We start from the raw sequence: 144,179 nt of genomic DNA on the forward strand, positions 1-144,179 counted from the left end.
GGCAGAGCAGCATGAGCTCCAGGCCCTCACCGTGGCACTCGAGAGGCGATTCGGGCAGCGGCACTCCACTGATCAGAGCAGAGAGCAGCTAACCAACCGGAGCCGTCGACCAGGGGAGAGCCTGGGCACCTTTGCAGCAGACGTGTTGCTGTATGCTCGTCGTGGCTACCCGGAGTTTCCAGCAGCGGCCCGTGAGGAGCTTAGCCTGCATGCTTTTCTGCGAGGACTTTTCCCAGAGCGACTACGCCAACACGTCCGCCTGGCCATGCCTCAGACCCTCTGTGAGGCGCTCCTTGAGGCTGAAAGGGCTGAGCCGGTGCTCACCTCGCGACCTAACCAGCAGGTGCCCCCCCCAAACTACCCCCAAATCAGAGCCGCAGACTGCGACGGGGAGGGGGAGGTCGCCGAGATGTCCTAGCTGCAACTCTCGGTGCCCCGGAGGCGTCCTCGTCGACCAACCGACCGCTGCTACCGGTGCGATGAGCCTGGCCACGTGGAGCGTGACTGCCCAGCACCAGCCCCGAAGACCGGAACTACGCAGCCTCAGGGAAACGAGGAGGGAGCGGTGTAGCGAGGGGACCACCGCTCCAGCTTCCTGCCCCCTTCCAAGGACGATGCACAGTGGTGGGCCGAGTTGGACACCTCAAGGGACTCCACCTGAGCTGCTGTGTTGAGGACCAGCCATGCCAGGCCCTGGTGGACACGGGGTCTACCATTTCCCTGATACGACCTGGCGTGCTCCCTGAAACATCCGGGCCACTGGTGAAGGGTTGGTTGCCCACAGACACCCAGCTGATGACAGTGACGGGGGAGAAAACTGTTATGCGGGGGAAGAAACCGTTGCGGATCCGAGTGAAGGATCTAGAGCTGGTGCACGACTTCTGGCTCGCCGACATTCAAGACCAGTGCATCATTGGCCTGGATCTGCTGAGCCGCTGGGGGGCCTGCGTCGACACCGCAAAGCTGGCTATCACTCTTGGCGCAGAGACTTTTGCTCTCCAGTGCGGCCAAAAGCAGGGAGCGGGGACCAGACGAGACAGGCGTCGGGCAGCTGCCGCTCAGCAGATTTCGGATGCCGGTGGCTCCGGGTCATCTCCACTCGCCTCAGCCTCAGCCTCTCAGCCTGACAAACCTCCTTCGACCGAGACCATCGAGGCTGTTGATGACCTTTGGCAGCGCAGCGCTCGAGGTGTCGCCACTGACCCCGCAAAAGTGGCTGCAGTCCGGGACTGGCCGACTCCCTCGAACGTCCAAGAACTGCGGAGCTTCCTGGGCCTAGCCTCCTACTACCGTCGGTTCATCAAAGGGTTCGCGACAATGGCCAGCCCCCTCCACCGCCTGACTGACAAGAGACAGCTGTTTGGCTGGGGGGGATGCCTGTGCTGCGGCTTTTGAACAGCTGAAGGAGGCCCTCACCAGAGCCCCAGTCCTGGCCTACCCCGACGCCCGGCAACCTTTCATTGTGGACACTGATGCTAGCAATGTAGGGGTCGGGGCGGTCCTTTCCCAGCAGGACGAGGCTGGAGAACGGGTGGTGGCGTACTTCAGTCGTGCCTTGGGGCGAGCCGAGAGGAACTACTGCGTGACCCGGTGGGAGCTGCTGGCCGTAGTGCTAGCGGTGCGGCACTTCCAGCCATATCTGCACGGCTGCCGGTTCCTCCTGCGCACTGACCATGCATCTCTGACTTGGCTCCTGAACTTCAAACACCCAGAAGGGCAGGTGGCCCGCTGGCTGGAGGTCCTTCAGGGCTATGACTTCGAGATCCAGCATCGGCCAGGTCGACAGCATGGCAACGCTGATGCCCTCTCCAGACGGCCCTGCGTAGCCGTCGAGTGCCGCTACTGCCTGCGACAGGAAGAGCGGGCCCAGGAGGTGCTGGGGGTGGCTACTGCTCAGGCCACAGCTGGCGGAGGGGGGTGGCTCCCATTGACAACGCAGCAGCTGAAGCGGGAGCAGGAGGCCGACGCGACGTTGGTTCAGGTGGGGGCCTGGCTGGAGGCGGCGCAACGCCCCGCCTGGACGGGGGTGTCGGGACAGGAGCCCGAGGTGAAGGCCTACTACTCCCAGCACAACAACCTGGAGACCCACGACGGCCTCCTGTACCGGAGATGGCGGGCCCCCGGTCAGGGCAGAGATCTCCTGCAGCTGTTGGTGCCTCGGTCGCTGCGGTCGCAGGTGCTTGAGCTGGTCCATGGCTCGGTGGGGGCAGGACACTATGGGAACGCCAAAACTCTCCGCCGCCTCAGGGGACGGTTCTACTGGCCTGGCTGTCGACGGGATGTGGAACTCCATGTGCACTGCTGTGACACCTGCACGGCACAGAAGGGCCCAACTCAACGCTCCACTGCCCCCCTTCAGCAGTACCTGGTGGGGGCCCCAATGGAAAGAGTGGGAGTGGACGTCCTAGGGCCTTTCCCCGTCACAGAGTCAGGGAACCGGTATGTGTTGGTGGCTATGGACTATTTCACGAAGTGGCCAGAGGCCTACGCGGTGCCGGACCAGTGCGCAACGACGACGGCCGAGAAGCTGGTGGAGGAGATGTTCACCCGTTTTGGGGTCCCGGCTGAGCTCCACAGTGACCAGGGGCGTAACTTTGAATCGAAGGTCTTCGGGGAGATCTGCCGGCGACTGGGGGTGGAGAAGACGAGAACCACACCGCTCCACCCACAAAGCGATGGCTTGGTTGAGCGCTTCAACCGCACGCTGGCCACCCAGCTCGCCATTCTCACCAGCCGCCACCAGCGAGATTGGGACCGACATCTGCCCCTGGTCCTTTGGTCGTATCGGACTGCGGTGCAGGAGTCCAGCCAGTGCACACCTGCCGCTCTGATGTTTGGACGGGAGCTCCGGACGCCTGTGGATCTGGTGTTCGGGTCCCCCCCCGAGCCGGAGATTGATGGTGGGCCAGAGATGGACTACTACAGGAGGCTCAGGGAGCGGCTGCAGGTGGTTCATGTCTACACCCGCCAGGCCCAGGCCAGCGCTGGAGTACGACAGAAAAGAGCCTACGACACCAAGTGCCGAGGGGGGGTTTTCATGCCTGGCGACAAGGTTTGGGTGTACTGCCCGGTTCGCAAGAGAGGAGTGTCCCCCAAACTCTGCAGTCACTGGCAAGGGCCGGCAGAGGTCGTGGAGCGGCTAACAGACGTGGTGTACCGTATCCGCATGCCGGGCCCAGGGGGCATGGTGGTGTTGCACCGGGACAGGCTCTCACCGTACCGACCGCTCGCTCCAGCAGACGCCGGAGCAGGGGATGATGGTGGCACCCCACGTTCTGACCCAAGTGACTTTTCCCCCGCCGGTCGTGACCGGCCGGTGCGCCAAAAGAAGGCACCTGGACATTTGCAGGACTTTGTGTGGGGTAATGGGGTCGTCGGGGACGACTGACCCCTTAGGTGGGGGCTATGTAGTGGGTCAGGGCTGTTCGGGGTTCTGTTTGTACAGTTATGTTTTGTTTATGTTGCCATAGTGACAGGTGACGCCCTCTCGCTGCGACGGTGTGTCCTTCTGGGGTCAGAGGGCGCCCTGTGTTGTTGTTGTTGTTGCCGCGCTGAGCAGTTAGCTAGCGGCAGTGTTCTTCTGCAAATGGAATAAACGGCTGTGCTCCCTGGCTAGCTCACGGGAAGCAAGACCAAACGATACCTCCGTCTCCTCCTTGTCTGAGCTCGCCACAATATGTTGACTTGTATTAAAAAAACAGGTTAATATATTTTCATCATTATATATTTACATGGTGAATAAGTAAACGTTGTGTTGCAGTTTCACCTCTCCCTGTGTCATTAAACCTGTGAACCGGGAATCTTGTTATCAGAGTCTTGATGTGGGGAAGGAGTTTAACTGACTGCCCAGTCATAGCTAAGGCAGTACACTCTTCATTTATCCACGATTAGAATGAATGATAATCACCATCTGAGCCTTCTGGTGACGAGAACAAGACTGATAACTGGGAAATGATCAAATCTGCCAAAACATCGGAAATATTATTGATGTGAAAGGCAAGCCTTTAAAACAGCAGTTCAGAAACCAGTGGGTTATTTTATGGTGGCTACATGCATCTTTATAGCTTCATAGTAACTAATGAAGACTTAGTGTTGTTATTATTTGTTTACTACTGGTTTAAACCAATTTTTTGACTGCATGGTGAATGTTCATATGTCAGGGATTGGTTAGCCTAATCTATGATCTCCATCACTGCCTGGTGCATCAGAAATAAATCAGCTGTACTCTGTCTGCCTCTGTTGTAGAAACCATGTTCCTCACGTCTGTTTTTCTCTCTGTGCTCCTTCTCACATATGGCCTTTTTCATAGAACGAGATTTCTGCAGCAGCCCGCTTCCCATCTGGCAAAGTCATATAGAAACTCTCAGAGGAGAGCACGCAGGGTGACACTGAGCTATATCAACAGTGACAAAAGTATATTGAATAATTATCTTTGGAATTAATACATTAGCCCAAACTTAAGTAAATGTCAGCAGATCAGTATATCTGGGAATGAGAGGGAGAGTGGGTGAAAAATGTGAAGGACGCTGCGCTTCATTAATCACGTCTTCCAAAGTAATGTAGGCAGATGAAATGATTCTTACAGAGAGCTGTCATTACAATCACACTGGTCATTTTAGATATCTAATTCACCATTCAACAGCACAATCTAACTCACCGGATGGGAGGCAGGTAATTAACTCATTCGGTGCCTCCAGTGGCTCCACTGAGATATCCGATCCTTTCTCACAGGCATCTGAAAATGGGAGCTCGAATTAACCGTGCAGGAATGCTGGCATTCCCTTTACAGTAAGATCCGCCTCGCTTAAATAAACTTTTGTAATTATAGTATTTTCTGACATTTTTCTAATCTGTTAGTAAACTGAATATCTCAGTATAAGATATACTTAAATGAAGATATACTATATCCTTCCCAGGGTGTCATATACAGCCATCAGGAGAGTGTTCACATTGCTGGTTTAACATTTCGTCATGTTACGGCCTTATTCCAAAATGGACTAAATTCATTTTCATCCGAAAATCTATACACAATACCTCATAATACATGCCATAGAAGGTGAAAAAGAAACTTCTTGCAAATTTATTTAAACTAAAACACAAAAAATATGCTGAAAGATGAATAAATTGATGCATCCGAACACAGAAATAAAAAAAAACAAAAAAAAAAAACGGCGAGAGCAACAGGAAACACTGAAAGATAAAAATGGCAAAACCAAAATACAAAAACATGGATAAAAAAACCCCCACAGTAGCATCAGTGTCAAAAATACGACTTAAAACACAGTACACAAGAACTCAGCAATAAGAGAAACTAAATTTAAGAGTACAGGGATGTAAAATGAAATCAAACATCCATCCGTCTTAACTGCTTATACACTTCAGGGTTGCAGCTGTCATAGGCCAAGAAGCAGGGTTCAGCCTGGACAGGTCGCCAGCTTGTCGCGGGGCTAACACAGACAACCACTGACGCTCACATTCACAATTTAGAATCCAATTTAAAATCGCCAGCTAAACTAACAGCATGTCTTTGGACTGTGGGAGGATGCTGGAGTACATACAAAGAACCCACCTTGCATGGGCAGAATATGTGAATGCCACAAAGAAAGTCACCACCCAGCTGGCAAACCCTCAACGTAGCATAAAGAAACTAAGAATGATAAAAACCAAGCAGAACACATCTTATCTTAAACATCTTCTAAAAAGGCTAAAAATCCAGTAATAGACCAAAGATCATGACGGTTTAATCATGGCACACTTGTTGCAGGATCCAGTTTTATTTCTATACCTTCAATTCACAACAGTCAAAGCGCCCCAAACATATAATTACAGATATGTCTGTGAAGGTTCTCAGTCATCCAGGTCATCGTAGTCAAAGGAGCTTGCAAAGAAAAGCGTCTGGACTTCTTTAAAGAAGTCCAGACATAATTACAGATAAGATCTTATATAAATATATATAAAATAGAGGTTAGGAAGCTGTAAGATCTCAGCGATCTCAGAGAAACCTCATTTCTCCACATCTGTGCAGTTTTCCCCGACATGAGACATGATTGTTATTTCCTGTGACGTTAACATCAGTTTGTCTTAAGTTGAACCGAATCACACACACCCAAAGCAGACTGGCGCTCACTAAAAAGTGTGTTTACATTATTCACTCCTATGAATAAATCACTCCACACTCCTGATTGTGCAGCATATGTGGGTCCTAAGTTGTGTTCATCTGCCATTCCCAACATCTGTTCAGCTGGAGCTGCTGAGGAGCGCCGCTCAGGAGTGACCTATCCTGAGCCGATGGGACACGAGGATGAAAAATACATGACAAGTGTAGAAAGGAAAACACTGAAGTGAGTGCAGGGCAGTGGGTTATTGATGATCTCTCATCCCGTCTCCAGAGCTGCTACCTCTCTCATTTCCCAGAACTTCTCTGTAGTTCACGGTCATTCCAAGGTCAGAGGTTCCTGCATGCAATTCTCCTGTTTTAGTGTGGATTGTACTCATTGCATCCATTGCACAGTACATGAACGTTGACTGGGACAAACAATAAATATAATTTAATAAAATGCATAAGGATTATCTAGTGATATAATCTAAATCGCCATTAGATAAGGAAAATGCATATTTGCTCAGTGACTTCTTTTCTCCCTTTGTTCCTCTTTTAATGTGTTTGTCATTTGGCTGCTATAAAACAGAAAAAGCAGATCAGTCACAGGAATAAAGCTTCAAAGACTTATGAAAGAGGATTTATTTGGCATATTAAATTGTGAAGAAATCAAGTGAGCTGAATATCTGGTGGCAGAAATGTTTTCCTTCTGCTATCCCATCTGAAAGTTTGTTTTGAAGCAGACGTTTTAGCGGTGATTTCTAGTATGTAATACAATCCACTGCATCCACTGTTCATCTTCATTAGAATCAGTAGAATCATTAGACTGCGGTCTTGCGGTGTAGTACTGTATAGGATAAATAAAGCTAAATTATTTTATGTACAAAATTATATAGTTCTGCAAATACATCCACTGTGGCACAAATCAGTGGCATGAAGTCTACCTTCAACTACAAAGCAGTATAGAATAAAAGAAGTTAAAATATCCTATATACCAAATTCAATTGTTATGAATTTACTTGTTTAGTTTAATTCATCCCCTCACTGCAGTGAGTCTGTCTATATTTCCTACATTGTCTTTCATTTCTTATTTTTTCCTGAACCAGAATCTGATCTGAGCGCTTGCTTATTGCTTGTACTGTAAAGATGATAAAGTCCCTCAAAGGCCAGTTAAACAACACTGTCAGTGAAAAGGAGATTAACTATGAATGCTGGATGCAAACTTGCCTGCTTCACAGACAAAGATCATAATATGTTCAACTTTTAGACGAAATTAAATATTCTCAAGTAAGTTAGAGCTGAAAACTCCCACTTTAAAGTCTTACTTAATTCCAAAAGTGCAAATGATTTGCTGGTAACATGATTTGATATTAAAAGAGCTTCACAGTAAGGCTGAGATTTTAGCTGGGGGAGGGGTTCATCACTCTGTGAGAGACCGCTTGAGCAAATGGTTGAATAATTTAAGACTCACGTTTTTGTGGATTTCATAATCTTCAAACATAATATTGTTAAAAGATTGAGTGAATCCAGAGAAATCTCTGCACTCAAGGGACAAGGCCCTAAACCGCTATTTGGCTGCGATCTGTGATCATGCAGAACTGCATTAAAAAGCAGATGTGAATCTGTAGTGGAAATCACTGCACGAGCTCAGGAACACTTCTGGAGTCTGTGCTCACACTTCATTCATGTTAAAACTCCATGCAAAGACAAAACTATGTTTATGTTAGATCCTGTTATGGAAATCTGAAATAAACTGATCTCATCTTATCTGATTTTAAAGTTTACTTACGATAGGAGGGCCTGTTAGGGCCGTAACACACAGGAAGAAATTGACTCACTTTGACACAGAGAATATGACAGAGGCTATTGAACTATTGGGCAGCTGAAATCCTGTCCTGAATAAGAAAACATGTTGCTTTTGAAACTTTTAAGACAGTAATGGGTCTCTTAAGTAAGTAAGTACACTTGCAGCCTGGTAGAAAAAGTTTTATGCTCTTTAAATTGGTTCCCTCTTCATAATAGCGGTTACAATTACACAGACATCTTACTATTCATCACTGATTGAAGAAAATCAGAACAACCCTAGGTTTCTCGTCAGCACTTTAGCCAGGCTGACAAACAGTCAGATCACTATTAACCCAACCATTCCTTTAATGTTAACTAGTCTGACTGACTTGATCAATTTTTTCACAGATAAAATTTTAACCATTGGAGAAAAAAAAATGACTCACACCACATCACGGACGTAACATTATCTACAGCTACTTTCAGTACCATTTTGTCTTTTTCTCCAGTTGATCTTTCTGAGTTAACTTCAATAATTACTTCCTCCAAACCATCAACATGTTTTTTAGACCCCATTCCTACAAAACTGCTCAAAGAAGTCCTGCCATTAATTAATGCTTCAATCTTAAATATGGTCAACCTATCTCTAATAATCGGCTATGTACCACAGGCCTTTAAGCTGATAGTAGTTAAACAACTACATAAAAGTGTTGAACTTACAAAAATTTAAAATCTAGTTGTCTTGATTAATTATAGGCCAATCTCTAACCTCCCTTTTATCTCAAAAAATCTTGAAAGAGTAGTTGTCAAACAGCTAACAGATCATCTGCGGAGGAATGGCTTATTTGAAGAGTTTCAGTCAGGTTTCAGAGCTCATCACAGCACAGAAACAGCTTTAGTGAAGGTTACAAATGATCTTCTTATGGCCTCTGACAGTGGACTCATCTCTGTGCTTGTCCTGCTAGACCTCAGTGCAGCGTTCGATACTGTTGGTGGTTGTGGTTTGTATCATTGTAGCTATCTAACAGGGTCCAATTGTTCATGTAAATGGAGAGTCCTTTTAATTATGATTAATTATGGAGTTCCACAGGGTTCTGTGCTAGGACCAATTCTGTTTACATTATACATGCTTCCCTTAGGCAGTATCATCAGGAGACATCGTATACATTTTCACTGCTATGCAGATGACACCACCTTTATCTATCAATGAAGGCAGATAACACACACCAATTAGTTAAACTGCAGGAATGTCTTAAAAACATAAAGACCTGGATGACGTCTAACGTTAATTTTCCTCCTTTACACTGCAATAGGTCTGGGCTGCGGGGGCTTCCCATGAAGTGTTTCTTCTTCACTTTGCTTTTTCACTCACTATGTGTTCATACAACGTTCTGCATTTAATCATCAGTCATGATTAATCTCTGGCTCTCTTCCATAGTGTGTGTTTTAGTCCAGTCTTCTTCCGCTCACCCTTAACCAACTGTGGCAGATGGCTGCCTCTCCCTAAGCTTGGTTCTGCTGGAGGTTTCTTCCCTTTAAAAGGGAGTTTTTCCTTCCCACTGTCACCAAAGGCCTTGTTCATAGGGGTTCATCTGATTGTTGTGGTTTTCTCTGTATTATTTTAGGGACGGACTGGGTCAGACTGAAGAAGTCACTTGGATGAGTGATGATGTGTTTCTCACACTGAAAACGTTTCATCCAGATGAATAGATTCAACTCTCTGGGATTTCCTTACCTGGATGATTGAGCATACACGAAGACATGTTTCTCTTTAACCTAAATACAGGCTTTCAGTGATTGTTCTATTTAATTTTTGCACATCATTTCAGCTTTTGGAGCCGTTGGGATTGTAGTTTTAGTAGAATATCTGCATGCTACACTTTGAAAAAAATTAAAAAATTAAAAAGGAATTTTACAATCTTCAGAAATGTCCTCAGGGGTGCAGGGACCAAGATGGACCTGATCCCATGAGATAAAACTCTGTGTGAAAGAGCAGGATGAGATCAGGGACATGGCAGACATCCTACTGGCACAGTCCGCTGTGTTAATTTGTCTAGATTAAGTTGTCTTGATCCTGTTCAAAGTGTGACCTCCTCCATACAGTAGCAGGTGCTGAGGCAAGTAAAATGGTCCTTGATGATTGATGCCTTTTCAATTAGTCACAATGTGAGACCTTCACATGTCACTCTCGCTTCCTTATTAATGACACGCTGTGTTAATACTGGGTCTCTGAGTGAGGTTTATAATTAATGTGCATAGCCTTAAAGACAGGAAATGGCTGTGGGATCATATAACAGGAGCTTGAGGTGTTTGATCTAAACTTTTCATTTTATATTTATGTACTTAATTATCTGCATGTAGTTGACACATTTATGCAATTCACAAAGATTCCTTTTTTTCAATTAATTTAGAATTAATGTGCTATACAAATAATTTAACAGTATTTAGAAATTAATATTTATGTAAATTGAACTAACATGCAGTTCTGACTTTTGATTGATAGAGAATTCAATCTTATCTCTCCCCGAGGCTTCCTATAATTATGTCTACAAGAGATACATGAGTTTTTGATGCACCAAAATTAAGACACGCTTTTAATGCCTATTACTTTTTAACTTGTTTTAGCCAACAGCATCAATAGGAGCTAATTTGAGTGTGTGTCCTAATTAAAAGACAAGGGCTGTTCCTAGTCCTAAGAAGTCCCATTTCCACGATTGAAACAAAAAACGAGTGTGTCAGAGAAGGAACCGCCGAGTGTCTGTCACAGCCCGGTAAGGCTGCGGTAAAGCTTGTGCCTTCGATTTTTATTGTAGTCAGATACACAACAAGCATTCACACTGTTGTAGTGGGTGACATGTTCCCTTATCATGAATTACACTATTTTAGTGTCAAATACACAAATTATATTCTCCAGAGCCTCAAATGTGTGTTGATCTGACATGAAAAATACTGATTATGAAATAAACTGTTTTATTGTCTCAGCTCCATTTATAGGAGGGTCATGGTCATGAAGTCAAATCGGTTAAGATGTTTTCTAATGTTGGTTTAAATCATATGAATCTCGCAATTAAGCACGAGGCGTTCACTGGCATCAGTGCATAGACACAACAGCAGAAACGTTTTAACAGAATGAATAGGATTAGTTTAGTTTGTGTTTAATAAATAACAACACGGTGAAATATTCTATATGCTGTTGTTCATCTGAAGGTGTATTTGAATAATTGTAGATGCTAGTTTGATTCACCCAGCAAAACTAATATGCCAAAACAAGAGCCGCCCGCTTTAAATGATCCCTTTGTGAAGTTGATATTTTCAGTCACAGAAAACTTTATGGGGATATTTGGAGGATGTAGTGATGTTACATAGTGCTAAATTGTATTTATAATAACATTTAATCATTTCATGCAGTATAATAGCACGTGACTGAAACTCACAAATTGCTCCTCTTCAGTTCCCTATAGAAAAGACATGCTCTACATATTTTAATCCCATCCGATTTTCTCTAAAGGAAGGTCTTTAATACGTGTCTTTTTTTACAGGATAGCTGGAAACAGGATAAGCTGTAGGGCCATCCTGCTGTGACTTCCGCTCTGCCTTAAGAACTCTAAGAGTTAAGCTGTGTAATATGTCAGAAAATTCCCCAACAGATTTTCATTTGGTCCACATAATAACATCAGCGACCCACCAGCCAATGATCCCCCCAGTGTAAGTTTGGAGGTCACGTAAGTTTGGTCACGCTATTGGAGATTACAGCAGTAACTCCAGACAAATAAAATATACAGGATTATGTAGTACATACAGTACAAATGAAAATACATATGTGCTCTCTCATACTGATTATTGTTGTTGGATAAAACCCTGAGGGACACATCGGATCTTTATACAGCATTGACTGAATCCTCTGCAGAGACGGACAGATTTCTAATGTAATCAAGACCATGGGTTTTTCACTGATCCCACTGGCTAAAGCCCTTTGAGGAAGGATATGTGTGTTAGCAGCAAATTCAGTAAATGCACAGTGCTGTTTTATATGGAATCAAACATATTCTGACATGTGACACTCAGGTAATAAATGCATTTAAATGATGTAGGTCTAGATCTCTGCACAGATCTCTGTGGCAGCAGGCGAAACATGTAAGTAAATGTGGAAACTTTTGATTAGCTGTATTTATTTCTTCAGAAAGTTGGAATAATCGTATAGCTGTTGTGGTTTGGAAGCTCTGCACACTGACTTACCTGCATTAACACATAAACCCTCATCTGCAACAACATTATACAAAAAAGCCTCCTCTTCATTTTTTTTTTTTTTTTTTTTAAATGGACTGTGACACAGTGAGGACTTTGAGGCAGATTCTTAGACAGATAAAGACATGCACGTCAAAGATTTTTACTGACATGCAATTCATTATCAGTGCACTGATCTGACAAATCAAATATGTAAGAAGACACAAAGAGGAGACTTTGTAGCAGCAATGATGTAATGCTGCACTAACTCACATATGGACATTTGATCTGTAATAAATACCGTTTATCTAAAACTTTTAACTTTATGCCATTGTTTAACTTTTAGAGAAACGCAAGTGCAAGTACACCACTGCAGGTAATCTAGGTCTTAATAAGTGCCAAGTAAATAAACTTGCTACAGCTCTAGATATGTCCATGTTGCCATGACAGTGAGAATTAATGACATCGTAAATACTCGAGCTGCTATTTAACAATAGAGCAGTTTTTCTAGAAGTTTTTCTAGAAGCAGAACAGCAGCAGTGACAAGGTGAAAAAAAAAAATTGAATTTCAGTGAGTCAGTCCCAAAAGACTGCCATGTTATTTCCCTTTATTTAACCAGGAAGTCCCATTGAGATCAAATCACGTTACAAGGGCTAGCCAAAGGAGAAGCCATACTATGTCAAAGTATTAAAAGTACAGCAAATACAACACAAAATACAGGATCTACAAATAGCCACAACAAAACAACACTACTGTCCTCAAGAAAATAATCATGCCACACATTACCACAGTCCTCATTACACGTTTACATCCATCAGTACATATTTAGAGCCAAGTGTTTAAGGGCTTCCTGAAAATTATTCCATGTCCAAGGTCTGTATGAAAATGCCTTTTCCCCTGATCTGTCAGAAAACTCAGCACATTGAAAGCAGCTGTTTGGAGTAAACAGCTGGAAACTGTTGGAACTGCAACAGAGAAGGTTGCAAAGGTAAACTTTATGTAGCAGCGACGCAGAGACCTGGCATGTGTCAAAAATGTAGCGATGTATTATACACTGAATAAAGACTGAATATAGACTGAACCTAATATTCTCATTTTTATCTGCCATACAGGGCAGAGGTTTTTTTTTAATATAAGCTGGCCCTTTAAGTGTTTGAAGACTTTTTTATTATGGAAAGTGAGGTATGTGAGACAGTTTGTACAGTACTGGGTAATATTTATTTGCCAGACATTCAGTACGCGCTATTTAGTATACGCTATTTTACATTTTGTCATTGGATATGAAATCAGAAAATGACCCATTGCTCTCTAAACATCTCATTTTTAAAACTAAGCTTTCCCAACATCTTCTCACAGGCGAAAGGGGTCTTCAAGGAAAGACATCCAGACGCTTTTCTTTGCAAGCTGCTTAGACTACGATGACCTGGATGACTGAGAACCTTCACAGACACAGGCAACAATGTTCATCATCTGTTCAGGCTACATCTTCAATGTCCACGTTTGTGATTCTTTGAGAGAAAACTTAAGAACGAGTCTGGCGCAAATCACTAAACCAGCCATCAATGCTGTCATTACATACTTAATCAGTTGTGGTAGGACACCCCTTTCGCCAAGGAGACACAGTCTTGGTGACCTGGTCTGTGTAATTCAGAACATCTCTTCGAAAAGGAGAAAACTTCCCCTAGTGCACACACATTCATCTCTCTTTCTGTATGAAATTGATTAAAGTTATGCCTGATTAAAGGTGTAGCCATAGGTTGGTGCCAGTACAGGCAGCTATCTGCAAGACGTCTTGATGCATGCTCAATCATCGATCAAACGGTACGTCCAGATGAACAGAATCAACCTTTTGGGACAATCTGCAAACTTAACTTCAGTGAGTCACTTCACTGTGCCAGTCTCCTTTGCTTTTTGGTTTAGGTGAGTGAAATTCAATTATTGTTATTATTATTATTAGTTATGACCAAGGTTATTATCGTTAACGAAAACTAACGAAATAACGAAAACTAGAAGTGAAAAAACATTTTCGTTAACGGAAATAAAAATAAAAACAAAAAAAGGAAAACTAACTAAAACTGTAATGAGTGTTCACAAAACTAACTAAAATTAACTGAATTTATAGCGAAAATGTGTTTAGTTTTCATTGATGTGTGCGTGTCCTACAATAGTCAAGGGTGAAAATGAAGTTTAGTTTTTTTTTCTTACTGTGTCTCATTATGCCAGCAGGTGGCAGTACGTTAGTCGAGTCGTCTGTGTTGCTGCTCCGTCCACGCGCAGAATCATGTCAGGAAAAGTCAGGAGAAAGCGCCAGAGTCCAATTTGGGATTACTTTGAATATGACTGTGTTTTGGATAAAGCAAGTGTCTTGTAGTGGAAAGAGACAAATTATGAGGGACATTTCTAAAGGGAAAAAATCCCACAAACCTTAAAGTGCACTTGAAAAGCTCACACAAGAAGGCTAAGCTAGCTTACCTTGAGAAGGTAAGGGAGCACACTCAACCCTCATCCCCAGAAAACAGAAGCGAACCCCAGGCAAGGCAGCGTGATGCATCCCGAGACAACAGGACGGGGATATCTACATAACTGTGTGAGTCAATTGCCTTCAAAAAGTTTATCAATTCACTTGAACCAAAATTACGAACACCCGGTGCTGCAAGAGTTAATAGTGTCATTGGGGCCAAGATATACATTTTATAGTTGCCTGGTATCAATGGTTGTTCATCTGCCTTTATTTATTTATTTATTTAAAGAACCCATAGGTGGGAATGTGAGTTGTCTGTCTCTGAATGTTAGCCCTGCGACAGACAGGCGACCTGTCCAGGGTGCAGGGTATGGTAGCTGGAATAGCAACATACCCAAGGATAAGCAGAAGAGCATGACTGATATGATGAAACTGGGATTTTGTTACACTTAATTTTTGCAAACACAACTAAAACTATAACTGAAACTAATCAAAACTAAACTGAAACTAAGGATTTTCAAAAAAATAAAAACTAAACTAAACTAGCAAACAATTGGTAAAAACTAATTAAAACTGATAGAAAATTGAAAATCTGAAGTCAAAACTAAATAAAAATAAAAACTAATGAAAATTGCAAAACTTTTAAAACCCTGGTTATGACTAATTAGCAAGCATAATGCGATCTAATGGATGTTTTTTTTTACTTTATTTTCCATCCATTCTCTTCTGCTTATCAGGGTTGCAGGGGTGGGGGATGTTTGGGGCACCCTGGAAAGGGTCACTGGGCTATCATATAGAGACAGACAACCAGTCGCACCGATGGGCAATCAGAATCACCAATTAACCAAATCGCACTAAATGCATGCCTGGGATGCATGTGGGAGAAAGGCGCAGCACCTGGAGAGAACCCACACAGAACATGAGAACATGCAAACTCCACACAGACAGGCCACGGCAGAAGGTGGAGTCGAACTCAAGATCTTGCTGAGAGGCCTCAATTCACCACTGTGCCACCTCGCTGTCCTTATTATTATTTTTCTTTAGTGTTACTTATTCTTCAAGAGTCCACAAACCAATAGCTGACTTAAGAAGGGCCGTGCCCATCTTTTTTATACAGTCTTTGCTCCAAACACCAAACGTATGACCCTATTTTAAATGTAATAGAGACGTTTGCTACTAATAAAGTGGAAATTCTTAACCAACAGAGCCCCACATGTACAAAAAAAAAATCCAAAATATATAAAATGTGTGAAAGAAAAAAATCGTATAGTGAAATCAAAGACTAAAACTCAATGTGATGTTTTTGAAATGTTACACATGGCACCTGAAAACAATACCTGGTGTCATTTTTTCTTGCTGTTTACTGCTGTTACAGTGCTGACAGTTACCATTAGCTTCAAAACAAAGAATAGATGAGACTGATGCTGATGGTGTCACAGCTTGACAGGTTTTCTAGCCTGGACTGAAAGGCTGATATCAGTGACTGTGTTTCTTTCCAGCAGAGAAGGGGGTATTAGAAGGAGGCAGTGCAGGGTTGTAGATGAGGCCAACCTTCGCCCAAGGCCTTGCTCAGGTGAGGACATGTCAAGGAAATCTTGAGCTGGAGCTAGATTTCTTCACGGCAGAGCCACACAGGCCCCCAGGGGCCACTCTCACTTCATTTTAATGTCATTCACATTCATCCGTCCAGGCGAGTGAGATGATGGAGGCTGTTCCAGCCAACTGCCCGAACAGGATTTGGGAGAAGTGCAAGTCAATGAGGAAGAGGCGATAATAGTGGGAGCGATACACGGAGGGTTCAGGAATTATTTTTGCTGGTGCCGATTGCTTTAAATCAGAAGAGAAAAAAACATTGTAATAACTATGGAAAGTTCATCTATCATAGGCACAGAAACAGCAGTCTCTTAAGCTCTTTCATTAACCCCACTAAATTCTTGGTTGTTTAAATATTGCCTGGGTGGCGGTGACTCAGATGGCAAAGCGGGTCGTCTATTATCTGATCCCTGGCACAGACACATGCTGAAGGCGCCTCGCATGGCAGCTCTGCCACCTTTGGTGTGTGAGTGTGTGTGAATGAGAAACAAACTGCAAATACATTTACAGTAATTACACAAACAAAAATGTAAACGTGATTCTGATTTTAGGGACAGTATGTATTTTGAGGTATTTCCACAGCCATACTCTGTCCATCATCTGCTACACTGTAGCAGTTATTTGAGTTATTAATAAGTAGTAACTTAATAATTAAATGTTTAAACAATTAAATTATAAGTAGATTTTACTAACAAAGTTTTTCATTTTGTGTTTATTCTTGTCAGTTTATTTCGGCTTTTTTTTAAATTTATTTATTTATTTATTTTATTCCATACAGTATAAATTGCGCTATACTTGAAAAAAAGCTGATAAATAGTTCTGATACAATCTGCATATATGACATTTTATCCTGTGTTACATGTTTGTTTACGATAACGAAATGTTTCTCAGTTTGCCTTCATCTAGCAACGACCTCCAACTTGCACTGGGGAATTTGTGGCCAAGACTAAAGAAGCTGAAAACGGTGGATGAGAGTTCAAGGAGGAGTTCTGTCAATTTACTGGTCAGACTATGTTCCTGTAGAGCTGTTACTCCTCCACAGGGGCTATATCAAAAACAACTATAAAGGTGAAACTTAATAGGGGATAAAGAGGAAGCAACCTATGGGCTCTATGGTGCCTCCAAGTGTCATGAACATCAGTAAAAACTTAAAAAACAGTAAAAACATTTATTTTTTCATGAAAGTATTATTTTTAGATTTGATTGTGAGTCAACATCTTTTTTATATGTTATGAAATATGTTTGTTTCTTTCTATTTTTACCCCTAAAGTTAGGCTTTGTTATTAAATGTAATCGTTAATATACAGGACAAGGGGTGGTGTGTGTGTGTGTGTGTGTGTGTGTGTGTGTGTGTGTGTGTGTGTGTGTGTGTGTGTGTGTGTGTGTGTGTGTGTGTGTGTGTGTATCAGGTGATCCTGAATCCCTCATTAGTTCATCCATACTGCAATAGGGCATTCTCTCAGCCTGGTTCTGCCTGAGGTTTCTTCCTGTTAAAAGGGGATTTTCTTTGTCACTGTTGCCAAGTGCTGGTCATATGGGGTTGTGTGATTGTTGGGATTTTCTTTATCTTTCAATATAAAGCACCTTGAGGTGACTGTTATTGAGATTGGGTGCTATATAAATACAATTACATTAAGAATTGAACTGAATTGAATCACCTTTTGACCCCCAAAAAAGTTGTTTTTGGTTTTTTTTTTTTGTAAATATGAGGCTGAAATGAATTTCAATAATGATCGGTGTGGATGAATCATTTTTCCAAAAATTTGAAAGCAACAGAAAGGGAAGAAAATTAAAATCGAAAGTTGTTTTTTCTTTTTAATATTTTCTTTCCTCATCTTATCTTTCCTATTATAATCTGTGCTTTTGAGCTGAGTGGCCAAAACACCAAAGTGCCCCCCCCCCCCCCCCCCAAAAAAAACCAAAAACAAAAAAAAACCCCAAAAAAACCCACACACCCCCTATTGTTGTGTTTACCTTTACACAGATGTCTATCAAAGTCCGCAGTAACTATTTCGACCTGAGCTGGTCTGCTGAGGCTGGAGTGCAAAACAGGATAATCAGGAGGATAATCTCAGTTATTAATAAGATGGAAAAAATATGATTTATTCACCAATTGTTTGAAGACTTTAGGCTGAAACAAAACAAAGGCAGGCCAACATAGGTAGGGAATTATTATATATACACATGTACATAATCAAACTGGGATCAGCGATGTGACTTGTTTTCGGCTGGTCAGCCGTCATGTTGTTTGACCTCACCGTGTTGATCTGAGGTGCTTTTGGTGGATTTGGAGATGAGGAAAAATCCTGGAATTACATGGATTCCACCATACATGCTAAAAAAATAAATAATACATGCTTCAAAAAACAAAGTAAAATTCACTTAGGAAAGATCAACAAAGTATCAGCACTCTTCACCACACACTTCAGATGGTAGCACACAACATCCTGCCAACCTCATGAATAAATTATTCCACTCCTCACTGCCAAACGGTGCCACAATGAGCTAGACTGTATTTTTGCCATTTAAATTTCGGAGCCCATTTTCATGCAAATGGGAAATTTATTGTCACAAACCATGTAACGCTGGCAGTAACGCCTTATCTTAATGAATATCAAGTGCGGCTGTATTTCCCTGCTGCAATAGCTCACTAATCAAGTTTTAGTTGGGATGTGATTCATAAAGGGACGATTCATGGCCTCTCGACTTACACTCAGACTCTGCGGCCTATACGACTCCGTTATAAGGATTGATGAAGTCATCCATCAGATTGATCGCCAGCATTCTACCAAATGAAAATGATTATCAAATTACTGTGGCCGAGGCGTTAAAAGACCCCTGACTCGTAAAACTTGGAAGTTAGAGCTTCTCTGAACCCACTCAATTAAAAAGTAAGAGGTAATCGCTTATACATGCTGTTAGTTTGAGTTATGGTGGTTAGTGCGGTCTCTCTCTGCTGGTGCTCCCGAGTCTATTGTGCAATTACTTAAGAAATGATACATTAAACCTCTGAAGGTACCAAAGGTTTAAGTTCAGGTGACCTTTAAAAGTGCAGTAAAGTTAAATAGAAAGTTAGACCGCACCGTTTTCTTTTTTTTCCTATTAAAACTGCTCGAATGTTGCTGTGAGACATAATCCTCTTCCTCCACTGTCTGTAGCGTGACATGAATTCTTTGTCTGTAAGCCAAATATTGATATTAATCAAAACCTGGAAATGAGTTAAGCCTCTTTACTTGTTTATCGGTTTGTTTTTTGACCTTTCACACCGGGGTGAGAAACCACTCTAGAGTAGGCCCGCTCTTGCCTTCTGATTGAAGTATTAATTTGTCTGCAATATGCACAAGCTGCAACATCACTGTACAGTTTAACAAAGTATTCAGAATGTACACAACAGTGGCAGAGGAACACACAGGATGTGTCTGACTTTCACTAACATAGGTTATCTCTTATATACAAAAAGAGATTAAATATGACAAGTAGATCTGGTTTACTCATTTTATTTATAGTGACAGTGCTCGTGTCATTTAAAATTTTCTTACGAATTAGCCTGTGTGATTGATTCAGGTGAAACTCAAACTCACATTCACACTTACAGCCAATTGAACTAACGAGCAACTGGTTTTTGTTCTGTGGGAGCTGGAGCACCTGTATAAAACCAACTTAAGAGATGGGGGAAAAAAAACCCCAAAAACAAAAAAACAAAAAAAACAAAACAACAAAAAAAACAAAACAAAAAAAACAAACAAAAAAAACACAAAACAGAAAGGCAGAGGCCGATCGACAGGTTCAAATCTACCATCTTCCTTCTTGTTAGGTGATGGTGCAAACCACTGCCACCCACTAATGTAATGTACTGGAAAAAAAAGTTTCTGTACCATAAATTACTAAACTGTTACAAAATGAATTTAATATTTTAAGTGTTGCAGTAAGAAATGAAAAATCATCTTGTGAACAACTGATAAAGCATTTCTATATCCGATGAAGTTTTTTCAAACACTAAATACTAATCTCCTCTCCGTATATATGCTGGTAAATTTACTGTAAAGACCATCTTGGGGGGGTTGCACATAGAAAGCAAAAAAGGCCATATGACTATTTTCCCACAATACTTTTAGTACCCTTTATGAAATAATCAAACCCATCTTTAAAAATGACCATAATTTTCTTATTTTAACTGCACACCTGCAAGATTTAATCATTGTACACATAGTTGTGCTAATATCGAGTAAACAAAATCTGTCAACAGATGAACAGAGACAAATTTACACGTGCCAAAGTACTCCAAATACCTTTGTTGGGTTTTACCACCATGAAACAAAGTGAAAACAGCACCACTCATCCTCCCTTCTTCTTGTGTACCCGTATCCTACCTTCATTAATAAAATCCAGATTTACAGTTAACTGTTAGTCCACTTCTCTAAATCTCAAAATTTCCAGATTAAACTAATTCATTTAAAAATACAATCAGGGAAACACATAATGAAATGTCAAAGTCATAGTAACTGCTTTTGTCCTTAATGTGTTTTTACGTTTTAAGACTAGACTTGTGGCTGATATTATATGAAAACCATAGAAAGAGGAATGAAATAAAGTAAAATAAATATTAGATTTGAATGTAAAACACTATTATGCTTTTGTTTACTGTATACACTGAGATGCTCCATATTTCTAATACTGGAGATGTTATGTTGCTATAGCAGTGCATGGGAACCCCCTCAGTTTGGAACGAGATACTTTAGAGAAAAGGTGTTCAGGTACTGCGGGAGGAAAAACAAAAACATCCACTCTCACTGATGCAAACTAAGCTCTTAACGCCTGTTTTTGGTTAACAATCAAACTCATCTTGCTGCAGAGTGGAATACCTCACCTTCTGTCAATAAACAGTTTTTGTTTTTCTAAAATATGAGCTTTAGTGCTAAAAAAAAAAAAAAGAGGATGATAGACGCACATGTAATACTCTCACTTTCTGGGAGGAGAATGACAACAACAGTAATTCCCTGAAGGCTTTTGTCCCTTTGTTTTTGACAGCTACTTCAATTACCACCATATGACACTGGGGACAAGGTGACAAACATGTTGTTGTCGTCTGTGTGCACATGAAATTGTTTGTTTGCATTTACAAACCGCGAGGTTTAGCTAATACCTCGCAGACTTGGCTAAATTACACAGTTTGAGAGGTATCAATCAGCAGCCCTGCCTACTACCTTTTCTGCAGTGGACCAATAGGAAAGCGGGGAGCGAGCACCAGCCTCCACCTTTCTCCCCTTCACTCTCACCATCTCCCTGTCCTTTTCTCCCCTCATTCACTGAGGATCAAGCCTCCATAATCCCTGGATTTTATATCCACCAAAACAGCTTGGGCCCATCAGCAAATTGCGATGGCATATGGTATAGGTTTATGATTCATCTGGCACATGCATAGCAATGAGAGCCTCATCATCCGTGGGCAAACACCGGGAAAATATCGTAATGTTAAACGATGCCAGCCACGGAGAAAAGTGGCACCGGGCATGTGGGAGGCCTGTGTTTGTTCGGCCCAGCGAGTGCAGCAGCTGAGGTTGTAAACAGCGTTTCAGATCTGCCCTCCTTCCGCAGTCTGGCCTAGATTAGGGCCTGCTGGGAGTGCGAGCTCCGAGCAGACCTCATCTCCAGGGGGAGAAGAATGGAGAAACAGAACATCAGCAAAACTCTACTATTTAAATACCAATGTCAGATTTTTCGCCCGGGTTTCAGACCAGTGTTTTTAAATGTAATATTAGTTTTGATGAGATGCTCATGGGTATTTTTGCAGCCCCTTTTAATGACATGTACAATACATACATGTGATTAATACCATAACTAATGGCTTCTTATAAGCAACAGAGGATCCAAACACATGCACTTAAAGAAGTCAGATGGTATTTTTGGAAATCTCTTGTTAATACTGTAGCCTGTACAAAAAGCTGGTTGTAGCTACTGGAAGGTTAATCCTTGGTTTTTCTCTTTTGGACCCAAAACATTTTTTCACTGAGCTTGGAGGATAAACGTCTTGGATGGCCTGTACCCCAGAAAGGTCCCAAACTGTGAAGGCTTCATCTTCACACTTTGAATCGACTGCAGGTCGCTAAGTTTAAACCACTTTTTTTCTGACACGTCAAAGTTTTATTCAGTTAAACTGCCATAAAAAGTTGATAGTAACTCACTAGGAGTGAGATCCAGCCAACACACCTCTCTGCAGGATAACGTTTCACTGTGCTATAACCGTATTTTGCTTGAGCTCCCTGCATTCATACACATACAGTTTCTATTTCAATCCATTCAAAATAGAAGAGAGCTACTTCTGTTGAAATGTAAAATGCAGAAGGTATCCCAATAACGGACTTAATGTGCAACTCCAGGCGATTACTAACACCAAATGGAGTCAACAAGACCTTTGACTGGTCAACTGGCGTTATTTTTAGTTTCTCCATGTGAGCTCTGACATCTGCAAACTGAAGCTTTCTAATGGCAAGCCGGGCAAACCCCACTAAAAGTCTGTGGGAAAATAATGGGTGTATCTGTGACATCAGTAAACACTTTTCTGGTGAGTTTATAGCCTCAGTTGTTAACTTCAAATCATATCCACAATAATGGTTTTCATTTTGCAAATAATGGTTGTTGGATCTTTGAACTGAATCAACTCTGGGATTTCCTTACCTGGATTACCAAACATGCAAGACATTCAGGTCACAATCTTTCCTCTTATGGAGCGTCAAGATCAGTTCGGAGGTAGAAGGAACAAGAACGGGGCAAAAAGTGCCTTTTATGGAGCGCTGATTACTAAAAGCTCAGTATAAAACAATAAAAAGCACAGACCTTGAAACTGGGCAAAGGGGAGAGACGCTAGAAGACAAGCAGAAGACAAAGGGGTATTTACTCAGAGGGCTTATGAAACAAGACACAGGTGGAGAAAATCATCCACTGATGAGCACACAGAAGGGAAAAAAACAGGAAGTGAATAAAACAGAGACAACTAACAGATATTAATAGATAAATACTAGATACAAGAAAGAAAGTAACACTAAAAAAGACTAAAAGCTAAAGGAGAGCACATAACACGTTTGGTCTCTTCAGTCATTTTATACTTGTCTGCTTGCATGTGTTGTTGTGTTGGAGCATAATTTATTGTTTATCATGTAGGAAATTAAGCACACTTTTACAAAGCAGGCATGTGTGATATGAGTAAAACCACCCAGACGTAACAGACTACAGAGAAACAGCAAAGTGAAGCACCACCACTGCTTACCTCGTGTATTTCTTTGTGCAGGAAATCAAAAGCACATTTCACCAAAGTTAACTCAGTTCTCATTAGTATCAGAGCTTCTCACTGCTTGCTCACCCACAGACATAATCCACTACATTAGCACCATTTCCAAACATCTGCTGGAGAAGTCAGAGGCGATCTGCTGCCTCTTCTGCTCATGCCTCTTTGGAAATGTGACATGATTACATACAAACACCTCCAGCCAATGTTCCCCTCTGCCTTCATTAAAGTGCAACGCAGAGCGCTGCTGGCAAGGTGACTCGACCCGGGTCTGCTGCAGCTCCACCCCCATCGGTTCAGCCCAGGCTCCCAGAGCCCCACGCGATTGGCTCAGAGGGCCATCCATCAGTGCGGGTAGTGGGTCAGTATGGGTTCAGACGTGGAGCAGAAGCGACCGCGGCTGCCTGCGTGGATCTTCTGCTCAAAGAAGACCTGCCATGAGCTGACAGCCAGTATGTTGGAGGTTTATCATTATCAGGCTCCAGACGGCCTGCCGACCCCTCCGGCCGGACAGGTGATCTCTCCCTGGCCGCCTGACTCAACATATGCCCCCGTGGAGCTTCAACACACATATTGTGCCATCATTATTTCATACCTAGCAGGAGCTTCACGTAGCACAGCCCAAATGTAGGTGCAAATGCCGACTACTGTGAAAAGAGCTCCCCCCGCATAAGTAGAAATAGGTTGGAGAGGGAAACAAAGCACAGAAATGGCATCCGTAACCTTTTGCATGTGTTGGCCATCTGCTCATTTTAGAACAGCTTCAAAAACACTTCACACAAGCGATTTCAAAAAGCAACACAAGATTTTTTTCATGTCGCTCACCACTGCCAGAGTCTTAGCTTAATATTTATCACGTTTGCAAACTGATCATAGAGATTTACTTTAAACACACACTCTAAGCACACGCAGACTCCACAGGAACTCCTGCTTATCATGTCACTTCACCTGAGTGGTAAATGGAAAGGTTTTCTTAACTGTAGCCAATGAAATGGCAAATGGCATTAAAATGTTTGTTACTTCAAGACTTTTATAAAGAAATTTCTTGTATCTACACTAAATTAAAATGGCCTTTTAATGTATAAACATGAACCACTTTACAAGAACTTAGAGTTCGTAGACCTCTACTCGACTAATCTTTCTTTAAAGATGGTACATATGTTAATTTAAATGAATTTAACAGTTAGAACTTGTTTTTTGTACTAGTATACTTTAAGGGTTGATATGCATTAAGTCGTGTTTTGATTAGACAGTTAAACATTAACAGGGCTGCATGTGTGTTAAACTATTTTGGCAACTGAAATGTTATGTCAAATACAAGATGGTATTTTGTTTTTTAACCATTTTTTCCACACATGATGCAAAATGATGCAAAACACTCTGAAACCACAGACTATAGATTGATTAGATAGAACTTTATTAATCCCTCGGGTGGGTTCCTCCGGGAAATTCAGTTATAGAACTCATATAGAACTTAAATAAGAAAAATAGACAAAACCAACTTGATATTACTCACTGGTGTACGGAGTCCTGTTTTTAAACCTGATTTTATTTTAACATTTTGTCCGTTTTGGAGCCTCAGGCTATTTAAATAAAAATGCTGTTAGCTAACTTAGCTAACTTGCTAACTTAGCTTGTTAGCATTAGCAAGGAACATCCAAAGGACACTGAATGTTTAATAAAGATGGATGTAGCCACTGTGATAGCCTTATCTTTTGTGAAGCTACGTGAGGGACCTGACTGAAAACCAACGTGCCACCAGAGCACATTTTTGGATGTATTTTGTCCGCCTGGGAACAATCGGCTGGTTTACAGCTAATAATTGACTGTATGTGAAATAAATGCCCTCACCATTTTGGAGTTTTGTAATTAAATGACCAAGGGTTGGGTTGACTGTACAAAAACAGTAAGACTGCAGGCTCATGGCGTAATTGTCAATCACAACATTTCCTGTTTAATTGTCCTTTCTGACTCTAATGTAAACTTAACATGATGCTATATCCGATAAGACTACAGACATGAAGGGAGCAGAAGCGTTGTTTTCCTGTAGACTTCTGTTGAATCAAACTTCTGCCAAGTGCCCCCCAAACATTTCTGCAATTTAGTTCAATGTATATAGTGCCGTTATGCTTTATATTCTAAGGTATAGAACAATACAGAGAAATCAGATGACCCTGTATGAGCAAGCATTTGGCGACAGTGGGAACAAAAACCTCCCTTTCAACAGGAAGAAATCTCCAGCAGAACCAGGCTCATGGAGGGGCGGCCATTCACCCTGACCAGATGGGGGTGAGAAGAACTTTCTATACCAGGGGTGGGCAACTCCAGATCCAACACAGCTGATTCAAATGGCTAAATTACCTCCTCAACATGTCTTGAAGTTCTCCAGAGGCCTAGTAATGAACTAATCATGTGATTTAGGTGTGTAGACCCAGGGTGAGATCTAAAACCTGCAGGACTGGCCCTTGAAGCCTGGAGTTCCCCACCCCAGTTCTATACTGGTCCCATTTAGGTGGTACACAGAAACACAGAAAAAAAGCCTCACCACCAAAAAATGTGCTATTAGTGCATGGGAAGCCATATATGACAAATAGTTGCATTGAAATATTCCAAAATGCATCAAACACAAACAAGATGTAACTGAAACTAGGGTAGGTAAAGCAAATGGCACCCACCTGTAGCTGAAAGTGACTCTTTATGTAGTAATGCACAGATTTAGGCCTTTCTAACGTTCAAATGGCTTATTTATTAAAAACTAAACTAAACAAAAGTCAAACGCACAATCAGAAAGCATTTTATCACGGGTACCTACGTGAAATGATGTTTTTGGCACTTTGTTTGTCAGCCCTGGAGCTTTTGTCTTGATGGATAACATCATTTAAGAGCAGAACTGAGTCACTGTAGTTGCACCTTCCATCTCAGTTTTCCACATTCACTTAAAGCCACTGGAAAATCACACGACGTATTTTCTTCTCTTCCGTCACATTAAAGCTTTATGACTTGCATTACATATATGTGGCTTTCCACTACTTTGCTGTTCTCTTGAAATAAATGTACACCATTACCGACACTCTAATCATCTTACAGGAGTCCTAAATCTTTATCAGCATATATAGTATATTGGGCTTAAAAATTCACAGCAAGCTCACAGGAAAGAGCATCAAGATAAAGCTCTGAAATCCCAAACCGTCAAGCTCTCTTAATCCTCCCACCTGCATTTTCCATAGCCGTCAGTGAACAGCAGCCCTCCATATCGCCTGAGAAGGGGATTTAGTTGTAATGCTTTCGGAAATACAATGCATAAAATCAATTGTCAACTCTAACAAGCTGTTCTTAGGGCGGATGGACGGCCCTCTGGATCTGACAGGGTCTGGGCTCGGGCTTTGAAAGGTTAGCGGCTGTACAGCGCTGCAGCATTTGATCCCACAGTTACCCGAATTTCAGAGACAACTGTGCAAATCTGGATAACCTGGGAAGCCAGACGGGCTTTCGGGGGGCAACAGCTGCTTAAGTCCATTCGCTGCCTGCCAGAGAAACTTTATCAGGGGAAGTGGAGGTTGAAATTTTATGGCAGCTAAGCCCCCTCCATCAAATTGTGAAAACAGAACCTTGTGGCACAGATCAGGATGGATTTAGGAGTTTGCTTGCTGTTTTCTTGGCTGCAAGCGCTAATATAAAAATAGGAGAATGCAAAGACCTTCGGATGCCGCTGTCCTCATGTGCCACTTTTATTCCAAGCACGACGTTAGTTTCCATCTGAAATACAATAGTGAATTGCAGGCAGACGCCGCTACAGTGGAAGGACGTGAATTTCTCCAGCGTTCAGTCAGAAAATTACCACCAAAATTCACTTCTCCTCTACGGCGCTTCATGTTTCTGTTTTGTAACGCATTTGTGAATTTCTTTCCTGCTAAAATGAAGAATATGTGCAGGATTTAAGCTTCTTTAAACACACGACATCTTTTGGGTAAATCGGCTGCTTTATTCTCCTCTCAGATGTCTTTTCATCTCCAAACTATTTTGTTTGTTCTAGTATAGCAGTGTGTTCATATGCACCGAGTCCATTTACATAGCACATGATGTATAAGCTTGAATGACAGCATGGTATATAAAGCGGCTTCAGTGAAGTAAAGGCAATAAAGCAGATGAGTGAAAAATGTGTGAAGAGTGTTTTTGGAAGACAAACTCGGCATCGCTGCAGTTGCATTTTGTTTTTTCCTCTTCTTCTTTTCATTTATGTGTTTTATTGTTTTTATTTAAGACACATCAATGGCTACACAGCCTTCATAATGATAAAAAAAAGGCTTTTTAGATCTTGTTGGTAGCTCTGATGACGGCTCAATTTTCCCAGAAGGGTAGCCAACTCGATCGTTGGACTTATTTCATCTCAAGTGATTTTTTTTTACCCCTTCTGTGTGAAGACATTCAGCTGGTGTTTGCTAGAAACTCGGACGCACATTTTTATGTGATCTTGCACAGCGTTCATTACTGATGAACACAAACCGAGAAAAAAAGAATAAAGGAGGAAATTCATCATGCAAAATGCAGGAAGAAGGAAAAAAAACTTTATACATTAACAAAATGAAACTGCATCGTGTTTGAAACAGCAGCAGTGTTCATCCAGTTAGAGCGAGGCTGAGGTAGAACACACGTGTTTTGTAATATCCTACAAATTAATTTGCTAGTATTAAATAAAAACAGTTAAAATGCAAAAATGTAATTTTGATCATCACCACATCTTTACCTGTAGTTAGATTAGTCATGCCTGCCAGATTTTACTTCTGTAGTTATTATCTTTTAATTCATTCCTTTATTTCAATGTGTTTAATATAAATATCTGATGTTTGCAGTTTAAAATCAGAGGCCAGCTTCTACATAAACCCACCCTGTGGAGGAAGTCGTCATACACCAGACTTCAGTCTAGAAATGTCAACTTTTATGGGCTGAATACTAAAGTCAGATTATCACCAAGTGCTTCCTGCAGCCTGTTCTGTTTAAAACAACCCCGCGTGTAGCTGCCGTCCTAAGCACAACGGTAAACAGAGCAGACGAACTGATATTTCACTAAAGCTGTTTGTAGAGTTGTGCGATTTCATTTTTAGGAAAAAGATGATTTCTAATGTCTCTGTTTTCTAAAAGCTAAGTGAAGGGGCGAGAGTCTTCTCATGATTTAGTTCATTATTGAATTATGCTGCATGTAGAGGTTTTTTTCTTTAAAAGAAAATCTTTCTGACTAATCAACAATTAAAGGCCATAAGTGAGTTTTTCTTCAGTGTCTTTGTAAAAATTGTCAGATTTCAGTTACTTGAAAGGAAATGATCAGACTGTGACTCCTATTTTATTGCTGTCAATATGTCAATGCATTTGTGTGTGTTGTGATTATATAACTGGGAACATTTTGAATACTTTTAATTTTAATGATTGATTAGTCAGTTATTCAGAAAACATTAATTCCCCAGTGGCATCATCTTCCATCTACTTATTTCTTCTGAACACTGAAACTGCTTTTACTTTAATTCCTTTGTGTGGGATCAACAAAGTTAATCTGATCTCATAGGCAGAAGACAAAAAAATCGCTCTATAAGGATATAATAAATAATTACAATTAAATTAAATCACAGTGTTAATTAGTCTTAATCCTGTGTTTTTGTTTCAGAGGAAAAAGAAATCGAGACTCTTTAAAGATCTCGTTTGACTGTGAGATGATGATCACTGCTACATTTATAAATTCAGTAAACAGCGTGCGGGTCTGTTCGGTACTTTAACAACATTCTGCTGACTTTTACTTTTGATAGATTAAAGTAAAAGCTCGATGTCTAGACATGCAGGTTTAAAGAAACTGCTCCTCGTTTGTGCCGTTTGAATAGATTTGTTCATCCTCCGTCTCTACATCAAGTTTCATGAAATTTGACTTGTTTTTTTATGATTTTCTAGAAAAAAACAAAACACAAACCAACAACAACAACAACACACAAACACAGTCGTTATGACTTTACAACCTCATGTGAACAGCTGAGAGTATTTTGGTTCATCTATTTGTAACGTTAAAAAAAGTTTATTCATTTTTTTAAAAAAGGGTTTTACTAAGAAAATTCTGGTATCTGAAGACAATTTCAGTTTTATGAATAAGTAACATCTTTACTATACTTCAAAACTGACTCGTGGACTGCACAAGATTATTTCTCGATGTTTAAAATACCAGAAAGGACATTAAAAATCAGATTTTGCTGAACAACACTCATGAGTGAAGCATCTAAACTAAGAAAAAAAGTGTTTTCGTGACACAACAAATCCTTCCTCAACATGGCGGAGGGGTTATTGTATATACAGCCTACACACACACACACACAAACTGACCCGTACACACACATACACACACCTCAGCTGGCATCTTGTCACAGCATGCAAATGTGGATAAAGCAGAAGGTGTACGAGCGCATATTTTTTACTAAATGGAAGACCTCATTTTTGGGGCGTTGAAGACCTTGAAGGGATTTTGTGTGTGTGTGTGTGTGTGTGTGTGTGTGTGGTGCCTCCGGTGACTGACTTCACAGGGGGAGAGGCTGCACACTGTCCACTCTGTCCACACACACTCTGTATAATCATGTTCCCTGTCGGGCCCTATAAATCTGTAAGGGCCCAATTAAAGATAGCCTTTAGCATGACCACCCCTACCAGCACACATGTGTTAAAAAGAAAGAGGAAGAAAAAAAACACACACACACAAAAACACTGTTCACTTTTTTGTTGAATGTATATTTGATACAACAGACTGCAGAGTGTACAAGAGTGACAGAAAAAAATCGTCAGATTAAAAATAAAAACAGTGTAAAACTCAGAAAAGCTTTAAAAACAAAAAAGACGCAGCGGCTCACACGAATGTGAGTCGAACTTGGTCTTTAAGGTTCTACGTGAATATAAAAAAAAAGACTTTATCTATTAAAATGATAATTTACAATTGTGCACATGAAATGAGCCGATACAGAAAGTTGTGCATGCATATCGAACTGAAGCCGGAATTTGTTAAAAGTGGACAAAAATCAAAATATGAAGTTTAAAGTTGTTGTGAAGATGTTTTAAAAAAGTACAAAAATACTTGCATTTATAAAAAAAAAAAAAAAAAAAAAAAAGCATTAATTTACAGAGAGGTACAAGCAAATTTGATTTGTTACCTTTAAATGTACAACAACGGCGTATGTGGTGTGGGGAGGGGACGCAGCGGTGACTTGTGACATGCTGTAAGCAGGATGAGTTGTGTTGTGACTGCTATGTAAATATGTCATTAGTTTGGGTTAATAATATTCCCGTGCTCTCGGTCGCTACATAAAGAAGACAAGATCTAAGTGCTAAAATTTCTCCGTCCCCTGCAAGTCCAGAGCTGATGAGCCTATTAAATGTCAGCCTGCAAAATTATGCAAGAGGCTAAAAGCGTTTAAGTCGAACATAAATACCAGCGCACCCCGAGGATTCGATTCGGAATTATTTATGTCCCTCCGATCGGGACGGAGAGGAAACAAAGGAATAATTAGTCCGGCGTGCTGCTCGCCGCCCGTCTCACGCACCCTCGTGCCCACCGAATGCGAGACGCTCGCCCGTTCCCCCTCAAACTTGATGGTTGTTGAACTTATTTTTAGTGTCATTTGATAAGCTTCCCTGCTTGCACAGAGACATCCCACTGACCCAGCCACTGGTCATTGTCTATACCGCTTCCCGTCAAAGCCGGCACGCTTTGTCAGGTTTCGACTCGAATATCCATTTTGCGTCTGAAGTACGGTATCCAAAGTGACTGGATCATTCGAGCCTTTTTCTTCAGCTGCTGCCCCCTTTCCTCCCCCACAGTGTTTCCGCTCACACTAACATCATTTGGGATTGGCGTCGTGACAGCGCGCTTGAGAAATCCACAATATATTTAAGTACATATCCCTTCCTTTTTGGGTTGGGGCGGAGGAAGGGGAGGGGGACGAAATAATTTCTGGAAATGAACAATACTTATCCGTCCATCGCATCCGCTGCTTTGGGTTTACGTTTTGGACGTGGTGCACCATCACCGTGGCGCCGTGTCCTCTTTTTCCTGTGAATAACGCGGTAATAGGTCATTCAATGTCAAAAGGCATAAAAAACAGACAGCCAGGTCTTCACAGGCTGCTGCTTGCTGTTGCCTTTAATTATTTTAATTAAACTTTGATATTCCGCTGCTGAGCGAACTAGCGAGTTGCGACGCAGCTCGGGAGCCCTCGGAGAATTGAGACGGAGAGTCGGGCAGTGTCGAGGCAGCCGCATCTATATCTTAAAACTCTTAACTGATAGGCCTGTTTATGGTTTGTGATGTGCTACGCCTTACTGAGCAGGGAGCAGACTGAACTGAAAACAGGGGCAAAAAACACCAAGCACCATGTCAAGGTCTTAAAGGCATCAATCCCTCAAACCTAGCTGGAGATCACCCCGGTCAGGAGGCTGTCCTGCGGTCGAATAACGCTCTATTAATTTCCTTGTCCCGAGTGCATAATGAAAGGAAGGTGTATTAAAAAAAAACAAAAAACTAAAGGGCAAAGTCTTGGTGCCTTCCAATACCTTGGGGCATCCTGTCTACAATTTGTCATGCGTGTGCACTTCTCAGTGTTAAAATGACAAGATAAGCCAGTCAAAGGGCAGCCGCCAGGCATCCAGCACTGCCGAAGTTGGAGAGGAGTTGTGATGAGACATTGCCAAAAGGCAGTGGACTTCTGCACTTGCGAGGCCCTCTGGGATTATTCCGACTTCCACGCCAAAGGCAAACAGCCCCTTCCTCCATGTTTTTTTCTTTTTTTTTAAAGATAGCTTCTGTCTGTGTCCACGAAATGAGGTTTTTCACAGAAGCTGCAATATGGTCAGAATATGTTAAGCCTTTGGTGCGCATGAAAAGCTAACCGTGTCTGAGTGCTAAGTTCTGGGGCGCGCTGCATTCCTGCTTTGGCCTTTTTTATTAAATAAAAAGATTTGGTTTGAGGAAAATCTAGTAAATAACTTAATAAATGAAAATTAGAGCACTATCGTTCTCCCCTTGTGTGATTTTTAAAACTGCAGAGAGGAAAAGAACCAGAGGGGGAAACTTTGTGCACAAAGTGAAGCAGAGCGAACAGATAGTGGTTTTAGCTGCAGGGCTACACGTCTTTGAGAACAACCTGAAATTCTTCTCTTGTCCACAGCAATCAGCACATGCTGGTTTTCACACAGTAGTTCTTCTTCTTCTTCTTCTGTTTTACACGTGCTGCACACGGCTGAAATTAACACACCGGCCCTGAAAATGACACACACACACCGAGAGGATTAAAACTTTAGTAATAAACGTCCACTTTGCATTTTACTGCAGTTTTTCAAGCAAATTACACATTTTTTTAAAATGTCTTAATATTAAATAAAATGATTTGCATTTGATTTTGAATTTGCATAATTTGAAAACATGTATTCCTGTGGGAGATATTTCTATACATATTATATATTCTTTAAATTGGTAAAAAAGAAAAGTATAATTCAGACAGCAAAATAAATCAATCAATATTGCGATTATATTATAAAATACTGATATAGGTCTCACAAAACAATCCCCTTCCCCATGCACAAAAAAAAAAAAAAAATCAAAAACCAAACTGAAGAAGATTTTCATAAACACACACAGAGCGCGTGTAAACACACCGGGATGGATATTCAGAATAAATCAAATGAAACAAAATCTACACTGAGCTGAAATCTTTGTCTCAGCTTCAATCAAACGAAGAATCAACTGGTGACCCTGCAGCAGTGCTTTAAAAATAAAGCAAGCTCAAAATAAAAGAGATCTCAGTCGTCCCTGTGCATTGTTTTATCTTGTGTGTGTGTGTTTGTAGCTTTGCCTGAGCCTCTCTGTGCGGCAGCGCCCTGCTCACTAACAGTAGGCTGACTGGCACCAAGAGGGAGCTCTCGCACAGCGAATCCCCAGCAGCCCGTCAGCCTCCATCCTCACATCTCTGCCTGCGTGAGCCTCCTCTCTCTCTCTCTCAGTTTCCTTTAGCCTGACTCCAGCATCATCCAGGTGCTCAGCTACACTTCATTCACTGATGCTAGCTGTGGAATTTGTCTTTCACTCATTGTTTTACTGGGTTGTTCTGTAATTTCACTGATTCTTTATTATGCAAAGCTCGCGCCCTCTGTGAGGCGAGAGATCTGGTTCAAACACAGGCCAAGAGGTCACAGGCCACAGACCAACTGCACAAGAGGAGAGTAAACAGGAAAATCCAGCGCATGTAAACATCTCCTGATCTTCTGCATGGAGTTTTTGGCGTTTAGGTTTGGCGAATGGTCAATTCACACATTCAACAATAACAACAGTACAGTTTGGACCCTTAACTTTCTGAGGTCGAGGGCGTTCCTGGGCTGCCTGTGTGAAAAGCTTCTGTAATCTCATCGTTAACATGATCGATTGAGTTCTATACATTTGATTTTTTCTGGAAAATGATCCCTAAATCAAACCTTTATGGGATTTATGAGCTTAAAGAAGAAGAAAAAAACCAGCCTGCTTTTTATGCAAGTCCTGCAAAACTCATGAACAGGTACTGCGGCTGGCAGGGTTTATAAAATCAGGATTTCTGCACGGCTGCATTGCTCTGCAGGAAGAGCAGCTCACTGACTCACAGCAGCAAAGAGTAGATGAACATTTTATTTCTGCTTTTCAACACAGAGGCAGCTGAAACGCTTTGAAGATTTCATCTGAAAGGCCCCGATTCATTTCCTGCGCTGCATTTGTACCGACACGGTGACACGTGCACATGTTCGAGCGCTACAGCTGCTTCTTTCTCCTTCTGTGGAAACAAAAGCACATTCTTTCACATGCAGGCCTAACGCCGTCCAGGTGGATGCTTCCTATTGAGGCACGGCGAACAAAAATGACCAGGACTTTGGCTCCCGAGCTGCCTGCTGAATGTGGAGCTCAGCAGCCAGCTCCTCTGGTCCCGGAGCTCTTACAGTATCTGCTCTACAGTCTGGCTCGGGAGCAGAAGTGTGCACGGACCGACTGTGACAAGGGCTTTAGACAAGCTGGAGATTCTTCCATTTCTCATTATTTGGCAAGGCTGGTGGGTGTTTGGTGGAGGGGTGGGGGCTTTGCTCCATCTCTGCATGATAAGCCCCTCGACGTGTACCCTCTGCAACTAATCTCACACAGTCAACAAATAAGGCACATCAGATGCTGTTTTGGCCGCGGCCATCAGAGCGGCTAAGTTCAGTGGATTTTACGGGTTTTATGTCGCGGGGGCTTGCGAGGGAAGAAGCGTTCTCTGCAGTGGCAGAATGGCAGGCGAAGCAGGGGGATATGGTGCGAGGGCGAAGCAGGTGCAGCACAATACGGTCAAACCCATTCCAGTTCCCCTGTTCCCGGATAAACGGGGCCTGACTTGGCAGGGAGCGCTGCATTGTAACTGGGCCATGTTGGAGAGACGGAGGCCCACCTGTGCCACCTGCAGCGGCAGAACAATAGTCTGAATATGTCAGCACGGAGCGTCGGTGAAGGCTCATCAGACGGACGGCAGCGTGACCGCGGATGGACGGTCGGATTAGTCAGACGGGGAGGTGGAGAGGTGCGGAGACGAGAGGAAGGGGGAGTAGGTCAGAGAGGGTCATCAAATCCAAATGAAGACTGTGATTAATAAGGTTCATTACAGACACCCCGCTGGCTTTCAATTGAAACTAATGGAAACAGCTTGCAATAAATGAATAAATATATTAAATAAACAAAATAAATGCTTTAAGGTTGTGATAATTTTTAACGTACCGCAGAGGTAAAACACCATAAAAATCAAAGGATTTACGCACCATTTACTCACAGTTTTGTTCTGCAAGACTCTCAGCACGAGAACAAAAACTTCCAAAGTGGAAGGAATAATAATCTGATCGGGGCTGTCGCCACCTACGCCGCAGCCGTGTTAGGAGGCCTTCGCGGCGTGCGGAGAGGAGCCGCAGAGGTCCACGTTCGTCCAGTCCTCAGACAACATGTTTGTCACTTGGACTGTCGGCTCGTTACTTGAGGCACAGCTCCAGAAGTGAATTGGTGTGCGTGTGTTTGTATGTGTGATTTTGACTCTCATCTCTCGCAGCGTTCACACCCTGAGCAGCTCGAGTCCCCCACAACTCTTTGGAGATCTCTGCTGCACGAGGTTGTGAGATTCTGCAAACTGTTAGTGGCGACTAAACTCTGCGAGATTTTTTTTTCTTGCTATTAAACGAGCCCGCAAATCATAACCAGCAAAGCTTCAGTGAACTAACAGGGAATTTAAGGAGCAGTACTTTTCCTTCTTTTTGTACTCGAGTCGTGCATTTTCACAACAAATTCGAACCACAGATTGGCTGCCACATGTCTGCGTGAGGTTTAAACATCTCGGTGCCTTTCAGTAATATGAAACTGCAATATTTAAGGTGTCCCTGTCTACCTTTTTATTATTTCAGTGTTTTCATTTACTGCATTTGTATACTGTATGTTTGCATGTATATATGCATTGACCACTGACATCAACTTGGAGAGGGGATGACTTGAGTCGACAAAGTCTGTAAGGTTGTGTAAACTCTTCAAGAAATGTCACATAACCTCAGAAAGCTTTGGCTTTAGCGAACCAGCTTTCATAACTTGTGTGTGTGTGTGTGTGTGTGTGTGTGTGTACACTGCAACTGTTTCCAGAGTCAACTTTCTATTTAAAAGCAATATCTGCACACAATCACTCGGGTCCTCGCGAACTTATTTAGAGTGAACTGTGTCTGCTGTTGACATGAACGCAGATGAACCTGGAGTCTGAAGCGTTTGAAATGTTTGTGCATGAAATGCTTTTAGTAAGCCGGCACAGCTGCGGACCCGGCTTTCATTTCACTAAAGAAGCGGAAAATATTATTTTCCGTTCACTGCTGAATACTTTCCTACGCATTAGGCACTGAATGTGCAGGGTTTTGGGACACGCGCAACAAGGGTGGACTTACACCTTGACAACTTTCTGGGTCCCCCTGTTGGCTGGAATAACACAAACCTGAGCATGCATTCCAGACTTTCTTGCAGTAATTAAGCAAATAACTTGTAAACCATCAATGATTTATAAGCTAAAGAAAAACTTGGGTTTGTCAGAACAAGTTTGAAATGTTTTTCCATCGGCGTTTTTGGGAGATTGCTGGAAATAAACACAGCTGATGGAGAATTAGCTGCTTTCCAAATGTTTGTATTGGCTTGGTGTATTAATTGATTGTATAGTTTGTCACATTTACAATATCAGAAACCAAAAAAAAGAAGATGCACGAAAAGAAGAATCCATTTAGGTTACAGAACGAATCTCCCATCTGGACTGTAGTGTGAAAACACTTGCAAGCATGAGAGTTGTAATCCAGTTGCAAGATGCTTATTTTGCAGTGATAAGCTACAGGCTTTGAAAGATTTTATTACCAGAACAGAGACTTTTTTTTCCACATTAGGGCTTTGCAGCGTATACAGTAGCTTAGTTAATCTAGGGCTTACTTAATCCAACAGCAACACTCATCACTCATTATTCCAACACTCGTCTCTGGTTGAGACAAAATGTTAATAAGCTGAGCAGCAAATTCATACTGCAAAGTACTCGCGTACAGTTATGCATGTTGCATTTCTCTTACAGTGACCACGCGTGGCACGAGGTCAGGCCGCGGTTTTTCATGATGCACACTCGGGCATCATATGTCAGAGTAGTGACCCTAACAATGAGAAAGATCATACGTCCAACACGACTGCAACAAATGTTTCTAACACTTATGAAATATTGTATCCATCGATTGTCTGCAAAATTTAAACCACTAAATAAGAGACTTGTCCCAATGAAACACGTTCGCTGTATATGAAGCAGTAGCATGTGCACCCAAAATCTTTTAATAAATTTTTAGATAATATCATAAATCCTTTGTAACAATAAATAACAAAGCAACAATCAGCTTCCTCAGATCGCTAACTTCCTGATCCTGTTTTCGGACACCACCTCCACCATCTTGGACCGGAGCTGGTGATAAAAGTTTCTTTACTGCTCTGAAGCTCAAGATGATGGAGTTACAGTCTGTCCGACCGAGAGAGGAGAGATCAGAGATGGCTACATGGGTCTGAATACAGCAACGACAGCGAATTTAACAGTGTGTTTGTTAAATGTTAAGTACCACAGGTGGTCATCAGGAACTAAACTATCAAAATAAAAGTGAGGAGACCGTCCAACAGTCGTGCCGCTGCCTCAGAGAGATGAAAAATAAAACTACACTTCGCGTGCATGTTACTTTGACACAGTCACCTCCATCACATCACTTTCAGATGGCAACAAACACAGGAGGCTGTTTTCCTCACCTCAGCAGATACCACACCACAAATCAACTGCACGTCTCTGGGATGAACAAGTCCGTCACGCCGAGGCCTCAACCCAGACGAGGTAAACATCCTTCCTCCAGAAACCACAGGAGTCCCCCGAGGTTCAGTGTAAAAGCCAAAATACTACTTGATATCCTCTCTGAACTATTTCACTATTGTGTGAAGATCATTCTCTCAAATTAAATCACATATTAGTGAGAGACTTATGACATTTTAGCTTTAGCTGCCAGAGTTTGCTCAGGACTTCATTTCATATTTTTCATGTTTCTTCTGTTTGTGCAGGAAACTAATATCAGTGCACCACATTTGATCTGCCCCCCCTCCTCCTTTGTATTAAAGGGCCTTACTGCCTTTGCATTGCAGTGCATTACACACTAGCCTGTGCTGATGAGATCAAGGATAAATATGCATTTTAAGACTAATTCAATGACTATTTTAACATTCCTGTCATGACCAATCTAGTCCCGAGTCCGTGTTCCCTCTCTGGGTCAGAGATATCGATAACAAACACTGATAACTTTCCTGATTGATTCACGGCTTATCTTTATATCAATATGTTTTGAATGAGATAATACAAAGTAAGGATTAGACACCAGTGATTTTTTATTCTTTTGTGAGACTGCTACACTTCACACTTTGACTTTAAGTAGATGCTGTACAGGGATGGATATATGCTACCATCCAACGGATGTGGATTCACCGGGTATCCTGTTAACTAATAAATACGAAGGTTCTTCAGGGACAGAATTTTATGAAAGATGAATGCAAAGTTTCCTTCCATGTTCAAAAAAAATCAAGGAATCAATTCTTTAGGGTTTCTGAACTAAGCTATAAGCTGCTTAGTTTTAGTAATCGGCTGAGTTTTCATAAACAAAACACCAAAAACAGACAAATCCGATACCATGTGACCATGTTGTTGTTTCCTGAGTTACATTATGGATTAACTTGATTTAACTTAATTTAAGCTCTTTTCTTAAACCTTATTTAAGACTTCTGTGAGCCCAACAAAAATGTAAACATCCACTTTTAAAATCACACTGACAGCAGTGATCTGAAGAGAACTTAACTTAATCTGTTGTGTTTCATAACAATTTCAATTTATTTCTTATAAAAAAAACAGGAAAAATTAACTGAGTCAATAATGCAGAATCACACTATCTCAGTGCGTCTAAAGCAGGAGCAAATATAATTTGTCTCAGAGACCTGCAGGATGAGATTTTTGTCTTTTTAAGATGTTTAAGCTACGTGAATTAAGCATCCCACTGTTACCATTAGACAAACAGACCAGAAGAGTCCGTATAAACTTTAACTAACACCACCGTGTGCTGGAATTCACACGGTGATGTTCCTACAAAATTGAAAGGTCAAGGTCAAATAAATTTATATAGCACATTTCAAACAGCTGATGCTGCACAAAGTGCTTAACAATGGTATTAAAAAGCAACACTGTAATACAATAATAACAATAAAAAAACAATAATAGGACAATAAAAGAATTAAAACAATAACTAAACTAATTCAAATAAGACCAAAATGCTTGGGTCATAGTGTGTTAACAGCCAGGGCATAGAAATGTGTCTTTAGTAATGATTTAATTGCTCAAGTGTTTGTGCAGATCTAATATTTAAGGGGAGACTATTCCAAAGTGTGGGACCTGCCACAGAGAAGGATCTATCACCACGGGATTTGAGATTAGTCCGTGGGATGGACAGCATTAGTTTTGAGCTAGACCTCGTGGTTTTTCCTGGAGCATAGGCAGAGAGGAGCTCAGACAGGTAAGGAGGGGCTCGGGCATTAAGTGACTTAAAAACAAAAAGTAAAAGTTTAAATTGGATCCTGAAGGAGACAAGAAGCCAGTGTAAAGAAGCTAAAACTGGGGTTATATGCTCTCTCCGTTTGGTACCACCAACATATCCACGTGACGTGAACTCAAATCGATTTTAATACTTTTTAAGTTTTTTATTAGTAAATGTTTGAGACTTTTAAGAACACGCAGCCACCTTGTGTATTTGTGCAGCGTTGGTTCAAACCCAAGTACAAGAAAGCAAACACTTGATTAAAAAAAAAGGTGTGAACTATTCCCTTATGAAATCCACGATCTCCCGGAAGCAGCAGACTTCGACATGTTAAAAAACAACTCCGCGCGGTGTCATCCTCCCCTTCGAGTCCCTGCCTGTCGAGCCTCAGCCACCAGACATGTGTTCTGTTTTACTCGGTGTCCTCTGCCACATATTGAACAAATTAAAAGTTCAAGTTGGACGGAGAAGCACAGCTGCACGGGGACAGAGGACAGAGCCAGAGTGTGAGCAATCCTCCCTTCATGAGGCTGCTGGCCCTCTTCTAACAGCCCCTCGTCCACACACACACATGCTCAAAGACAGACACACACATATACACTGCCCACACAGCACTGCCATCTGGCCTGCTGGGAAATCAGAGCCACCTGAGACTCGGCCAAATACATGATGCTCGCTGACAACTTGGGCATTTCTACTGATTGTAAAGAGATGAATAAAGATTACACAAGCACATAAGGTACATTGGAGGAAAAAACAGTAACTCCCTTCAGTACTGCTGTGAAGTTCAGCAGATAGCTCGGAAGAAGCTGGCAAAAAAGTAAGACTTTCAGGAGGAAAGTTCCAAAACAGGAAAGAGTTTCCGTTCTTACTTAACGGCCTTAAGAGCTGTGCGTATATGCAAACACTATAGTGCAGTGAGCCACAATACTACACGCACTTTGATACTCATTAAGCTTCTGTGTCACTACCAAAAACGTGCAACTGCATGGTCAAAAGTATGCAGACAGATAAAGCACAGACTGGATTGCGTGCTCCTGTAACAACATCCGTTTTCTGGACTAAGCTGGCCGCTGGAATTTGCTTCCTTTCAGTAAAAGATCCAACACTGATGCTGGGTGTTAAACTCTGAATATATCCCACAAGTGTCGGATATGGTTGAGGGTAGAGTTCTGTTAACTAGTCAAATTCCTCAACGTCCAGAGTGGTGTACAAATTCTTGATGAACCGGTCACATATGGGACCCTCAGCGAAAATTTGAGACACACATCCATAAAATATCAAAGTCATTGTTTCTGCCTTATACTTTGTTTCAGTTTGACTTTCCTTTACTGCTGGTTCCACATCTTTGTCCGACAATACTGTGTTTTAAAAACCTAACCATGTCAAGTCTGAAAATTAGCTGAGGCTAGAAGTCCTGCATATGCTGCAATTTACTTTAATGGATCAATATTTGTGTGTACCAAGGTTTTGCATAGAAAACACTTACTGAAATACATTTTCAACAAGGAATCAGTGGGTAGAAAGGAGAAAATGTTAGCACAAAGTCCAAGGAGTCTAATTCACACCAGAAAAAAACCTATTGCAAACCAAAAGTGCAGAAACTGCACATCCCTGGATATGTGAACTTTAGTCCCAAAGAGACTGTAGACTGCATCACGTCTGCTGTGATATCTGTTCCATCCATTCATTCTCTTCTCTTGTCCTTATGAGGGTCGTGGGGGTGCCGGAGCCTATCCCAGCTACCATAGGGCATGAAGCAGGTTCCACCCTGAACAGGTCCACATTCACATATATGGGCAATTTAGTCCTACCAATTAACCTAACCCCACTAGCTGCATGCATTTGGACTGTGGGAGGAAGCTGGAGTACCCGGAAAAAACCCACACAAACACAGGAGAACATGCACACAGAAAGGCTCCGCCCAGAATCTCCAAATAACTGAGAACATATTCTGTGAATCTTTAAATACACTAATTGGCCACCGTTTAAATATCACTGACACCTTCTGTTAATTCTATTCATCATCACACTGATTATACAGAGCTCTGCTGAGAAACCTGGGGCACTCCCCAATGGCTGCAGCCTCCCTCAGCAAGACAATAAAAAAAGCTCCTAAGATGTTGTCTCCAGAAACATGACAATGATCCCAACCTGAAATATCCACTGCTGCTCTAATGCAAGACACCTCCAGAGAGTCTGTGTCCAAGCCCCTAATACATTAGCATAGAATAGAATGAATAGATCAGAATAGCCCTTTATTGTCATTGTACACGCACAACGAAAACACGGGTGCACCACAGCAACTGTGCTGGAATTAAATTTAAATATCCAGGTCTGTGTAGTACTGATATATACATTCAGACATCTTTAATAATTTAGTAACTAGGATTTGCAGTTGAAATTGCATGACGATAAAGTTGAATTCTCTACACTATATTTATATTTCATGGGTTTTCACACTGCGACGCCGCTTTGCTTCTCTGTGAATAAAGCGGTGGATGATGGGAAATCGGGCTCTGATGGCTACTTGACTGACCCTGGGAGCAGAGAGGGAGTGAGTGACAGCTTGCAGTAAAAAAGTTACGCTAACAGGCAGCAGCATATGGTCTGCAGACTGTCAGAGCATTGCTGGCTCCCATTTCTTGCAGACAGGAGAATATTTCAGCGGAAAAGAAAATCTGAAGGCAGAAAAGAAAAAGGTCGAGTTATTTGGGCTGCTTCTTTTTTTACGTTTCTGCTGCAACTTTGAAAACTGTGTTGATCAGATCGGGAGGATCTTGCAGCAGAGTTCGTTTTCTAACCATTACAGCAAGTCAGCGGCCAAAGTCAAAAGATCAGATCTACAGATCAGATCTACAGAAATCTGAGAGCTGTTATAGTTAAGAACTGATTCATTTAACATTAACAAGAATCTAGATTGTAGATTTTTTTGTTAATGTTTCTTCTCTGTGCATCAAACTCACAGCAGTCGAGCTTTTGCACGTCTCAGTTACACACTAGCCTTTATTTTCCTCTGTTTTCCGCCCTCTGCCGCGACCCGGAGGCGATAAAACAGATGCGTTTACGCTGTGAAGACCCCAGCCCCTTCCTCGCCCAGTGTTTCCAGACAATACAACTGTTGCTGGCACACTTGCATCTTTCTCTCTCACTCCTGCTCTCCCGCCTGGCTGCTGTGTGCTCGCCCTCTTAGTTTTTCTTCACTTCTTTGGTTTTGTTTTCATGCCTCGTACACGATCATTATCTCCACTCTCATGCACATCCCACGCTACTGCTTCTACTGTCTCTCACAGTCCACGTGTTCATTTTGTATTATATATGACTTCAACGGCAAGGACGTGTATCCTCCCCTTCGGTTATCACAACTTTCAAGCCTAATTTTTTCTGCGCACACATCAAATGAACACCTTGAAGCCTGATATTTAGCAGACAGATGTATCTCCTACTGGGTCTATGCTGGTGGGATAACCTCGGCTTTTCGTAGCTCCTTTTTTACCCGACTTGGCAGAAAAACTATGAACAACACTACATCAAAATCTCCAAGAAGTCTGTGAGAAAAGAGAGGAACAGCCATTCTTTCACTTCTAACTTCTTGCATGTGTGATCGGTTTACTTGCAAATAAAGCTAAAAAACTACTCTGCAGGCAAGGCAACCTTTCAGTTTCCTGCAGAGAAGGTGTAATTTTAATGCACAAATACATGTCAGCAAACATTTGAGGTCTGTGCTCGGTTAAATTAGGTTTAACCACCTGATAATGAGGACGAGCTTGTTGGTAAGCAGGCGCTAATCTGTACCTGTACCTGTTCAAGCACGCAGCTGATCATCGTGCTCAGTAAAGCACCAGCTAAATGTCTAACATGCACGTCCTGCAACAGCCTCTGCATCGTGCGTTTCTCGCTGCAGAGATAAACAATATCTCCGGAAGCAGCAGTACTGTAGGTGCAGCTGTTTCCTGCCCAGGCCTCCTGCTTGCTTCCACTCACCCCCATCCTCTCTGGTTTTGTCAGAATAAGTGCACATCATTGGCAGCTAAAAGCTCTGGGCACCGTCCCTCTGGTTGTTCCAGAGAAATGCCAATCGTTTTGGCGTCAACGGGGCCCTCACAGACGGCGCATGAAGGCACAGATGGCACTAATGGACGAGCAGAATCCAACCGAGGGACCGGGACAGAGCCACACCGGAGCGCCGTCCAAATAACTGTAGTGTGAATGTACTGTATGGCCAACGCGTCACTCTGCTCTAGCGGGGCCGGTGCCACGGCAATGCGGCATAAAGAATTTAAAATGATAAAATAATCATAAGAGAGAGAGACCGTGGGAGGATCAGCGTGGAGTGGTGCCAAGAGGATCAGACAGAGGAGAGATTGTTCCTGGGCTGATATGTGCTGAAGCGATTTAGACAGGCCTCATCCAAGTCAACCCACTCCAGTCCGACAACTGGGTATACAGCTAATGGACAGACTGAAACACTCTGTGCCAAGGAAGAGCCGCTTTATAGACTGCACCTTCTCCTGGTACAATGGTACTTTTGTACAACGTGCGAGCCAGCCGATAGCCTGTTCCGAGACCCGTGAGGCGTCAGACTCGCATTTAGGCTTCTTTCTTTTTTTCCTCGTTGACGAAATCTTTCCCTGCGTTTCCACGTGATGCCCACATACTGCACAATTTTAACATTTGTTGTGTAATGCATTCACAAAAACACTCCTATGTCTCTTATTTAGCTAGTAGTGCTAAACAGATGCTTGTAGGAAGAACTAGTCACAGCTTTTGCTGGTGCTAAATGGCTCCCAAAAACCTGTTTGGAGCGCCGTGTACTTTTGATAAAAGTTTAAATACTTCCAAGCGGTCATGATACTTTATGTTTGAGCTTTTTTCAGCCGTCTGTGTGGTTTCTAAAAATGCAAGCCGCTTTCAAATAGGAGTAAAAAAGCAGATAAGTGGGCAGCTTGGAACTAGAAAATTATAGAACGACATTATAAAACTACTGAAATACATAGAAAAAGTTTCTCTGGTGCAAGTAGGGCACAATAAATATATCCAATCTGTCCTAAAATTCCAAAAAAGGTATTAAGCTGTTGCACACTTCAGGTAAAAACATGCGAACTAGCAGCACCGGAATTCTGCAAAACAAATAAAACAAAAATGAGCCAGTTCTGCAGCGGACAGTCAGCTGTTTAGTGTCCCAAAAGCTCAGATCTACAGTGCAACGCGCTCAGATAACATGTGCAACACTTCTGAGTAAGGACGCCAAACCAAAAATAAAGAAGGGGGGCATTTGTTAATTTTTCTTCTGGGTGCCACAGTGTATCAGTGTCCACAGAGAGCCAGTGGGCTCATCTGTACTTTCAAATTATGCGTCATCACCACAACTGTCCTCACAGAGAGGCCAGGAGAGACGCCACAAACACTCGGAACTGCACTAAAAACATAAGCTCACATCATGTCTCCCGGCCATCATCAACAAGCATCTTTTAGAACTTAAAGCACGCGGAATATTTGTGCGTGTGAAGCTCAAAGGAACAAACCTCGCTGCTGCTTAAACTTGAGGGTCGTTAGACATTTAAAGTAAACAAAGGCACCGATAATTAAATTATGGACAAATAGGATTCGTGTAGCTGCTGGACATGTCAATGTTTTTGCTCGAGGACACATCACCACACTTCAAAAATGTGAAGCAAGGTAGCAAACAAACAGGTTTTTGCAGACGACACGGCACAACGCTGGGGGATAACTAAACACCGTGCATGCTGGACTTACAATGCAAAATATTTCAAAGTTACAGTCGGCAGTGAGGTGACAACAATCGCTCTGAGTCAGCTGGTGCGATTCTGGCGTTACAACATGAACAGAAAGTCATTTCTGCAGTCGTCATCAAGTCAAACATATTTTAATATCAGTGCATCCTCCAGCTAAATGTGGCAGAATAACACGTGCCCCTCCTCAAGGAAAGAAAACTTCCACAGGACAATAAGAAATGCACTGATGATATTCACAGACGTGTAAATGCTCATCAGAGTCACTCAGCAGCTCTGCAGCGCGAGTCTGTTTGCACAAGTAAAAAATACGGTCGGACTTTTTTCGTTGGTATATTTGAAATGTTGCCGCAAATGCTAGCTTCATCATTTATGGATCTGTAACATTCAAAATACGACAAAGAAATAAAGAATGTGGGGATGATAATCAAGTTAAGAAAAACTACGAAAAGCACTGAAAAAAGTCAAAAGAGGATAAATGTGTCTTTGAACTATTACACGTTTTCTATTTTTTCAATGCTATGTTTAAGAATTTGACATTAGATTTCAGCTCTTTGGTTTCCAGTTTTCTTTGTAACATTAACGCCAATTATTTACATAATTAACGCATCACGTAGTAACAGGACATCTTCAGGAAACCACCGACATACTACTTCCTTTTTTTAGTCTTAAAGGTTCTTTTTATACAAATATTGCAAATATCCATTTTGGCCAAACTTTGTTGCCTCAAATGAATCTGTCAATATTTGAAAAACACAGATGATTCAATCTTCACAACCTATTTGTAAACAAAGGTCTTAAGATGACTCACTAGCAGCAATGTGCTCTTACTTCGATGCCAGTCGTGTTCGTCAGAGGAGGCAGATATATTTTCAAGTGCTGAAGAGCTCAGTTTGGAATGAAACTCTTTGATTGGCCTTGATTTTTGGAAAGTGTCCTTTTAGTGTGTGTGTGTGTGTGTGTGTGTGTGTGTGTGTGTGTGTGTGCTCCTGTTCCCTGCGTGGATCCCCCTCTTCCTCCTCTACCAGCGGCATGCTGGACAGGGTCACATGCGATCTGCTCTGAGTGGAGATGCAGGCCATGCGACAGCGAGGGCCAGTAATTGGAGTGAGCTGTCAAGATGGGGCGGTGTGTTTATATATATGTGTGTGTGTGTGTGTGTGTGTGTGTGTGTGTGTTTGTGCACATGCCAGGGCGGGTCCCCTCCTACAGGGTGCCACACATTAAAGTCCCTGATGAGACTAATGCAGGAGGAAACGGGTTTGGCTTTTTGCCTGGTTGACAGGTGAAAGGGAGGGCCGGTCTAGGTTGACCTAAAATCCTAAATACTTATTTCTACTTGTGTCACTTTTCTTGGTGTTATCCTCGAATGTGACACTTTTAACAGTTCCGCTGGATTTAATTTGCTATGAATATTCATATTTTTTTCCTGCCGATTCTTTAAAAAAACGATTTCCCAAATCTAAAGAAAAGAAGCTCTCATATTTGTATCATTACTGAATCATTGATCCTTCAGACGCAATTAGCGAGAGCGAGATCACAGCCCCTCGTTTCTCTTTTAAGAGTTAATCAACAAATTAAAGATGCAGATTTGCAGCTAACGATGTGCCGGCGTGAACTGCCAAAGACGTGCGATGCAGCGTTCGCGCTGCTGACATGATTAACTACAATTACAAAAAAGGTAAAACAAAAGCATTAATGGCAAATTGTGTCTAATCACAGACACAAAGGAGATAATTGCGTTGTGGGCTGATGAATTAGTTATTATTAGTTTCTCTGACAACTGTAGTTTATTTCATCTTTGCCAGGACGTGAACATCTGTAGCTGCCTTATTATTGTTGGACGCTGACAGACAGAAAAGTTCCTTCTCCCGCACTCAATTAGTCATTCGTGGTATTTAAAGCTTTCTTCTGGATTATTTTGTGTGCTAATAATCACAACAGCACAGTTTTTTCTCCTAAACAATATCTTTTTTACTTCTGTTGCAAACAATATGCAATTTTAACAGTTAACATACATCTGATTTTTCTAAAGTTTAAGAATGTTACCTTAAACCATCGGCTTCACTGAAACTCAAAGTCAGAGGCCGGTTCGTTTTTTTTTCTTCCCTTTTTGTCATTTTGACTTTGAACTCTGTGCTGTTGTGTTGTATATATTCCAAAGTTGTTCTGCTTATTTAGCAGAGCTTGCGGCTGATTTACACCAAAGCTTCTGGGTGTATAAATCACAGCCAAAATCTGTCTTCACGCTCAAAGTTAAATCTGATTTTACGGCAAAAACTCCAGCTTTAAATCTCGACTGGAGAAAAGTTGTTATTTACGAGGCTGTAAACTACCACAGGGTGGAAATACGAGCGGGTGGCCGCAGCCTGCTACGGCGGGCGGAAAGGCTCGGTGATAAAGCATCTTGTTAGCTCTACTGAGGAAAATATGCTTATCAAGCCTCATGTTAATACAAGCAGTAAATAATGCGATCACCGGCCAGTGATGCTGGAAATATAACAGCGTGAGAAGGAGCCTGAAGCTACGTTGACTACAGGGAGGTGTTTGTGTGCTTTTCTTTCTGTCTTTCTTGCTTTTGAACATGGGCTACAAACTGTGAGAGCTGGGTGAACATGTCCTAAGCACAGAAGACACAAGCAGCAACCCACACACAAAGACGAAGAAATATATATGAGGAAAGCTATAAACAAGTTTTTATTTTGCGAGCAACATTCAAGTGGATGTAATTTGGCTTCACTGTGTTTTTTGCATGTTAGTTTATCATCTTTTTTCAAAATAATATCACAATAATACAAATTTTTAGTCCAAATTAATGCTGATGCTTGATGAATGAAGCCTAGGTTGGCCTCATACACACACCTGATTGTTAATGCTTGTCTGTGTAACAGTTTAGATATACACCATACTGAGATACACTGTGTGGATGTTAATAATGTTACAGTATCTATTTTACTATAGTGTCATTGTTAGTCCTAATACATGCATGTATTTGAACACAATGTATCAATTTAAAACAAATCCTCTATCTTTTATATTCTACTGCTCTGACTGCTTTCAAATATTATCCCTATAAAATAAAGACTGCAAAATATCTTATATATAAAAACAAAACAATAGTGGAGATACAAAGTCAAGCTCAGCTGCAAACCCTGACTTTGACATCTGATAAGCCCTCAAAACATTCAACTGGCTTTAGCCTTCCAAACATTACTGCACATCTGCAAACCACTTTGCAACCCACCTGCACCCCAGCTCCTTCTTTTCCCCCATGTTGTTTCTCACCTACTTAATGTTGTATTTGTTGTCACTATTGCTCTCCTTGCTTCATGCAGGCACATCCCAACATATCCATTCAGACGGCAATAACAATCTTTTTTGGACTATAGTGGTGAATAGTTCAGTCAGGTTAACAGGTTATCCAGCACGTTCAAGGTAAACATAGTGTTACACTTAATGTTGCTCAACAACTACGTAAACATCAGTAAGTTTGTTGTTATCGTCATCACTTAACTTCAGGTCTACATAAAGTTCTGCTGACACACAACAAGAAATGACTCTTTAGTACGTCAACAGTTCTTCACAAGGGGGCAAAAACTCTACTGTTGTTTGAGCTCAAGTCCCAATGCAAACAGTTCTTATTATCATGGTAAACAATGTCAGGAGAACATGACAGATTTATCTGTTGCGTTGTGTTTTAGTCATACTATGTTCCACTTGGCTTTTACCAAAGATTTTAAAGAGGAGAAAACTGAATAAATCAACTCTTTTTCATTAAAACAACCCCACTTTTTCTCTTTTATCACCAGTAAGTCTATTTTAGTCATCGTCCTCTGCTCAGCAGGGTAACAGTCCGGACACACTAGCCTGCCATCTTCTCAGGAATACGGCGCCTTTGTAACTTCAGCCTGACTGCGACTGAGTCACCTCGCTGCCTTTGGAGTGAGAACAGGCCCTTGACCTTTACCATGTTCTCAGAGCTTACACTCCAAAATCGTGAACAGGAGATCAGCAAACACATACATAAATCACCCTTTGGTGCTTCAAGCTCTGTACATCCAGACAATAAAACGTTCAATCAAGTTTTTGCTTCAGTTACAAAAACATTACTTTTGTAATTTCTGCTTGTTCAAGCACACTTGGTGAAAGAGGCACATTTTTATAGAGGCCAAGAGTTCACTGGAAAGTTACTCCTCACGCTTTGAGACAAAACTATGCTGAGTAATGCAAAGTGCAAAGTCAAGAGGAGTTTCTTTAAAGAAAAAGGCCACGCTGTACTTGCATGGATTGGAGTGTGTTACACTTAAAGAAACCTAGATTGTTCAAGAACTCTCAAAGGCAGCAACAGTTCTCACAACTGTCCTACGTGAACAGTGTTCGCCATGCTGGCAAGAAATTGCCTACAAACCTGTGTCAACTCTGGGTGACCTGGGAGTTGGTACAACAATGGGCGGGAGCCTTGATTTGCAATATGATGAATCCTTGCACAGCACACTAAAACCTTCCCTGAGGCACAGGAGTGAAATTAGCAAGTTTGGCAGGCCTGCGCTGCCTTCTCCGGCGGTCGCAGAGTGTTTCTTTGCAAGAGGAGGGCGGGCACTGCCTCTTTGTCTCAATGGAGACAAATCTTGGGCGGACTGTTTGTTTGGGGAAGGGGTGTGAACGGCACACAGTCCATCAAATCAATTACAGTCTTATGCAGAGACGGCCTGGCTTGGCCTGGGCTGAGAGCTTGGCCCGATCTTTTATGAGGGGTTATGTGAGTCAGAGTGTTGCCACAGCCAACAGTCGTGACTCGTGTACTCACAACACCAGTATGAGCACAGAGAGGAGGGGTGAAAAGCTTGCATATGGCCAGAGCCAGCGTGTCACATTTGGGCTAGAGTTCACATTGGGCTCAGATGCTCACACCAATGAACTCGTGAGGATTGTCGAGTTGCGGCACCGCGGTCGTGTTTCAGATTTAGCAGCTTAGAGGCGGCGGCGAGAAAACTGTACCACATGTACACTGACATCCAGCAGTCCAACTGTATGTTTCTATTAACCGTCACAAGCAGGCGAGCGCTGCACATAGTATTCGTTTGAAACATGTAAATCTCATAGTGTACACAGCGTCTTTAACACAGAGTTTACAAAGAGGTCAGACAAAGTCAGACAAACATATATAATACAGTCAGAAAGGAAAGGAGGGATGCAGCAGATAAAAAAAAGTGCATGAATGACGTTTTCCAGGTCTGAGTTTGAGCTAAGAGCTGAATCAGTTTCTCCTGTCACATTTCTGTCAGCACTTCTTACATCAGCCGAGAACGAGATTGGAACCCTTTCAAAACGACTGATGTTCGTATGATTTTGAGGTATTAAGTTTGTTCCATTCAACAGTTGAAATTTAAATAGCTGACTTTTAAATACATTTACTGATTACTGTAAATTCATGACTGCTTATGGTTCAGGAGAAGAAGAAATGGAGGAGTTAAACCACGTTTTCCAGCAGTGTAGTGCCTAAGGTGATCAGATATTTTGAAATATGTTCTCAGTTTCATAGTGCCAACAACAATATCACAAAACGTCTTCCCTTGCACCTAAAAGAAAATAGTTTTGTCACACAGCTGCCAGGGATTCCTGTCAGATAAATACTAGTCATGTCATGTCATAGTCATTCTTCCTCCTCGTTTTACTTCAGCAGTGATGACTGAATCCTTTTATTGCAGAAACAATTAGTTGATGAATTAGAAAAAATATGAATTCATTTTTATCACTAGTTTAGTTTACAGACTGGGGTGACTAACTGAAAGAAAAACAGATATTTGTTGAAAAAGATCAACACCGAAACATCCATCAGAACAATATTAGCTAAGAGTCTGAGTCGGCCTCTAGTCAGAGACTCAAAGTCTTCAAATGTGAAGCTCCACATGTGAAAATCAAGTTTCTGTCGCTGCTCTTTTCACGATTTAAATCTCTGCAGTAACACTGATTGCACTGTTTAATTAATCGGGTTTCCAGGCAGTTGGTCAACACTCGTTTCAACTTCTGCTGCTGCCATGAGCAAAAATCTGAGCACAATCTGCATTATGGTAATTTATTTGCATATGCTGGAGACTACAGACATTCGCAGTTGCCTGCAGCCCGATCTCAAACACACTCAGTCTTAAGTGTAATTATTCAACGGCGAGCGGGTCCGCTCTCCATTGCGTGGCATTAAAAAGGCTAATATCGCCGCCGTTTTCCTAATGGCGAGTTTGGTGGCCATGCAGTTCATTACTATGTGCATACTGCGAGTCTCGAGAGGATATTTCACCAGGAGGACCCACATATGATGTTACGCTAACTGGCCGAGAGCATGTCGCTGCACGTATCCAAGTTTTTTGGGGAGTCAAGCTGTACTGTTAGGGCGACATGCATGCTAATCAGCGGCGCCTCATTCTGTAGTCTTTTATTATGCGCTTTTCAACATAGTGTGTCAAGATTATTTCGTTTGAAGGAAAACGCCAGCTGTCATGTTTTATGCATTCGCTTTCAGTTCAGTTTCACTTGCGCGTAGCTGTTGGACGATGAAGCTTGACTTGAGCTTCAGTTTTTATATTTTACAGCGTGCAGGTTTCATACATCCGCCGCAGATGCTTCGGCCTTGACTGCGTGCCAGCAGACCCTCGACACAGCGGCGATGGGATCTGACACTGACGTAGCATCTGGATGGAAATGTGTTTGGCTATAGCATCGTCTCATCTTTATTTCATAGATTGTGTCTAAACTGGTCTATTTGAAACAAATGGACTGAACAATTTCTTCTTAAGCACTACATCATTTATGAATTTATCCTCAATAAATAACCCAAATTTGAATGTGCAAAGACCACAGGTGTGTCTGTCTGGGCACTTTTTGACAGAAGATGCAAATATTCTTCCAGCTCATGCTTTATTTCAGTTCTTCTTACATCTATACATGACTGCACTGAACACTGACAGGCAGTTTAAATCTTAATTAGTGTAATTTGCCATCATTTCAACATTTCTCCATACTGGTGCCAGTACAATGCATGGGCTCAGAAGTCAAGAAGCAAACCTCTTTAATTAGGACTTTTAGAAATAGAAGCTCAATACTTTTTAAGGGAAACGTATTTGTAGCACCCAGTGTGAATAACTCAAGAAAAGAAAGTCAGCACAGCACGCTTGGCCAGGTCTTTTTTTTTTAGCAACTTATTCACTCATTTATTTTCTTTCTCAAAGCTGTTTCTTTATATAAAAAAGTATGTTTTTGAAAGACAAATACTATATTCTAAATATAAAACACACACACACACACACACACACAATTTTTAATTCTACGTTACAAGTCGCACGACTCCAGCAGATATCGTTAGGTTACAAAGAAAGAAGAAGAGAAGTGCTTCATAGAGCTATTACAAAAACTAAAAGTCAGGATAGAAACTTTGGGATTTTATATGAAAGACACCGAGGTAAAAATCACAAGTGCAGTTAGTGTTTCCACTGCACTTGTGACCGTCTTATGATGTGTGGCCTTTGCCTGCTTTGTGTAAGTCAGTGTGACATCTTGGAGAAAAACATCTGACCTCTACTCCTGAAGAATAAATTAATAATAATATAATTTCACTTGAAGAAATTCTTCAGTTTTTCCCACCATGATTTTACTCCAAATATTTAATATCTCGAAAATATTTGAACAACCATCAGATCAAACTTATTTCCCGATTAGGTCACCATGTCAGCAGCACAAAGCAGCTTTAAGGAGCCAAAAAGCGTTTAAAATTCAAGCATTCAAGTTTCGTCTAATCACAGTACTGGTCAGATTATGAAACCAAATTTTGCACTTAAAAAGAAATAATTCTTCAGGAGATGCAAACAAATAGCATGAACTGTAGTTACGGGATACTTCTTATAGTTTATCACCTGATATGCAGGAGAATGGGTGAACGCAGATGCTGCAGAAGGCATCATGAAGTTCTCACACAGAAACTTAGATTATCAAGTTATCCTTGCAGCATCAAATACACAGTGAGACTAAACGTTTCCAATTACTCTAAATTATTAAGACATTGTCAGATAGAGCGGTTAAACTCCCAAATCCTTTAGAACACGTGCAAAGGTGCTGATGAAAGGCTTCACACTCCCTCAATCACACACACACACACTTTTTACAAATGTCTTTGGATAACAAGTCTGAATGCAGATAATTAACAGTCAGTAAATGACAGCATCTCTCGTCACCCAGCCATAGAAATGATCTTATATTTGCAGAATACAGCACGACCATCATAAACTGCATGAGTCTAAGTGCAGGGCAGCAATTCGCGTACTTGACCTGTCTAATTGGCTCAAATATACTACCCCTGAAATCCCAGAGGCCACATAGACACATCAACACACACATGCTAATATCCCCCCAACACACACACACACACACACACACACACACAGATACACAGAGACCCCCTGTCCCCATCGCTTCCTCCTCAATAGCTCTGGCTTCATTAGCAACGGTTTGCATCATCCCTGGTGAAAACGTCACATGTCATCAGTGACTCCATTCTTTATCACTTCCCGCAGTATAGACAGTGTAACCTTCAGAAACCTGCTGCCCACAATTTTACGTCTTAATTAGGAGCACTGTCACAGGCACCCAGCGCCCCTCGTCCCGATGTGAACGGACAGAGAAGGATGGAGACGGGAAGGGAGTGTGAAAGACGAAGAGGAGGGCAAAGTCAGACACGAAGGTGGCAGACAAAGGCGGCGAGGGAGAAGGAAGGAAAAGATGTACAGTGGGAGGGAGAAAGAGCAAGGCAGACTGGGAAAAGGGGGAGGAAGAAGAGTGGCTGGAAGTTCACAGCGTGCAATAAAAGAAAAGAGAGAAAGTTTTTGTCACGCAAACCAGATGGCAAAGCAAAGTGTACGCAAGGATTTTCATCCTGTGCTGCAGAAAACACGCATTTAACTTCAGGGCTAAGGATCACATGCTAGTCCTCCACAGCAGTGCTGATAAAAAACTAGAATGTTCTCAGTGGGATGACAATTTTTCAGACCTCGTTTTGAGAAATATGAAACCCAAACGACCCAAAGTGTGACACTACGAGTGCAGTGGGCTGTAACTGGCTTAGATGATGACAGCACAAAGACGTCTGTCCAGAGTTTGCTCACCTTAAAAATATTGAAGGGAATTTCAAGCCTATGTAAATCAGGAGAACCATTTAAGTTTTGTGCAAACAGAAAAAATGGGAAATGATCACATAATGATTTAAATATTGTAACTGCACATGTTTCATTACTGCTTTTGTTTAACTAAAAAAATAAGTTGATGTAAACTAGCTTACATAAACTAGCGAGTTCGCACAAACTTCAAGCATCCAGTTAGATTGTCTCGATCTTTCGAGGCTTACGGTGCACATCCTGCACACGCCTCGTCTTCTGCACGGGGACTATTAAGCAAGGCAAGCTGCTTAACCACATTTGAACCAATCACGCTCACGTGTTTTGTCGTTCCCCTGAAGGCCTGCTTTAAGACAGGCAAAGTTTGCAGATTTTCCTATGTTAAAAAAAACTGACAAAATGATTAAAATATGACAATATTTACTTGAATACGAGGCTAATGCATTGATACTTTGATAATTTTGGTACCCAAGGGCAAGCATAGTTAAATTTAGGTTCCAGAAAATGGTGATTAAGCACCATAAGCTTGAAATTACTCAGCATGTTAAACTATTAAAACATTCCTTGCCTAAATACCGTCTTCTGTTTACTAGCTAAGAGTGTTACAATTTTTTAATCTAACTTTAAGATTTTACCTTGTACAATTTTTAAACGCCCGCTATTAGAAGCACGGAAAGTTCAAAAAATAAGGCGGATGATGGTTTTCTGCTGAAGAGATGAAAAGTGGAAGTTGTGTTGGCTAATTGCTCAGCGAGAAAGAGTGAAAATCCGGCTTAGTGGCGAAAACACTGGAGACGCTTGTGTCCTCAGTGTGGGGACAGCTGACGGGTTAACACTATTAAGACTGCAGAGAACACAGGACTGAATGTGCATCTGTGCTCCCCAACAGTGGGATTGAACGCCGCTTTCGAGGCATTCATTCTGAGACACAGATACATAGACAGACGGACCACAGAGAAGCAAAGGGACGACTCAGGAACACAGATTCTTTTTGTGTTTTTATTTCTGCACTTCTATGGAGGCTTTATCTCGTTGGGAGCTCATCAACAAACACGGCTTCAAGATGAATTAAAGATTGTTTATCATCGCAGTATGTTGCGGTTTAGTTTACCTAATTTTTGCTCACGTTTCATTCTGTTTCTTTTGATTTTTCTTTTACGCGCTTTTCTTTTTGCAGTATTGCACCTAAAAATAATCTTTTTCTGCACTTTTAGGCGCACTAAACTACGTATTTCTCGTGTGCCCCTCAGTAAACATCTGCTATTGTGCCTCCGGCTTATACTGATATAAATAAATGTCAAAAAATAATAAAAAACCCACTAAAAGATGCACTTGTGAGCTGTTGTACAGGCATTAAAGAAAGCCATTAGAGCACTTAAGCATTAATTAAATCTGTATCATCATTACTCAGTGTAATTGAAGTTGAGACAACCGATCAATTGTAAAAGATCACACTGTCATTAAGGTTAATAAGCTGTTTTACAAACTATCATCATTAACATTAGATAAATCTATTATAATAATAAATGACATATTGATAAAATATGTAGTAAAAATGGGGTGTGCTTCTGAAATTGGTGTGGACAGAGAGAGAAACGGGTGAAATTGTTTTATAAAAATGAAACCTTGATTCTGTTTCTGACTGTAGAAAAAAAATAACTGTACTAAGGGTATTTCCAGAGGTGAGAAAGATCCCCCCAAAATTACAACTACATCTGGAAGCCCTTCAAGAGTGTTTTCAATTAGCTACTGTGCTGCTCTGCCAACTATTGTCACATCTGCATCTTTTCTCTCAATCAATTATGAAATACCGTAATTTATTCATGAAATGTTCAGGCTCCAGTTGGTCGAAGAATTTAACCACTGGAAAGAAAAAAGAAAAAAAAAGAAGCTTTTTGCAGTATCTTACAGAAGACATCTGTTTAAATCACATATACAGTGAAGAGTCTCAGGAGGTTGGAGTTTCTTACCAGAAACATTTTAACACACCTTTAATATAAAACACCCATAAAAAAATAAAATAAAAGAATGCTCCGCTGTGTAAATAATTAAACCAGGTTTTAAGCTGCTTTTCTTCTCATCTAAGGTCATGGGGGAAAAAAATTAATTAAAAGGTCAAATTGAATTCAAATTAAAGCATCTTTAAACAGCAGTTGAGCCCACAGTTTATAATGAAAGAGCTAATGCTTAAGTTCATTAGCTTAATTAGGAAGGATGTTAAAGAAACGACAGAAGCCCGGCGCTGAAAGAGTTAACGAGGTGGAGCCGGTAATTGGTTGAGAAGTGACCCTTTCACGGCGGTGACAGGGGCACCGCTAATTCACTTAAATGGCCACTTGAGGCCGAACATTTGTTTCCTGTGAGATACAGTCAGCACCGTGGGGACGTCTTAATATTTAAAAATATTAATGCAATAAAATAAAAGAAGGAAATATTTTTAATAAATCCGTAATTGACAATAACACGTTTCTGGCTGATTCAGTGCAGCATGCGTCATATTTTACCTTTATTAATTTTAACCATTACTAGTCGGTTTAATAGATACATCATAAGCCTGCAGGCGAGAATGCTCGTCTCCCCCTGAAGGCAGTGACAGTAATTACACACTTACAACACTCACACTGGTGTCTCTGTCTAATAAGCAGCCAGTGCAGTTTTATTCTCCTCCATCTCAGATGCTGTAACTGCTGCCCCCCCAGTCAGACTACAAACGGCTCCGAACTGCAACACGTGAAGTTTAGCTGCTGCTGTGTGAACTTATTATAAAAGCAAGTTTAAATGTAACAGATGCTAACTCATACGTAAGTATTTGATAATATTCCAACATAACTGTCACAAATAAAGTTCAATGTCTTCGTAATTTGAATTTTTGTATTATAACGTCACGTTAGCATTATTAGCCAAGAGCGCTCAATGAAAAATTCCAGAATTATATAGTTTTCTAATAATTTGTTACAGTTTTTGGGATGTCCACCACATTTGACACCTATTTAATTCCCCAGATATGTTTTCATCACCCTGTGAAGGCTGAAAATGGAAACATGCAAACAGGACCAGTACTGTAAAAAACACTTTCTTATGTCTAATTCTGAAAACACCAAGCTAAAACCGCTCAAACTTCCTTTGAGATGAAAATGTCCAGAGGTGGAATGCTTTTGATGTAATATTTAAATGACCTTATTGTTACAAATTAATCATTTATTTTGGGAAACCCTAAATACATAAACTGGGAGGGCGTGTGCGGTATATGACGTTCCCATTTGTCTGTGCAGGAGTCTGTTTGTAAAGCTGAGTGTAGCTGAAAGAAACTGGACATTACTCCTTGGCACAAAAAGCTCCTCATTGTACAAGCTGAGGTTTTCTTATGGCCGAGTGACCATTCAAACTGTTCACTGATCTAAAGGAGAATCGAATCAAGTTGAATTTTTATTGTCAGAAGTATCCAGCAGGTGTGTCAAAGTGGCTAACCTGTAGGAGCCGTGTTATCGACACGATTTTGAGGAGCAACAGCAGCAGTAAAGAGAGGGACAGAGGAGAAAGGAGGAGGTTGTCGGGGTGTTTATTGTCATGAAGACACATTTCAAGCCTGCGAGCAAATGAATAGAGCCACATTAGTGACACTTCACTGCACCCTCTATTCACAATGGAAGAAAGAGGCTCACAGGGTGAGATGTTCAGCCGGCCATTCGGCATATTTTCCCAGAGAAACATTAAAAACAAAGCACAAATATTACCAAAGATCAGTCGGTAGTGGTTTTGATTCTGCTGGTAAAAAGTTTAATTCCATTACAGGATGAGAAGGACTATCATATAAGCTCGTGTTAGAGGCGATATAAGAAAAACAGCATTACCGCAGACAGGAAGGAGCGAGGATTATACATGAAAACAAGAATTAACTTAAAGACTGCTGTACTGTAGCGTCACTATGAGAGTTACCATCTGAGGCTCAGAGGCACATGTTTACATGTTTATTCATAGCGTACGTCTGCTATCAAACGCAACGCAAACTGTTTAGAATGGATCTTATTGCATGAAGCTGCGTGCGAGGGCCCTTCACTACATATTAGCCGGCACTGTCACAACGTTACATTTATGTATACAAAATACGATCGGGCTAATTGAATATTCACTGTGAACATATTCCCTGCATAACACGACTCCCTGCTTTCATCTTTTTAAAAATTCAAATCGATGGGAGGAGAGCTTTAGAATATATTACTTCATGTATCCCGTAACCCCCCCTCCAAGTCCTGTATGTCTGTCAGGAGGTGAGCTGAGGAGGAGGGCAAAGTGCAGGCGACAGAGCTGGCCTCGGCAAAGCTGACGTTAACAATAATGTAATTTAATTAAAGCCAAGATCCCAGCGGTCCTCGCCAAACGACGGGGCTTTGATTTTAATAGGTGATGAAGAAAAGGCTCGGCACACGGCGCCGCCGCCACCGCGCCGACCGGTCTGAGGGGTACTGGGAAAAAAGGCACCGGCAGGACATCAGTTCACATCGTATCAGGCGGAGAAGGAGGGAGGGAAGGAGGGAGGGAGAGGAGAGGGAGGGACAGCGGGTGCAGGTACCAGCCCCGGCCACCCAAATACAACAACACCGATCAGCTAATGGAGAGGAAAAGGGGAGACCGCCCAACTCGCGGGGGTGCCGGACCGTCCCAGAAAACTGTATCGAGCTCAGCAACACTGGAAAATACTTTTGTTGCTGAGGATATAAAGCTGTGCGCAAAGTGGATTTCAGTGCAGAATGAGATTTAAGGGAGCGAGAAAAACACGAGCTAATCCAGCGTCAGACTCTTCACATGCTCGGAAATGACATTAAATCTGGAAGGATATTAAAGCGTCCGACAAACAGCTTGTTTTGTTCAGTTTTCTTTGTTTGCTCGAGAAATCACAAGACAACACTGAGGCTACAAAAACACAAAATGAAGAAATTAAAAGACACAAATAATTTATACTTAAAAATATAGAAAGTGTATAAAATGCACACGTTTATCTCCAAGTAACAAGCTGTGCGTATCTGCCTGCCTGGTCAGAGTGTAACTGCATATTAAAATGTCCTAAATCTGCGTCATTATTTCAATTAACACGTTTACATTTGCTGTTACAGGATGTTTTTTTTTCTCATTACCAAACAAATCCAAGAATCAGTCTCTGAGAAATTTGGAAAGACCTAAAATTAATTTGTGTGTGTGTGTGTGTGTCATGGTGATTTTCTCATGATTCTCCACATTACACCACTTTTCATTTTACTTCTCCAACCAGTCACCACCAACAACAATTAGCTTCCTTTTTATTGGTTAAAGAAACACACACACACACACACACACACACGAGGGCCCCCTCTTCGGTACACACACACACACACACACACACACGAGGGCCCCCTCTTCGGTAATCCTGTTACCAGCCAGGTCGTGAACGAGGATGTGCTGGGATGGTGGGGAGGGGGGGGGATTAACATGGCGGTCATTATCAAATTTACAGCCAGTCACACGGACATCTGCCCTACTTTTCCTCGGTTAATGTAAAAAGAACTAATCTGGTTAAGAGAGCGCGGGCGCGGCTCGTAAATCGGCGGCACTCCGCCGTAGTTAAAGCTGTCACTTCTCTTGTGGGGGAGCGGCGGCTGAATGGAGCTGTCAGCTGGCTACTTGTTAGGGCTAACAAGGCCGTCCACTGATAGGACTAATGAGGCCCAGGGCCCGGCGCTACCCCACGCAGCCCACACCGCCACCGCCACTACTTCAGCTGCATTCTCTGCTATATAATGCATACAAGGAGAAAGGACAGAGGGCGAGCTGAAATTTCACTTACAAATGAATGTAAAATTCAGAAAGTGGATACATTCTTTCCACTTTTCATCAGCAGATTTTTTTAAAAACATCTGATTATTTTTATTTGATTCTTCTTACATATCACTTTTTTAAAAAGGAAGGGTTTGGATTTGAGAAAAATATGATTTGTACATAAGAAACACGTGTAAGCTCTGCAGACTGTTGACACGTCTGCAACACTGTGACTTTAAACAACATCTAAATGCTGGAAAACAGCAAAAACTGAAGCTTTTTCTTCTCTTGCGCTCTTTTGGTTGCTCTCTTGAGCGGTAGATTTTCTGTAATCCACTGTTACTAATTCCTGTAATTCCTTCTGATTAAAAAGAAATTATCGGTCACAGGTAAGCGCCCAAGCCGATCTGCAAAATGCCCATTAGGTTTTGTATTAACAGCTTTAAACCCCCTTTGAAAGTATGTGTAGGAGGACTGACGACACAGCAGCCGTGATGAGAAACTGAGAAAACCTGACAGAGTTTACAAACTCAACAAAAAAACTAAAGGACTTGCAGATTTCCCTGAAATGTTACATTTCACTGTGTTGGCCTGTTACAACATGTCGCCTGTTGTCCGTCTCCTTCTTGAGCGAAGCCCACACAGCACATACGCAGTGTGATGAAGAACAACCCGCGCTTCTCTCTTAGCAGAGCAAAAAGCCCCTGAATTAATGCCTTCATCCTCAAACTGAAGGGATCATTTTAACAGTAGCTGGGGGTTAAACTTCAAGCATGAGCAACATTTGCAGCTTTGTTTTTCAGAGTCAACTCCAGCCCTGTTCGATAAAGCATAGTCTCTTCTCCCAACGCTTCATTATTCGTGACGCCTTGGTTTAATTCCAATTACCCCTGTTAATTAGGAAATCTCATGCTCTCTGATCTCGAGGTTTGTTTCAACTTAATATCATTTGCCAGGTTGTTTACTTTCGATTAAAGCCTTTTATTGTGAAATTAAGTGTTACATTTGCTTCAGCGAGGCATTTGTCCGTGTGACGGTAAACATCCTGACTGATGTCAACATGCAGGAGTCCTCCCACGTGCATCACCTCGCGTTGCGCTGCTATCGACTCTTTCTTTAGGCATTTGTTAGCGCCGCATTAGCATTTAGGTACCAAATTATTCCTTTCACCGGCTGTGGAGAGAGCGAAAGGGCCTTCTCCAGCGCCGAAACCCTACAAGGATGTGTCATGTTTTGGCTTCTATCGGGCATTTATTTTTACACCGAACGATACAGTTTGACGGCTTTATTAGTTTCAAGAAAGATGTTCTCACCATATTCAATGTGGCATTGTAATGCAACGAGACAAAAGCAAGGAAAGCGTGAAAGGATGAGTATGTGTGCATCTGTTTGTGTGGGTTTCTTTTTTTTATATTCAACAAATGTTTGCTCTGCTTTACATACTGAGACGAAGCGACAAAAGATGCAAAGAAAGAAGCTGCTGACGGAAGAATAAACGGTTTGTTGAGAGAGTTTTCAGACACGCTCAGTGGAGTTTTAAAGTTCATCCTCTTTCACAGTATTTTTTTTATTCCCTGTATTGTATAAATGGATCACTGTGCAGCTCTCAAGCCTTAACCAGCCTCCTAGTTTCCAGTGCAGTTTCCAGTGCAACTCACAGGTTTGAGTTGTTTTTTCACAGGTTTAAATTTGATTGGACAATTAAATCTCAGTGGTATTCAGTCGTAGTCTACAACTGGAGGTATTACTATAAGTCATTTTCACATTAGTACATTAATAATATTTCTCTATAGGCTAAATATGAAGCCCACCACATGTAGCTGTTCATTGTTTTAAATCATATTTATTGCTAAACTGCATTTGCTCTACATGTTCAGTCGAATGTAACATGTTAGACACCAACACATATTGTAAATCAGCAGTGCCCAACCTTTATTGCACCACGGACCGGTTCATGTCCGACAATATTTTCACGGACCGGCCTTTAAGGTGTCGCGGATAAATACAACAAAATAAAACCTGTACCGGTACCGAAAAAAAGAAGATTTATTCATAACACACGGGAACAGACCCAGGGAAACCGAGTTAACGAAAAAAACCATGAATTTCACACCCGAGCCTCGACTCTCGTGGCCCGGTACCAAACGACTCACGGACTGGCCCAGGGGTTGGGGTCCGCTGTTGTAAATGAACTGGCATATCTTTGTGAATTAAAGATCCTAATCGTTTATCTTAATCTTAGCTATGGTCATGAACTCTGGTTAAAAGGATGAAACGGTTTAATTTTCCTCTGCAGGAGTTTCTTTAGATCTGCAGACTCAGTGAAAGCTGCAAGTGTACGACACTGGTCGAGAACTTCATTAGGAAATCGAATTTGACGGATTACAGATGAACAGAACATCACAATAAAACTCAACTAGATTTTCTTCTTTGTTGGAATCCAACATTTTTATGTTTTGTGCGTTTTCTCTGGATGTCTTGCAGCCATGCAGAGGTGACAGGAGAGCCTGGTGTATCAGAATAGTTCAGTCCACTTCATATTTATAGATTTTAAATAACCTTACAAAGCATTTCTTACATGTTAAGAGTCACTTCCTGTCTGTAATCTGCTAGTTTTTTGTTTTGCATCACTGGAAAAGGGTTGACACTGAACCATTTCTCCATTCATGGTTGGCCTTGGCACTGAGGCTCTGCCACAATATTAGGTTATTCGCAGTGTTCACCTCAGTTTTGCTGATGTACTGAGCAACTTTTCCAAGGACATTAGCAATTTTCTTTCAAAACAACCAAACATGTGTTGTAAACGATCACTACTACTACTAAGGAAGAAACTTAATGGAGTCCCTGCTTTTTTACTAACATATTGCCAGAAACAAAGTAATGGTACAACTTATTTAAGAAAATGCCTCCATAAACCTCCCAGTGCTCGTTAGACAGATGATGATATGATGAAAGCTTTTCTGAAGATTGTAAACATATTGGACTTTTTTCCGCCATCAGTCGTTCACTCCTTCCACCATCTGCCATTGAGAAAAACTCTGAGAGAAACTTGAGCTCCATTTGCACTGGAAGAACATTTCCCACGAAATGTGACCTCGTGGCTCGCGATGTAAAAATGCAGTGCAGAGGCCAGAAACAGGCTGCCAATCCTCTCAGCCACGGCCGTGTTTGTTTGCAGTAATTATGATCATGTCTCTGTAATTACTGATGACTTACTGATGTTAAAGGCTTAAATACTGAAACTGAAAAGCAAAAATCGTACTCCACTGCCTTGGCTCTATTTTAGGAAACAATAGCGTCGCATCTTAACTGATAAAAGAAGATAAAGACAAACAGAAAAACACGAGGGCACAACACTGAGCTGCTGAGAATGGAGAACATAAAATGAAGCATGTATTGCTGTGACCTCCGTGCACCGCGCTCTCTTGCATGCCTGGCAAGCAGACTGTCACCCCTGCCCCGAGTGGCCCTCGGCTCGAGATGGTCCTTTTTAATTTTTTTTTACACCTCCCTTTAACGTCCATCGCTTCCTCCCCCTCCTTCCCAAGCAGGTCTGTGGAGTCGCTCGGCTCACAGTCACTTAATTAAATGCCGTCCACAACTCGATCAATGGTTGTTAAATAAAGACACTGGTGCTGTCAGAGAAACAAGCACAGGCAGGGAGAGGGACCCACAATCCAGCTGAGGAAGGAGGATTCGTGGGCTCCTTTTGTACCATCCCTGTAGTTTGTTGTTATGTTTTGACTTTGATCTATTCTCCTTTTCTTTAGCTGAGGGAGAATAATCTCCTGATTGCATTTAGCATCTCTAACTATTTTGTTTAAAGGTATAAAACTCAATAAAAACGCAGAACCTTTGCAGAGGTTGGGATAAAATGACATCAGGAGGTGGATGTGGGAGGAAACACAAGGCTTCTGTTTCTCTTCTGTGTCCTCTCTCTACCCCTGGGATCAGAACCCATCACCTCGTTAAACTACCATTTCAACGTTCAAGAAGGGACACTCCCCACCTCCCCACAAAGAAGTAAGTTTTTTCCAATAGCAATAGCATCAGCTAATACTATTAACCTCCGCACACACCAGCACACTCAGCCCACACATCCCCTGGTGAGGAACAGATGAGCCTGAGAGAAACAAATGGAAATTCAACTGTAAATCCTCACGGACTCGCAAGAACTCAAAACGCCTTCTTTCTCCGGTTTTTCTCCTGCGTCTTGAGCCGCAGGAGGATGAGGAGGGTTTATGGTGATGCACCCTGTTGGACATTTTGTAAACAGCTGTTTTTAGAAAACAATACCTAGAATTCAGAGGTAGGCGGTGGAAAATGCAGAAAGAAATGCGTGCACGCACACCGCCGCCTCTTCAAAAAGAGCCTGAGAGAGCATCAGAATAAGGCCAACCTCCCTCTCTCTCGCCCTCCCCTTCTCTCTCTGCCACCTTCCTCTACCTGCTGTCCCCAGTCGATCCCCGGCAAAACTTGGCGGCAGATGTTGCTGTGCTAAGTTGGCTCTGAAGTGCCTCCCCGGCTCCCTGGTCTCACCGACAACACAGTCAAACCGCATTAGATCTCTTTATTTGTGCCTGGGGCAAGTTCGGCACTGCAGCTGTGTCCACCCCCACTCTACCTTTGGTGTTGAAGGCCCTCAGGCGCTAAATGTGAGACCACAAAAAAAAGGGAAAAAAAATTGTTTCACTCTCATTTTCTGTCTCTCTTCTGCATCTGCTGACAATCCAGCGGTCTGGCTCCGGGCGGCAGCACTGAGGGAGGGAGGGGGAGACACAAAAGGAGACTGCTGGGAAAGAGAAGGGGGAGGGATGGAAGCATGGAGAGGAGCGAGGGGGTAGCACGGACACCCGGGTCCCCGTGCAGAACAGATGTCTGCGACAACCTGCTTCCTTACACCTGTACGAGTCCTTGTAACCCTGCGGAAGCAGCGCGTTGAAAAATTCATGACCCTGGAGGTTTCCTGTCCGCCTTCAAAGACCGCTACCCTCCTTCCCTCGTCCCCTCCCTCTGCCGCCGCCGCTCTCCTCTCTCTGTCACTGTCTGCTCTGCCATCTACACCTAACCTGTCACTGGACAGTTCAGACACCTCACACTTTGATGAATCTGTACAGAATGATATCACACGTGTCTCAGCAGGGCCAGGCTGGAGAAGCACAACAACAGCAGCGCGTACGGATTCAAAATAAGCTCTCAAACAACTAATGAATGTCAAATATGAGATATTTGCCATGAGAACACAGACGCATGGAAGCAAAGCATTTCCACTCCAATCAAAAGGCAACATGTGATACCAGCGCCAGTTTTATCATAGCGATTGGAAAAATACTAAAATGGACAATGAAATGTAAAACCACAAATCGAGATAAACAATCAGGTCTAGGCTCATTTCTTTTCTCACATGTTCCAGACATGATGTAGTCTCACTAGTGGAAATACTCTGGTTTAGGAGTATCATTAAGTCATTAAATCCTTCAGGATGTCTGACCTGTAAGGATCCCAAGTCCCAAAAACTTTGAGAATTTGTGTTGTTAACAAAAGCTTCTCAAAAAACTAGCCTGAAAATTGCTACAACTTAGCAGTTGACTGTCTAGTTTCAGAGTTAGGAAGTGAATCAAATCAGCTGAACGGTTCATTGGATTTCATATTTGTGGATAGAATCAAGAATGAAAGATTAATTGAATCTTATGAAACTCGCATGAAATCAATTACATGTTAACAACACAGCTGAAATTCAACTGGGAGCCAGTAGGCGATTTAAAATAATCATCTACAAAATGCGATTAGGTTTCAAAACACCTTCCACTGCTTCTCAGTTGAGACATCACTTCAAACACACTTCGTGGCCCTCTGTTTGATTCTCTCCCGCGTCCTGTGTGTACGATGTTGATCACAGACTTAATGTGGACGCAGTGATCGGCATGAGAATGAAGCGAGACTTCAGCAGCAGCAGCCTTCCCTCCTCCGGCCGACGTGCTTTGACGTGACTTGTGTACTCACTGGTGGGCTTCACTCTGCTTCCAAACAGTTTGCTCAGAGCGACAGAGGTGACCCCTTGTGTGGGAATATCAGTCATCTTCTACACAGCTGGAGCAGCCGTGATGTTTCCACATTCAGACAGTTGGATGAATACCGGGCAGGGGAATTCCTGTCATTTCACGAAAACCCGGTACTGCAGGTAAATATGCACGTTTAGTCTCATCATGAAGCCTTTTAACAAACTCAAAGAGCATCAGCCTATTTAACAAACTTTTAACAATTTATTTTGTCACTTCACATCATACTTGAGTTGTTTACGCTCTTATAGAGAATAACTGGTTGATGCTCAGTCGCTTAGGAAGGCAAACAGGTTTGAAACAGATCACGAGACCTCTAATTGACTTCCACCGATGTTCATTTTATGTCTTGACTAACTTGGTTAAAAGTAGGGCTGCCACGATTAGTCGACTAGTCACGATTACGTCGACTATCAAAATCGTCGACGACTAATTTAATAGTCGATGCGTCGTTTGAAGCTTTGTAAGATCCCAAAAGACGCAGGAATAAGTAGTAGGATTTAAGAGTGTAATAACGGACTGAAACAGAAGATGGCAGCACTGCATGTACAAGGATGCCAGCTGCCGTTAAACCCCGAAGAAGAAGAAGCTGTCCCAGAATTCATAGCGCAGCCCAGCTCAGTTTCCAACAATGGCAGCAGCTAGTTAGTTTTAATATTACTCTTATTATTCTTTCTGGTCACAAAATAAACGTTTAACATATTTTCAGGCGAGAATGTAGCTGTGTAAACCTCAAATATTTGCTCAGTTTATCAAGACACCACATATTTTCAAAAGCGCTCCGACGTTTTCAGAGACGTCTGTTACCCACTAGCTCGATAGCTAGCCGGGGGCAAGGCTCACTAGAGCCGTGAGAACACCGGACTCCCGCAAATCGTTTTCAAACCCACCGCCGTCTTTCGCTACTCAGGTTAAACATGATATATAAGTCACTGAGATAACTTAAAAATGTTATTGTTTGGCTTTTTTCAGTATTTTATTTGTTCCTGAGTAAATCGGTTTGGCTGAGATTAGAGTTATAGTTTTTACACAGCTGAATAAACATCAAGCAGACAGCTGATTATCAGAAGTGTGAGATGCTCGAGAATTTACTCCGGTGTCCTGTTATATTTTAGATAGCAAGGAGTTTATTAAACTTCACCAAAACAATCTGCAAATTTCATTAAAATTTAATAAACTATCATCTTGTCTTTATTTTTAGTTAGCACATACCTTAAACACTTAAAGCTGTAAGCTAATGATAGTTATATAAGAGCAGATGCTGCTGGTACAATAAGCTGTACGTTTTAGGTTCAATGGATGATGATCTGATTAGTCGACTAATCGCAAAAATAATCGGTGACTAGTCAACTATCAAAATAATCGTTTGTGGCAGCCCTAGTTAAAAGGTTGTCACTTTAAAAAGTCCAGATTACACGTTACTACAGCTCACAGCACCTCAAGGTGTCGCAAATCCTAAAACTGAGCTCTGTAATGTTCTATATTGATCCATCACTGATGTATCAACAGTAATGGTTGAACTCAATACTCTGTATTGTATGTCAGTATCTTCACTGTGACACTGAGGTACACCACACTGTACAAATGAGCAAAAATTTTAATTGGCTACTGGTCGTCATGACAATGACAAACATGAAAGGAGAGAGTGTGGTTACTGCTGAGTTGAGAGACTTGCATATATAACTACAACTCAAAAAATCGAATATATATAAAACAGGTGAAAAATGTGGAAAAAAATCTTCTGTTTTTAAATAGAAAGAGAAACAAAATCTATGAAGAAGAGCGTCCAAATGTTCACATTACTACAGTCAGCCTATACTACATTAGATCTGCATAATTCACTGTTTCAAACAACCTGTTTAAACTCCCTTCCTCCTCTTTTCAAGCAGTGCTTTTGTCTGATTGGCTGCCCCTCTCAACAATAAAGTTTGATCAGCAGGTGGGTGGAGCTTCTGTGCTCACAATCAGAACTGCATGTCTGAGATGACCATATTAGGGTCATCTGGGCTTACTGACATCATGCAGTACATAAACTGATTTTAGTACATACTTTAACCAAGTTAACATAAGCATCCAAAGTCGTATCAGAATGATGGATCATAAGAATATCTGCTAAAGTAAAGTAAGACTGTAAGACTCTATATTAATACAAACATCTCACATCTCTTAAAAACAAAAGCTGGAATTAAAAAACAATTAAAATCAGCATTGGCTCAGAAACATCAGTGTCTGCATGGCTTTAAAATACTTTCACTCAAATTTTGGCGACACACGTTGCAGTGAGATTCTGATGAATTTTAACCACTATATCTAAACATCTTCTAAAATGTGATCTGTCACATCACTACTCACTGGAACTATGAGAGTTGTTATCTATTTTTACCAGTGCATCTTCTGGCATTCTGAAATTTGCTAAACAGCACTGTGACACCCCGAGTAGCAACTGGCAGGCTCACAGCTGGCCCACTGGCTCGGGTTTTTTCCATGTTGCAAAACACGACTCCACTTGAGAAATTTGTAGCCTGACATCATTCTCTAAACTACTAAAAGCTTGGATGGTTCCTGCTCTCTAACCTCTGTGAAGAGGAAGATGCACAGAAGTTGGAATAGGAGACAACAGAGAAATAATGTATGTGCACCATACAGGTGCAGATTTTTTGGCCCATTCGCCTGCACAGCTTGTGCCCGTGAAGCACCGTCCTTTGGAGAACGATGAGAGTTTGGAAGAGTCCACGCATTTCTCTTTTAAGATTCACGTTTGGTTTTCCCCTGGCAGTTTTAATACTAATACATTTCTGCTGTGTAATGTTAAAAAAGGAGACTGATGGGGAATTTCTAAAATTACCTCACAGACTTCAGAAGAAGCAGCCCAGGAAAAGCCAAGGACGTGTTTGTGGGCCACAGTAATATAGCTGCTCCACTTGTCTGCAACTTGATTCTAATCTCACCATTAATTCTGACATTTGGCATAGAGCACAGCGAGCACAGCAGATTGTATTGTGTTTGGATTGTAGTCAGCAATTAAAATATATAAAAATATATAAAAACATCTGGTTAACTGACTTAGCAGCGGTTTCTGTGCAGTGCTCTTTCTTAACCGCCTGTGGGGCGTCAGGTTTCACTGTGCCGATTTGTGGAGTCGATTTGTTTCCTCTTCTTTTACACTGGTTGAAAAACACACACCAAAAAACCCAGAGCATAACCATATTAGGTCATCCCTGTCACGCTTCCTTCTGTGAGTATCTGCAGCTGCAGCTCACATTGGCTCCCTTAGGTAACAACAACACAAGGCACAACTTGTGCCAGCAGCTTCCTCTGCCGAGAGGAGCTGCGATACAATACAACAATAAAACAATGAGCTCTTAAGTGTAACTGCGGTGACTTTAAAGATTTGGAGGGATAAAAGTATTCCTATTATGGCATAGAGGGGATTAGGGACTTCATGGAATGGTTACAGGAACATTTACCACTTAAAAAAAGAAAAAGAGGAACATCCACGCTGCTGACTACTGCAGGATATTTTCTATTTTTGCTCCTGTGTACTATAAACTGCACTGATGACCACTGATGAGACTTTGACTCACTGCCTCAAGCTGTTGGTTTGTGCAACTAAAAAGCAGCACTGCACAATCTTTGCACACGTGTACACTTCACTCTCAGTATGATTTCCTCCTGCATAATTCACCAATCGCAAATGAGTTTGTATTTTTGGCTATTATGCAAATATTTTGTTTCCATTAGAGCAAATTACCGGTGCTGAGAAGCTTCAAGTTTGTTTTAGGTTTGAGATGAACATCAGGGATGAATTTTGACTTACCTGGTCTTCTGATGTGGGTCGCATGAGGGACACTCGGTCGTACTGCCGCCGCATCAAAGCCCACAAAGCATCGAGACGACCCTGATGAAGCACAGAAACGGAACTGTGTTGGTTGTGTTTATTTACGTAATCTTGTGTAGATTTTCAAAACCAGTGTTTCTACAGACTGATCTTTAAGGTAAACATTAGACATCCATGGATGCCGTTTTCCACCGTAGATGCCAGTCGTGGCCTCTTAAATGAATATTCAACCATTCTCTATTTCAAGAGTTTCACTTCATGGTAATAAAAAAAGACTTAACAGTTCACAGGGAATCTAATTTGAAGCGTTTCTTTTCAACTACCCAAAGACAGCTTTACCTTTTAACCACAAGCCAGTTTTATTTAGAGATTTTCACACGAGTGTAATTTGCTGGATGAAGATTAGAGAACCTTGGAGAACTAGTAAATGGGCCTTTAAGCTGAGACTTTTCCTATCAGTATCATTTAGAAGTACCCAAAGTAGGAAAACAAAAATCCTAAAGTAAGTCAGTAACTCTCACCTTGATAGGAGTGTACCATTTGTTCTCGGGTGGATGGTTGGGGGCGGGCTTTGGAGTGGGCCGTTTGATCATTGGCTCCTCTACATCCTGTGGTATGGACACTTTGGCATTCTTTGCTTTCTCCAGCCGGGCCCCCTCCTCAGTAGAGCCTTTTTCCCCCCAGCGCACCTTGAACAAGAAAATAGAAACGTTAAATGAGGGCAATCGAGCAGTTAAGCACCTGATTGGTCCATCAGTCTGAGAAAAACTACAGGAAATAAGATTAGAGATGCTGTGAGGACTGTCTGTGATCACTACAGCAGTGTGTCAGCGTGATGAGCCCGGCCAAACACCTCTATCTGTGACCAACTTTAGCTTCAGCACCACAGCTTCAGTAAAAGATCTGTACATGTTGGAAAAATCACTTGGATTCTTTTATCAATAAGGACGTTTACATTTGGTATAATGTGTCATTGTGTGTGTGTGTGCGTGTTGGGGGGGTGTCAGCGTGTGAAAGCAAGCCTGTGTGTTAAGTAAAGCTGTCCTGCTTTTTAATTGAATTCATCACATCTGTTACAAGGAGGAGATAAAAAAAGGAAGAAAAAAACCCCACCGTCACATGAATGGGGAGAGGTGATTAATTAGCAACACAGTTTTCAAGCTGTAGGTTAAGCCGTGACAATATAGAACAGCTTTTCAGAATCATCTCTGGGATACATCGCCGGCCTGCCGCATCATCAGGAAAAGAGAAAGGCTGCCATGAATAAAAGATACGTTGTCACCTCAATAATCGTTTGAAATGCTGGCAGCGCCAAAGCAGCGGAGGTGGTTTTCTCAGCATGACGTCTTAAATGTGGATGCGGAGGAGAGGACGGGTTGGTCTTTACAAGCAACTCGTTATCTATCAGTGGGGTGACGGCGGGGAGGGAGTGGGGGCTTCAGATGTGCAGATGCGCCTGTCGATGGGAATCAACGCGCTAGTGGAAGAACAGAGAAAGGTAACAGCCAGGATTGGATCTCAGCAACACTCTGGGGGGGAAAAGTCAAGAGGTAGGAGCTCTCCGAGGATGCTGGGAAATCCCTGCCATGCCACCAACTTCCTCGGGGCTAAGTAGGAAGGAGGGGGAGGGGCAGCTCGCTTTTAAACCTGAATTCCCTTCGGAGGAGGCGGATAACAAAGCGAGCTGCCAAGGTCTGGAAGTTGAGACGGGGGAAGCAGAGAGGAGAGGTGGGTATGTCAAGTTGACAGCAGCACTCAATCTTTCATCCCTGCTGCGACTTGATCCAATCAGCCCTCGACGGCCAAGGACGAGATGGCAGGACCTGTCATGTCGGAGGCATCAGTGGGCTGACGAGGACAGCGGCCCGGCCGGTCAGTCAGCCAGTCAGTCGCTCGGTCGGTGGGTTTCTCCTCCTGATTCCTGCGTAACTCAACAAAGTTCCCGCCTCGCAGAAAAGACTGAACATGATGATGCAAGTTTACGGGACCACACATATGTGTAATTTCCTGCTGTCTGCATTTTGACCTTTGGAATATTTCAGCTATTTTTGCTTGTTTCATTCAGCTTTTCACTAAGAAAGAACGGAAGCAGCATGTTGGCCAATAGTTTTGAGTTTCTGACCTCCATCCGACTGATCCCTCCGACTCCTCTTCCTCCGTAGTATGAGGCATCCACAGTTGGCCACTTCTTCTTGGGCAGCGGCTCAGGCTCCTAAGAAATAAACACAGAAAACAAAACCAGGAAACACATAGCTGTGTGTCAAATAAGAGCGTGTGCAAATTTTCTTTCCATATTTATATGTATGACATTAATCAGAGTCACTGTAATGACAAAGGGAAGGTAGTGCAATGATGTGTTTGCTATTGTTCTATTTTCTTTCGTCCATATTTGTCCCTACACACCAGAACAACGTTTCCTTTCATCGGGAAGATGTCACTTTGTCAGGAAGGAAGGGAAACGTAGGCCTTACTCCTGGCTCAGCGCGTGTTTAAGTGCAGAGGGGAAACCGTTCGTATCGCTCTGCTGACGTTTACAGTTCCATCTGCCGCAAACTGAAAATGCTGCAGTGGGATGGGATCAACTACCACACAGGGTAAAGCTTTCAGAAGCATTTACACTGTAATCCTGTGCCCTGCAGAAAAAAACTAAACAAAACTGTAGCATCATGTTAACGTGTTTGGCTAAAATTCAGCCAATGATAAGCCAGATATTTAAATGTCTACTTTACGCTACAATGTTTCTGGAAATAAACTAAACTCAGGCGGGTTTTCTGCTATAAATTTGTTCGTATTTAACAAAATAAAAGCGCAGACATTAGTTTTTGACTCTCTGAACTAACACAGCCAATCCCTCAACGTGTCTGTGCTCTCTGGTCATGTTGCCTTCATATTAAGTCATTTTTTGCTTTTTAAAGAACTTATTTCAACATTGCAGTCAACAACAAACACATCAAAAAAATAACTCCAAAGAGGCAAATTATATTTCTTCATGTCAAGTAGGGGTGACGTGGGCTGCGAGTTTGAGACCCCCGCTCTGGGGGGGAAAAAAGTCAAGAGGTAGTAGCTCCCTGAGGATGCTGGGAAATTTAGTGTAAAGCTTTACAAGCAGTACGGTATTTTACTTTGCTTTTAAAAACCTGCACATGATTTTCACCAAGGAGGTTGAGTAACTCCATTGGCAACTCTCTAATTGTCTAAACCAGGGGTGGGGAACTCCAGGCCTCGAGGGCCGATGTCCTGCAGGTTTTAGATGTATCCTTGATCCAACACAGCTGATTTAAATGGCTAAATTACCTCCTCAACATGTCTCGAAGTTCTCCAGAGGCCTGGTAATGAACTGATCATGTGATTCAGGCGTGTTGACCTAGGGTGAGATCTAAAACCTGCAGGACACCGGCCCTCGAGGCCTGGAGTTCCCACCCCTGGTCTACATGTTATAGACAAGTTAAAATGGTGAGGCTTGGTCCAGCTTAGGGGTGATTAAGTATCACAAAATAACCCGGATCCACTTATCCGTCTGGATACAGAGATTCAGTTCAGGAATGGTGTGAAAATTTAGATTTTACACAGTGAAATCTAAAATATTAGACCTCAGCTAGATACTTTGATATTGACTGTTTTCCCTCTGGAATTTAATTAACTAAAATAATCAGTTAAACATTAAAATCTTTTTCTGTTAATGAATCTCGTATTGCAGAAGACGCTTTTTGCTTCAGTCTTTTACGATAATCGTTAGTCAGTGAAGACGAAAGGTGTATCACAAGCACCAACTTTTCTAAAGTTATTTTTTGAAGGAACTGCTCGACACGTTGGGAAATATGCAAACTGACTTCATTTCATCATGAGAAGAAACAAGCTCCATCACTCTCATGTCTGTGTGCAGAGCTGGAGCTGGGATTACTCTAGTTTAGCAGAAAGACTGAAATCACGGGGCAAACAGCGAGCACGCCTCTGTCCAAAGTTCAAAAATCCATCTACCAGCTCACTAATTAAAATGTGATCTTGTTTATATGATCTGTACACAAACAGAAATGTAAAAGGGACACGTTATGGTTTTAGTCTCGTTGAATTGGCTCGAGTTAGATGCCCAATGCAGCGATAACAGCCCTGTGAAATTCTCAGAGAGACGCTCAATAATCCTGATTCTCAAAATGTGCAAAGTTTCCCTGAAATTTCAGTGCTGCACCATTCTGAGCTCTGGAACCTCTTCTGACTCCCATTTTCTTCTTTTGCACCGCACGGATTTTCAAACCTGAAAATAAAACAATTGTGACTCACGGGCGGTGGAGGACGAGATGGTGGAGGCGGCGGCGGCGGGTCCTTGATGACCTGGATAAACAGAAGAAGCAAAAGAGCGTCAGCACAGCCCGTCAGGAGACGCATTGGGACACGCACAAACACACGCGCTCAAACCTCATCAAGACGAGCGCAGACAAGGCTGACAGAGGTGATTCGTGACAGGTGACTGAGCCAAACAGAAACATCCCTGAGCTCATCTCACGGTGGAGACGCCGTCGCTGCCAGCCTGTTTTGCAGCAGCAACTGCTGCCCCATCGCGTCACTGACTGCTGATTACAAGGATTCTGCTTGTAAACCAACATCAGGGGCCCCCCGTGCAAAATAAAGAAAAGCTGAAAATCAACTTGTTGACAGGGGAGTCTTTGGGGCGAGCGCCGCTGCCCGTTTAGCTCTTAATTAATTGGATGGGGTTCAGTGCTTCCAAGCAATCCCCCCAATCATAAAGTCCTAAGGAGTTAATTAGCTCCAATGAGATACAGAGGAGGCGGCTTGGGCTCAGCTCCAAGCCCCGTCTGAAGGGAAGATGAGTGGCGGCAAACACACACAGAAAATACAAGAAAACACACACACGCGCGCCCTCACCCACATATAACCAGGACACGACTCTCCCAGAGCAGAGTGACCGGCCCAGCGGCATTGTTTGTGACAACACTGGATGAGAGGGCACCTGAGGAGCAGGTTGTCCACAATGTGATTCCACTCAAGGACAAGATGCCTCGGCCGGGTTTTTCAGATGTGCACGGCAAAGCAAAGAGAGAGGCCTGACAGTGACATTTGTCAGGTGTCAGTCAGACGCTTCACATACTGATGTCCGACTCTTTACTGAAGACGCTTCTGCCACTCACTCACCAAAAACCCATCTGTGAGCGGGCTGGCGCTGGAAAGACCGAGGCGCTTTATTCTTCGGTGTTGTCAGTTGCTGTAGGTCACAGCCGTCACATGAAAACACAGGCCTGCACACTTGCAGTTTGTTTATGTTCTTTTTGCATCTTTAATGCTTTTTAATGGTTTTTAACAAGTTTTCTTTTATTTTGTGTATTTTTCACAAGGAAACTAAGAGAAAGTCACCATGCAAGTCAAGTTTTACATACTGAAAAATCGATAAACTCAAAGACGTCCAGTCGCTTCTCTTTCCAAGCTCCTCAGATTAGCACGATTGGATGACTCGTCCAGCAGCTGATCCAGCAGGTAAAAATACCAGTGCAATCCAATATTTTGTACTGTTTCCACTTGCGATAGAATTATGGATGAACTGGCACTAAATATTTTCACTACAACACGTTGATGCTTTTAAGAGTGACCCCAGCCAGTTTTTTAAATGAACAAAGTCTCTGTTTCACGACTTGAAGTTCATCAAACGGTGTAATTTAAACGGACGGCAGCTCACAGTGAAGATTTTAATTAACTAAATCATGAAATCTGATGATATAGCGAGTATTGCAGAATGGCTGTGTGGAGATACTGTGTGATATCTTAAAGTACAGTGAGGTCACAACCTCTTCTGAATAATGTCTCCATTATTACTCAATTAATCGATTAACATGCTGGTGACAAAAACTTTTATTTATTTAACTATAGAGCAAATCATTTATAGTGAAGGCAGGGAGATGTATCTTCTTACAAATCCAGTGAAATTTTCCTTTTTTCTGTTACTGTTTGTTAAAAGTCTTCAGGTTTTGGATCAAAGTCATCAAACTGAGCTCAGGAAGTGTTTTTGGAATTTTGTGGGACATTTATTCAAACCTAAATCCTGATACAAAGGGAAAGGAGAAAAAGCTTCTGTTCACCTCCTCGCCCACTCCCCGCTCCCCACACAGGGGTGGACACAGTAGGTGCCCTATAAATGCAGTGCTTATAATTGCACTAAGGACATATCTCAACCTGAGGTGCGCAGCAAAGTGGAAAGCTGACCTTTGTTCATTAGTCATCAAAGACAGATACCACAGTGTCAGAGCTGGTTATGCATTTGCTAAAGTGGTTTCGGAGGGAAAAGGAGCGATGTAATTACGGCATATCATAGATCCTAACAGCTGTTTCATTCACTCTTAAGCTCAGGGACGCTATCACACTCTCTGCTTACTGTTGTCATTAGAATAATGAAAAATAATCAATTAGGGTTAATTAATTCCTTTGTGACACACAACCGGCTGTAAGCAAATCTAGTAAAGGGCTACTGGTGGCCTCGCCATACGCTGATTAACATCATTTCAGCCACACCTTACGTTCACAGGATTATCTCTTTTATTAAGTAATTATGCAGCAGATTTCCTGCACATGTTGTGAGACAAATAAAGCGTCACACAAACGCTCTGCTGCTCTTTCCCAGCTACCTGATGGACAGATGTGAAGAGGAGCAGCGCGGTGGCATAATTAAAAACTAAACCACAGGATATTTCGCCATCTGACACAAGCCCCAGCGGCCCGCCGCCGCAGCCACGACACCGGGGGGAATTGGACCAATCAGAGGCACTCGGGGCATTGTCCCCATATGGCCGTCTCCGTAAACGTCCAACTGGACTTTATAATCTGTTCGTTCCCAACCTTAAGCTCGAACCGTGTCGTGTCAAGCTGTTTTGGGAGGCTTATAACGACGGATCAGTGGCAGATAGCATATTCGAAAGTTTAAAATTGCTTTAGGTTTTCATCTGCGGAGAAACTGTTTGTGCAAGAACAAAACAAATAAAAAATCAACTGAAAGAGAACAAAGACGACAAAAGTTCTGCAAGAACAAGAAATAATTAGAGATTAATAACATATTAAGGACCAAATGAGTTGCAAATATGTCCAAAAGTGCATCCAATTTAGCAGCGAATAGTTTGTAATTTGGATAAACTGGCAATGTAATTTAAAACGGCATCTCCAATCCTGAATCCTTTGATTTGAACTAAAGGCGATGCCATTCGAGTTTAATTTCCAAACAAATCATAAACAAAGAAATTACCACTCCACAGCTTGTATGACCTCTCTCCTGGCATCGGTCCACGCGGGAGAGAGAAGGGGAGAGAGGGATTGTGGGAAGAGGTTGGGCATGTGTCTCTGTGTATGTGTATGTGTGTGTGTGTGTGTCGAGCGTGTGTGCGCGGCCTCATCCCGACTGCTGAAACCTGGCAGACTGGGGGTTTAAATATTAACAAGCCACACATGGCCCTCCTCTTCTGCCGCGTCCCTCGATGGAAGGCAACAGCAGCTCTCTCCACCAAGACAAACACGTCCACCGCCAGACATGCTGCAGGGGGTTTACATTTTAATGCCTTTGTTGGTTTTCCAAAATATGCTTCCATCTCATCCTGGATGGGATCCCTTCAGGTCCACAAAGCCAGGTGACGTCTATCATTTAAGGGCCGGTGCGGGTGAGCGGGAACAGAGGTCCGCCGCGAGGGTCGGCGGAGTAGAGGGTAAATTTGCCTTTATCAGATCTCAATAGAGAAAGGCAGAGACACAGAAAAAAGAGGCTGCGCACACCATCTGTAGCCCCTCTCTCATAGCCTCAAACGATAATCTGTTGTGGATTTTTGTAAACGGTTAAGCGGGGGAGACTTTATTTCCAAAGGGGGTGAGGCCAGAGCGAGGTTTTTAAAACAGTACTCTTTTTTTTTTAACCAACTAAACCAAAGTTTCGACTCTGGACAAAAAAGCAAAAATATTTTCTAGTCATAAGTTATGACTTTAAGAGCAGATTTCAGATGAATTAATTAAACGCAGCCTCAAGTTCCACTTTAAAACATCCCGGACACATGGAACTGGAAACGTGGTGACTTGTGGAATTAATGAAGAACCTCCCAACCTCCACAGAGAGAGAATAAAAAGCACGACCAAGAAACACAAAACTAAACAAAGCAAAAAAACCTTATCCCTAAGCAGAAACATTTAAGTCATAACCGGCTGCTTCCACTTTTCACACTTTTAGGACCAAAACGAAGGAACAAAACAATATTTTTGATCATTTTACAGCAGACGTTTGTCTCTGTTTCAACATCCTTTACTCAATTTATGAGGATGAAGCTTAAAAATAATCTGTCCTGTCAAATACGTGGAAAAGGTTTTTTGTCCGTTTCCTATGCGGTATATGTGTGCATTATACACTCAGCCACCTTTGTAATTATATCTACTGAACTGCCTGTTAATACAAGTGTTATATCAGCCAATCACATGGCAGCAACTCCAGGAATTAAGGCAGGTAGACATTGACTGTTGTTGGTGGCAGACAGGCACTGCTGGGATTTTCCCACATAACCGTCTCTGGGGTTCACAGATAATGGTCCAAAAATAAGAAAATATCCTTTGAGTAGCAGATCTGTTGATGTTGAGTCATAGGAAGGCAACAGAAAGTCAAATAACCCCTCGTTCCAGCCAAGGTTCAGAAGAAGCCGCCTCGTAACGCACGACATGTCAAACCTGCATCGATCGATCCTGCCTGTATCTGCAGTTTGGAGCGGCGGCCTTTTAGTGTCAGCTGAGCTCAGTTTAAAGGTTGCACTGCTGCTGAGCATCTCCGTCTCTTTGTGACGACAGTGTGCTCATCTCCTCATGGCTGCTTCACAGCACGCCGCGAAGCTCAAATCATCTCCAGCCCATAACAATGAGTTCACTGTCCTCCAAAGGCCTCCACAGTCACCAGATCCAGTCGAGCATCTTCACTTTTGTGTTAGTCGGGTGAGGAACAAACAAAAATCAGCAAAAATATTCACTGTTATTTTTTAGTGAAGTACACGCACAGGCCTCTGGTCTTTAGTGGGCGGGTTTTAAACAGCAAAGGGAGAGCGACAGTAGAGGGACGTTTTATTTAATCCAACTTCTGCCTAATGCAGGTTTAAATAAACAATATTAGCAGTACTGAGGAAGAATAAGAAATATTCATAATAGTGTATCTAGAACATGATTGAGTAGATGTGCAAAAGTGTTTTAAGCTGAAGCAGGACATGATGGATTCTAATGCGATAAAACCGCTAAAAGTCTGTGTGATTATTCTGAATCCCTTCAGTCCCCAGGTAGGCCCGACATTAGTCCTAAACAAACAGAGACTCTGGTAACTTTCATGCAATCTGTCACTCACATCTTTCTGCTGCTGGTCTATGTAATTGTTTTTAACAGTCTGTTTGTGTAAAGCGACGTCTCCACATATAGCACGTGCAGCAATCGGCCGCTGGTCTGCAGGATGTGGCCTCTTCACATTCTTCCTGTTTGAGGTTGTTCCTCTGCGGTGTTGCTAAACCAGTGTGACCTATCGCGGTAAGCGGGAGGTGACAAGCTTGAACAGATGTTCGGCACCACTTCCCTTCGGCAAGGCCTGGTGAATAACACCGAGCCTGCCCGTCACCTCTTTGTGCTTTTTAACTGGTGATTAAACTCCATCTTTCACCCAAATTAGGTCAGACTTTACGAGACAGTTTGTGCTTTTTCAAGCGACCTCATCTTTTTCAGCAAGGCGGTGCTGCATGTGTGTTTACAGCTGTCAGAGCAATACGAGAAAAAAAAGTGGGTGATAGGGTTTATCCTCATCAGATTTACAGGACGCTTTAGACACTTTAGCGTGGTTTTTTCCCCCACAGTCAAGAACCCGCTCTCATCTCCGCTCAAAGCCAGATTTAATTCATTTATCAGTTTTCGTTGACCAAACATGACTGCTGGTTATAGGCGGTGTAGCAGCACTCACCACTTTGCAACACAGAGGCCACAACCACCACATGAGGGCCAGGGCCACGAGGAGGAGCAGCACCAGGAAGACTATCGCCACCACAAAACCGTCCGACTGAAGGAGAAAAGGAAAAGACAAAACAGTCACATAGCTGGAAACAACTGGATGCGTGAAAGCTGGAGGAGAAATATTAAAAGTTTGTTAAAAGGAATACGAAATAGAAAGAAAGGGGAACACGCGGTCGATAACAGCTAAATCGGAGCAAGCGTATCGTCTTACAAAAGAGCAGATGTTTCACAAATTTTCATCATCAGGAATTGCGTGACTCCCAGATGTTCTATATAACCGCAAAGTGTCTATAAAACTACGACATTGCTTCATCATATGAGAAACACTGAAAAAAAGGAAGTTCTGCTCAAACATAACAGGAAAACTTGTAACCATATAGTCAGGTTATGTTTTATGCATCACTTCCTCAGTTATAAAATCAGGAAACGCAGCTTCATGTTATTAAAGGGACTTTAAGTTTAATCTGGAATGTGAAATATCAGAGCTCAGCATTAAACTCACACATGTGGTAGCAGAGATGGTGTAGGCACTCGAGATGAAGGACTTGCCGTTGTTTAGGCTGATGAGAACATCCATTTTCCTGTAAAGGAAAGAGTTTAATTAGTATCAGAGGAAATTAAAGGAAACAACAGGAAACACCATTAAAAAACCACGTTTGTCAGAGAAGAAAAACACGTTTGCACTTCCAGGGAAGTTCACTGTGTTGGAATTTTCGTCATATGTTTTCTGTTTTTGCAAACTTTGTGATTGAAGATACTTCAACTGTAAACATCGGGTCTCAGTTGATATCTTTTTAATCTCCAAGAAGGACAAGCATCGCGCTGCAGCTTGTGTTTTTTTGCAACATCGTGCCCTCAGTCCTGTCTTACAGGTGCTAAATGTCACCTCAGCAATTTTTGTAAAATACTTTTTTTTTTGACCCCCAACCAGTGCAAAACCTGTGTCCATAAAATCAGGATTTAATAATAAAATGAGCTGGCCTTTAACATCCTAAAGCAATGATGTCAAACTCATTTTAGTCCAGTTGGTCCCACTTTGAGGAAGCCATAACACTACAGCATCACAGCCTATATGAAACACACACGCCTCTAAATTTCTCATTTTTTAAATAAGTATAAAGAAGTCTGCTCGGAGCTGCCGCCCTGCTGGCTGAAGGCTACTGCAGGAGCCCAACTTTGAGTCTGCTCTCCAGATCTTTTTCTGCACGTCACCCCACTCTTTCCCTGGTTTCCTGTCCTCTCTCTCCTCTTCCCTCTCTAATGAAGCCTAAATGCCAAAAATAATTCTAGAAGCTTTTTCTATTTAATTTTCAAATGTAACGAACCATCCCTGTACAAACAGCCTGAGATCTCTTCAGAAAAACACAGAATGTATCTCAGGAGTAGTTACAATTTAACTGAAGGATGTGAAAAGACATAAAATCATCACATGTAAAGCTTTTGTATCTAATATGAATCAAAGATCCTGCTCAGATTTGCACACATTTTTACTCATGTGTAGTTATACTGGTCATGCATTACCACACCGTAAACAGCAACGTGGTTTGTTTTTAACAAAAACGTGTAATTAATGACTTCACTGTAATTTTATCACACGGCGAAGCCATCCGGTGGGCCAAACGGGATCATCAAATCTCGCCCCCGAGCCTCATGTTTGACACCGCCGTCTTAGAGGTAGCAGCACTGTTTGGGAAGCTTTAATTGCTTTTTAAGTAACGAGTTGTTGCCAAGCAACATTATTATTTTTACCTGTCTCTCTTCTACCGTGCTACGTGTGTGTGTTTAATCAGTCTAACAATATGTATTGAGTGTTATTGAAAACAGTTTTGTTCTCCCTGATAATACTTTGCTCTGCATCAAGACTTTAAAAATAGAAGAGCTCTATAATTCTATTGTTGCTCTCGCAAATCCTGTTCTCACAAACGCTAATAAGTCCTGGAGTCATGTTAGCACAATGCTCAATAAAGACAACAATCAGAATTAAATAAATGTCCTCAGTGGGAGGAAATCCTGTCATTATCACATAATCATCGTGTGTGGGTGAAGTAACTTGACTGGCAGTAACAAGGCTCCTGAACTCCGAAGACTTATTTAGAGAGAAAAATGCAAAGCCAAAATGGGCGCAATTAAAACCCTAATGATGAACGGCACCGCAATTTCCATATGTCTATTATGCCCAATCCAATTACTGCAGGTTTAATGAGAATTCAGGATATGGAACGAATGAAACGCCTGAAATATTCCCTCCAACACAAAAAGAAAAGAGGCGAGAGAAAGAAGTACGCAGAGCGGTATTGTGTGCGAGGGGCCAGCTGTGAGTGCACGGGAGTGTACAGGGGAGGCCTGCATTAAAAATGGTGCAGTGGAATAATAACAAGAGTGCTCTCTTTGCTGTGGATTTTGCCTCAGGCAGTGCCTTGGGCCACCAATTCTCCTGTGGTTCTGAACAGATGAGCGACCAGACCACGTGTCCTTTACTGCGCCGTCTAAATATTCGAAACTGACTTTTTTGCACCTCACCTTATTTACTGTGCTAAATATTTAAAATACAATGCAGCGACCTTTAAGCAGGATCCGCTCTGACACCTCATCCAACTTGTTGATGATCAACTTGTGTTTTCAAATTATCTATTACTTAATAAAGTTATATTAAAAAAAATAAAATCTTTATTGGATATTTGATGCAGGTCTTTCATATTTAAGCAGCTGGTGCATTTTAGGCAATGCTACAGAGGGCAAAATATTCTATTCATTTATTCTATTCGGTTATGTGTGCTGCAGATACACTGACACTTTTATAGTGACAGTCAGTGAAGGATTACAACGTAGCAGGATGAACAAAATAATAAGTAAATGTAATGCTCTTTTAGTTTTAGGTCAGCGGTCCCCAACCAACAGGTCGAGTCGTTTGGTACCGGGCCGCCAGAGTTGAGAGTCGGGTGTGAAATTTATGGTTTTCAGGGTTTTTAATCGTTGTTATTTTATCGTTTTTATCATTAACTCTGTTTCCCTGGGTCTTTTCCCATGTGTTATGAATAAATCTTCTTTTTTTGGTTTTATTTTGTTGTATTTATCCGCGACACCTTACGCTGACAGATTAACTTTGCAATTCGTGGAAAAAGCATGTGGGAGAAGTTTTCAGAAATCATTAACAGGGAACTAAGAAACGCTCTGGTACTGCTAGGAAGGCTTTACTTGACCTGTTTCAGGTTCCCTTAAACTGTTACTAATGTGCTACATGTCTTTAAACCTACACAAAGAAAAAGGTCTTTTTTTGACTGAAAATGAATGAATGGTAACTTTAAGAGTTGAAAACTGAAGATTTTGAATGAGAATCAGTTTGCTTCCATCAGGAAGCATCACTGGAAACGCTGCACGCCTCTGTAGCTCGGCGAAGATGTTCTAGGTCCCTGCATGTTAACTAAGCGCTCGCGCTGAATGGGTGAGGGGAGAGGCTAATTTAGCTGACACCATCAATCCGTGATAATGGTGGGCAGGTTGTTAATCAAGCTGGAGGTGTGGACCCCACAGTGTGTAGGGGGGAAAGCTCCCAAGCGAGTTACACTGACGAACCCACTTCTCGCTCGGTCGACAACGCCGGACATCTTTAACGCACCACAACCCAACCATAGTGAGCGAGGCCTTTTTTTCTCCTCCCTCTCTGAGACACTGACTGCTAATTTACCAAGTTACTGTTGAGTAGGCAGAATCTGCTCTGACACAGAGGCATAAGTCATAGATCCTCTTCTCTTTTACACACTTTTATTTCCATGAAGACAACCAAAAGAATATAGTAATTGCGTGGCCAAATCTATTAAAGTGTTGCTCTAATGATTAGTCACTCTGCTGCTCGCAGAATATGAATCTATGGCTTTTTCGTTAGTCAGTTGTAAAGTTCATTTTAAAAATGTTTAAATGCAATACTAGCAATTTGATTATGGAGAGGAGGGGTTAAAAGGTTTAAAAGAATTTAAAGAGGCAACCCAGTAACTGAATAATTGAAAACAGAGCAGGCTGTCATTTAACTTTTCCACAGTAAAAGCCAATGAGTGACACTGAGGAGAGAGCTGCAGCTGCTGGTGGGTCTGTAGTTATGTTTGAATAAATGGGAGCTGAAAGGGCAGACTGTCACAGGGCCGAGGGATCGCTCAAAAACAGACACTGCTTCCCAGGGACACCGGTTGAACGGCCGAAGGCTCCTTCCCGCCGCAGACCTCTGGCTCCGCATTGGAAAAAGTTTGTCCCCAGGCTCACTATAATTCATCAGAAGGTAGGCCTTCTGTGACGCTAAGCTTTGGTGATGCGATGCAGCTGGAGCGGCTGACAATGGTGACGCTAATGGCTTTCAAACTTCCCTTAAAGATGTGAAAATTGAGGAGGGTGAATAATTTACAGCAGAGCATATGTGGGGCCTGTCACCCGGCATCCAGGAATCATCAGTCTGTATGTGTTTGTGTGGCAGAAGTTCTGAAGGACGGGAGGAAGCTCAGTTGATGGGAGGGATCGCCTCACGAAGCCTGGACAGCAGATGAGAGAATGTGGTCCAGACGAGACAACCGCTATTACTCTAAAAATTGGCTCCCCGTACAAAATTGGAATATTGACCGGCTTCTTATAACCAATAATCCAATTTGGAGATAATACCAACTGAGAGCACTTCTGATTGGTACTTTCAGCTCCACGTACATTCCCTCTCGTGGATGGATCTTATTAAGAGACAGGAAACAGGGTTCGCCGCTATTCTAGTCTAGAAAACGTGACAAAAAGATCCCCAAAGTCATGTAGGAAAGGGATCTGTTTACCCATCGTTGAAGATCAAAGGTTGGACAGATTTACTGAGACAGTCAAAAAGGCTTTTAGAGATATCTGCATTACATTAATGGAATATAAAATATTCTACCAATTTTACAGTTAATCAGAAACACCAAGAAAAAAGTTAAAAGAAAGACCAAACTCCTGGACAAACCTGACTAATGGAGACGTAAAGCAGAGATGGCTGACATATGTGCACTCGCACCAGGTGACCTGCACCTACAACAGGTTTGAGTGAATTTGAACAGAGGGATTTTGCATTGGCGCTGTTAAGTATAAAGTGCCCTGGGCTGCTCGATGAGGTTGGCCCAGGCACGGTCAGTCAGGTCCAGATCCAGATTCAGATCATGTTACAACCAATCAACAGACACGAAGCAGGCCTGTGCCGCAACACGAAGGGATATTCAGACAATAGGACATTTCAATCAAAACATCTTGATACCCCCCGGGGAGCACACGGGGTGACGGTGTTCTCTGCAGCAGCACGTCTTATTTATCCATCGGCATATCAGCGCTACTGCACCTGCTGTGTAAAGCAGCTGTCACCTCCCTCTTCAGGTATTTCTTTTGTTTCCACCATTACTGTGAGAACACTTCGTGAGGAGCCCCAGTGGGGTGTGCGGGGTCTCCTAATGGGGATGCGCATGGAGGGCTGGAGGAGGGAGCATAGAGTGTCAGCAGATGCCAGAGTTTCAAGCCTGATGCCACAGCTGTCAGCACAGATGATGCCTCTGCCGTGAGTGCTCCCGCACAGCTCGATGACCAAGGACGCTCTGATTCCTGGACGCCGAAACTAGATGTGGTGCCGTGTGCCCCGGGACCCCAGCGGGACAAGAAGCCGCAGCTGAGGACCTCAACTCAGTCGACTGCTGTATCTGAAATATGTTCCCCAGCAACTTATATCTGTGAGGCAAAAACAAAAATTCAAGCAGTGCTCGCCGAGGACAAGGCCCCATGTGTAACAAAACATGGCTGGAAAGGGGGAAAAGGATTGTGCGATGAAATGACAATTCTTCTCCGGCTGAGTAGAGCCGTGTTAAAGGAGCATCCTTTGCGGCGGCAGTGGTGATGGAGCAGAAGCAGACAGATGGAAGGAGACGGAAGTTTCTGGGCTCTGGAGTTCCACGCAGGTGGTCCGGGGTGCAGGGATTGTCACTGCATGGTGAATTATTTAAATGGAGAGCACGGAAAAGGGAACGGCTGCATCTGTCGCACATCCTTTTAAAGCCCCTCCAGCAGATGTGTTTACTCACCACCCGTACCAGCTAACTACTTAATGGGTCATCATCGGCAGCCAAGAGTTAATTAAGCAGGCCTTTTGCAAATGGCGGGTACGTAACATCAGTGTCAGCTCAGGTCCTATCAGGTGCTGGAGACCTGTGATGTAGGGAGCCCGCTTCATCTTTTTATAGGCTGAACCAAAACATTGTGTTTGGCTGCCCTGAGCTCGACTCAGGAGAAAGAACCTGGACAAAGTCCAGCAGACGCTTTGAAATGCTGAGAAATCCTCAACGCTTCTCAAAACTCTATAAAAATATAAAATATATGCATGACTTCACAACTTTATCTGTGCAGTAAAAAATTACAGACGTGTCAAATGACCTTTCTAGAATACTTAAGAAACCTTTTCAACTTCAGGCTCCTTCTTCTGTTCAGTTATTGCAGTGCTAAAATAATCAGACAACAAATAACCAGCTCTAATTATGATCTAATATCATTTTATTTTATGCAAAATAGCCAAAATGATCTTTCAAATTTCCAAAATATAAGAATTTATGTTTTCTTTTATATTAAAATCACTGAATTCTTCCCAGTTGAAGAGATTTAAAGGTACCTAACCATATAATCTGGGATCTGGGATTTTTGTGGCATTCAATTGAGAAAACAAGGATGAATCTATTAAATCCATCAAATAACAACTTGATAGATTTATCCACAATCAAAACAACTGATAGTTATATAGTGATGTAAGTGATCTTTTTTCTCCTTTATAAAAACATGAAAAGATCTTTTTAGCTTTTATACATTGAAAATAAAACAGAAAAATAACCAATTCCATCTACAAGCAGTACAAAAAACACTGAGGGTTTTTTAAATGCATGCTTCTGTACTGTACAGGTCTGCAACCAAAAAACTGCATCGGATTTTTTGACTATCTTATAGATTTTTACTCGCTGAAACCAGGAAACATATTTTTAAAATTCCATCTTGTAGGGTCTACCTTACAATATAAAGCGCCTTGAGGCGAGTGTTGTTGTGATTTGCCGCTATTTAAATAAAATTGAATTGAATCTCGATAGGTTTCCTTGCAAAACTCATGCTTTTAGTGTAATTAAGTGCATAGTTTGCCTTAAACTGAAATCTGGTACCTATACTTGAGTCAAATACCGGGTCAGCAGGTCCTGTCAGGCTTATTTTGCTCATAGTGAAAGGTAAGGAATCTCCGAAAAATTATGCATAGTTACTTGTAATAAAAACAGATTTTTTTCATCGCTGTTGTAGTTTATTTAATGTAAACTCCTCGTGTTTTCAAAAAAACTGTACGTGATGGATGGAAATGGAGATCATTTTTGGATTCAGCACCCTAAAATTCCTAAAATTGACCAAAAACATCTCATGCAACTGAAAATAATTTTTTTTCAGACCTGTGTTGTGTTATTAATGCATTGATGTATGTGTTTGCATTTAAATGATGTTTCTTAGAGTCTGTGTGTTTCCATCTCTTCTCTGTAGTTTAGGCCACTGTTTTTATAAAATATAAAAAAAATGAAAATATCATGTTTTCATGAACACTTTAGATTTTTGACATGAGCGGATTAACTGAGGTGAGGTTCAAGTTGAATCGGTGTAGTTACGGCATCGTCGCCGTCATACTGTATTATACACAATCTCATTTAGAGCTGGAAGACCTTCAGGAGCCAGCGGCACTCATAATCATACATTTTTGATTGGATTGCAGTCAGCAAGGACATTAAAATCTGTTGTTCCATCTATAATGCCTTAGCGATCATCTGCTATGGTTTGGGATTATAAGAGATGCCGTTAAAATCAAACAATAGTAATGCGGGCTGGAATAAACGCGTATTTGCACTGTTTTCACTCGAGTGTTTGCGGCTTGTATGTATGGGGTGTTTGTCTCTTCTACACTGTTTACTGCGTCTTTACGCGTTTTAACATACAGCTAATTTACAGACTTAGGAGCTGATTGTTTGCATAAAAGACTTTCGAAAAACTGAGTGGAAAAAAATAGAAAATGTGCATGAGAGAAACCAAGACTTTAATCTTTCAGTAAAACTTTAGAGACGTGTGATTTAAATAAAAATAAGAAGAAAACAAACAAACACAGAGACCTGAGCTGCACAAAAGAAGCTTAAATTCTCCAGAAAAGGGAAGTTTGCTTTTTTTGGGGGAAGATTCTTGATGTGGGTAATGTCAGAAAGGGGAAGTAACTACTACAAAGGACCTGACCTTATATATGATTCACCGACTGAGTTAAGCTTCCCGAATTCAACATAAAGCTGAAAAACAAACACTGAGATCTGGCATTTATCGTACACAACATTCCTTTCTTTCCTTTGCCGTAACAATTTATAGGGCAGCATATTGAATCTATTTAGATTGTCCCTATTTGTAGATGCCAGTGCGATCCTGTCATTGAGACTTCACACGTCTCTTCTTGTCATCGTGCCAAGATGAGAACATAAATGTATCTATAGAAACACAAATGAGCTGCATATATCATGTCATATGTTTCTGAGAACATGCTTCCTGAAGACACTGCTGCATTTCCACACACAGTGAATATTTACAGCCAAGAAAGTTCACTTTTGTTCATGCTCACCAAGTGTTATGGCAAAAAAAGAATATACTGAAATATATATATTTACCTTGAATAATTTTAAATGTCTTAATTAAATTAAAGGTGTGCACGGAAGCATAACCTCTAGCTGACCTCGCCTTTGCATCATATCTGGAGGTCTGTTGTGTTGGAGCTCTGCATGATATACACATGAACTTCTGCCTCATCAGGTGTTGAGCAACCAAACTTAGCACACAAGTACATCTTAGGTCAGTGAGGGGTTTCATCTCTGTGGACATTGTGATGTCATCATGTTACCTAAGCAACTACTTAAAATGTAAAAAGTAAGGAAGAGATGTAAGAAACACCCTTCAACCTTTCTGAAGTGAGTGAGCCAAACATTAAAACGCTGTTTCGATAAAGAAAGTGTGTAATAAAAACATCAAAGCCACAGCTGTGGACAACACTGCACACATGACTGACACATATGTCATCTGTCATGGTAGGTGATGTATCTGATTTTCAATTCACGATTACAATAAAATAATTACACTCAGTCAAATTGATCTTTCTTCTTCATGACTCGAACAAAAAGATTTAAATAGAACAGTTACACAACATTTACAACACTATGATGCATTATACTATATTACATAAAGCTTTCTCTGATATTTTATCTCTGTTTGTGACGGCTTCTCCATATTCGACAATAATGAAATTCCTCCAACAATAAAACAACGTCCTACTTACTGTCCGACTTCATAGAGCTTCGGGGCGGGACACAGCAGATAGTCATTACGCACCGTGCTCGGCTTCTCAGCTGGAAGAAATAAAAAAAAGTTTTATTATTAACTTTGCAGATTGTTTAATGAGGTAAGTACGGATTACGGATTGTAACACAGTATCTGTTTATGTATCTGTGCTTGTTCTGTCTACACAGCCCAAACATGAAGGAAACCCTCGATCACTACGGTGTAACACAAAACCAGTTAAACTACACTGTCCCGTTAGAAAGTGTAAACCATCACGAATCCATTTCACCTGCTCTGGTGTGATTTAAAACACAACAGGTCCACTGGAGGACCAAAAACAAGACAACATTTTTGATGGTGGTGGACACAGACCATTGCTCTCTCCTCACCTTCCTGACCGATTGTTCTCTAGTTCTGGTCTACTGGTAACATGAGATGGTAACTGCGTCCAGTACAGGTTGGGTTTGCGGTCTCGCCCAGTATAGTCTCAACAGTGTGCAGCAGAGCAGTAGTTACATAAGGAGAGCTGGAGAGGGGCAGCATCAATCCAACAGTAAGACAGGTATCTGCTGCTTTGTGAGAGGAGGAACAAAAGCAGCGCTGCCAGAGCCCCACAGGATGACCTCCGCTCATGGTGAACCTGCCAGTTCTGGGGTTCTCTGGCAACCAACAGCCTTCTGTGAGCCTCTGTGTTATCCTCCTAAGACCCGAACTCTTCCACTGCATGCATTTTTAATTTCTCTTTGATATTTGGGCATATTGGGGCCCGATGAATGTAAAAACAAAGAATTACCAGATTTTTTTTTACCTTATTTTTGTTTTTAAGAAAAATGAGAGCCACATATGAGGATATTTGTTTAAAATTTTGATAGAACAGTAGCAGTATAATGTCCTCGTCAGTGGCTATCAGGCCCTTGTAGAGCAAAATTGAGTATTTTGGTCTAAATAACCCAAAATGTGATGTCCACATATGTGGACGCCAGGTCCTAGGAGGATAAATAGACATGTATCTTTCCCATTTGAATAAAAATCAGTGATATTGTCACATTTTAACTGACTTGTATTAATGAACATTTCTTCTATGCTCAGGATTTTTTATCCTATGAGATTTTGGAACTGGGACTCGATTGGGCACAAAATAAAACAAATGATTGGATTATAATCTGAGAGCGTTCATTAGCACAGGTTGACAAAAACCTGAAGCGTCTCCAGTCACAGAGGTCACTCTGATGATTGAAACTTGTTCCTCCTTTTCTACAGAGGGATCCAACTGGTTTGAGTGAAGCATCTGCTTCACATATGTGCTGTGTTCCATAGCTGCCATGATGCTTGTCCATAATTATAAGGTGCCCCACTGTTAAAAAGGTCTGGACTGAACACATGCAAAAGCCAGTAAGGGAATAAATAGCCCCAAGTGGGCGAATGTGAGACAGCCTAAACTGAGAAAGGACTAACAGGAAGACATCTGCTAATGGCCGCTTCCTAAATCAGATGAATTTATTTTTTAAAGGGAAAAAATATGTTCCAAGTATTTTAGTCAAGTTGAAATGTTGAAAATCAAAAATAACTTGTCAAGGATGGAAGTGTTGTCATTGGCAGTCACCGATCCCACAGATCCCACGGCCAAATGAGAGCTTTAAAAGATTGGCTCTAGGTGCCAAATCCCGTTTGCTTCCTAAAAAAAGGATTTCTTATCAGAACAGACTGCAAGCACAAAATAAGGAGCGCGGTGACCTACTGTACATCCCCCCCTTCCTTCTGTTGAATTCAGATCATTGAGATGAGTGAGATAACAGACATGTCCGGGCCGGGTTTGTTTTGCCATTTCCGACCTCTGAATATTTCACATCTCAGCGAGATGAAGATTTTCCAACACATACTGTATTCCATGTCTGTGTCGCTCACGTTACGTCCTTAAAAGACAATAAATCCTCATAGTTTTTCCACTATAAATGAACACACATAAGATCCATTCATAGCAGTGGAGAAAGAGGGTGGAGTGTCTGTTACTGCGAGTGTGGCTCTGGGGAAACCTTTAATCAGAGTGCAAACAGCCATTTCAGGATGCAGCGTACAAAAACGTTAAACACAATTTGCTGAGCTCAGTGCAGATGGAACACTTACTGTTTGCTTTTAGGGCATTGCTGAGATTTTGGGTTAGTCTGCAATTATTATTGCAAGTTTTGGGTTATTTTCCAAATTTTGAGAAGAAAAATGTCCACAGTACACATTTTAAGGTTTGGTGGTTGCTTTGTTCTTTCCCATGTGCGCCTTTTGTCCCATCTGCCTCTGCTCTCTTCTCTTTCCCCTCTAACAACAGATGGAAGCCCGTCTCTAAACCCAGTTCTGCTGGAGGTTTCTTCCTGTTAAAAGGGAGTTTCTCCTTCCCACTGTCGCCAAGTGCTTGTCCATAAGGGTTCATATTATTGTTGGAGTTTTTCCCCATCACGTATTGGTTTTTCCTCTGCAATATAAAGTCCTGTTATTGTTACTGTTATCTGATTACTTTTTTCAAGTAACGAGTAATAAGGGATTACGATAGCAAAAAAGTAATTAGATTACTGTTACTTTCCTGAAAGCACGCTATGTTACTGCGTTACTAAACTGTGATTTTGTTTGTGTGCGACATTCGTGGTAACGGACGTGTGTAGCTCAACAATGGATAATATGGAGTGTGGGAGAGAGAACGACCATGCCGCATTTAAAGCGTGGAAGTACTCACATTACTTTGAGTTTTGATTCTGTAAAAAGTGACAAAGACATTAGCGTCTGCTGTTCACTCTGCGTGGGAAGAAAACTTCTAAACTTCTGAGCAAGCATCGAGCACGCTGCCACGGGAATGTGAACTTCACAGAGAAACCCCCGGATCCCCCCACTGACATGACCGCTGTGGCGCCAGGCAAACCTCCACCCGCCACACTCCTGATAAACAGGTGACAATAGGTTTAAGAGCAACAGGACTCTTAAATCTGCTGCTGAATCTTTGATTTTATTTATTTTCTGCTGTTTTACTTGCATCTATTTGAAAGAGTGTAAACACAAAAAAATATTTTAACATTTAACCCTATTAATATGCAGAAAATAGGGTTATGTGTTAAAGAATTTCTTCAGGTCAAAGACTGTTGCATATAGTTTAATTTTTGCTTGATGCAATGTGCAAAAAATTAAAAGATTTAAACTAAAAAAAACAATTTTTAAAAAGAGGCTTTTTCATGTGATTACAGTTTTTATGATGTATTATGCAGAAAAAATAGAACTGGGCTGAAAGGTCTATTGCTTTATGACATACTCAGGTTGTGTATCATGTTTTCAAAAAGTAACTAAGTAACTAATTACTTTGAAAACAAGTAATCAGTGAAGTAATGGGATTACTGTTTTAGAGAAGTAATCAGTAATTAGTTACTAATTACTTTTTTCAAGCAGTTTGACCAACACTGTTTGTCAGCATATAAATAAAGAAGACGTGACGTGAAAACATGGTCCTGCCGTGTGAGCAACGGGAAGATTCAACTCAATTTAATTTTGAACCCTTTAGTCAGAAGATTGGGAAACATATTTACTGGAAGGAGCAAAGAAATACGGGTCATGCAAAGAAAATATTTCTGTACAAAAAAGACTGGATGGACAGATTGTGGTAGACAGCCACATGATATTGTCTTCATAAAAAATTCCTTTGCGGGCATGCTGACTTCCTCTTTATGATTTTTGACTTCCCTGGTAGTTTTTTAAAGCCACGAGCAAAATTTAAACTTACGACACTGTAAAAATACAAATCTGAGCAAATATTTGCAAAAGTTTTAGATGTGAATGTGTTGACAGCTTAGCTGCAACGATTACTCGGTTGTGCAGGATGTAACGAGCTCGTCAGGACATCATTCTGGTCACTGGTAATCATGATTATATCGGACAATGTGGCTTCAGCAGTTCATTAAAGGGGAGTTACTGTCCTATGATTGGAACCTGTGTTGTACATTTAAGAGTCATTTCAAATTATTAATCAATAACTGTGCAGAGTTGAATCCTGCATGCTCACCATCAGTTTACTGCACAGACCAGTCCACTTAAGTCCACCCGAAGGAACACAGTGAGTTATGACATTAAAAGACTACATGGTGTATGTATATGAAGCTTTTACTCTGGGTTTTCTCCACTTACTGAAGGTTTGCTGGCCAACTATGAAGCTGCAGACGACGCCCTCATTGCTGCGTCCGAGGGCAAAGCCGTTCCCTCTGAGGACAATATCAAAGGACTCTGTGGAATGTAAACAAACGGCAGACAAGCTCGGAGGAGGAATTTTAAAAGTCTTCGCCTTTCTTCTGATGGCCTCTCATACGACTTTGCACTACCAACATTAAAGTTTTACTTGTCTATGAGCAGGCTCGACACAGTTGGAAGGATGTCATTGTTTCATTCAGCACATGTAAAAACAAAAAGATTCCTGTGGAGGATAAATCGACTTGAGTTCCAAAAACTTGATCAGGATTTACTTACGATTCACACAGACACTGGAGGGCTCCACACTCAGGATCTCTGTGCACGATCTCTTTAATATCTTGAGGATAAGAGGGGAAGGGGAAATGAAATGCAAACATTACTGCTTGAGGGCTGAGAATAAATACATCAAGTCCTGGCCGTTATCGACTCTGTCAAGTTTAGAAAACAGATTAGAGTGCAACACCTGAGAAATGTCTTGCTCCTCTGGACCTGCAGGCTAAAGGAGAGCGCTGAATATCAGCGGTGAGGAGAACAGGAGGTAGAACAGCAGCTGTGTCAGCTTTTATGGGAAAATTATGCAAGACTATTACTGTTCCTCACTTCGATTAAAAACCTCGGGGATCCTGCATTACCATATAAAGAGCCTGTGTGAGCCCACTGTCATGGAGCCGCACTATCAGCTATGATTCAATAAATCAACAAAGGACAAACTATGCAAATCCCAGTACACAGTCAGTAAAAAGAAGCATATTAACTGCAATATAAGACACTTGAACCTTTCATTTGATGTTGGGTTAAACTTCAATCTGAGAAGAGGAAGACGGAAGTGTTTACAGCAGCCTTATTAAATATGATGGTTTGATATGGAATTGTTAAAAGGGGAGAGGGTTGTAGATGACAGCTGGGAGGGAAAAGGATCTGCTGCTGTTCCTCTGTGCCACTATTTTCCCGGTCTAATTACTTCGTTGGCAGTGCGATAGAGAAAAAAAAGGGGGGAAATAAAAAAAAACAACAACTGATTGTTTGCCTCCCTAAGCTTAAAATAATGGGAGGACCTCAGGAATTACACTGTTTTTCCATCTAGTGAAATTTTCCACTTGAAGAAATTCCATCTCACACATACAGAAAAAATTCACTCTTAAAGAAAATTTGGTAAATTGTTTGGGTTACAGGATCCACAAACTAGATCCTCGGTGTTTTGAAGATATTAAAATATAAGCTTTGAATGCTGAGATTAGAGGCCTCCGTTTGCTTCAACTCAAACAGCAGCTATTCATTTCTCTGGGATCTAGTGACAAACATTATTTACGGGCTGCAGAGGGAAAAGGAGGCAGACGTCCAAATACCCAAAGTCATCCAAATATCTCAGCCAGTGTTGTAACTGGCGGGGGTTTCTGCAAGGATGAGGCTGGTCTAATCACTTTCTGGAAATCATTAAGTGGAAAGGTTCATATGGCAATGAACTTTTTGTCATATGCATTATTTTGCAGTAAAGCGCCACAAGATAACATCTAATGGTGCAGAGTTTAACAGTCCAGTAGCAAAGGAAGTTACTGATAGCAGTTGAATTTGGGGCTTTCCCAAAAGGCCTGCAGCTCAGACAACAAAGGGCCAGTGCAGAAGAAATAAACGAGGGTGCAGAAACCCAACTTTGCTGAGCTTTTTCCTGCGAGTTTTGTCATGCTGGTCACAGAGGCGGGGTGGATCCTGCAGCAAAAGGCTGCACAGATGATCTCAAATCCTCAAATTCCAACAGAGAAGCAAGAAGGCCAACTAGTCAGGAATCCAGTATTAGTAATCAGAGAGGAATGCTCCTCGTTTCATTTGGATGCTGGAAGCGTCACTGCACTCAGCTCCTCTTCTGAGGGGACGAGCTTTTTTGTTGTTGTCCTGGACTTTCTCGGACAGGCTTTCAGACGCTTTGAATAACGGTTGGAGTGTCTCGAGACCACAAAAATCACGCACATGTGCCTTTAGTGGCAAGAATGCCCTGTGAACAAAGCTCTCTTTCTGATAGAATAAACAGACTGAAGCATTTTCTTCAAAATATCAGTAATCATGTTCACCCTTCACCCCAAAGTCTTTTATCTTCTGATCTTAACTGTTACAAACTGGGTGTCTGTACTTCTGACAGTTGACAGTATTCTTGGACTTACATGAGAACATTTTCATCTTTGTGGTTACTCACAGTCAACAATAGTTCAACAACAATTACAGCTGCTTTCAATTAATCGTGGCTGCACATGCACGAGCGAGACTCTACTAACAGCAGCTACAGTGCTTAAATCAAAGGCTTTACATGTTTCTGTGTCTAAATAAACTATAAAATTAACACATTTATAAAGAACTGGCATGAAGTATCTCCATCTTACCCGTTTATTTTTGCATTCACAAGACAAAGGTAGAAAGCAGCACTTTCCTGTAAATCACAGTCGTTTTAAAAGTAGAGCCATCAATCATAGCTCGTGGTTCTTTGCATCACACAGAAACAAGTCGCACCCTTTGGCTTTGTGTGCTTCCAGCTGCATGTCTGACAGCAACATTTAGCTCTGCTCTTTTCCTAAACACTGCTGGCCTTTTCAGCTCATGTAAGTCCAGCTCGGGTCAGAGTGCTCTGCAGGACTCTGGGCTCAGACTCATGTGAAAATGTTGCCATACAAACCCCCACCTTGGCTGACAGCATTCAGGCTAAAAGCTGCAGCACATGGAAAGTATAACTAACTGGCTGGCAGAGGATGAGGCGGCTGTTTGTGAACGTTATTTAAACACTGTTTAAGGGACTCTCGCTCTCTGAGGGCGACTCGCTGATTTCTGTGCCGCACTGGTGGGTTACACCAGCTTTTATTTTGAAAAATCATCTAAAAAATGAGAATTAGCTCTACTGAAGCCCTGCTGCTGCACTCGCGCCTTGTGACACAATAAAAAACACAGCGTGAAGCGGATGCTATATGGACAGTGACTACTTGTTCCCATCCCAGCATGTAATTTGCGACAGAGTGGCTAAGACATTTCCGTCTTTGTGTGCAAAATGAGGACACAACGACCAGTTATTTCCACAGACATTTTCCAAACAGCGTAGCAGGAAGTCCACTGAGGTTTTGCTCTAATTTGTGAGAGATGTCAACGAAGCCAAAGGAAACAACTTTACTCAATTGCTGAATTGACAAACAGCGTGCACTATGTTAGCAGCTGAGCTGTGCCTGCATACGGAGAAGAGAGGTTTAGCTGAAACCCACAGCTTGTTAGTCTACAGCACGAACGACAAAGCTACCTCACAAAGACACAAAAAAAGAGACGTCAGGCAAACTTACAGAGTTGATAATGCCTTTGAGAGCGTGGAAGCCATCTTTGACAGGAAACACATGGTCTTTGGTGTCCGCAATTTCAGCAAGCTGTTGGTATCACGAAAGAATGGAGTAAACAGGGAGCAGTGCTGATTTAACACGGCTTTCTTCTTTTTCTCTTTTCCTCTTTATGACTGAGCTCTGTCTTTCCCTTCATATTATGGGCAGGAGGAGACAAACAGATGGCATGACTGTGGCAAACACTTTGCTCAACTATAAAAAAAAAAAATTGCAGCACAAATTGGGAGCAACATTGCCATTGTTTTTGACTTAAGTTCTCATCAAAGGATCGGTTACCAATGGTTACAAGGGACAGGCCACCATGTTGGAAGAGTGACAGTAAAAGTGCAGACAGCACTGAGCATCGGTGACATTAGAGGGAAGAAATTCTTGACGTCACTTTACGTTATGAGCACAAACTCATCATTTGCTACGGAGACAAATAATAAATACAATAAAAATAGTGTGAACGGTGTGAGGAGCCAATAACCGATTTCACAGCCAACAGAAATGGTGCTTTTACTCCACAGTTTCTAATGACAACAAATGCTCACAGTAAGCCTTAATAGTTACACTCCTGTGTGCTCTGTACTGCTTAATATAATCTCCGGCGACACGCTAAATCAACCTTTAAGAATTTGCTACTCGGGCTTAATAGTATAAACACACTTTAACTATTCCTGTATGTTTCATTTACTGTGTATTAGTTTATTTTCTGGTCATATCGCTAGTATCAAGTATTTGTAATGTAATTAACCTCAATTTAATGTTATTTTAAAGTTTAGAGTGGTTTAAATTTCCACACATTCTTTAATGTTGTGAAAAACAAACGCACAATGAGCCAAAAATACTAGTGTGCACCCTCTTTATGCACCCTCTTATTCTATTTCAAAAGGAAGCTTGTCCAAAAATAAAAAGCATAAATAGGAATAACTGATCAGGCAATCTAAAAAAAGAGTAAATGTTTAAATGTCATGTCCTAGAAAGTCATGTACAGTACTCCAACTTATTTTGGGAAAATAATGACCGACCACTGGGAATGAAACTAATAATGAAACCCTGTAAGACCCAAAGCAACAAAAAACAGGCAGAAAATTCAGATTGGAAATGAGATTATAACAAAATCCAAATTTTGTTTTTGCTATTTTATGCTGTGTATGATATATTTTTATTATATATTTTTTGTATCACATTTGATATATTGGGCGTTTTTGGCAACTTTTTGTTGCCAATGTTAATTTAAAAAAAACAAACAAAACAAAAAAAGAGTTTTGTCCATAACATTTTGAGATTATGGAAAGTATTGATCATTTTGATGAGATACAGGTCTCAGAAACTCATCTATCAAATATGCTACAAAGGGCATTGTAGGGTTAAGATCAACACCTGAAAAGTGAGAGTGATTTAAGATGAGAGAACTGGTCACACGTACGGGTGCAAGAAAAAAGCTTTGGATTAGACGGATTTCTGCACAGATTATTCATGAATTGTTTGGGTTTTTTTTTTTTTATCTAATTCACAATAACATGATGCAGGCTGAAAAAAAAGTGAGCCTTTATGCTTACAAGTTCTCCACGAGCTGATTGGACTGAGGTGTTCCTAATAATCACAGGCATACAAAGTCTGGTTACTTTTCTTGAGAATAGCTGGGTGGCATAAACCAAGCTTTGATTACAGCAGCTTTCACAAAAGCACCACGGAAACGCGAGAAGCTGGAAAAGTCTACAGAGGAATTTCTAATGAAGCGAGTGTTTATTAATACAAACATAAAGTGTCTACAAATGGAAGAAATCCAGTGACACTGCTGCTGTTAGCAGTGGCGATCCTGAACAAACCAAACACTATAAGCTCAGTCATGAACCGAGGGGTTGTGTCTGCAGTAACTGACACAGACCAAAGGAAGCTTTGCAAATAATTACTGCAGCATCTCAAGTTTCAACAAATGAGACTAAAGCTGGGCTTTCCTGTACAGTGGAGGACTAAAGGAAGTGCACTCTGCATGACAGAGGCAGCATCATGGTTTGGTTTTGCTTTGCTGCGTCCTCCTGCTCCTTGAAATCGATGTGTAAACACTGAATTTACAATTTGATCAAGCTGACAGGGATGAAGACATCCCAGAAATATGGCTCCAGGTCCAAAGCTCCTCCACATCATCAAGTAGTTATATGAAGCATTCAGAAAGGCAGAAAAAGCACAACTATTTACATGTTAGAAGTATTTTCAGCTGGTGTTTGTCTATAATAACAGAAGAAGAATCAACAACATTTTAAGAGTAATCGATGCAGAAATCCTGGAAATTCCGAAGACTTCATATGTTCCCTCAACTGTACATCCGGTGTTCCCGGCATGAACTCAAGCTTTATGTCACGAAGACTCTGTTCTCTGCTTTAATGTAAATTATTATTATTTTTCCGGCCACCTTCAAGCCTTTAAATGGTGAAAGTTTGACAGCGAGAACATGTTTAGGTGTCCTACTACTTCACTTGGTTTTTCCGCACAGGTAAAAGCACTGATGATGTTTACCTTTTCCTGACACTCTTCCAACACGCCAATGTGTCTTACACCAGGACCGGAATCACTGAGCACACATTCAGCGACAGACTCGTCTTATGTTTAGATTAAGACTAAAGCCCTCTTACCTGCTGCTCATCAAAGTCTTTGATACCCACACAGTAAACACGAGCGCCATATTTCCTCGCTTCGTCAGCCTGCAGTTCAAATAAATGCGTGGATGATGTGCAACAGGTTGAAATTTAAAAAAAGAAAAAGAAAAAACATCATGAAACAGAGTGCAAATAAACAGATGAACAGATACTTCTGCAAATGAATAAGTTAAAAAAAAGGTTTTTATTTTCTGAATGAGGAAAAATGCAGAGTTTAATTTTAAACTACGCTGAGGTAAGAAAGCAAGGGAAGGGGGGAGATAAGCTACATTTGGAGCTGTGGTCAGAATGAAAATCACCTGCTTTACAGTCAGTTCGTGAACATAAACTGCAAGCTTCCCGTCTGTCAGAGCCAGGATGATGCTGGAGGACTTGACCGACTGTTGCTTTATCTGCTCGTTGGCCTGCAAGACCAGATTGGTGACGAGCATTTTATCAGATTTGTGTTTTACGATTACTTTACAAAGTAAAAGGAGAGAAAACTAACCTGTTCGATTCCCTTGTGCATATACGTTTCACCTGCTGGAGTCACATCTTTCAGAAGCCGCAGACCTTCTTCAATCTCGTGTCTAAAAATGTTGACGATATAAAGAAACGCTTAGCGTGTTCTCTGGCAGCACTGATGTGTAAAATGTCTTTACAGCAGCTACATGATGACACTCACTATTCTGACCAACATCAGCTTTGTTGACTGCAATATCATCATTACAGTTACGCTACTGTTCTTGTTCTTCGCATCAGTTTTGCTGTTTGGCTTAATGTTCAAAGATAACAAAGACATTTCCAACATCTTTAAAAACCACTTATTTTATTCTTCATAATAACAACTCTCAGCATCAGCCATGTTCCAAAATGTTTCCAGTGCAGATGCCAGTGTCTTTCCACGTCATCTGTGCATCCCCTGTTTTCTTAATCTGATATTAAAAAGTATTAAAAAGTTTCACTTTCCAGAAATAAGACACATCACACTTTTGTCTAAAGTGCATTTATGTCATTTTTTAAAATAGTGCTAAATTTAGATATGGTTTTGATGACAGTGCAGATAAAAATACGACAGTAAACCACTTGCCAAATTATTTATACCCAAAAGTGGTAAAAACCAAAAAATAAAAGACACTTAAAAATGCTTTTATTATTATTTGTCAAAGTATTTAATATTAATTTAAAGAATTGGAATTCAGATCAAGTAAATAAACATTTTTCCTTTTCTTGGGTGAAAATGTTAAATCAGTAGTTATCATGCAGATCATCGATCCTCACATTTAAGCTTTTTAGGATGATGAAAATGTGAAAATGCTCAATTCCAACATTAATATATAAAACCCTTCTGCAATTTTAATTTAAAAAGGAGCAGTTATGCATGAAGTTACAGTTACCACTTCATGCATAATGCACCTTATATATGTATTTACATGTGCATGTATATGCACATGTATATATATATATATATACATATATATATATATATATATATACTAGAGGTGCAACGATACACAAAATTCACAGTTCGGTTCGATACTTTGGTGACACGGTTTGATATTTTTTCGATACAAAAAAAATGTTCATGCTTTTTTAATTTGTCATTTATTAAAATTATAAATATATATTTTAACTCGAAAGTACAGTTTTTAAATTTAATGTTGCTGAAACAACAAATTAATAAAGAAAATAAATCTATCTGATCGAGAAATCACTCATCTTTGGAAAAGAGAGTTTATTACAGAGAAATGTCTCTTTCCAAAATAAAAGCTATACTATACGCTTCTTCTGGGCTATATTCTCAGCAGCATATTAAACATATCAGGTCCCCATAAGGAGAATCCTGTGCTAACGGCTGTCTAAATGACTCGGGTAAAGTTTGTAGCATGCGTGCTTGTTGTTTTTGTCTGCTTCCACTTGTCTTTGCACTAGGATGATGTCGGCGTAAATGTGCAGTCATATTCGTTGTGTTCCCACTAGTGCTGTCAGCGTTAATCTGAAATGACGTTAACGGCACAACACGGCAAATCTCCGTTAACGAGCTACCGCGGATCGCCCCGTGCGTGGGGCTGGACGGCGTCAACACGTTAACGAGCTAACTGCGCTAACGCACTAGTTCCCACCAATGTAATTGAGCATTGCGACATACTGTTTTACTTTTGTCCATGACGCGCTTACCTTCAGGGTCATACGTCACATGAAAACCAAAATAGTTCCAAACGCCAGATCTGAATGAGGGTGGGAGAGGTTCAATTTGCCATCTTGCAACGAGCTTAGCTTCTGTCTTGCTAGTGGATCTGCGCTCGACAGTGCAGCCTAGGCAGAGTAGTCGAACGCAGATCCACTGAGCTCTCAACACAAACAGCATCGTCAGAAGAAAAGTTGATAAAATAAATTAAAAATTTTGTATTGTTCGATACATATGCGTACCGAACCGAAAGCACTGTATCGAACGGTTCAATATCAATACGAGTATCGTTGCACCCCTAATATATACATACATACATACATATATATATACATACATACATATATACATACATATATACATATACATATACATATACATATATACATATATATATGTGTGTGTGTGTGTGCATATTTAGTGAGTACAGTGTATGTGTATTTGCATATACATGTCTGTGTGCCATTTAGGGTTCACTTCAGAATTCGGTACCTTTCTCCAGTCAGAGGCAGCAGGACTTTGGCTTGGGCAGAGAAAACGATGAACGAGACTCTCATTCTCGGACTGAAAAACAGAAGTGAACAGGGATTCGTTTTAAATAAACAAACAGGAGCAATACTCTAAATGTCTCATTTAGTTGCTTGTTTTAAATAATAACAACTAAAATAACCCTGTAATATGATACGCTTTATTATCCTGTACAAAAATCTGCACTTCTGTGCTTTGTCGTCTTTACCAAACGATCGCGGCCACAATCAAACACGTGAAGTTCTCAGACTAGCTGGGAATGTGTCAGTGTGACAGACAGTGTTATATAAAGCTTTTACATGAGTTCAGTTCAGTTAAAGGGAATTAAAGACGCATTAATAATGAACCAAACAGAAGGGGCTCTTTTAATGTCAACTAATATTAGTGGATGACTTAAAGCAGCTTCTGTGGGACTGAGGAAGTGATTAATAAGACAGGAAACATGTTGTGGTAATGAGTCACGCATAAACACACGAACAAACACAAACACACACGCGCACACATTCACAGGCGCAAATATAGTATAGAATCTATATATTTTGTACCTGTGACTTTTTAAGGGTGTTAAACGACACGTTGGACACTTTGATGTGTGTCTGACCAAACAGTGTGGCGTCAAGTGTTCGCAGTACAGCCAGCGCTGTTTACATTCAGTACCGCTCTGTCATCTCCGAACACTCGCTCGCCGGCTCATGAATTATTAATAATTAATTTTTTTAAACAAACATGGCTGGTTTCTGAGTCCTGTACACACCGACGCAGGGACGAAGACATGGCTATGGTGACATTCCCCAAAACTGGGGGTAATAAAATTACATTAGAACTGTAATAAAAGACATAAAATGAGAAATGAATGAAATAGAATATATAAAATTCCATATTTTCATATATAGATATAAGCTCTGACTAAGCTGGATTTAAAAAATGAAAAGATCTGACGAGCACTGGGGGAATTATTTAGTTTTAATATTATAAAACAATGATTTCTTAATATTTTTATTTAAGCCAACATAAACTACAAGTGCATTTCTTCAGTAAGGTTTCACTATAAAATTCAGTTAACAAACTAAAATCCAAAGATGCTTTAAGTAACCAGCAGCAGGGCGTGACACGTTTTCACTCATCCTCACTAGAATACTGAAATCAATCACAAGGGCGTGATGGGTCGTCGGTTAAAAGGAGCACGAAATATTGAGCAGGCAAATTAAATATACACTAAACCTTTAGAGAACAAGGGATTTTTTTATTTTAAAAATACTAGTGACGAAACAAATATTTCTGCCAACAGCCACCTAAAAATATGATTACAAGGAAGTGGGTTTGAGAAGTGACCGCATTGAGAGACTTTCATGCTAAAGGTGGCGTTCACTGTAACACATTTTCCTGTTAAATTAGAATAAAGAAGTGCTGGAAAAACAGACGTGTCAGCGTGAGGCTGGTGTCCTACAGTTTAACTTTTCAAGCATCAAGTGTTTGATGGTGTAAAGAAGACCAGACCACAGACAAACTGCAAGCTACAGAGCGAAACGTCCAAGTCAACTGAAAGACAGAATCCTCTTACACTGCAAGCTTGACCTTAAAGTTTTTATCCTGCGCAATCATAAAGGTAACAGCGACGCGATCGTCCTCGTCATATGTGGATTCCAATCAGCGACACAATTTAGGGTGAAAAACATCGTGTAACCATGAAATCACAGGATGCTATAAGTAACTAAAGTAAGGATACTTCTGCGTCGCTTAAACAATACTCTGGTGAATACTCGATTACATGCACTCGGTTACTTCACACCTCTGCTACAGACAGAAAGCACACGGATGCCATCCCACAGAGCGAGTTAAACTTCAGATAATTAAGTGTTTCCTTCAGAGATCTGAAGCCTTCAGAGCATAAGGAGAGGTGCTGATATTTCTCACCCACATGACACATGGCCCAGTCGCGATCCTCCCCCGCAAAAATAGCACAATCTTTAAGCCACACGGCCAGATTTGGCAGGGAGCGGTAGCAGCCGTATACATCCACATCCTGTCTGCAAGTTTCGGGACTCATATGTGGACTAAAAACTAACCGCACGCAAGTCACGGATGAGAAATCGTGGGTGGTGACTTAACGTCGAACTTTAGGTTTTCACTGGAGCTTAAGATGTTATTTGTTACCTCTTTAGCAGTACTGGGATCTTTTCTTATTTCTAAGAAAGACTTGGGATAAAGACGCAGTTGATGCCAAGGACAAATCAGAGGGTGGTGTTGGGTTTTTTTTTTCTTTGAGAATGGTGGAGAGGGGGGTGATGAAGTAGTCCAGTTTGCTCCACATGGCGGAACAGAAGTGCTCTTGGTGAGCGAGCATTGTTTAGCAGATTGTCCTCATCGCCTTCCAGTGTTCTTTTGCTTTACTGTACATTGTCTGCCTGTCAGCCGTTCTGTGGTGGAAGCAGGGGATAAGTGTGGAGCCGGACCCCCCCGGTGCAAATGGCCATTCTCACAGCCCAGAAGACTGCTCCTCTCTGCCACCCACTCCCACCTGGTGCCTTTGCTATTTTCTTCAACCAACCACTTCATTCTGGCTGGGTCGCTACCGTCTGTACTGTGCTGGCAGGCGCCGTTTGACTCAAACGTTATGCAAGCTGAACGTTTCAAGCCGGTTTCTGCCGTTTTGTCTTTTTAATGAATTATGTGCACGACGGATGCCGTAGATTCTGCACAATGATAGTTTGTAAAACAGGTGGGAAGTCATTTAAATCTGTGCAACTGGCTGAAAGTAACGGTGTGAGCGCTTGAGTGATAGACATTTATCCCATAAAACTGCCATGCTGATGTCAAACAGATGTAAAACAGAAGAAAAGGCCTTCTTCCATTTTCCCCAACTTATTCCTCTTTCTTTTTAAACATCCGTGAGATATGAGAAAACAGGAAAATATCATACTTGCCTCACAAACCGGTCAGTAAGGTTCTTCACAAAGGAATATATCTCACGCCAGTCATTAGCAACGCTTCCAGACCTGAAAACAAGAAAACAACAGTCAGCTCACAGCTCATCAGTTGCAGCAGATTGTGTGCTGGGGAGTAAAATACTGTACAGTATTTGTGCTTTGTACCACAACCACAGTTGGACATTTAACACCAGCCACATGCTGGATAATTGTGCAAAGTCTGTGTACTACAGCAGCCACTTCAGCTGTTAGAATCCTCGAACGTTCACACGAGGCTTGCCTCTCTACAAATGTACTTGGCCAACAGATCTGAAATTTAACAGGAAGTTACCGGGTAGAGGTTGAGGCAACAAAATGCAGTTTAACTTAATCCAGTTAATTTGTGCAGTTTAGTAACACGGGAGTTCTCCGATGTCTGACAGGCCCACTTCTGCAACCTTTCGTTACACAGACGAGCTCTACAAGAAGTGCAGAGAAAGATGGAATAAGGTGCGAGTGCTTGTTCTACTGTCTTTGTCTCATTAAAACTAATTAAGAGTTGGTAATTGCCAAAAACGACACATAAATTTTCCAAGGTGGGTGTGAACCTATAGCCCTTGGCCCCTCTCACCCCTCAGTAAGTCGGTCTGACCACATTGAACGAAGTGTGTAAAATGTGCCCTTGATGTAACGACAAAGAGGTAATTAAACCAATAATTACAATTCTATGTATGTACGGAGAACATAAAAAAGAAGAGTTTGACCGTTAGGAGGCTCATCTTTCATGCCACCTCTTTCTCCTCCCTGCTGCCCATAGACAAGGTCACACAGCGGAGGAAAGAGGCAAGAATAAAGAAGAGTTTTACTCTACTTTGACAACGCTGGTGACTCTGCATATAATTAAGTGAGTTCTTTGTGGCTAAACATTGGTTTAATAGTTAAAGGGATGAGAATCACCTCTGGAGGATCTCAATGTCATCATCTTTGTTTAGTGCGATGCTCGGGTTTAATAACTCATAACTGGCTGGAGAAAACAAACATGTTTTAAGTTGTTGTCATTTTTGGTTTTATAAAAATTATAATGAGCAATTTTGAATGTTTATTTGCATGAAGCTCCCAACTTAATCTACTTATGTGTTCATAACAATAAAGACATCTTATTCTGAGTGTTTTCTGTTTGGTGTATTAACATTTGGGTTTGCTCTTATAAACTGGTGCCAAATTTCACAAGATTAATTTGCATGTCTTGATGCATGCTCAATCATCCAGGTACGTAAATCCCAAAAGTTGATTCTGTTCATCTGGACGCAGCGTTTTCAGTGGAAGAAACGTTTCGTCACTCATCCAGGTGACTTCTTCAGTCTCAGCTGACTGCAGGTTTCCCCAATCTTATAAACAGTACATTTGCATAATGACTGAAACCAGCCCACTGATCAATGATGAGGATGTAACATCCTGGACAGGGAGGAACGCTGGTTTGAGCGCGGAGTCAAGGAGGCCATTTACGTGAAAAGGGAAAGACCATCTCTGAATCGAGGAGGGGGCCTAAGGGTACATCTTTCGCCATCTTACAATGCTGTGATTGCAGCCATTCCCCAACTCTCTGTGAATGGTACTCATGGCCATTGATCAGTGCTCTTTGGTCAATGGTCATGAGAATTTGCATAATTAAGATTAAGGAACTGACCTCCCAGCCCATTGTTCCTTCAGTGGGCTGGTTTCAGTCGTTATGCAAATGTACTGTTTATAAGATTGGAAACCTGCAGTCAGCTGAGACTGAAGAAGTCACCTGGATGAGTGACGAAACGTTTCTCCCACAAAACGCTGCGTCCAGATGAACAGAATCAACTTTTGGGATTTACTAACCTGGATGATTGAGCATGCATCAAGACAAAGAATAAAGTAACTTAACATTATAACTCATCAGGACCTGCACAATACTGTCATGCAACAAAACTCAAAAAAGTGAGATGTTTTATCTTGGGTCGAGCTTTTAAACCAGCTAACTCTGCTTTTTCACCAAATCAGTAATTTCCATCTACTGTTTCCATCTACTCCATCTACCCGAAACTCTGGCTGATTGGGACCCACACCCAGTTTCACACCTTGGCTCAGGCGATTAGAGGATCATCAGGGGGTCCTTTTGTCCCTCTGTGGGGGGATACTCCCACTAGGTTTATATCTGGGACTCTCCACCATTTGACCTTAGAACTGAAGAAGCTTCTCGGATGAGAGGTGAAACGTCTTCAAGTAACTTAAAGAAGTCCAGACGCGTTTCTTTGCAAGCTCCTTTGACTACGATGACCTGGATGACTGAGAACCTTCACAGACACATCTACTGTTTGCTCTTCCTGTGATATGGAGTCTAACTAGCGAGCGCTGCAGAGTCATTAGCTGATAGTATCTCCTCCTTCAACCTGTTTTGATTAGCTGGTATGTTGTTGCATCTTTTGCAAGAATTTTCTTGCTTTTGGAGTTTGCAGAGGTCGCTCTCATAGTGTTGAGCTATCCTCCATTTTAAATAAACTATCTCAGAATGATTTAACAGCCTGGAAATACTTGAATTTTATGTTCATAAATCTTTAAGGCTAATACAGCTCCAGGTGGAGTGTGCTCTATCCACTGTTAGAAACCATTTCAATCAGTGTTTGCTTTTCTTTGACGTCACACTGTGGATGTACAGGTTGGTTGCCAAGTGTGAATGGAAAAAGATGACAAGTGAGGCTAAAAAGTGAAGCTAGTGCAGAAGTGCCACCAACCATTCTATCTAATGGCCTGCAGTGGTGACTGCACTACTGGAAGTCTATGGGAAAGTAGCTCTCAGTTCTCTTGCTCTGTACTTTCAGTAAACACTTTCCCGATCGGTTTTTGGACTCAACTGCTAGTTTATAAAACAGGAAGCTCACTTGTAAATGTTGGTTCCCTAATAGAGTCCAAAAGGATTAGGATTTGTGTTACTGTGTGACTGACAGATGCTCTGAAAAGGGTTTTGAAAGAAAAAAGGTAAGGCAGTGATTGCTGCCGCAAACATTACAGCAGTCTTATCAGTTCAACCAGGAAATCCTGAAGTAGAGCCATCATAGCTGCAGAGATAAAGTAAACTTAGAGATGCTGCAAGCTGACAAGTAACAAACAGTAAAGTTCAGACCTGTTACATTTAAACTTGCATTTGTAAATCCAACGCATTTGGCAAATTTATAAAAAAGAAATGCTGAACAAGCAAAGATGTGTGCACGCTGTCATAATTGTGCCAAAAAACCTTGGTCATCATCCTGTAATTATACAATTTTATCCAGGGCAGGGTGGGTCAAACACAAAAGGGCCAGGCGAGCAGTGTTTCAACTCAGCACGATGGCACATGTCCAAGCCGTGGGAGGATGGGATTAAAAACAGTTGCTGTCAAGGCTGTAAACTCTCCTTCGTATACAGGAGGTCTTTTTGCATGGCACTACTTCTGCAAAGCAGTTTTGCTGAACTGAATGTGGCTGTGAAGTCTCTGCATGTGTGATGTCTGCAGCAGGGCTGTGAGAGTGCGAAAGACAGGAAGTAATACAGCATCAACATCTGCTGGAAGCTGCTTGCGCTGGGTTTGTCGGTGCACCATAAGGGTGGTTTCAATGGTATTCGAGGATTAGAAAGCTTATATGTGTAAAACTCACACTAGTTAATGCTGTCACATAAAAAAGACTTAAGTCAAGACTTTAATCAATGATTAAAAGACATTAATTAATTGATTAGAAGATGCTCTGCTGTCATGTCAGATAGCTGTTGCTATGGATACTGAAACAATGAAACAATACAGCAACAGTTGAGAAACCTTCATTCTTCATCTTCTCAACATTTCAGCATTTCCCAGAATGATAACATTATAAAAAGCCCATGACATGTTACTGACCTGTTACCAACTGTGCTCTTTAAACATACCATAAATATTATGGTTAAAGTCTGGTTAACGTTCAGGGTGCGAAACTACTTGCTCAAATTTGGATGAGGTCACGGTAACGCTTGTGTGGTGGTACGAGTTTGTCACAGTACTCGCTTCACCACATGCAACCACGAAGCACAGCAGTACACCACGTAACCAAGACACAGCCTAGAGTATCCTTCACTTGAGCGGTCACAGCCCCGGCTTGATCTCCAGTTCACTTGTAGTTTTTTTCAAATATCTGACCTTAGCCTCGAACATTTATCAAAGCTTTTTTACAGCCGAGCAGCTAAACAGAGACCTTTTTCAAGTCCTGTCATGAAATCTCCAGAGACATAAACTGTAAACTGCCAACGCATTATAATCATCATCTGCTGTTTTTAATGCATCCAAAGTTCCTGCAGCTGCAGACCAACTGAAGGCTCCACATTACATTACAAGGCAATCTCAATTTCCATTACCACTTTTTAGTTACAGTTAACACTAAAGCTTCACTGAAAACTAACAGGAGATTAGACATGCAGCTGACAACAAGCCAGCTAAACAACAACAGCTGGTTATAAGGTGAAATTATGTCAGCTGAGTCTAAATGTCTGTAAATGACTATTACATCCTCACACTGTATGAGAGTTTATTCGCTAAGTATCCGAGTCCAATACTTCAGAAAAGCCGGCTCACAGTCACTGACAGAAAAGTTCAGGATATTCACAACATCTCACCTCAGTATCAATTCAATTTTATTTATACAGCACCAAATCACAACAACAGTCGCCTCGAGGCGCTTTATTTTGTAAGGTAGACCAACGATCATATGACCCCTTATGAGCAATCACTTTGGCGACATAAAACTCCCTTTTAACAGGAAGAAACCTCCGGCAGAACCAAGCTCGGAGAGGGGCGGGGCCATCTGCTGCGACCGGTGAGAGAAGGAAGACAGGATAAAAGATGATTGAGTGCAGAGAGGTCTATTAAGACATAGTGAGTGAGAAAGGTGACTGAGGAAGAAATACATGGTGCATCATGGGAATTCCCCAGCAGCTTACATCTGTTGCAGCATAACTAAGGGAGGATTCAGGGTCACCTGATCCAACCCTAACTATATGCTTTAGCAAAAAGGAAAGTTTGAAGCCTAATCTTAAAACCTGAATCATTGGACAAAAGTGAGCTCCACTGACTTCTTTCACAAAGCTTTACATATTTGCATATTACAGTTTTGCATACTGACAGACGAAACAAACAGCAGACTGACAGTCACTACGGTTGACTGGGGGTCAGAGATGCTTGTCCTACAGTGACCACCAGAGATGGGCAGTAACGTGTTACTTGTAACGCGTTACTGTAATCTGATTACTTTTTTCAAGTAACGAGTAAAGTAAGGGATTACTATTGCAAAAACGGTAATTAGATTACCGTTACTTTCCCGTAGGAACGCTGCGTTACTGCGTTACTAAAACCGTGATTTTTTTGCGAGAATGTCTCATGACAGTGACGTAAGCGAGTGCGACGTTCGTGACAACAGCTGTCTGCAGATCAACAATGGATCATATATGGAGTGCGGAGAGAGTATGAGCGTGCAGCGTTTAAAGCGTGGAAGTACTGACCTTACTTTGAGTTTGATTCCATAAAAAGTGACAAAAACATTAGTGTCCGTTGTGCGTGGGAAGAAAACTTCTTTTTACAGCGGAAAAAAAAAAACCCTAAACAAGCACCGAGTGCGCAACGACGTAACGGGAAATTCACAGAGAAACTCGCGGATTCTTCAACTGACCGCGGCACACCTGCACCAGGGTAAACCTCCGCCTACCCCACTCCTGCTTTACAGGTGAAAATAGAGCAACAGGACCGCTAGTCTTTGACTTTATTTACTTTCTGCTGTGTTTTACTTGCATCTATTTGAAAGACTGAGTGTAAACACACAAAATATTTTATTTTATGTGCTGGAATGTGCAGAAAATAGGTTTAAATGTTAAACTAATTTATTCAAGTCAGAGAATGGTGCATATAATTTTATTTTTGCTTGATGCATAAAGTTAAAAGATTAAAACTGATAAAACAAGTTAAAAAAGATACTTTTCCATTTGATTACATTTTGTATGATGGATTATGCAGAAAAAGTAGAATTGGGCTGAAAGATCTATCGCTTTATCACCTATTCAGGTTGTGAATCGTGTTTTTAAAAAGTAACTAAGTAATTAATTACTTTTGAAAATAAGTAATCAGTAAAGTAAGAGATTACTTTTTTGGGGAAGTAATCAGTAATTAGTTACTGATTACTTTTTTCAAGTAACTTGACCAACACTGGTGACCACCATAACTAGGATTATGTACTTGAATTGGGAGGTGGAAGAAAACACAACTTATTGATTGCAATCTGCAAACCTCTGATATCTAGCAATGAGATTTTACACACTGCCTAATTTTTAAGGTACCCAAAACCCTGTGATGCAGCAGCTACAGAAACGGTGAAGTTACTAATCTATCATCCTTTGTCATGCTGTAATTCATGTGATACATCATTTAAACTGTTGTGCAATTTGCCTTGCATAACTATGTACATGACTCTTAAGCTGCAGTTAGGGCTGACATATTTGCTGTTGTGAGAATGAACAGGATGCTAACACAGTAAATATAACCTGTTATACTTCACCGACTTGCTGTAGTCTTCTCCTAAATGTATCAAGAAAATAAAGACTGTTATACTTCTGGAAAAAGAAAAAGTGATACTGAAGTAGGTTTTATCACACTAGTAAATTCCTGCCAGGATCTCACTGATGTTTTTTTTTTGAGATATCAGTAAACCTGAACACAGACTGGTGCCGGCAGCTTATTCACTTTGAATATGAACCAGTCTCCACTTGTACCAGATTACAAAGAATTTAAAAGATATCCAGCTAGCCATAACAACACCAAAGTAAGCAAGTGCCAGGAGTGATCAGTTTGCACGCTGCCATGCACATTCCTTCTTTGTACTGTGAGTTTTGGTAAATGAAACTTGTAATCACCCTCAGTGATAAGGTCTTTTACATGCACAGCTTTAAGCGCTCTAGCAAAACAACAGTACATTCAAAGCACAGGGAAGCTTCATTAGAGCTGACTGTATCCATCAGTCGCTTCGCACACACAAACTTCAGCAATAGTTAGAAATGCAGTTTGAATCCCATCCAAACAACTTGAGTGTTGGAGATGTTACCAGGATGGATGACATCTATGATGCAAAGACTAGATGACTCCTAGCTCTCTATTTGCAAACATGAATTTAAAACATGCGTGGATGTGTGTGTGAGACCGGACTGGACCCTGTTAGCTCCATCACTTCACAGTTGATTATTGTGTTTCAGTTGTATAGTTAACTATAACATGTAAATTCATTTTTATCACAACTCGATGGCTTTTAAAGTGGTTTAGTTTGTTACGTTTCCCTCCCCCTGTCCAACCCCACTTCTGTAACAACACATTTTTACCCCAGTCAGCCACATCAGCATGACTGGGGTCTGCCACTGATGTCAACAGATGGGATTCAGGCAGAGGTGCAGTTTTAACATCCAAACTGCACGTTTGGATGTTAAAACTTAGGCTTCATCGCCTGCAAAAACTGCCAACTCTAACATGGAAATCCATGTGACCCCCTTGGGAAATAAGAAATCAGCTAAAGCTGACATTCAGAAGCAAAACAGCATCACATATAAGTAGATTTATTTATTTATTTTTTAATGTGAAAAATAATTGATAAATAAATGGAATGAGTAGAGTGCATAAAGTTTTCAGTGAAACTAAAGTCAAGAAGCAGGCACCAAGTGGGTCCCATCAGACTTTAAACAACCCTTTGCCCCCCCTTTAGGTAAGGCCCTGGCTGTAGCGCTTCATCTCCATAACGCAGCAGACCTGAGTGGTTTTTTCGGCCAGTAACAGTAACCCAATGTAAACCTTATAGTGCCACAAATTTATACACAGTCTGCATAAAATACAGGATATGTTGAAAACGCATATTCCTAATCAGGTCGCAGAAAACCTGTCCACCCTAACCAAACTATCCCACCAACATCCCAGGGGTGCACCGGCTCGTCCTCCTCCACAGGCAAACACAGAAGTCCATAACACAAAGCAGTTAGCATGCTGCTGCAGCGCGATCAGACAGGAGTCATCTAAAGTTCACCAGCTCTGCCTGCAGTTTTCACTTACTTGTCTAAAACAAAGTAGAGGTCGTACGCCCCGTGACAGGACGCTTCTTCTGCCCAGCAGGACGAGGCGAACAACCCGAGCAGGAGAACCGCGACCGCCGCCGAAGTCCAGCCGCTCTGTCCACGCACAAGTTTCTCCTCCGCGGCAAAATAACCTGACAACTTTTCCCGCATGTTTGCCACACAGAGAAACGATAAGGAGTCGCTGCTCGTTGAGAAAAATCAAAGTTTAGATGAGTTTTCGGGGAGGAGGAGCTGCATGTCAGACTTCTTCCAAAACAAGTTAACAATTTGAGCAACAAAATCAAGGAAATCGCCGTCACGTCACGTCACCGATGAAGTTTCTACATCGTTGTGACTCACTGCTCACTCACATCCTCAATAAAATCAAACCTGGCGAAAAACACGCAAAACCCCAGACGGAAGAAACCCAAAAAATATCAGCTTTTCGCAAACTTCACCGAGACAAACTGTGAGAACTTTGAGCTTCCTTCAAGGGCTGCTCAAAACTCGTACTGCTGAGTGCTGTAGGCGTAGCTTTGGTACAAAATTAATCGCTTCTTTTCAAGTTCCTGCTTCGTTTTACAGATGTGCCCAGAAAAGAGCTCGTGTTGAATTTAACAAAGCTGGTAAATGGAGAGAAAGGTGTTTAATAAGCACAAAATAGATGCTTTATTACGTGGTGGAAAGGAATGTTACTGTTTCTGTTTTGTAAGTAAATTGCATGACATTTGTTTTTTTTTTTCAGGTTTTTTAATATGAAAATATAAAAATATGCAGTCTAAAAGTGCTCATCTTTCTGAAGGCCGTGCCATCAAATCACTCAATCCTTCATTTTACTGTAGCTTACAGCCTGAACGCTGTAAGTTTCATCACTAAAAGTGTTTTAACCTGGACAAAATGGACAAAATCATAAAAATGTAACCATCAAAGAAAAGTGACAGGTCAGTCATATAACTCTGATCATCCAGTTAAAATGCACTGTGCTGCTGGTAAACCTGTCCTGCCAGTCAGTCTGCCCTAATTTTACCGCAGACCAAGCACCCACCTGGCCGCCTCCTCCCACTGAAATGGCAGGCCCTGATGTTACAACCTCAAAAAAAAGAAAAGAAAATGTTTATTTCCTCCAAATTACCGTCTACAAACTACAAACCGTCCCATCTGATTAAGCATCCGCAGGATAAGCTGGAACAAACCAGACACAAGGAAGACCACCCCACACAGCCCACAGGATCCACTGCCAAAGTTCCTGAACGTACTCAGAATTAACGAATGATTTTAATGATGGAGCTGTAGGTTGTTAAAAAACAAACAAACAATACATATGACATCACAATAAAACTGCTCGCGACTAATATGGTGAATGTGTCCTCCATTGACCTATTTTTATTTTTTTTCTGACGTTTGCCCAACTTTGGGAAAGCCCTGTTATACTGACGGCACTTGAAGGCGTCATCAGCCTCCAGTCCAGTGCGCATGCACGGGATGGAACCAGCTGTTTCTTATGCAGTGCTGGAGTTCCCATTGCACACACCCAACATCTGTATCACCTTATGAAGAGGACTACATAATAATGATCACATAAGAAGGATAAAGAGTGTTTTTGTTTTTTCTCTGCTGAGATGTCTCATCTTTCAAAAACCGCGGAGAAACATTTCAAAAGTCTTGGTAACCTGGTGAAAAAATGTATTTTTGTTGCTCTTAAACCAAATGGTGCTAGTTAGCTATTTTGGCTCTAAGGCTCCAAAGCTTCCTGTTGCACAGGGGATCTTTGGAACTAAGAGAAATGATTAATGATTTATGTTTTCAGGCTATGAAAGCTGAAATGACCACACATGCTTCATCTTCTCCTTTTCTCATAATGACACAATTTCCCTAAATTCTTATGACATCTGAGTTAAGAGGCTTTTGTTGGAGCACTAACATTAGCTTGGCTGCAACATGCTTCATTTCAAACTGTATGAACACGTGGCATACAGAGAAGGCATCCAAAGCTCTTTTTCCGATACAGATTGAACAGTCACGCCGAGGGAAGCAGAAAGTCTGCTGGCTACACAAGCACAGGAAGAGGATGCAGATGTGAGGTCCACCATGTGTGAAATCCAAGAAGTTACACAAAAAGACATTGCTTAAGGACACACATGCTTTTATTTTTTTATTGTGGTATTTGTTGCAATTTTTGAGAGAATGAGACGCTTTAGAAGCCTCTCCTCTCATTTGTTAATCTCCAGTCTGTCTGCTTTAGATTTTATATAAAGTGCTGTGGAAAAAATATTTGACCCTCTTTTTGAATTTGTATTTGATTGTTGCATAAATTACAATCGTGCGTTTCAGATATCAGACAAATTTTAATGTTAGACATTAATCACCTGAGTAAATACAAATGCAATGTTTAAATGATGATTTTATTTACTAAGAGGTAATAAAAGCTATCCTAACCTACCTGGACCTGTGTGAAAAGTGATTGAATAATTGATGGTACCAGCCGTGGCAGTTAGAACTGCAATTAAGTGCTTGCAGTAGTGTTTGCAATTAAGTGGAGTCTTCACGCACTCGTCTTTGCACTCTGCTGGAGTGGAAAGTTTTCCAGCATGAATGGCCTTTTTAAGGTCGTGCCAAAACTGGGACTTAATTGTTTTTTCCTCCTTTTTTTTTAGCCATTCCGAGGTGAATTTGGTGGCGTGTTTAAGATGGCTGTCCTTCAGTATAACCCAAGTGTGCTTGAGCTTCAGGGCTAAACTGATGAGCGGACATTTTTCTGGTAAAGGGCAGAATTCACGGTTGCATCAGGTCATCCTGAAGCAGCTCCAGGCCATCACAAAAGTCCCAAATGTCTTGGGTTGACGAGCCTTTGTGGTTTTTTTTGACTAGCAGTTGTCTTCTCCTTGAAAGTCTCCTATGGATGCCATTTTTGCATCATCTCCTCACTGATGAATCACAAATACTGACCTCAGCTGAGCTACATGAGTTCTGCAGTTTTTTAGATGTTGTTCTGGTTTCTTTTGTTGTTGATGTGCTCTTGGAGTAATTTTGGTATGAAAGAAAGAAAGAATGAAAACAAATGTTTCCTCAAAGAAGTGTGTTATAGGCAGTTTAATGGACTCGATGTGGTGGCCATTTGTTTTTTCATAAACATTTTCAGTGCTTGCAAGAATTAAAGATAATGATCTGAATCAGATCTTTGGGAATTCGTGGTTGGATTTGAAATTAAATTTGCCTTTATACTCAAGGGGCATCACAGAACTACATCGGCCTCCATCATCAGCATAAATGGCTCATTGTGCAGTTTTAAATCCCCCAACCTGGACGACTTAGTGCATTGCTCCTCACATTGATCTACAGTGGGAGCTGAACCGCCACCCCCCCACCCCCGTCTCTAATTCTGGCAGCGTACCATGGAGCTGTATGTATAAAACAAAAGCCATCCTCCACCCACCGAGCCACACAGCACCATTTAACCAAATGCAATATGAACATGTGGCCAAGGAGCATTCCAAAACCAAGCCTTCAAGGGAAAACCAAGACAGATAATGCAAATGTTTTCACAGTTGTATCTATTGACTCTAGATGAGTAATTAAGTTTCATAACTCCTTTATATCTCAGTAGCTTTCCCCTCAGGTTACATTCAACACCAGTTATACATTTCATCAGGTGGTGTTTTACACAACATGCAGGAAATTCCAGGTTTGGTCGTAAGTGATGAGTCACGTCCTTTGTTTGAACAAGGTGCGTGCAGCTGGCTCTGCAGTAGATGTGACTCCAGGCTATGAAATTAATGCCACAGCTGCTGCTGAGCTCTTCCTGCTTTACCTGTATCTGCTACAACAAATGTTCCAAATAAAGGTAGATTAAAAGATTTTAAACACTTACTGCAATTTCTGCTTATCGAGGTAGCTCCCATCAGCACTGAAAGCCATGAACACTAGCCTATATAATATCAAAATCTACATTCTAGTTTTTACAGAGGTGTGGGAAGTAAAATTAATGTTGATTAAACCCTAAAAGATGCAACTAAAAGTCAAACTTGCTCACTTCCTGCATAAACATGTATTTGATTATGTTTCAGTCTGACTTTAATCAGCCTTTCAACACTTTCCTAACCTCCCATGGCATACATTCAGTGAGGCTGTGGTCCATGTTGACATGAACACGTCACACAGTTGCTTCATATTTTCCAGGTTTGCATCCATTATGTGAATCTCAAAGGAGCCCTGGTGAAAATTCGAGATCAGTTAAGTGGGTGTTCTGTGATCAGGTCGGCTCTGCGTTTAAACATTGCTGATCTGGTATCAAGAGTGACAAGAAAATATCTGTCACACCACCACCTGCAGTTTGCATTGTTGATACAGGCAGGATGGATCAATGCTTTAACATTTTTCATCGCAAATTCTGACTTTATCATCTGAATATCACAGTAAAAACTGAGACTCATCAGACCAGGCATGTCTTTCACCCACTGTGGTCTCATGCTGCTCTAGCCCATCTGCTTCCAGATGTTTTTGTGTATTCACAGAGACTCTTCTGCATCCAGTGGTTATAACAAGTGCATTAACTGAAATAGCAAGTTATAATAAGTCTACAAGGACAAGGCTGAAAAAATAAAATGTTATTTTAAAAGTATTGTAAAAAGACTGAGATAGAGACGTCACAAATGCCAAAATGTCAAAATTCGGAAAGAGTCAGACTAGCCCCATCTGGCAAAATCACCTAAATAACCCTTCTTCTTCATTTTGATGCTTGGTTTCAACTTCAGCATGCCATCTTTACCACATCTACATACTTAAATGCATTGACCTGGTGCAGTGTGATTGGCTGATTACATTTAATTAACAGCAAAAGTGAAAGGGCAAATTTACAAGTTGGTACAGTTTGGAGTTGGTGGCACTGACAGGAAAATGGCAGGTGGAGCTGGTGTACATCAGAGGGGCAAGACTGAGATGGTTTGGACATTTGCAGAGAAGAGACAGTGGATTGGTTAAAGGAAGTTGAAGATGGAGCTGCCAAGCAGGAGAAAAAGAGGAAGACCTCAGAGAAAACTCAAGGATGTAGCAAAGATGCTGGGGACAGGGTGAGATGGAGGCAGATGACCTCCTTTGGTGAAGAAGAAGCTAAATTCACATAAATCCATTTCTTTCCATCTCTAAGTTAAGTTAAAAAATACACTGACATATCATGAATTTTATTTTGGTGCCATAAAAAAATCATAAAATAAAGCAAGCTTTATAGAAAAGATTGACAAACATGTCAACCTTTTCTATAAAGAAATTTATCATACATCAATTATGAAACTAGCCTTTTCAACTGCTAGGGCACAAATATTCTGGAATAACTCTTCCATTTTGTCTTTGAAATCTATCAAAACCAAACTCAACCCCCCCAACTGTCTAACCCCAGATGGTTTCCCTGTGATGTGGATATTAAGAGGTTAAACTAAACTAACTCTACAAGGACAAGGTTGCAACAATAAAATGTTATTTTAAAACTATCGTAAAAAGATTGAGATCAAGAGGCATCAGTATTAGGGTAAAAGTTAGCCATGTTTAAAATTTTAATCAAGTAACTTTCATTTTAGTCTTCCTGCTTTATCGGTGAGCTTGGCCTTTTCCTGCACATCAGCACTTATAAGGTAGAGACATGCAAGCGAAAGATCTGAAGGAATTTGTGAATGTAGCTTACCGATTATTGATTATAAAAGATCTATTGAGATGATCTCCCTCTGAAATTTACAATGTTTGTAGTGTTTTAAAGCCTTTTAAATCCGGAATTGACAAATCTGCTTTAAAGACATTTAAAATAAAAATGTATAATATTGTGTATTTCTGGTCTGAACGCTGCAAATAGCTGAATAAAGCTGAAACAACATTATTCTTTGGAAAACATTACTCATAAAAATCATAAAATGCCAGCAAATACGTTAGAGACGACAGTAATATAAAAATAGCGATGTCCACATCTGCCTGTAGAACTGCTCGTTGTTTACATTTTCTATTCTGAGGAAGTACTTTCACCTCATTTAAGTATAAGAACTAATTATTCACAGCGCAGCTTCTCCTGAAACACGGATTACACAAACAAACTGAATCCATTTTCTTTTGTTTTGCCTCATTGTGAAAACTACGCTGTCACACAACTCCATATCAGTGAGGTAATTACCATAACACACCTCATCAAATCTGAATAGTCCAGAGAACAGCAACACACGATTATAATTATCTAGCAAATCAAAGTCTAATTAGATTTTAATTAGAATGTTAATTCTTTTGCACGCCATTTGGTTTCCGTACATGCTAGCTAACTTGATGTATCCTGAGCAGAGCCCCACAAAACAAAGAGAACAAAAAGAAGAAAAACAACAACCATGTATTTCCCATTATTTGGGAAATGTAAGCTTATACGAGAATCCAGTGGCTTGAGAAAATAGTTGTTGTGCATCAATTTGTCACGGGGGCTCTTGAGGTGGAGGAAAAATTCAAAAGCGACAGTTAAAACAATGCTAATTTATGTAAGCACTGAGGTGTTGAAGCTAATCAAGAGTTAAACCCGTGACAAACGGCAAAATCACAAAAACAAAGAAGTACTTCTAATAATCTAAATTATTAGGATTTCAAGTGCAGGTTCAAAACATCCTTGGGGACAACACACGAGTAAATAGTTGGACATTTTCGCTTAAAGGGTCCATTGATATGTAAATCACTCAACTTATTCCCTAAAGAGGAAATCATATTCTGGGATTTTGAGGAAAGAGGATGCAAAGTTGCAAAACAGGATGATTTTTCTGTCAGCGAAACCTCTGCTGGGAAACAGATCCTTTCCTGTTATAAATGAATAGTACAGATTCACAGCCTGATCCTGTTTCAGCTTCTTTGATGCAGGGTTTGGTTTTCTGGACTTTATGTTTTCTAGTTTAGTGTTTTTGTGCTTGTGAGTTTTCTGATATTTACATTTCTTGTGATTCAGGTTTATTTGAGGTTGTCTGGTCTCCGTTCACCCTTTCAGTCTTTTCCTCAGTGTTTGTTCGCCTCACTGTGTCCCTCGCTCTCTTCTTTCGTCAAGTTGTGCATCTTAGTCTGCGTAGGTGTGTTTCCTGTTTTATTTTGATAGTCCTTGTCTTTTGTGTTTTGCGTTCAGGTTGCTTCCCTTACCTCGTTATGTCTAATTAGTGCCCCCTGTGCGTCCCAGCTGTCTCCCCTCCGCTAATCTTCCCCTTGTGTATACATCGTCTCAGCCTCGCCTCGGCCCTCGTTGGAGTCTCTGCTTATCAGTCTTGTCTTGCTAGTTCCATGTTCCCTTAATATTTCCTAGTTTAGGTTATTTGTTGCATTTTGTTTTTTTCTTTTGTGTACTCTCATGTCCAGCCTAAATAAACAGCTCACTTTATGGTTACACGTTTCAGTCTTTCTGCATCATCTGCATTTGGTCCACACTCAGCTCCACACGATCTGCAGCTCGCTGACTTTGACACTTCTCTGCGTATCTGTTTGGTAACAACATCAAAGCTGGGTTTTGTCTAAATTCCTAAGACCAATTCATTCTTGTTCTCTGTGAGGGATACGAGTCTGAGACCTCTACATCAACCAAAACGTATGAAATGTATCCGTACACTGTGTGTCATGGGGACATCCTGGGCTTTCTCCTGATGCCACATTTGTGGCGTGGGTGTGTCTGAGGCAGGTAATTTTGGAGTTAATGGCTTTCCCTTTTTCTGGATGCTAGCTTTCTCTATGATTCTTAATTTCTTACCTAATATCAGACATAATTGTATTAAATAAACTGCACTCATTCATGCGCAAGGCACAATAATGTTAACTTCATAAAATATTACAACTATGAACTATTCCAGATACTGCAGCAGGGTTTCTCAGGGTGTAAATGTAAACGATAAGGGTTATGATACAGGGTTTAAAGTAGTGCAGCGTGATTATGTGTTTAGCATGCAGAATATATTTCTTTACTGTCCTGTAGGAAGGAGATCGTACAGCCTGGTCCTTCAAGTTGACACACCTGCTTTGAGTTTATGTATTTTTATCTTACAAGAGAAAAACATTTTGAGGTGTAAAGGTGTTAAAATATCAGGGCGCCTCAAGAAAACCAACCAAAGAAGTATTAGTCACAATAACGGCGATCCATTGAGTCTAATAGCATCAATAACTCATAATTACCTTAATAACTGTTATTTTAGCTTGCTTTTTCTCCTTTGAGAAAGCACTGTTTGTCACTAATGGCATCTTAAGTTGAAATTGAGCACCTTGCCCAGAAGTAAACAGCATCTATCAATCATGACTTGAGGCCAAGTGTAAAAAACACACAAACGCCAAGCGTGTGTGTGTGTGTGTGTGTGTGTGTAGGTGTGTGTGGTAATTATGCACACTATGACCATCTTGAGTTGCTTTTAACAAGTCATTTTTCATTTCATAGTAACAGGCAAACTCAGCTGCTCCACATCACCTTCAGCATGCCGGATGTTAGTGAAAGATAACAAAATGTAATGAACCTTTTTTGGTTCAAGTCACTTTGCTATTTAAGAAAAGCAGCTTGCGCTCAAATACACTGCACACAGTTACAAGACAGGAGAGAAACAGGAGAGAGATTTTCTCTGGGTGGAGAGGAGGACCAATGACATCATCACACACTGGGACAGCTGACGCCAAGCACAGAGAATCCTCAACACATTTCCATTTGTTTGCAGTTTTCCAGACGGATCGTGGTTTAAAACCAGCTGCACAAGCTGATGAATGACCTGACCCTCACAGGCCCAATCGCTCAGTGTCCTCCTCAGTCATGCTGGTTACCATGACTGCAGCAGCACTAAACTGCTGTGAAGCTCACATTGCAATAACTTATCAGTAATACGGGTGGTTACGTTTTTCAATACCAAACCATATGAATGAACGAATTATTACATTTTTATACATAGTTCTTGAGTTTCAGAGGCTCAAAAGTAATTGGACAATTGACTGACTAACCAACCTTATAGCCAAATGGGGCCTTATTATTTATGACAAATTAAGGAGATAAAGATCAGGACTTGATTCCAAGTGTTTAATTTAAATGTTCTACATCTGTCAATGTGAGGTCCAGAAAGATATAAATGCAAGTGAAGAAGCCAGATCAACAGTGTGGTACATCTGTAACATGAGGTATTCAATGTTTAGGTCAACACTCCAACCCAAAGACCACAGAAGACAACAAAAAGAATGACTTCCATGGTTAAGGCAAGAATACTGTTGACGGGGTGGGGCCGTCATTGTCAGAGTCCTGAATGGAAATCCAGAGGGTTTAAAGAAGGTGCAAACCACCAGTTACACTCATCAAAAACAAAAAGGCCAGAAGCTGAAAATTCTTATCCAAGTACTAAAAAAATCCTTATATTTGACTCTAATTATGTTTGAGCCTCTGACAATGGCGTGGGCTGGGCGCTGTGCATACCTGTAATGCCTTGCTAATGTAATTTTTTAAAAACCCCTGGAAGAAGTAGTGGACGTCTTAACCGTGCTGCTTGTAACCAGTTCATCTGGCTTGGCTCGCTGTGTGGTTTAGCCCGTGCACGAGGATTTTTCTTCAGTTTTGGTAAATTGGTCAATTCTGTTATTGTATGAGTCTCATACTAAGGGTTAATTAGCATATATGTGTATATGTGAGTTGGATCCCTTATGAGTCAGCATTAGCTGATAAGTTAGCCCTCCACCCTCCTGACAGTTTACTTTATGTGGATTGTTAGGATGCGTGTTTGAACTGACTTCTTTCAGGTTCACACTTCTACATTCCTGCACACAGGCCTCGCTTAAAGCACACATCTTCACTGACTCAACGCTCCTGAGAAGCAGACATTAGCATTTAGAGAAGGACGGGCAACGAGGCATCGTCGAGATAATGAAATGAATCCACGTTTGATCCTCTCACCATCTCCCGGTAATTGTTCTTGATTCCCCCTTTGTGTTTCACGCTTGACTCCCCACTTATATCAGGGCCCGCGTACCAAGATGTGCTCGTTCCCCCTATCAGTGACAGCAGAGTTCAGTGATTAACAAATTAAGGATCTTCTTTGCCTTAATCTGTCTTGAGGCTTTTTTTCAGTTGGCTTCTGCAGAAACATGTTTGGCGATGACAGCGCCTCTGCTTCCATATTTAATTGGATTAGAGGGAAGTCGGGATTAATACACTCGCGTCAGGGAGGGATGAATAAGGAAAAAAACAGGTGATGAGGTCGTTTCAGAATTACCTCATCAACTTCTTTTACTGCACTGTTGAGATGTCGAGGATTTCTTTGGCGTGGAGTATCATGGGAGGATGTGAAAGCCTGTGTGCAGGCTTATGGATTAATTTGGAGAAACGTTAGGCTGAACCGATTAACGTCAAAGTAGGAACATTTCCTGATGTTCAGCAGTGGGGATTGGGCAGTGCAAGGTTATGTTCATTTCTCTAGTTAAGTTAGACCAAGTCTTCACATGCAGGGATGTTTGGTATCTTTTAAATCTGATAATTTTCCAAGTTTTTAACAACACAGTCAGCAGCAGCACCAGTTAGGGGTTCAGCATCCCCACACTGATTCTTCAGGCTATGCTCAGATAGCTTCTGTGTCTGAAATGTAAGTGCTGCATTCTTTTTAACAGCGAGCAGGAGACGACTCCTGTGGAAAAGTGTCTCCTGTTATTCAGTCATCTAGAACCTTTAGTACATGTTTTAATCTTCCCTTCAATGCCTCCAATGAAAACACATATTTATAGATTAGCTTTCCGTTAATCTTCTTCCTTTTATTTTGGAGCATAGCCTGCAACTATTTGCATGTGTAGAAGTGCGTGTGCTGGAATGAACGTTGGACTGAGTAGCTGATTATTTCTGTGTGTCTGTATCTTCAAACACGTAAACTTTTCTTTGATGTGTGGCTTTTACTGAAACTGTGTAAAAACTGTGAAACTTTGTATCTGTGTTTTGAAAGTTATTATTATTATTCTTAGGATTGATCCATATCACCAATGAGTAGTATTTCCCCCCTTCCTGATTTCTTTCTTTTTTTTCTGCATATTTGTCACACTTACACGTTTCAGATCATCATTTGTTTCATGATCAGAAACATTTAAGCAAAAAACATCTGTGTAAAATTGGCAGTTATTGCATCAGAGTCACAACCAGTCAGTAGGTTACACTTACTTTGTCACAGGTAGGTTTGGATAGTTTTTCCTGCTTAATAAATGAAACCATAATTTAAAAACTTTATTGTGCATTTACTTTGTTAATCTTTGTTTAATATTAAAAACATGCATAAATTTAATTTGGATATTTCATCACTTTGAATCCACAGTAAGCCATGTATTATTGTCTATGTTAATTAAACTCTGTGTTGATTAAACGAGCAAAAATAAATGTAAGTTTAAAAAAACAGACGGAGGGTTTAATAGTTTATACAAAACATTGCTCTACAGCACAGTTGTGATGATAACTCATTGTCCACCACATGCTGTGATACACGAAACTGAGGCTTCATTAAGGACAATAGGTTTAGTACATTTTTTTCTTTCCTATTTTGTCTAAAATGATGAAAGGAAGGATGGGAGGAAAGGAAGGAAGGAAAGGAAGCCAGATTTAAGTGTGGTACATTGTTGCCCTTTCCAACTGCATTCAGTATTGCATCATCACATGTTAGATCAGCACATTCTGACATTTGATTTTACAACTTTTACTCTGAAACATAGTTATGCGAGTGTTTCTTTTCAGAGTAATATTTATATTATTGGGTGGAATCATCAAAGCACAAGAGCTGGCTGACAGATTTCCATAAAAGTAAACACTCTGTGGAAGTTATGATCACATCGAAAACAAACACAGTCACGCAATACAAAGCGATACGACTGGTTCATATCAAAGTATTGAATGGTCCAGTGACAGGTTTACATACTAGAATAACCCTCATTTATCAGGTTCTTTTAACCCTTACAATTAAGGACAGCCAGCGTTTGGTATCCATCCACCTCTCCATTTTCTTCTGCTTATCCAATTCAGGTTTGCAGAAGAGCTGGAGCCCATCCCATCTGGCACACGGTGAGAGGCGGAGTACGCCCTGGACAGGTCGCCAGCCTGTTGCAATGCTAACACATAAAGACAGTGTTTGGTATCCTAGTACATAAATATGGTTATTCTATATGATTTGGGAAAATATGATCACTGACCCAAATAAAAAAAATCCTCTATAGCAGAGATGTCAAACCCACTTTACATCATGGGTCACATACAGCCCACTTTGACCTCACTGGCTGGATCAGTGAAGACCCCTTTCTGTCAGTGTGAAGAAGTTTAACCATTCAATCCTTCAATAGATGTGTAAATTACAGCAAAAGTACTCAATTGCCTGGACTGTCCTCTAACTGAGTGGACACACTGAAAAAAATAAATAAATATAAATTTCTATTGTAGATGGTGATAAATCAGATTACTATCTATTACCTAATTGCTTTGAATGACCCCAGAAATTAAATTACATTGAAAATACATGTAGAAGTGCTTTTCTTTACATCTTCCATAGCTGTCTTCTTGGCTAGATTGGCGGCCGATTCTGGCCCACGGACCATATGTTTAACAACCCTACTCTAAAGCTTTCAGCAGCTGCCAAGTGATTTTGGCTAAAACTGGAAATGATTTCCTACTAAAATATTGTACAGCTGCTTGTTGACACAAACAACTGTAGATGCTAGCGCCCAGATAATAACAACCGGCCCAAATGTTACCCAGATCTAGTTTTCTCTACTTCATGTGCGTGTGACTGCCACACCTCGACCACAGGTCTACCATATATGTGCCAGGTGTGCTGTGACTTCTGGAGTCAACATCTGGTCCAGTCAGCATATGGTGGTTCCCATAGCAACCTCGCCTCATCACTTTTGGTAGAAAAAGACTTTTGCCAGTGTCACAACTGAGCGGTAAGTGCCAAAAGCAGGTCGGATTGGACCCAAACGTCAGCACTGTGGGATGTGTGCTAGGCTAATACTGTGTCTAGTTACTGAACTGGACCTCTTGACTTTTTTTTGGAGTATTTTGTGTGATAAGAAATGTGCTTTTCTATGCCAAACCAGTCATGTCCAATACACCATGCTACTTAGCATAGTTTATCTGTATATGGAGTCTATAGATACACCTTGGTAACAAAGCCTGATACGGTTAGCTCTTTAATTAGTACTTGAGCCTCTAGTGGAAATAGAGGCTGACTGTAGTGCTTAAGTTGAGAGTTCACAAATCAATGAATGACACAGGGTGGCTACGGATACAGTATATTATATATACACAATTTAATAAATGATCCTGCCATTAATAAATGACTGCCTATAATAAACCTTTTCTTTTATTTAAGAGTAGCTTTTGATTTTTCTGGTTTACATGCTCATAGTTAGACGTTATCATCTACTACAGCCTGGTTTCAAACTCATCTTTACCAAAACTGAAACAGCTTATACCTGCTGCCTCTCTCAGTTCAGAAAACGCCGCCAGTCTGTAAAAACACAAGCATCAGATTGCATCCATCGCTTTCCTCTGTCTCCCACTCCCACTGGCCTCCTCCCTGCTCTCTGTGTTTTATTTACTTGGCTGACATGCAGCGTTCACGCTGGCAGCTTTGTCCATCAAAAGGCACCTGCTCCTGGTGATTGTTTGCTCACCTTCCTGTCCGGAGCGCTGCAGATGAGTATCAGCAGTCTTTTTCTCTCACCACCTTTTTGTTATTTTTCCACTCTGATGAAATGTCTTCCAGGCTGACGGCTGCCTGTGCAAACGTCAGGTTGGCTAGTCATCCCGAGGCAGGCCTGTCTCACAAAGAGCCACTGAATTTCATCACTGCATTACGTCTACCACATTTGGAGGAGGTATTTTGTTGAGACTCATGCATCAGTGTGTAAGCTGGGAATTCAGTCTTGCTCAAGGACATTACAAAATGTTCAAGTCTTCAAGTCTCCGCTATTGCTGGGGCCGATCCTGTAAACTTCCAGGTACAGTCTGCCTCTGAAATCAAACTCTGATATTAAACTCTGTTGACCATGCAGGCTCTACAAAGTAAATCTAGATTATGAGTAATTGTGCCTTACCATAACAAGACTGTGGTATAATTATTCTGTTTTGGCAGTGGCAATAAATCGTTAAATAAAGCACAAGTTTCACTTCCTTCTTGGATTACATGAAAAAAGGAGCTAAATGTAATCCAATAAGGAAGTGAAATTCCTTACTGGATTACATTTAGCTCCTTTTTTCATGCTTTAACATTACCTTTTAATGCCAGCCATATTCATGCAGGTCTATGATGGAGCAACTGCAAACTCACGCTGCCTCCAGTTATTCCAAATTTGTTCTGAGATTTATGCTCATGCATGTATACATTATCACATTTTAAGACCTTTAAGTCTAAAGTCTAATCTGTTATTAAAAGTAAGCTCATATAGAAAATGTTTAGGACATTCACAAAAAATTTATTAGGATTTCAAGAAAAGAAAAAGCAATTTCAATAAATATTTTCACCCTTAAAAACAATGAAGGTTTGTGCATCTGCAGCAGAAAAGACAAATGTTCCTGAAAGACAATAAAGTAAAGTTGAAGCTGAAGCTAAAAGACTTTATGTGATGAAACAAACACTTACATTTACAGGGTCAAATCTTTACATCACTCAAGAGTTTAATGGTTCCTGTGCAGATAGCCTATTTCATAGTTGAACCGTTAGCTTTACTTTTAAACCTCTAAAGCTTGAACCATGATGAAAAGGCACCGTGATGCCAGATATTCTAATTTTTTGAAGGCAGAGTGTTTATTAAACCTTAGAAAAAAGGCCACTTTGAGTTTCATATGAGTTGCAATTTTTATCACATTTGCTATATCTGGCATTTTTGTGCAATTTGTTGCTTAAAACTTATTTTGCAAATTATTTTATTTTATTTTTTTTTGGGGGGGGGGGACTGAAACACTGGTTTTCAAAAACTTACAGGGTTAAAGTGACTTTCTTCAGTATGACTGAAGTGAATGTTCAAAGTAGAAATGCTGCGTTGTGCAAACATTTGTCTCTGACTTTTAAAAAGTGGGGTTACTTAACAAAAATATCCAAGTGTGTTCAACACAATGATCAAATAAGAGGCACAGAATCAGTGAGCTGAACAAAGAAAGACAAAGAGAACGAACAGCAAGAGCGCAGCCGCCCAAGCACAGTGGACGAGGCTTTCAAATAGCTGTTGCTTCACATGTCAGGCTGCGGTGCGGCTGAAGACTGACGGGGGCTGATTGGTGAGGCCCATCATTTCACAGCTTAATGACCGTCCCACAGCACCCTGTCCCTCGGGGGGGTAAACAGTTTTTAAAGAAGCAGGAAATCCACAAGCCTTGCTGTCACTTAAGTTAGCAACAAATAATCCGTCCAACCTCGTCACCTCTTCTGCAACCCACAATCCTCTTCCCCCCTTGTTCCACCAGTTCCAGTTCAAATTGCCCCGGGCGCTCGGTGCAAGATAGCGAAGAACAATTGCCGTGTTCACAGTTCATCTTGCCGATGTTTTTTCCAGCCTGTCACAGAAGTCTTTGTACTTTTCCGGCTTTAAAAGAAAACTTGCTAGCACATTGTTGTTTTGTCGTGGCTCAGGAGAGAGTTTGACCTCGGACAACTTTTCAGGAAGACAGGTGGCCTGATGAAAGTATCACAGCGCAACATGCAGCATTAAACTTTAATACTAATTAAATGCATGAATGCTGAATACTTCATGCATCACTAAAGTGAGGATATGCAGTAAGTGTTGTGTCAAACTTTTCAGCGAGAAATCTCTTCACCACTCTGCTTTCCTCGATTGTTTTTTTTTTTCAGAATTAACTTATATTGATTAGCCATGGTTGTCTTTCTTTGAGAAATTTGCAGTGTTACTAAGATAGAAATTTCATATTCATCCAGTTTTCCCTCAGAGTAAGGATATAATGTATTTTTCAGCTGATTGTGTCTGTTTGGCATTAAACAAGAAATGCATGTTTAAGGTTTTGGAGCTTCTTAAACACCATATCAAGAGGAGCTACTGTGCCTATGTGGATGTGTTTGCATTCCATTATTTTCAAGGACAATGGCTGGAAAAAAACTGCAGTTCCACTAATGGCCACTTGAGACTGACTCCAAAAATAAGCCCGCAGACTCACATAAAATGCTTAAAAGAAATAGAAACAAACATATTTAGAGCTAAGTACAAAAAAGGTTTTTAGTCTTTATAGATATTTTTTCCTTGGTAACTGTACATTGGGTAATTTGTTTTACAACTTTCCAGTTTTTCCCTATGCTTCACCTATGCTTTTCCTGTGCATTATTGATCTAGAAAAATAAATGACTAATAACTTTTTACCTTCAGGAATTATTTTTAAAAATGGCTCCATTTCAAAAACGAATTAACAATCTAAGATTAGATTTGTTGTATTAGCACGAAAAATGAAATTTGAGCTGCAAATGCAAATAAATTCAACTCAATGATAGATAAATGGACTGGATATGTTAACAAGATACCTGTGATTTCTTTTATTCTTAGTTATATATCGTATAGTTGTAGTTGTTGCATTGTAAGCTCTTCAGCTGCTGATGGTGGTTTACATACACCTTTCACATCTCTCCTCCCAAAGTTTGTAATCTTTGTCCTGTTACATTTTTCTCTGTATTGTGGACTGTTGGATGTTAGATGTGATGAGGTATTCATATCATCTGCATCTATATATCTTCCTCCACTTCTGCCTGAATCAATGAACCCCCCTCCCAACATCCACAGTGCTTTAATGGATTTACCTAAGCAGTCACACTTCACTTCCCGCGCCGACATACCTCCTCACTCAACTTGACAAGCTTGCCGGTCCACATTTACGCTGACGACCAAGAGTATCTAACGCATGTGACAAAGTCTTCAGACAGGCTACGGCGGTGTGGGAGGGAGGGAACTCGCGTGCTTCCCCCTCAGCATCACATCTCTTGACAGGTGCCATTTTCAGTACTGCACATCGCCCTTGTCGCCAGCCGACCGCCAAGTCCCCATCATCTTTGCTTTCTCACCGCCTTTTCCTGCTCAGGTTTCCAAAGTGCAGACTGGAGACAGCGGAGGGAGTTGGCGCAGTGTCGCTAATGATTAGCAAGGAGGGTTTGAGGGCCAGCAGGCCTCCGCACGAGCAGCAATGATAGCTGAAGAAGACAAAAAGTGAAATAAGAAACATCCTGAAGTTGGTGCAGAGTTGGAGATGAGGCTGAAGTGGAGAGGATGCTCTCTGCCTGCTGGTGTGGAGATGGTAATGCTGGCAGCTGGTACCAAGACTACACAAGCAGTGGGAGTGCAGAGCTGAAGTGTACCAGTCTTTTGTCTAATGTAACGCTGATATTACTTCAGAGGAAGGTTGGAGACTTTAAAAAAAAGAGTCAGTCTGTATTAAGTATATATATGTGAAATTTTACATATTATATTCTTATAGCATTACTTATCCCACTTAAAAAAATTAAAATATCCTTCAGGGTTCTGTGTTTGAAGATTTTTAGAGCAAACCTACAGGCATCAGCTGCAACATTAAAATCACAGAAGGGTGAAGAAGTATTAATCTCCAAACGTTAGGTCCTAACATTCATGCATATATTACTTTGTATCACTTTCTTTTCTTTCCACACAAAGCACCACCTAAACCTTCACCTCCACTGGCACTCCACAATGACAGCAGCCTCCTACAGGAGCACTCAGGAAAAGCCCAGCGAACATGCTAAGAAAGATTAATACTCCAAAGACTCCAATGCAATCAAGTGGAATGTGCTGGTCCATGAGACCAAACGTTTCCCTGTCAAGGTCCTGGTGACAGACATCAGGCACTCTGTGCTCTTTTGGCTCAGAGATGGCCCAAAGGGGAACATGAGCCAGGTGCTTTTAGTTATGTGACCAGTTGGTGTACTTTCTGTACTTTTTATTAAAGTACACAAGAGAAACAGAACATCTATAAAAGCGTCTTTGGAGGGAGACAAAGATTTTGTAGTTCAGACACTATTCTAGAGCCACTTCGGGTGTTACGGAGATGCTCAGATTTCCAAATCCAAATTCTTACACTTTTAAACCTCTTAAGTCGTAAGTCATCATTGCTGACAACCCTTACGCTAATTGTAGAGTTATGTGGGGGTTTTTTAAAGCGTGGTAATCATGAATCATGGAAATCATAAAACAAAGAAAATCATCATTCTAAGTGACACATATCCCTTTTTCCCCCAAAACACAGAGTCAAGGTAGATTTAGAGTCATCGCCTATGGGGACTCAGGCCTCAGAGGGATAAAGAAGGAAACACAAGAAAGTAAAGTAAAAGGCAGCTTACCATGTTTGTAGCATGTAAATGATTATGATTAGTGCAGGACAAAAATGGATGGATGTGTAAGACACACAGAATGCATGTCAGGGAGAGTTGCGGACTCAAACTACAGACTCAGGCAGGACTAGCTCAAAACAGATTTATTGGTGAGTTTGCAGTCAAACAACTAAACTGGGAATGCTAACTGGGAAATACTAAACAGACGGGGAATTACCTTATGGACAGGACACACAACAAGAGGGAAATTGCGACAAGGAACACAAAAAGACACAGACAATATACACATGAGGGAATCAGGGCAGAGAGGAAACACCTGGGGAACACAGCTGGACAATAGTCTAATGAGACAGGGGAACAAACACTGACCAAACACAGAGAGAGCGAGGGACACACTGAAAATATAAACAACCATAGAGACATGACTATACATGGGGCATGAAACAGAGAGGAGGCATGACAACAGAAACCTAAAGATTGGATAAGAAACTAAGGCAACATCATAACAATACAAATATTAAACAGAGGAATAACAAGTATAATAACCAAAACAAGGAACAGAATCTTAACCTCAGAATATGAAATAAACCAAAATCAAAAGTCCAAACACATAAACGCTGGGTCACAAACCGAGGACCATGACGATCCAGAAAGTAGACATATGCTTGCAACATGAAAGCTTGCTGAAACTGCTAATTACCACAAACTGTAGTGGTCTATTTGAATGAACTAACCTGATTCTGATCACAGCAAAGACCACTTAGGGCTTTAGGGCTTGCAAAATTCATCCCTCAATCAGCGTCACTGTATATTTAATGCTTTTCAGCCTGTAAACCTGTAAACATTGCTTCTGCCTGCACATTTTGCTAACATCTCGACTGCTTTTATTATCTCAAGGTCACTTTTGTTTTCTGCTATTTTCATGACACAGTGTGAATTCACATGGGTCACAATAATTAGTGCACTCCCATACCTGTGCAATGCTAAATACTTAAAATATATTTAATATATATTATATCTATGTGCTAGTGCTATATCTGTGTGCTGTGTGCTCTCAGCCTTGCATTTTGTTTGACCCTAACAGAGTCTCCTCTCTTATTTATTTTTATTGTTTTATTTTTTTTTCTCAAAAATTATACAACGCATGTAGATACTTGTGTGGAAACATATGACAGAAACTTTCCCTGCTCTGATAGGCAGACAGTGCTGATTAATCACTCCTCGTGTGAGCTAAGATATACTGGCAGAGGTAAAATGCAATTTTGATTCCTACAGTTTTCCAAAGTGTAATCAATAACGTCGACACATTCCTTCTTGCTATGCCTGAGTAAGTGAAAACACTTGCAAGGTATTGTAGAAGTATTAGAACATTCATGAATAATCATGTCCGGCCAGGCAACATAAGTGACTTCAGCCGCTGTTTAGAGGTTGGAGGACAGAGAACACAAACAGTCCTCCAACTCAAACTCCTGTAACCTAGAAAGAAGCAAACAAACAGAAATCACAGTGACAAACTGTAGTGTACCTCACCCAGAGTCTGTAGCTTAGGCTGAAAGGATGATGAAAAACATCTGTTTAGTTCGCCTGCATGTGTTTTATTTCATTTCAGCTACAATAGCATGAAACTGTTATTACTATGAAACTCATGTGACGTACCTGTCATGCTGGATATTGTAATAGTTTTCTATTTTTCCATTTTAAAGATATGTAGAGTGCTGATGATGGCACAAGAATGCCAGCTTTGAAAAATTCCGTAAACTTGTCTTCTAGTTTAAGTTAACCGCGACTCCAGATAGTTGCTGTGCCTTCGGATGCACTAATCTGCATTTATTTACAGCTGCTAGAAGAGCATAGGGTATTGCACCAACATGTGAACACCTCTCCTTTTTCTTCTTCCTTTTGTGGGACTTTCCATTCTCCACACTTTCCCCCGCACTCCTTTGGTACCTCCCACCCTCTGCCTGTGACTGGATCTTCGGCCAGCGTTTTCGGCGTTCCCCGTAGACTACGGAGAAGAAGAGGAAAGAGATCGGGCATCCAGGTGAAGTTTAGGCTCCTCTGGCGGCGGGGGCTGATTGGAAAGCGATGTCGGGCGTTTTCTGTTGCCTACGCACATGACAGCTATACGGAGAGAAATCTGTCTCCCAAGGCCCTACTTGGATATAGGGGGCCCGGCTCTCCGAGGCCGTGTTGTCTCAGAAGGGTTTATCCAGACTCTCCTGCCGACTGGCCTTTCATCCCCTCGGTGAGTGGAATATATGAACGTGAAGGCTCTGATCCCGAGAATTTACGCCCTTTAATTCGAGAAACTCGAGCTTCTTCCAACAACAATGTTTTCACCCCGCTGTCTATGGCGCTCTTTAATGCCCGATCTTTGACGAATAAATCGTTTGTGCTTAACGATTTTATTGTTTCTAAAAATCTGGACTTCCTGTTCTTGACTGAGACCTGGCAACGGGGTTCGGATTATTCGTCTACTATTGAAATGTGCCCAAATGGCTTCTCTGTCATTTGCCAGCCTCGAGGATCTGGTCGTGGAGGAGGCCTCGCGGTGGCATTTCGGAGCCGGTTTAACTGCCGTTCAGTGAAAGTTGGACACTTTCTGTCTTTTGAACTGCAGCTTATCAAAATCGGAAAGAAGGATCCTTTTTACTGTGCGTTGGTTTATCGCCCTCCTGGCCCAAACAGCTCGTTTTTAGCTGAGTTTAGTGATTTTTTTGTCCTCTACTATGAGGTTGTCTAAATTGCTTCTTGTGGGAGATTTTAATATACATGTTGATGATCAGTCCGACCTCTTTGCTAAGGGTTTTACCAGCATCATGGACTCTTTTCATTTTATCCAACATGTATCTGGCCCCACACATAACAAAGGCCATACACTGGACCTTGTTTTTTCTTTGGGTCTGAATATTGATTATATTTGTTCTAAGGACATTTTTATTTCTGACCATTATTGTGTCTTTTTTAATATGTCTTTTTATCAGCCTATGTCTCCTGTTCATCGGACAGTTATTTCCCGCACCTTAAACTCCTCCTCAGCACAGAAGTTCTCTGATGCTTTTAATTTAACATTATCCCCACAAAACGATGTTGATTTTTCTATAGATCTATTCAATTATCATTGTCTTTCGATCTTAGATGAAATCTGTCCGATTAAAATGAGACCTGTGCCTGTTTCCAAGTCTGTACCCTGGTTAAATGACAACATTCGTCTTATAAAACGTAATTGTCGTAAAGCTGAGCGGTTATGGAGGAAAACCCACTTAAATGTTCATCTCCTTTATTTAAAGGATCTTTTAGCCTCCTTTAACAATGCTATTAGAGTTGCGAGGGCTGCTTACTTTTCTCAGTTGGTTGCAAAGAGCAGAGGTAATCCTAAAGTTTTATTTGATACTATTACTAATATTATTACTCCTGCTCCACCTGCTGCCATTATTTCTTCTGTTGAAGATTGTGAAACTTTTCTTGCTTTCTTTTTAGAAAAAATTAGCAACATAAGGAAAAACTTGTCTTTTTCAGCGTCTGCGCTATCAGTTCCCACTCCAGCTCGGCCTGTTGTTTTAGAAGGTTTTTCACCTGTTTCACTACCAGAGCTGGGAAAAATAGTTAGTGCAACAAAATTATCCTCTTGCTCTCTTGATTTCTTACCTGCATCATTATTCAAAAATGTCTTTTACTCTACTGGTCCCTGTATTCTTACTATAATTAATACCTCCTTGGCCTCGGGCATAGTCCCTGCCTATTTTAAAACTTCTGTTATACATCCCTTGTTAAAAAAGCCTATGCTGGACCCATCTCTCACTAGCAATTATAGACCGATCTCAAAAATTCCGTTAATTGCTAAGATTCTAGAGAAGATCGTGGCTAAGCAGCTTACAGCAGTTTTAGATAAATATAGTATTTTCGACAAATTTCAATCTGGCTTTCGTAAAGTTCATTCCACTGAAACAGCCCTTCTTAGAGTTTCTAATGACATTTTGTTACAAAGCGATGCAGGTAAATGTTCTGTTCTCTTAATGTTGGATCTTACGTCGGCCTTTGATACTGTTGACCACCATATTTTACTTAACAGGCTGAAATACTGGGTTGGTGTCTCTGGGACTGCATTGAAATGGTTCTCCTCTTATCTCTCTGAACGATATTCTTCTGTGGCAGTTTCTAAGTATAGATCATCTTCTGCGTCCTTGTCTTTTGGTGTGCCACAAGGCTCTGTGCTGGGGCCTTTATTGTTTCTAGTTTATTTACTCCCTCTCCAGCACATTTTGAGCCCTTTTGAGGATATTTGTTACCATTGTTATGCGGACGATATCCAACTCTATATATCTTTTAAACCGGAAGAGGCTTCTAAGCTGCGGCTTTTAAATGTGTGCTTGGAAACCATTAAAGGCTGGATGGCTGAAAACTTCCTCCAACTAAATGAAAATAAAACCGAAGTCCTCTTATGTGCCCCAGATAGACATATACCCAGTATAATAAATGCTCTTGGTCCTCTTTCAACGTTTGTAAAACCATCTGTCAGGAACTTAGGGATTATCCTTGATCCTGCTCTTACGTTAGATAGTCATGTTAAATCTCTTGTTCGGTCTTGCTTTTATCATTTAAGAAATATTTCTAAATTGAGCTCTATAATATCCTATACCGAACTGGAGATTGTTATTCATGCTTTTATCTCATCACGACTGGACTATTGCAATTCCCTGTTTACTTGTTTAAACAAAGGTTCTTTGGAGCGTCTGCAGATCGTTCAGAATGCTGCAGCAAGACTTTTGACGAAAGCTTCTAAATTTTCACATATAACACCGTTGCTTATGCAGTTACATTGGCTTCCTGTCGAATTTAGAGTCCATTTTAAGATTTTGGTTTTAACTTTTAAGGCTCTTCAACAACAAGCACCACCATATATTATTGAACTTTTACAGCCCTATGCCCCTAGTAGGTCTCTGAGGTCGAGTAGTCAGGGCCTACTTGTCACTCAGTATACGAGACTGAAAACTAGGGGTGATAGAGCTTTTGCTACTGTGGCCGCCAGACTGTGGAATTCCCTTCCTCAGGACTTACGATCCGCTGATTCATTGATTACTTTTAAAAAACAGCTAAAAACACATCTTTTTAAAATTGCTTTTTGCTAACTTTGTTTGTATCTATCTTGTTTGTTTGTTTTTTTTCTTTTTATAATCTGTTATATCTTGTGAAGCACTTTGTGATTTCTATCTAGAAATGTGCTATATAAATAAAATTTTACTTACTTACTTACTTACTAACCCTGCCTTACAGGCCAAATGGCACCGAACCCTGCTTCTCCACTGTAGCTCATGTAAACAGTCGGAATGATTTACCTGACACTGGAAAAATACTTGGTCGACTTTACTGACGCAACATTAATGCCAAGTCTTCCGACTCTACATCCTTAAATGTCCAAGACAACAAAATGTAAGATTTATGTGTGGTAGTTTGTTTAAGCTAGCTATGGAGCGCTTACTTTCGCTTCAACAGTGAATAATTTCTTTGTTTTTCACCTCCCCACACAGCATTTACTCCATTATTTACAATGGAGTCATGTTTTGCCCACCAGGATAAGGAGTCGGTCACATGAATGAAAACTATGGCTACTGTAAACTTGGCTACCTGGGGAAAACTTCTTTGTTTTGAGTGCTAGTACAACATTTTTCTTTGCAGGGGACAGATTTCTGTACTTTTTGAATAGAAGTTTATCAATCTTAGCCCTGTCACAGAGCGGTTGCAAAAAGGATAGCCAGGACATACTCCGCCTGTAAGTTTAATTTATTATAGCTGTAAAGCCAGACATTTTTAATTTTATACTTGTGTTTGTGAACCAATTAAACAAAAGAAAAGTGTTAATTAGAGAGCTTTAGAGACGTTGTCAAGCTTTTAACTTTGAACAGAGCCAAGCTAGCAGTTTCCATTCCTTATGTTAGCTTTGCTAATTAGCTTCTGACTTCTGACTCTATACATAAGAAATTGTACCAAACCTCTCAAAATGAATAATTATCCAAGCCTATTTATAATAAATATACATTGTACTAACTGATAGTTTTATGCTTTATTTTTAAGATGCTGTCTCTAAACCTGATATCACAAGCTATTAGCAACAACAGTATGCTAACCACCAGCTAGGTTAAGTAAGGAATTTCTGCAACCTACTATAAAATGTATACATTTTACATCCAGATGTCAAGAAATGAAGATGACTATTAACCTTTACTTGAGTGGGGGCAAACTTTACTTAAGAGTAATCCCAGGAAACTTGTTTAGTAAGATTTGTTTGACTTTTATGTAGCAATGTAACTGTATTATGATTCTGTAGATTTCACCTAACATTCAATCTCACCAGTTCATTAGTGCCTTTGGAGTAAAATTGGTAACCCCCTTTTCTTCAGTATTTAAAGAGCTTGTAATCATTAAAAGGTGAAACCTTGTGAAACAAAATTGGATGCATTTTCAGTTCACCAGGCTGCTGTTTCTTCAGCTAACGTCCCGTCTGTGACTTCACTCTCTGAGGAACTATATAGGACCATCAGCTAACAAGCCCCATCTCAGCCTGAAGCCATGTCCCTGTAATGTACACCAGAGAGCCACATCATCTCTCCTCACATGGAATCCGTTTGAGGACAGCCACGGCACAGCACAGTTTTTTCATCTCTGCCTACTGTGTGAACTTTTAATGCGATTACCGGCCACATAGGATGACACGAGTCCAGGCCACGGCGTCCGTTTTTCCAAAGCTAACATAAGAGGTTTGGAAAGATGATCGTCAAATATCCCTGCACATCCCTCCTGGCAATCAATCGTTGGTCATCCTCTAATTTTCAAAGGGTCACTAATCTAATATTAAAGGGCTGTGACAGTAATGAGCACTGTGGATGTGTGGTCCAAGGCTGCGGGATTAAATGGGTGCACTTACAATACCAGTAAACTCAGGCCAATCTCAGCAATATTTAGCTGGACATTGAGCTGCAGTGCCTGAGCCTCAAGTCATGTTAGCTTAACACCAAAAGGCACTCAAGTACAAGGGGGTTGGGAGGTGTGCATGTACGTGTTACGCTCCATTAGTAGCTTACATTCAAACTGAGTCCAAACACTTAAATGGGTTGCATACTTGGCTTAGCAGTGAAACGTTTGCTGCCACCCAAAGTTGCTTCAACCTCCTGAGGCAGTTTAAACAGATACACCTGAGTGCTGCCTCAGTTTTCTAAACTCTGGAGTTAAATAACCAGGGACTCATTCATCCCCACTGCAATTATAGAAGACTGCTTTATCTACATGCAAAATTAGGAAATCTCTTGCGCTTGCAGTGAAACAGCTATTCTGCAACTACTCCTTGGTGCCCCATCTATTTGCACTGTATAATTGTTTTATCTGATATTCTGCTTGGTTTGAATCTAAACTCTTAACGCCAAACCTTATTCTTGTATAAAACAATCAGGACTTGAATCGTGCCACATCCTACTCCCCACTCTGCTGCCTTTTGTTCACACTCGCTTTCAATTTTTGCATGCTGAAGGCCAAGAATATGCGACCAATTAAAACTCAGAGCAGGGTCTTACAACCATCCTCTCTCCTGGCAGGCGTCCTCGTAACACGTTGCACATTCTTTGCTCCAGAAAGCCTTGTGCTCTTCGCCCCATTTCCCAAAACCACATAAGACAAAAGGGGGCTGGTGGCTTGGGGTGCGTGCCAAGCTCAGATGCGCAACAACAAAGACAAAGGAGATCACAGTGGGAATTAGGGGATTCCCCAGAGAGCAGAAGGGAGGATGATGGTGTTTATGAGGTAAATCTGCTGTGAAATCTCCCCCACATAGAAAGTGTGCAGGACAACACTGTCTGCTTAAGCCTGAAGTGACAAGAATGAGGTTGATGTACCCCGGGCACATGACCCCCGAGTAAGTCCCGAGAATAAGGTGCCTGGGGTAATGGCACTGCTTCGTCAAACTCAGAGGTCACTCATTAAGGCCAGGATCCTTCTCTCAGCCTAAATGTCTTGAAGGAGTGGCTGTTTCAAAGCAATTATGGTCAGACATGGTTATCCATGTCGACCAGGGTCAGAAGTTAAAGGATCCCTGGTGACTGCTTGCATGTCCTGGGTTGGTGCCCCCCAATTCCCCCTCCTTTTCAGGCTTTACTGGAAGAGTTACGTTTTCCTTTTACATTATAGTCCCACCTCGCAGGCTGTACAGTACTAAACCCATTTGTAAGGACGGAATGAATAAGGATTTCTCACCTCAGGTTTTGGACCCGTATAGGAGTCATAAAATAAAATGACACATGATCACACATGGAAACATTTTTCTCACAATTTAAAAACACAGTAAACCATATTTATAGTATTTAAGCTTCAAGTAAACAAACAATTTAACAAACTTCAGCTATACTAACGAACACAAATAAGCAGCTTTGAATCTGATTTATTTGAATTCATTTTGAAGTATAAGGAGTTTGTTTGCCAGAGAACAACATGCAGAAGAATGACACAGATGCATTTTTTGATATTTATGCCCATGTGGTATCCACCCTACTAACAACAATTAGCTCTCAGAACTCAGTTTCTGACAATTACAAAAGAACTGTTTATATTAAAACAGGGATTATCATCAACACAGTTCCCTTTTACATCCCTTTTATCATCATGTCAGAACTTCCTTAAAATGCACAGTCGGGGCATTCCAGTCTAACCACGGTTAATTCATAGTACTAACCCAGCAAAAAGTTTTGTTGACTCTGAGATTGAGTTGAAACATGAAACAAGAAAAAAAACACCTCTAATACTAGTTTGGTTCTAAAGGAAAGGAGATCTGAAGGATATTTTTCCTCTCCATCGCATTAGACACTCAGCAGATTTAGAACCATAAAGTTCTTGTTACAAGGAAATAAAAAGCAGATGCATGTATTTTTAAAAAAAAAAAATCTATTTAGTGGCCTGATCACAGTAATTTAACAACCAAATAAAGTGTTTATCAAGGACATGTTAGTGTGTAGCTAAATTTTCACTTTTTAGCAGTGGCTGCAATATAGACCTCAGTCAACAAAATTTGTTGAGTGGAAAAAATAAATGAAAGGGTGACTGTTCACCTCTCACTTTTCACCCACTTTTAGATGCAAAAAGGATGTCTTGACCTATTTAAGGAACTATTACAAACATGGATATGAATATCAAAGAGGGCAAGTTTCAAATAATAGGGTCAACCCTCATTTTACGTATTTGTAATCACTGTTCTAAATGTTCAGTTTCAGGCAGTTTTTTTCTACTTGTGGTTATCAATCATGTCAGCGAGGCACACATCCAAGTCCCGCCTACCAGTTGTTTAAATGAAGTGGCAGCCAATCAGAGGAGGGTTTGCTTAAAGTGAAACACTTGTAATCCTACCACCACTGTTGTGTTTATGACTTGCTAAATAACCCATACACAGAGCGCTGACCAGGCTTGAGTAATGCTGTGGTGTTTTTGAGCTTAAAATAATAACTTTTTTATGGGAAAAAACAGGTAGATATGGGTTAAACAGGTTAAAGCTGTTCTTGTACAAAATATACAAATTATTTGTATTCAGCATTTACCAAACTTTGTAACTTCCTGCGCCTGCAAAATTGCTGGTGTTGAATTGTTTTTCCAGTTCCAATCAATCCTTGTGTGCTTCTTATTTATTTATTTTTAGGAGCCAAAGCTGCACCGTGGTAAAAATGTGTCATCCCACAACACGCGGATCTCTGGACCACATACTTGTAAATTTGCAGCTCATGAATGTCCATGATGGAGATCCTCCTCACAGAGGCCTTTTTCATGTCACTGTCAAAACAACTCGTTAGCTCTCGGAAAAAGACACTTTTTCAACCCATCTTTTGAATATTTCTCGCTGGACATGATCCAAAAACTTTCCCAGCCTGGATGATTGTCCTGGGAGCTTTCATTGGATTAATTTTTTTGTTTTGATTCGGTTTTTCTAGTCTGTCAGTCAACCCTCTACCCCCCTGAATTCTCGTACTCTTTGCTGTATCTGTGTGTTTCTGTCTCTGAAAGGAAACTTTGATGCGCTTATGGAATGCAGTGCTCTCTGCTCTCCCTGTGCAGGGAGCCTGAGAGGGGCCACACACCCCCGAACACTCACAAATTACACACCTCAGACGCCCTGCACGCAGCAGCTGTGTCCCAGTGCTTTAAAGGAAGCTTTCCCCTGCTCTGCTCGCTGCTGGCGTCCGCATGCCGCTGCCCATCGGGACCCTTCTGTGCTGTTTGCTGCTGTTGCCTTTGATTTGCTGCTCTGTGCAGCGGTCCTGCAGCCATCCCAGACCTCCGTGGGTTTGGAGGGGTGGATCTGGCTGTATGGTGTCAGTGATGCTGACAAGCCCTCCTCAAGGTATTCCACGTCATCTGTCATTTTCATCCCACATGTTTTTAACTTTTCTTTATTCCTCCCGACCCCCAAAATTTTAAACAGACTCTGAACACACAATCATGCATTTTTAAAGCAGCTTACATTTAACGATGCACATGCACTGAAATGTGTAAGAAATGTTTTATTAATTTTTTTTCAAGTTTCATGGCTATGGGGATGCAGAAAATCTATTTCTTTGCTCTGTCTGTATGGACCTCTTATATTGATGCATTAACTGTCAAAAAAATGTTACGAACCCTAAAAACATTATAAGTAAACTGCCATCCATAATTTGTTATTTCGGGAATACCACAATAATTCAAAAATTGTTGGCTAATCCAGACAATAGCACTTAAAACTTAATTTTCTGTACAATATAAAATTTTCCATTACTTCAGAATTACACTACTCAAACGTCTTGATGCATGCTCAATCATCCAGGTAAGTAAATCTCCAAAAGTGCATTCTGTTCATCTGGACGTAGCATTTTCAGTGGGAGAAACGTTTCCTCACTCATCCAGGTGACTTCTTCAGTCTCAGCTGACTGCAGCTTTCCCCAATCTTATAAACAGTACATTTGCATAATGACTGAAACCAGCCCACTGAAGGAACAATGGGCTGGGAGGTCACAGAATCAACTTTTAGAGCTACACTACTCAAACAATTTGATCCTTCCAAAATATTCCTGAATGTACCGACGTGAAATCAGGGGAAACTATTCAGATATTACAATGAAAACTTTCATTTATTCTCCAAATTACATTTGAGTTTTACTCTTAAGAGATCCACTGATTAGGAATTTGCTGTTTATGCAACACAAGACTACAATACAGCAGGTAACACTATACCAGGACCAGGGCCTATCTGCTGTAAAACACACCTGACCATTACAGACATTAATCAGTGAAGAGAGCCCCTGATATTGATATTAATATTATAGTACTAAAAATGTGACAGTAACATATAATAATAGTGCCGCAGTGTTAGTCTTCATTTCTTCATTTCATGGAGTTTCAGTTTAACAGATTCAGTAATTTTACTGTCAGCCTGTTAGTTGTTTTTCTGCCTCCATTTTTTTATGATATCGTTATTATAAATCATTTTTTCTCTTCCCAACCGGTCGCAGCAGATGGCCCCGCCCCTCCCTGAGCCTGGTTCTGCCGGAGGTTTCTTCCTGTTAAAAGGGAGGTTTTCCTTCCCACTGTCGCCAAAGTGCTGCTCATAGGGGGTCATATGATTATTGTTGTTTTTTTTCTCTGTATGTATTATTGTAGGGTCTACCTTACAATATAAAGCTCCTTGAGACGACTGTTGTTGTGATTTGGCGCTATACAAATAAAATAGAATTGAATTAACTTATATTATGCTGTAATGTGGATCACATAATAGGATATCTGCAGCTTTTTAGTGACCAGTGACAATCAAAGATTGATTGTCACATTTTTACACCAGTTTTAGTTTTTTCTGTTTTCTTTTTCTTTTTTTAAAGTAAAACACAAACACACAAAATGTTGCTTCAAGTATTTTCTGTATTAAAGTCATAATTCACAGTAAAAATGTTCAAATTTGTGTTTTATCAACAAACTTTTTAAATCAGGGAATTCAGTCTGTTTGAATTATCGCTGTTGTGTGAGACAAGCAGAGCGAAGCCAAGCGGAGCATTTGAAGAGTTTGGAGGATGCTGCCCTTCCCTGACAGAGTCAGACATGCAGCTCTCTCCCCAAAGTGTGTTTTTGTGTGTTGGGTTGTGTATGGGAGGCTGCCCCGAGGGCAGAGGAACCTGGAACATTAAGCCTTGCCATGGCGGTTCAGCGCAGCTCTGAGCCTTGAGCCGCTCTGGCAGCTTGCCTGGGGTGGAGGTGGCAGCGGGGGTGGCACAGGTTTGGAAAAAGGACCCTCAGCTCGCTCCTCTTCACTCTTCTGGGACGCACAACCCACTCCCTGTCTGAGTCGATGGAAATGTTTTTGTCACTTTCTTTTTGGAATCACGT

The 144,179-nt window shown here is 41.2% G+C and overlaps 1 protein-coding gene across 3 annotated transcripts; it reads right to left on the reverse strand.

Annotated features, from left to right (window-relative positions):
• Positions 1-30,178: 30,178 nt before the first annotated feature.
• antxr2a (ANTXR cell adhesion molecule 2a) lies at positions 30,179-114,004 on the reverse strand. Of its 3 annotated transcripts, XM_084945180.1 has the most exons (17): positions 113,495-114,004; positions 105,409-105,480; positions 102,449-102,520; positions 100,277-100,358; positions 100,089-100,193; positions 99,766-99,834; positions 97,094-97,174; positions 94,059-94,119; positions 93,723-93,818; positions 89,566-89,635; positions 80,707-80,785; positions 80,155-80,250; positions 74,481-74,531; positions 72,325-72,414; positions 70,724-70,891; positions 70,182-70,262; positions 30,179-32,720 (listed from the first exon to the last, which is right to left on the reverse strand). In XM_084945180.1, the coding sequence occupies exons 1-17, from the start codon at positions 113,665-113,667 to the stop codon at positions 32,682-32,684; spliced, it is 1,485 nt and encodes a 494-aa protein (XP_084801306.1). In that variant the 5' UTR covers positions 113,668-114,004; the 3' UTR covers positions 30,179-32,681. The 3 variants fall into 3 exon arrangements, with proteins under 3 accessions (XP_084801306.1, XP_084801307.1, XP_084801308.1); XM_084945181.1 differs by lacking the exons at positions 105,409-105,480; positions 113,495-114,004 and adding an exon at positions 104,403-105,387; XM_084945182.1 differs by lacking the exons at positions 105,409-105,480; positions 113,495-114,004 and adding an exon at positions 104,399-104,490.
• Positions 114,005-144,179: the final 30,175 nt, after the last annotated feature.

The sequence above is a fragment of the Perissodus microlepis genome, chromosome 12, assembly GCF_051167445.1.
Source record: "Perissodus microlepis isolate ML-2025 ecotype Zambia chromosome 12, ASM5116744v1, whole genome shotgun sequence".
Classification (NCBI taxonomy): Eukaryota; Metazoa; Chordata; class Actinopteri; order Cichliformes; family Cichlidae; genus Perissodus; species Perissodus microlepis.

Bases quoted from the DNA above. Each gene is read 5' to 3' on its own strand.
- antxr2a (XM_084945180.1), bottom strand. From the start codon at position 113,667: ATGCGGGAAAAGTTGTCAGGTTATTTTGCCGCGGAGGAGAAACTTGTG. The intron at 94,120-97,093 runs GTAAGTTTGCCT...CTTATCCTCAAG, and splicing joins TCAAAGGCATTATCAACTCT to ATATTAAAGAGATCGTGCAC. The intron at 74,532-80,154 runs GTGAGTGCTGCT...CTGTTTATCCAG, and splicing joins GGCCTCTGTGTTGCAAAGTG to GTCATCAAGGACCCGCCGCC.